This window comes from Chrysemys picta, chromosome 15, assembly GCF_011386835.1.
Source record: "Chrysemys picta bellii isolate R12L10 chromosome 15, ASM1138683v2, whole genome shotgun sequence".
Lineage (NCBI taxonomy): Eukaryota > Metazoa > Chordata > Testudines > Emydidae > Chrysemys > Chrysemys picta.
In genome coordinates this window covers 426578-540011 of record NC_088805.1, presented here as the reverse complement: position 1 = coordinate 540011, position 113434 = coordinate 426578, and the positions used below count along the sequence as shown (strand labels likewise).

The 113434-nt window shown below is 50.9% G+C and overlaps 3 protein-coding genes across 10 annotated transcripts; all 3 read right to left on the bottom strand.

Moving 5' to 3' along the window:
- Nucleotides 1-19772: 19772 nt before the first annotated feature.
- LOC101947420 (zona pellucida sperm-binding protein 3-like) lies at nucleotides 19773-29769 on the bottom strand. Of its 2 annotated transcripts, XM_024109555.3 has the most exons (10): nucleotides 29611-29769; nucleotides 28142-28335; nucleotides 27361-27473; nucleotides 26204-26295; nucleotides 25675-25855; nucleotides 25088-25196; nucleotides 23354-23445; nucleotides 21783-21880; nucleotides 20752-20877; nucleotides 19773-20004 (listed from the first exon to the last, which is right to left on the bottom strand). In XM_024109555.3, the coding sequence occupies exons 1-10, from the start codon at nucleotides 29672-29674 to the stop codon at nucleotides 19799-19801; spliced, it is 1275 nt and encodes a 424-aa protein (XP_023965323.3). In that variant the 5' UTR covers nucleotides 29675-29769; the 3' UTR covers nucleotides 19773-19798. The 2 variants fall into 2 exon arrangements, with proteins under 2 accessions (XP_023965323.3, XP_065424331.1); XM_065568259.1 differs by lacking the exons at nucleotides 20752-20877; nucleotides 21783-21880.
- A 3772-nt stretch (nucleotides 29770-33541) lies between these two features.
- GAL3ST1 (galactose-3-O-sulfotransferase 1) lies at nucleotides 33542-58212 on the bottom strand. 4 transcript variants are annotated; one of them, XM_024109539.3, is made up of 4 exons: nucleotides 57810-58212; nucleotides 44587-44654; nucleotides 41541-41674; nucleotides 33542-38557 (listed from the first exon to the last, which is right to left on the bottom strand). In XM_024109539.3, exons 2-4 carry the CDS (start codon nucleotides 44587-44589, stop codon nucleotides 37408-37410), a joined length of 1287 nt encoding a protein of 428 aa, XP_023965307.1. In that variant the 5' UTR covers nucleotides 44590-44654; nucleotides 57810-58212; the 3' UTR covers nucleotides 33542-37407. The 4 variants fall into 4 exon arrangements, with proteins under 4 accessions (XP_023965307.1, XP_005278851.1, XP_065424470.1 ...); XM_005278794.4 differs by lacking the exon at nucleotides 44587-44654 and having other exon boundaries at nucleotides 57810-58208; XM_065568398.1 differs by lacking the exons at nucleotides 44587-44654; nucleotides 57810-58212 and adding an exon at nucleotides 48110-48197.
- A 21699-nt stretch (nucleotides 58213-79911) lies between these two features.
- On the bottom strand, nucleotides 79912-101307 carry PES1 (pescadillo ribosomal biogenesis factor 1). 4 transcript variants are annotated; one of them, XM_005278791.4, is made up of 15 exons: nucleotides 101152-101307; nucleotides 100318-100397; nucleotides 95178-95331; nucleotides 94230-94339; nucleotides 90596-90767; nucleotides 90063-90152; nucleotides 86716-86832; nucleotides 86361-86438; nucleotides 85785-85874; nucleotides 85470-85600; nucleotides 84831-84956; nucleotides 84305-84489; nucleotides 83920-84059; nucleotides 81891-82058; nucleotides 79912-80811 (listed from the first exon to the last, which is right to left on the bottom strand). In XM_005278791.4, exons 1-15 carry the CDS (start codon nucleotides 101173-101175, stop codon nucleotides 80728-80730), a joined length of 1749 nt encoding a protein of 582 aa, XP_005278848.2. In that variant the 5' UTR covers nucleotides 101176-101307; the 3' UTR covers nucleotides 79912-80727. The 4 variants fall into 4 exon arrangements, with proteins under 4 accessions (XP_005278848.2, XP_005278849.2, XP_065424468.1 ...); XM_005278792.4 differs by having other exon boundaries at nucleotides 83920-84056; XM_065568396.1 differs by having other exon boundaries at nucleotides 100580-101242.
- Between the last annotated feature and the right edge of the window lie 12127 nt (nucleotides 101308-113434).

The window sequence follows — 113434 nt, the reverse complement described above, 5'->3', positions numbered from 1 at the left end:
ATAGCTGGGGGTATGTAGCTAAGAGTCAGTTTTCTGCCTGCAGAAGGTTGTTATGTTGTGCCCAGCCCCGAGGTAACCAAGCACTGCCGAGTTTTTCTCCCTGTCCATGGGAAGCATGCCGCCCACCCCGCCCATCCCCTCCCATCCACAGAGGCCTCCCCATGATTCCTGGGAGGTGCTTCTGTAGCACTGGAGGGAGAGGACCAGGGGGGCATATTCTCAGATGTTAGGGCTGGTCAGAAAATGCTTTTTATTTTCCCACAAAAAATTGTCATTTTGGTAGAAAGTCACCAAACTGAAATATTTGGCTTTGGAAATGCTGCTGCAGCGCTACATGGGAGTTGTAGTTCCGATGCCTCATAGTGCCACTCTCTTGTATATGCCTGGCTCCCTTCTTGGACTACATTTCCCAAGATGCAACATGGTCTCACCTTTTGGTGAGGAGAAGCAGTGCTTTCTAGCAAAAAGAACGAGGAGTACTTGTGGCACCTTAGAGACTAACAAATTTACTTGGGCATAAGCTTTCGTGGGCTGTGTGACAATGCGGTTCTGGCGGAACCCAACTGAGAGTGCCAACTCAGGACAAATTGCTCAAACAGGGCAGTTACAGCCCAAGGCTGGGGTTTTTTCCACCTCTAAGGCAAACCAAACCAGCCAGACTAAGAGGACTTCGGTCTCACCCCACTGGCTAACCGCAAGTCTCACAAGCAATCTCCTTAGACACTCCAGTTTCCTGGTATTATCACCAGTGCCACTCGTTATGGGGACAAATGGTTATGAAAACCAATACCCAAGTAAAAGAAAAAGGTTCTCCTGATCCCAAAGGACCAAGCCCCAGACCCAGGTCAATATACAAATCAGATCTTACCCACAATCACATTGTAGCCAATCCTTTAGAATCTAAAATCCAAAAGTTTATTGATAAAAGGAAAAAGATAGAGATGAGAGTTAGAATTGGTTAAATGGAATCAATTACATACAGTAATGGCAAAGTTCTTGGTTCAGGCTTGCAGCAGCGATGGAATAAACTGCAGGTTCAAATCAAGTCTCTGGAATACATCCCCCGCTGGGATGGGTCCTCAGTCCTTTGTTCAAAGCTTCAGCTTGTAGCAAAGTTCCTCCAGAGGTATGAAGCAGGATTGAAGACAAGATGGAGATGAGGCATCAGCCTTATATAGTCTTTTCCAGGTGTAAGAACACCTCTTTGTCCTTACTGTGGAAAATTACAGCAAAATGGAGTCTGGAGTCACATGGGCCAGTCCCTGCATACTTTGCTGGGTTACAAGGCGTATTTGCCTTCTCTCAATGGGTCCATTGTATAGTGATGGTCCTTAATGGGCCATCAAGCAGGCTAGGCAGAGCTAGCACCAGTTTGTCTGGGATGTCACCCAGCAGCATAGCATAAGTTTGAAATACAGACAGTATAGAGCCAATATTCATAACTTCAACTACAAAATTGATACACACATATAGACAGCATAATCATAACCAGTAAACCATAACCTTGTCTTAGACACTCCATTTGACCCCCTTTATACAAGATCTGGGTGCCACAACAGGACCTTGGTTGCAACAATGATCTATATGATCCCAGATTATATCAATAACGACACACCCCCAACGCAAAATTGATGCAGGAAGGGATGTCACAAACATCACTGACTGCATCCTAAGAGCTCTCCACTCTGGACAATGCATCAGCTATAATATTTTCCTTTCCCCTTATGTGGACTATATCCATTTCATACTCCTGAAGGGTAAACTCCAACGCAGCAACCTGGAGTTGTTGCCCTTGGCCTTGTGCAGCCAGACCAGAGGGGAATGATCACTCAACACATTGAATTTTTTATTGTACAAATAGGGCTTAAGTTGCTTGACAGCCCAGACAATGGCATAACATTCCTTTTCAATGGTAGCGTAATTTTGCTCAGTGGGGGACAATTTCTTACTTAGATATGCCACGGGATGTCTCTTACCTCCTTCCCCCTCTTGCATTAGCACTGCCCCCAGCCCAATATTGGAAGCGTCTGTACATAGTAAAAAAGGCTTTTCAAAATCTGGGCTGGCCAAAACAGGCTCTTTGGCCAAAGCGCTCTTTATGCTTTGAAAACCCTGCTCACAGGCCTCCGTCCACAGCACCCGGTCTGGTTTTTCCTTTTTCGTCAGGTCTGTGATGGGAGCAACAATGTCGCTGAATCCCTGCACAAATCTCCTGTAATAGTTGGCCAGACCAATGAAGGATTGGACCTGCTTTTTAGTTCTAGGGGTTGGCCAGTTTTTAATGGCCTCTACCTTTAAAGGCTCTGGGCGCAGTTGCCCATTGCCCACCCTGTGCCCCAGGTAGGTCACCTCAGCAGCTCCCATTCTGCATTTAGAAACCTTAACCGTTAGATTGGCCTCCCTGAGCCGGTGCAGCACAATCCCTATGTGGTTCAGGTGATCTTGCCACGAACTGCTGAATACGGCCAGGTCGTCTATATAGGCCCTCGCAAAAGATTCTAATCCCCGTAGGACCTCATTTATAAGTCTCATGAACGTAACCCCTGAATTTCGCATCCCAAAGGGCAGCACTTTGAACTCATATAAGCCCGATTCCACTATGAAAGCGGATTTTCCTTGTGCCTCGGCATCTAGGGGTATTTGTCAGTACCCCTTAGTCAGGTCCAGGGTGCTTATAAACCTTGCCCCTCCCAGTGTATCCAATAGATTCTCTATTCTGGGTGTGGGGTCAGGCTGGTGATAGCATTTAGCTTCCTGTAATCCACACAAAACCTCATGGTCTTATCCTTTTTTGGCACCATCACAATGGGAGAGGCCCAGGGGCTCTGGGATCTGGTGATTATTCCCATTGTCAACATGCTTTCCACCTCTTCCTGGATCTGTCTTTGCATCTCTCCCTTGGCCCTGTAAGTTCTGCTAGGAGCTGGGTGGGGACCCACCATCTGAATGGAGTGTGTTATCCTATCTGTGAGCCCTGGCCTATTGGAGAATGTTCGCTTGTGGTGTTTTAACAGCATCAGCAGTTCCTTTCTTTGAGGGGGGGTTAAATCCTCCCCCATCTCAATGCTCTCGAGAGGCGTCTCCTCCTGGCTTTCAGCAACCATGTCAATCAAAGGGACGGACCCTGCCTCTTCCTCAGCATAACAGATCATGTTCACATTTACCTCCCTTTCATGGTAAGCCTTCATTCTGTTCACATGCACTGTTTGCACACTTCCCTGGACCTGGGGCTTCCTCACATCACAGGTAACCTCATTAATCCTTTCCACTACCTCCATGGGACCAGACCAAACATCTTTCATTTTGTTCTTCCGGACAGGATCTAGCACCAACACCATGTCCCCTATTTCAAACGCTCTCTCTTTAGCATCTCTGTCATACCAGGCTTTCTGACTATCCTGGCTCTCTTTCAGATTCTGCTCAACCAACTTCATCATTTCCTGCAAACTCTCCTTGAATTGAGCCACATACTCGGCCACCGGCTGCTCTGCCTCCACATTACCTTCCCACGAGTCACGAACCAAATCTAGGGGCCCCCGGACCTGCCTCCCATAGAGCAGTTCAAAGGGAGCAAACCCTGTAGACTCTTGGGGCACACTCCTGTATGCATATAATAGATACGGCAGCATAACATCCCAGTCATTCTGGCGTCTATCCACATACATTTTCAACATAGATTTCAGGGTTCCATTGAACCTCTCCACTAGACCATTAGTCTGGGGGTGGTAGGGAGCAGCTTTCAGGTGCTTCACCCCACATAACTCCCACAACTGCTTGAAAACCACAGACATAAAGTTAGACCCACGGTCAGACAATATTTCCTTGGGAAAACCCACTCTGCTAAAAATAGAGAACAAGGCTACTGCCACTGTCTCTGCCTCGATATTAGCCAAGGCTATAGCCTCCGGATATCTGGTAGCAAAATCTACCAACACCAGGATGTATTTCTTCCCATTTCTGGAAGGTTTTGGGAGTGGCCCCACAATATCCACAGCTACTCTGGCAAAAGCCTCCCCAATAGTGGGCAGAGGCTGGAGGGGCACCTTGCTAGGCCCCCTTAACCCCTTACGCTTCTGGCACAGCTCACAGCTCCTGCAGTAATCTCTCACTGACCCAAAAAGGTGAGGCCAGTAGAAATTCTGCTCTAGCCTGTCACACGTTTTGCCTATACCCAGATGTCCTGCAAAGGGACTATCATGAGCCAGCTTCAACAAATCATTGTGGTAACTCTCAGGTACCACAAGCTGTTTGCGAGCTGCTGCTTGGGAATTCTTTCTTCCCCTAGGCGGTTCCCTATACAACAGCCCATCCTGCATAAAAAACCTGCCTCTCTCTTCACAGGCTGGGACCTGACTCTGAGCATCATTCCTGGCTCTCTCTAGAGATACATCACTCTGCTGAGCCACAATGAATTTACTCTGGGTTTTGTTTGGATTCAGAATCATCTCTGATATTTCAGACAAACCCTCACCTGATCCATCTTGAGAGGCACTCTCTGTCTGTTTGCTGCCCCCTCACTGCCATCAGTCAGGGTATCTGCCACAGCCCCAAATTCTTTCTGTGACCTGGTCACTACATTCACTTGGCCAGGCACCCCCAATATGTTATTTCCTACCAAAACATCAGCCGGAATCAAATCCCGGACAGCAGCCTTCACATCCCCTTTAAAGCCATCCCACTCCAGGTGGATTCTAGCCATCGGCAGGTTCACCGAATACTCGGATAACGCCACTACCGTCACATACTCCCCCGGCAGCATGTCCTCCGGCTTCACCAGATGTCCCTTGACTATAGTTACATCCGAGCCAGTGTCTCGCCATCCCGTGCATTCAACATCATTGACCTTTGCCTCCATGATAAACCTCTAACTCCCCTGCCATGCCTCAGTCCTGACATAACTGGTGAGCTTATCATCTCCTCCCATGCCACTGGAGACGATGGGGCTACTGCTGTGCTTGCACCTGAACTTAAGGTGGAGCTGTTGTGGCTTGGTTCAGCCTGAGTGCTCAGGGTAATGGAGTTGGCATTTATCGTGGCATTTGGGGTTGTTGGCTTTGGGCTGCCCTTCAGGGTCGGGCAGTCTGGTCTCATGTGGCCCAGCATACCACAGTGATAGCATGTAATCTGTTCCGTCCTGGGATGAGAGTTCCTACCCTCCGGGCCCCCTTGAACTCCTTTAGAAGAGTCAGGGACAGGTTTACTTTTAAATCCTTCCCTCCTCTTGAACTGGGGAGAATGGTGATTAGTTTTCCCCGGGGTTTTACACCCTTCTCGAGCCCTGTTTTGGGTATGGGCATCCGCAATCTCTGCTGCCCGTAGGACTGACTCAGGGTCCCTGTCACACACAGCTGCTCTCACATTGTCAGGCACAATGTCTAAGAACTGTTCCAAAGTTATTAAATCCAGCAGTTTTTCAAAACTCCCATGCGTCTTGGCTCCCACAACCCACTTTTTAACAAAACCCATCAGCTTATGAGCACATTCTACAAAAGTACAATCCTTAGACATTTTAAACTCTCTAAACTTAACTCTGTAAGATTCAGGAGTAACCTTGAACCGCCTTAACACAGAATCCTTAAACCGCTCATAATCTAAGGCTTCTTGTTCCCCCAATTCATTGAATACCTCCCTGGCTTTTCCAGTCAGTCTGGTCAGCAGGACAGGCATTCGCTGACCCTCAGGGATCTGGTACAGATTGCAGAGGCATTCAAAGGTAGACAAAAACTCCTCTATATCCTCAGTATCGTTGTAAATGGGACACATCCTTTCCCAGTTTTTCTCATGGCGGAGGGGGGGGGGGAAGTGGAGTACCAGGTGGGGATGACTTTCTCCGCTCTTCCATTACTTGGAGCTGAAGTCTGGCCGTCTCCTGTTCCATCTTGCGAGTCTCCTGTTCAGCAGTGAGCAGCTCTAGACGCCCCTTACGAGCTCTCTCTTCTAATTCTGCTATTTTTTGCTTCTCCAGCAATCGAAGATCTGCTAGCTTCTGTTCATGCTCAAATTGCAGTTTACTTGTCGCCTTTTGCATCCTAATTTTTTCTGCATCTTCTGTAGCCTCAGGGAAGGGCTGTGCTCTTGTCCCCTGATCACTGGCTATTAACAGATTTCTCAGTTCTTGATTTGTAGCTTTCTTTCTAAAGCTTATCCTCTTTTCTGAACACAAATTTTCCAGGGCTTTTTTGCCAAGTCCCTCATATGCTCTTTGCTCAGCCATTGCAGCAGCTCTTTAACCAACAAAACTCTCAACCCCAAAATTCAAAGTTGGATAGCGTGGGGTTCTGACCCAAAGCTTAATTGACCTGGTTCTGTGGTTCCTAGCACGACTACGCCACTGTGACAATGCGGTTCTGGCGGAACCCAACTGAGAGTGCCAACTCAGGACAAATTGCTCAAACAGGGCAGTTACAGCCCAAGGCTGGGGTTTTTTCCACCTCTAAGGCAAACCAAACCAGCCAGACTAAGAGGACTTCGGTCTCACCCCACTGGCTAACCGCAAGTCTCACAAGCAATCTCCTTAGACACTCCAGTTTCCCAGTATTACCACCAGTGCCCACTCGTTATGGGGACAAATGGTTATGAAAACCAATACCCAAGTAAAAGAAAAAGGTTCTCCTGATCCCAAAGGACCAAGCCCCAGACCTAGGTCAATATACAAATCAGATCTTACCCACAAATCATGCTGTTGCCAATCCTTTAGAATCTAAAATCTAAAGGTTTATTCATAAAAGGAAAAAGATAGAGATGAGAGTTAGAATTGGTTAAATGGAATCAATTACATACAGTAATGGCAAAGTTCTTGGTTCAGGCTTGCAGCAGCGATAGAATAAACTGCAGGTTCAAATCAAGTCTCTGGAATACATCCCCCGCTGGGATGGGTCCTCAGTCCTTTGTTCAAAGCTTCAGCTTGTAGCAAAGTTCCTCCAGAGGTATGAAGCAGGATTGAAGACAAGATGGAGATGAGGCATCAGCCTTATATAGTCTTTTCCAGGTGTAAGAACACCTTTGTTCTTACTGGTTTCAGAGTAGCAGCCGTGTTAGTCTGTATCCGCAAAAAGAAGAACAGGAGTACTTGTGGCACCTTAGAGACTAACAAATTTATTAGAGCATAAGCTTTCGTGGACTACAGCCCACTTCTTCAGATGCATCCACAAGTACTCCTGTTCTTCTTTTTGCGGATACAGACTAACACGGCTGCTACTCTGAAACCTGTCGTTATGCAAGGCACTGCATTTAGCCGTATGGAATGGAAATCCATCAACCTCATTATGCATCCGAAGAAGTGGGCTGTAGTCCACGAAAGCTTATGCTCTAATAAATTTGTTAGTCTCTAAGGTGCCACAAGTACTCCTGTTCTTCTTTTTGTTCTTACTGCGGAAAATTACAGCAAAATGGAGTCTGGAGTCACATGGGCCAGTCCCTGCATACTTTGCTGGGTTACAAGGCGTATTTGCCTTCTCTCAATGGGTCCATTGTATAGTGATGGTCCTTAATGGGCCATCAAGCAGGCTAGGCAGAGCTAGCACCAGTTTGTCTGGGATGTCACCCAGCAGCATAGCATAAGTTTGAAATACAGACAGTATAGAGCCAATATTCACAACTTCAACTACAAAATTGATACACACATATAGACAGCATAATCATAACCAGTAAACCATAACCTTGTCTTAGACACCCCATTTGACCCCCTTTATACAAGATCTGGGTGCCACTACAGGACCTTGGTTGCAACAATGATCTATATGGTCCCAGATTATATCAATAATGTCACAGGCTAAAACCCACTTCATCGGATGCATGCAGTGGAAAATACTGTAGGAAGATATATATACACAGAGAACATGAAAAAATGGGTTTTGACATATCAATTAAGGTGGGCTATTATCAGCAGGAGAAAAAAAACGTTTGTAGTGATAATCAGGATGGCCCATTTCCAACAGTTGACAAGAAGGACCTGATGGGGACCTAGCTTCTTCTGACACCCCAGCCTGTGCATCTACACTGACCAGCACAGAGGAAAGCAAGAAGCTTTACTCTGACCTGAACTCCATCATCAGATCAACCCTGCAAATGACAAGCTCATCCTCCTGGGTGTCTTCCAAAACATCTGTCCATGTCACAAACACACCAGAGCTGTGGTGATCACACAGCAGGTCACAATGCTCACCCAGCTTTGACTGGGCAATATCAACTGTTGCCAGCCCTAGGACCAGTCTGCTCAGCAGATACAGGACTAAGGACCAAAATACAGGCACCGGGGGGTAGTAGAGTGGACAAGCTTCAGGGAACAGGCAAAGGGCACGAAGCAGAGACCAGTACGTAAACAAGCTAAAGGGCAGAAACATGGACTGACAATATCATTAAAGTGAGAGTCAAATCTAGGCATTTTTGAGGAAGGAGGCAGAGATTCAGGTGTTGCGGCTGCTATTTTTTGTGCGTGTACAAGCCCATTTTCTTATCCTTCAGAAGCATTGATCTCCCGTGTCGCTGTGAAGAAGAAGCAAACAAAAGGGGACATGGCTGTTTGGGGCCAGCAATGAAACTGACTCTGCCGAAAGGGCATTTACCTGCACACCATAGAGTACATATTTGTACTAAGTAACAAAGGCTAACCTCTTCCTAATAGAGGCACCTTACCTGCTACTTGGAACACCACCACTAACCATTTCCAGTTTAAATCAGCATCACTTTAAATTTGGTGAACCTGCTGAGAAGTCTAGTAAGCAGTGTGTGCGCATATTAAAATGATAAAAGTGAAAGGGAGTGTGGTCCAGTGCACAGGACAGGGGACTACTCCCATCACAGCAACTGACTTGCCATGTGACTATCTGTTACAGCTGTCCCCCTGCTGGATTCTGAGTGGCCACCCCCCGGCCATGGAACTGACCAAAGTCACAGCCTGGCCCTGCTCATGGAAATGGCTTGTGCAGACTGACTGGAGCCATTGCTCTGCTCAGGGAGGTGGGGGCTTTTTCGCTCCTTTGTCTGGCTTCTGTGTTCGGACCCGGCTCGGTGTAGGGAGCTCTGCCCAGGTATGCCAGACCTAAAGTGGCCACATAGCTGAGCATATGAGTCATACCTGTGACTCAGAACTTGCCCAGACATGTCCTGTGCCTACCTGCAGTTTCCCTGCCTTCTCTCCTCCCCTGGATTCAGGGGAACCAATCAAAGTTACTGGCGGGAAACTGCCTGAGTTTGCCCTTAAAACCAGACCTTTTCTGATCAGACCCCCGGAGAAGGTGCTTGCTTTGCCACCTGGTCTGATCACCTAGGGGTCTTTGGGGGGCCCTCTCCCTGCTCTCGTTTGTTTTTGAGCTTACCCCTGTTGCCGGCACAGGCGCCCGAGGACAGCAACAATGGGGTTCGTTGCCCGGAGTGCTTCACGCCAATAAACATACCGGGATGGAGAAACAATCAAAGTTTATTTGAGATCTCAAAGTGGTGCAAGGAGACAGGCAAGTCTCAAATCGAGCACACCAGCAAAAACAGTTTCTCTCTTCTTTATACATTTTACAACTAAGCCCCCCCTCTCTCCCCCTCTCTACCACCCCTCCTCTACTCCCCCTCCCCTCTCTACCAAAGGCATGTTCATACATTTAAGCAACTAAATCATTCTAGGGCTATAAATCTAGCTTGTTAGTAACTTCTCTCTAAACAGTTATTTGGTCCTGTTTACCCTTAGTTTATTACCCCTTCCCCAGCTAGAAACATGCAAACCTCATCATTATTGTTTGGTACCTGAAATGAGCAAGGTCGTAATTGCTAACTAGCTGTTTACACATTCCAATTCCTGTCCTTGGTTGTTAAGGTCGATCAGAGTTAAACATGGAAGGACAGAGTTTAAACATGGAAGAACTCTGGCTCAGGCAGGGATAGTAACCCCAACAGTTCCCTCCTTTGAGAATACTCAACAAGCTTTTGGCTGAGTTTTCTCATATTCTATAGACAAGATACGATTGAGTGCCATGGAGCTGGGGTTCTCAATGAGAGAGTATGCTGGGATTTCTGGGGAAAGGGGGCACAAACCTTACGGAGGAGCAATTTAAAACAAGCAGTCAGGAGGAGGGTGACCAGGCACAGTACCACACCTGTAAGGAGGAGATGCACAAGGCTATTTCCCAGTCCTCCCAGGTTAGGCAACCAACTCCAAAGGGAATCAAAAACTGTGGGTTCTCTTTCCTGAGCCTTCCACTGCTCAAAAGCCTGTTCGGCTGACAAGACGTGCTTGTTAATGTCCTGTGAGCTTTCTGGGACATAAGTACAACATTCACTCCCAATAAGGACACACACCCCGCCCTGGGAGGCTAAAACATAATCTAAGGCCTGTCTATTTTGCAGGGACAGCAACCGGAGCTGGTAAAGCTCTGAGTTAAGGCTTTTCTCTATGGCCAAGGTCTCATTGGCATACTTGGTGAGAAACACAGAGAGCCTACGATAAAATTGAGCCAGTCGTCCTACCCCATAGGATGGGAGAAAGATCATACCCAATCTGTCTCCTTCTGTAATGGGCTCTGGGGTGGCATACAAAGATCTATGCTGCCTGGCGCGGCCAGGGGGCAGTTTAGGGAGGACACGAAGGGGAGGGGCAAGATATCCTAGATAGCAGCTTCCATACCACTGATGCAGTAGCCACTTATAGGCAGAGGTACCGCAAATATAAAAGGAGTGGCCATTCCCTACCAAGCCATTATAACCGCTACTCCACCTATTTACTTGTCTGTCATTAAACGATCCGAACCGGGCAGTAGAGTCGGATTTGCCGTGAACATAGACAGGGATGGAAGCATCACTGTCAGGGGATAAATAATACTGACAGGTGCTATTCCCAGCAAACCAGGTGTGATTGCTGGACTTAGATAGCACACCTTCCCAGGGGCTACTGGCCGTAACCTAATAGGGGAAGGGATATATGTTGAGTTGGCCTGGGGCTTCCAGGGGTCGTCCCTTAATGCATACTGGGACTCAATGGTACAGTTCTGTGACAAGGGGGTACCTGAGGCATTTTTCCCCCTACTGAACCATCCCCAACAGATATCTGACCAATTCTGGGGAACCACCCTCCAGGGTAACCCTGCAGCATGGTGTGGGATTTGGGAGCATACCCAGCAGTTGGTGAGGTTAAACTCTTGGGCAAAGCAAACCTTCAGGGACTCATATGTGTTTGTCTCTAAGTTAGTAGGGATTCCTTTCCATCCCACATGTGCCTGGGGGGAAACGGGAGTTAACAAGAGGAGTGTCCCTATGGCAAAGAGCACCACTGTGGCAGACCCTGGATCTGAACTCATATTGGGCAGGTGATCCTAGGGCCTAACAATCACAATTCCCCAAATACCCACAAAATAACAATTACCAATAGTAGCAGATTAAAAACAAAAGGGACCAGGCCACCATGTTAGGCCGGTCCTGTGAAAACAAACACAACCAACGCTCAGAGGTCTCGCAGGGAGTGCGCTGTGACTGTCCAAAGAGATCACAGGACATTCCCAGCAGACACTATTGTCGTCTGAATAACAGCTTAAAGTCCCAAATCGTCGCTGGCAGTCTTCTCTGCAGGCTGGACGGTCCACCGTTCAGGAGCAGGCACTGCTTTCAGACGAGAGTGATGAATCCAGTTTTTGTGTCCCTCAACCTTTGCTGCTGTATGGGAGACCAGCAGGATGGTGTAGGGTCCCTTCCACTTCTCTTGGAGAGGCTCGTCCTTCCAGGTCCAGACGAGTACGGAATCGCCTGGCTGCAAGGAGTGGATCGGGGCATCCAGCGGGAGAGGCTGCAAATCTCTGGTATACTAGGGTTACCATATTTTGTGCCTCCAAATGGAGGAAACTCCCTGGGGCCCTGGCCCCGCCCCCAGCCCCGCCCCAACTCCGCCCCCTCCAAAAGTCTCCGCCCCCTCCCCTGCTTCCCGCGAACATTTAATTCGCGGGAAGCCTGAAGCAGGTAAGGGGGGGCGGGGGGGAGGAGGCGCGGCCCAGGCTGGCCCCCCGGCGGCTCCAGCCTGGGCTGGCTCGGGCCCTGGGGTGCCGGCCCCGACCGACCACCCCCCGCGGGCCCGGCGCACCCCCCGGCTCCCAGCCCCGCGGGTCCGGCGCACCCCCCGGCTCCCAGCCCCACGGGCCCAGCTCCCCGACCCCGGCCCGGCTCCCCGACCCCGGCCCGGCTCCCAGCCCCACGGGCCCGGCTCCGCGGGCCCGGCGGACCCCCCGGCTCCCAGTCCCGCGGGCCCGGCTCCCCGCCCCGCGGGCCCGGCCGACCCCGGCCCGGCTCCCGGCCCCGCGGGCCCGGCGCACCGACCCCGGCCCGGCTCCCAGCCCCGCGGGCCCGGCTCCCCGACCCCGGCCCGGCTCCCGGCCCCGCGGGCCCGGCGGACCCCCCGGCTCCCAGCCCCGGCTCCCCGACCCCGGCCCAGCTCCCGGCCCCACGGGCCCGGCGCACCGACCCCGGCCCGGCTCCCGGCCCCGCGGGCCCGGCGCACCGACCCCGGCCCGGCTCCCGGCCCCGCGGGCCCGGCGCACCGACCCCGGCCCGGCTCCCGGCCCCGCGGGCCCGGCGCACCGACCCCGGCCCGGCTCCCGGCCCCGCGGGCCCGGCGCACCGACCCCGGCCCGGCTCCCGGCCCCGCGGGCCGGGCGCACCCCCGGCCCGGCTCCCCGACCCGGCCCCGCGGGCCCGGCCCGGCTCCCCGGCCCGGCTCCCGGCCCCGCGGGCCCGGACCGGCACCGCGCTCCCGGCCCGGACCCCGGCCCCGCGCCCAGCCCGGCCCGGCACCATGCCCCCGACCCCGGACAAAGAGGCCCCAGCCGAGCCTCCCGATTTTCCCGGACATGCCCGGCTTTTGGGGATTTCCCCCCGGACGGGGATTTGAGCCCCCAAAAGCCGGACATGTCCGGGAAAATCCGGACGTATGGTAACCCTATGGTATACCTGTGGAGAGAACAGAGAACAGCAGACAGAGAGCACATGTACTGAGATAAGAAGCCACACCCCATTTCCCACTCCTCTGCCAGAACCGGTGTACCATTCATAGGCCATGCCCTTCCAAACATAATCTCGAAGGGACTGAGCCCTAACCTGCCCTTAGGGAGAGCGCGAATGCGGAGCAGAACAAGGGGCAAAGCATCAGGCCACTTAAGGGAAGCCTCTTGGCAAACCTTTGAGAGGTGCCGCTTAAGTGTCTGATTTGTACGCTCCACTACCCCACTGGCCTGCGGTCGCCATGGCGTGTGAAGCTTCCAGGAGATCTGTAGGGCATCCGATATCTTCTGAACAACTTGGGATGTGAAGTGTGTTCCGTTGTCAGATTCCATCCACTGGGGGAACAATCTGAGCCTTACTCTGTGCTACTCGATATCTTCGGAGTCCAACAAAGTTCAGGAGGCTCACAGTGGCTTTAAGGCAAGAGGTTAGACTCACTGCAGCAATTAACAAGTCATCCACATATTGCAGGAGGAGGACTTTGTCCTCGTTGTCCCACTCCTCCAAGTCTCTAGCCAGGGCCTGGCTGAAAAGGGTGGGGGAATTTTTAAATCCTTGAGCCAGCACTGTCCAGCAAAGCTGCTTCCTAACCCTCCTTCTGTCCTCCCATTCGAAGGAGAAAATCTCCTGAGACTGGGGGTCAACCGGAATCGTGAAGAAAGCATCCTTTAAATCCAGGACTGAAAAATGGGTGTACTGCCCCCCTACAGAGGCCAACAGTGTATACGGATTTGGAACAAGGGGGTGTAGAGTCTTAACCCGCTCATTAACTGCTCTCAGGTCCTGGACCAGCCGGTATGTGCCATTGGGCTTTTGTACAGGCAAGATAGGAGTGTTCCAAGCTGACTGGCATTCTCGAAGTACCCCGCACTTTAGGAACTGGTCTATAGTTTCCTGCAATCCCTCTCTGGCTTCCCTTTTGATCAGATACTGCTTGATTCGCACTGGACCTTCTCCTGGCAAGAGCTGAACAGTAATAGGAGTATGATGGGCTGCCTTTCCTGGGATCCCTGATGCCCATACCAGAGGAAAAACCCGCTTCTCCCAGTGAGTCCACTCTGGGGCTTGCATGGCTGAGGGCTCAATTGCAAGTGTCATTATCCAGGCATTCTCTGGAGGTAAGGTGAGGGTTATTTCATCTTGAGTGAAATGCAGGGTGGCACCTAAGCAACAAAGCAGATCCTGTCCTAATAGTGGCGTTGGACAATCGGGGAGGTAAACCAGTCTGTGAGATAGAGTTTTGTTTCCCAAAGCACACTCCACTGGGGCATATACTGGGCACTTAGTTCCTTTCCCTGTGGCTCCCACCACAGTGAGAGAATCTGCCACAGGCAGCTGAAGGGGTTGGTTTACAGCAGTTCGTGCAGCTCCAGAGTCTATTAAAAAGTCTATGTCTGAATCTCCCACCCGCATTTTTACTCGGGGTTCCGGGGGCAGGATAGTCCGTTTCCCCTGACACTCCTATTCTTGATCCTCCGCTGCCATCATAGGGGTACCTTCCCTTTCAGGGCACTCATTTTTCCAATGTCCCTCCTTTCGGCATATGGCACACTGGTTGCGACCCAGACGCCTTTCCTGTGAGCCAGGGCGCCCACGCCCACGGCCTCTCATTCCCCGGCCCCTTCCACCTTCCTGAAATCTTCCCCTGCCACCAGCCTGTACTGCTGCAACCATCATTTTCACTTGCCTCTTTTCCTTTTCTCCCTCGCTAAGGCTATAAGCCCTGTTTGCAGTTTCCAAAATCTGTGCCATTGTCATGCCCATCAAATCCTCCTTTTTCTGCAGTTTCCTTTTAATATCAGGGGCGGCACGGCTGGTAAAGATACCCTTCATAATTGCCTCAGTAGCCTGATCATCGGGGTTTGCATTAGTAGTTTGCCTGATAGTATCCCGAATACGCTGCAGAAAAGCAACCGGACTCTCTTTTGGCTCCTGTACTAGCTCATACGGCTTAGCCCAATTGTTATGTCGGACAGCTGAGTGTCGGAGACCATGTAATAGGAGCTCCTTGTATACAGTGAGACAGGTGAGATCTGCCGGCATGTTGGGATTCCACCGGGGGTCTGCTGTAGGGACCTGAACTGCAGCAACAGGAACGTTTGCTGCGTTTGCCTCATGTCTAAGCTGTGCCTCCTCTCGTGCCTTAGACACAACCTGATTACGCTCCACCTCAGACAGCAGGGTCCGCATAAGGACATTACAGTCATCCCAGTCAGGCTTATGGCTAGCCAGACACCCTTCAAAGACCGAGATAAACTTGCTTGGATTCGTAGAGAATTCCCCTGCCTGTGCCTTAAAAGCTGCTAGGTCCACTGGGTTAAAAGGCACCTGGGTATAAACCTGCATTGTAGTGGCTGGGCGATTTTCTGTTCCAGTACGGGCTATCTGAGTCTCAGTAATCAATGGATAGAATCCCACCGAGGGGGCAATCTCTGGGACCTCAGGCACCCTATCTTTGGTGGGGGTATTGGAGCCGAAGGGGACACCGACTCTGCCATTACAACCGGGGGAGGGTTCTGAGGACTAACAATAGTTACTACCGAACCTGTCGGAGTCAAATTACACTTTTGCAAAAGATCCGATCTATCTTTTAACATAAACAACTGTACATACATATGTTCATTCCATTTACCCGTACGCTGACAAAACAAAAGCAATTGAAGGATCGTATTATAATTAAGTGATCCCTCCGGTGGCCACCTTTTCTGGTCCTCTAGCTGATATTGAGGCCAGTCTACTGTACAGAATCTTTTAATTTACTTTTAATCAACGGATCCGATCCAAACACTTTCCAGTTCACCAGAATGCATTCTAAGGGCGTACACCTTGCCCTGCCTGCAGTACTCTGTCCCTGCCCCATACTCTAGGGAGACACTGGGCGTCCCCAGGTCAAAACAGGTAAAGTCCCCACTGGACTGTTCCTACCTTATCCAAGGGTCCGGTTCTGCACCGTCGCCCACAGCTGTTTCTCCACTAATCAAGCGCGTTGCACCGTTGTGCCCTCCGGGGTCGACCAAATCACGTCTCCGCCGAGGCCCCCGATGAAGTCACCGGTGAGCTCTGGGCGTCGGTCGTCGTCGTAATCCGTCGGCCGCCAGGAGGGATCCGGGCAAGGCTAAATTTCAGCCTCGAGCCCACCCAGGGACACCAAGACTGTTGCCGGCACAGGGGCCCGAGGACAGCAACAGTGAGGTTCGTTGCCCGGAGTGCTTCACGCCAATAAACATACCGGGATGGAGAAACAATCAAAGTTTATTTGAGATCTCAAAGTGGTGCAAGGAGACAGGCAAGTCTCAAATTGAGCACACCAGCAAAAACAGTTTCTCTCTTCTTTATACATTTTACAACTAAGCCCCCCCTCTCTCCCCCTCTCTACCACCCCTCCTCTACTCCCCCTCCCCTCTCTACCAAAGGCATGTTCATACATTTAAGCAACTAAATCATTCTAGGGCCATAAATCTAGCTTGTTAGTAACTTCTCTCTAAACAGTTATTTGGTCCTGTTTACCCTTAGTTTATTACCCCTTCCCCAGCTAGAAACATGCAAACCTCATCATTATTGTTTGGTACCTGAAATGAGCAAGGTCGTAATTGCTAACTAGCTGTTTACACATTCCAATTCCTGTCCTTGGTTGTTAAGGTCGATCAGAGTTAAACATGGAAGGACTCTGGCTCAGGCAGGGATAGTAACCCCAACACCCCCATTTTTAAACTCCCCTCCCACGAACAACGAATTTGTGCCTGGAGATCTCCTGATTATTGTAAGCGAATCGGGTCCTCTCTGCGTCCTCTGATGCTGAAACTGCTGTTCCTGCTGCTGCTTTGGGGATTGATAAGGAAAAATCTCTTGCACACTCCCCCTTGTTCTAGCTGCTGACTTTCTTTCCCCAGCAGGCAAACCCAAGCTAACCCCTTGAAGCTGTATCCTGGGCACACACCACTCTGCCCTCTGAAACTACCCCTAGTATAAGGTGCACCCATTAGGTTAAATTTAGCCTTTAGTCTAGATAAATTGTAATTTCATTTTGCATAGTTGTGGTTAAGTTAGGTTTAGAAAATTGCTTGCATTGTACTCTGTAAGTTAGGCTTAAAGAATTGTTGCATTGTGTTTTGTTACTTGCTAATTTGTGTAGTCTTGGTTAAGTTAAATCATAGATAAGATTTTGCTGTGTTCTGTATAATTGTCTCTCTGCTGTTTAAACTTGCAGCCTGTCTGCTCTCTGTGTCGTCCTGAGTTTAAATCTCCCTCCACCACGTGCTCCTCTTCCCCATCCCCCAACCTCATTCCTCTACCACTTTCTTCCCCCCCCCTCTCTCTTTTAATCCCTTCCCCCACGTACTCTCCCTACTCCTACTGCTGCCAAACCTCAATTGTATTACTGAAGTCTAGCATAAAACCCCATTGGTTACCCCTTTTCTCTCTAACACCCCTCACATTTTACATTTACACCACTGTGACACATTTTTTACCTAAAGTTGTTGGTTATTTAACACATTTTACCCATAACTGTTAGTTGGTTACATGCTGCTGTGACACACTCTTTACATAAAAATTGTTAGCTACCTGTTACATTTATACTTCAGTGTTAATTGGTTACCAACTGTATTGTACCCCACTGTATTGTACCCCACCATTGAAACCCCCTATCCTATTTACTAAAAGAAACCCCTCCCCAATTGTCTACCTTAACAAACCCCATACCCCTCACTATTAAATTTTCTCTGTTTTTGCATTTTCTTAATAAAGTTTATTTTGCACCCCACCAATGCAGTAGTTGTCCCCCAAGATCCCCTACCTGCTGGCAGGGTCAGTGACATCATGCAAGTCACTTCTCATCCTGTCCCTGATCAGCTTAGACTGTAAACTCTTGAGGGCAAGGCTGGCTGAATGTTTGCCCAGACCCTGGCATGAAGGGGTCACAACTGAGCTCAGGACTCCAAGGTAGTACTGCTATGGAAACAAAATGTCTTGTTGGCGCACAAGTGTCATTTGTAAAGTCATGTATGTACAAACAGACAAAAGGGGCTGAACTTAAAAACTGGATGGTAACAACCTATGAATCCCAGTGATCGAACCTGGTGATAGTCTGAACAAGGAGCTCCATGTGGTTGCTTAGTTTTACACTGATTCAGCCAGTCTAGGTTACAGAATAAAATCCCAGGCAAGTCACTATTGATTAGATGCTCCATCCCTTTATTTAGGGTTACCATATCTAACCAATAAAAAAAGAGGACCTTCCACGGGCCCTGACCCCGGCCATTTCCCCACCCCCACCCCCGCCCCAACTCCGCCCCTTCCCCGCCCTAACTCCGCCCCCTCCTCCCTCCCACTCCCAGCCACGCGGAAAGGGCTGCCCCAGCGCTACCGGCTTCACAGTTTGCCAGGCAGCCCCCAGACTCTGCGCCCCCGGCCGGCGGTTCCCCAGCGCAGCTGGAGCCCGGGAGGGGAAGCGCCCCGCCGGGGGCGCAGGGTCTGGAGGCTGCCCGGCAAACCGTGACGCCGGTAGCGCTTGGGCTTCGGGCAGCCCCCTTGCCTCTGGACCCTGCGCCCCCAGCCGGGCACTTCCCCTCCCGGGCTCCGGCGGCACAAGGTCCGGAGGCATGGGGGCTGCCCGAAGCCGGTAGCGCTCGGGCAGCCCGGCTCTTAAACACAGCCGAAGAGTCAGGGGAGGAGCAGAGCCTCCGGCCGCAGCAGCACAGAACAGTGTTTGAGTCTATGTGGAGCCCACAGCTCTCCCTCTGTCAGGTGAGCTGAGCAGGGCGGGGGGGGGTGTGCAGAGGCTGCAGGGTGAGTGGGGAGCAGGGGGTACAGAGGCTGCAGGGCAAGGAGGAGCAGGGCAGGCAGGGGCATAGAGGCTGCAGGGAAGCACTTAGCAACCCCCAACCAAGATCAGAGCGGGAGGGAGGAGGGGGAATTTGGTGTGCTCAGAGGAGGGGGCAGAGACTTTGGAGAAGGGGCAGGGTTGGGGTGGGGCCAGGGCCAGAACCAGGGCCCCGTGGAGTGTCCTTTTTTTAAAATGTTTGAATATGGTAACCCTAACTTTCCCTAGAGCAGTGAGTAGCCCTACCAATGCTTTTTTCCTTTAAGAAAATAAACCCCCCATTAAGAGATCTTCCTTGATTCTTTTAGACCCTTATGTAGGCTCAGCTCATTTGCTCTATATTAATTCTATTGAGGAGCTAGACTATTCTCATTTGTGCTTTCCAGAAGAATAGGAAAGAGGGTTCAGCAGGACTTCACCTGCACTTGGATGTTTCCACTGCTAAATTGACTTAATTGTTGTTTCATTAAGGTTAGACTTGTCAGACTGAGCCAAGTCCCTGCCCTCCTCAAGTCATTGTTAGGACCCACAGGAATTAGTGGATCTCTAGCTGTAGGAGCAAGCCAGTTCAGCAGTTTGCTCACATTTCAATGTGATTCAGTGAGCTAGAGCATTTAAAGCAGTTATGGGACACCAGGATGTTTTCTTGCTTGACCCCCAGCACATTAGTGTCCAGGGCATGGCCTCCTCAGGAAGGGCACACTCCCAGAGGTTAGTACTGGAACCAAGACACTCCCCATCTACTAAAGGTGATTTAGTTCTACCAGCAGGGTCTAGGATCAAGCCTAAGTGAAGCTCTTCCACAAGAGAGATTCAAGACTTGCCCTGACTCAGGCTAGTGAGGGAATTTTGGTAGAGAAGATGAAGTTTAGCTAAAAAGCAGTATTAGATATTCAAATGTAAATTTTGACCTGCTGATCCCCTTCCACCTCAGAGGAAGAGGAGCTCCCAGCCCAGCTATAAGTGACATGCACACACCATCTGAATTTGTTAAAGTTTTATTTGGATTCATTCCACATCTGCATTAATGCTGGTACACTGCTGTTCTGCAGTAACCAGCCCCTCTGAGCAGGAGTCTGCAGCCCCCCTGGTTCTGGAGCAGAGCCTTTTGTGATGGCCATTGTACAGGCAGAAACCCAGGGACACCACAGCAATCAGAGCAACTTCCAGCAGCAGGGCACCAACAGGAGGTGGCATCACACTTTGTTTCCCTCCTACAAGAGGAAAGAGGCAGCTTATTCCCCAAAGCCATCCATCCAAAAGACACATGGTCCATTGTTGCAGGGGATACCTTCAGGCCAGGGTGGGGGACAGGTGTGATGTTCACGGGAGCTTAGTTATGTTGACAACCCCATCGTAACTGGGGTGGAAGTTGGGCAGTTAGTCCTTTCCAACCTCTCACCATGCTCAGGGAGGGCATCAAGCTAGTTATTTCATCTCCCATTTTTGGCAACTCTACCTCATATGGAATTCTCAGGAGTGGATCAACTGGGCTTCAATCTATGTGCAGCAACAGCTTTTAGCCAAGACTAGCAAGCACCTGCTCTGACTTCCTTGGGGTTCTATGTTCTTTAAAGACAAGAAATGGATGTTGGAGTATACTAGAATTTAGAAGTTGGGATAGAGGAGCTTGGGTGAAGACAGCTTCTCTCCATGACAAGCTAAAACTCCCACAATAGCTCCCTTGGTTAAGGCAAGGCCAGTAGGGGGTGGGAAGTCTGGAGAGGGTATGGCTGTAGCTGCCCACCCCCTCCTCCCCCCACTGCCCAGGTGAGTAGACCCTTCAGGTCTCTTGAGCAAGGCACCAGGCAGTTCGAACTCTGTTCCCCTCCCACTGGTCAGCTGAGCTTTCTGGGGCTGTTGTACCACCTCCATTCCCTGCCTGTCAGGGCTCCTACTGGCTACAGTGGGTTGTCTGGTTGCTATGGAACTCAGCTCCAACCCACATGAGGGGTAGTTACCTGTGACACTCTGGGCTGCAAGGGAGCTGTTTGAATCCCACGCATAGCTTCTAGTCTTTGCAGATGGTTTCTGCACCTTCAAGGGCCCAACAACAACAGCATGGACAAGTCCCTCCTTTGAAGAGCCTGAGGCAAAAGGAGATGGAAGCCTTCAGATTCCAGGGGCAGTAATTTATATGGGCCCATGGTGCCTGTGCTCCAGCAAGTTCAGGGCCTGGGTCTCTCCCCCAGCCCTGGCTGCCACCCCCATGCACCTCCCCCAGAGCATCCCTGGTCCTGCCTGCCACGCCAGGCAACAGGCAGTTGCCCTGCTGCTCTGTGCCTCCTTGCCAGCTGCAAAAGGGAGCAGTGCTGGCAGCAGCAGAAGGAAGAGGTGCACATGTGATGTCAGCTCTTCTCCCCCCACCCACCACAGGGAAGGTGAGGGGGCTTCCTAAACCTGAGAGGGGTCTGGCCCCTAGGAGCACATGCAGAGCCTGTGCCAGGTGGGTATGCTGCTGGTGGGGAGAACAGGACTGTGGAATCCTCCTCTCTGGCCCCAGCCCCAGGGCAGCCTGCCTGCACCCCAGAGCCCTCACCCCAGTGCAATATAGGGAAATTGTTACATTTGTAATGTTTCCAGTACATTTAAAAAAATATTGTCTTACAAGGCAGGTGTGGGGATTGGACCCATTCTGGGCACCACTAAAAATTATACAAACCTGCTGCCCCTGCCCTTCCCTCCCCCCAAAAAAGAATACTGAACAATCCATCTCTTGCTTGGCCAGGAGCTGGTTTACTCAGCTGACTCAGGAGATGCTGAGCTCTTCCCTTCACTTGGGCTAAGAGAAGAGCACTATTACCAGCATCTCAGCTCTAGTGAACTGGAATACTCATGCCATGTGACAGTGAAAACCTCCTGTGGTGTGAAGGCAAAGGGGCACCCCAAACCAAGCCTGCCAGACTTGTTCCGGACAGTGGAGACTTGGCCAATGAGTACACAGAACATCCTACCCCACCCCCACACACTTCCCTCTCAACAGAACTAGTACCTTCCAGGTCTCTCTTGTGGCGAGAGGTTGTGGCTTGGCATAGGGAGTCACAGCAGCTACAGCCAGAGCTCAGAGAGGGACTGTCCAGAAGTTCCCACCTGTTGGAGAGCAGTACACAGGTGACTCACCCCTGGTGATCAACATCTCAAACGTTAAGGAAGTACATGGGATTGAGAGATCCCGATGCTCAGTCCCAGGCAGCTCCTAACTCACCTGGGCACTGAGGCTTTCAGGTGAGCTAGGGCAAGGTTGAGTATCTGCTTGCAACAGGAGCTGGAATGTCAACTGCTCAGGGTCAGACTGGCATGAGGAGTGGCAGTTCTGTCCTATGGGGGTTCCCTCAAGGGGAGTGAGCTGAGCAGAGAAGGCATGGATTGTAGCTGACTGGGAGCATTGTCCCTTGCAGCAAGGAGAAGTTGGGTGTGGTTGTAAGATATGACCATTGGTGGAGCATGGGTGTTCTTAGGCAATATCTACACTGAGCAGGGGTGAGATCCCAGCTATCTACATATACTCACTACCTCTCATAGTTGGAGTGAGTATATAAACTGTGCTACTATCCATGCTACTGCAGCATAGCCAGCCATGCAGAGGACAAACCCACCTGACTCCATGGGTACATACAAGCTGTGCCACCACTGCTACATGACTGGTTCTACTTGCACTAGCTCTATTATGTCTGAATGGACTGGGACTCAACCCCCACAAAAGCGCATGATGTGGCTGTAGCCCTAAAGACCAAGAGTTTGCTTGGTTAGCTGCTGGTTTTGCAACTGAACTTCAACCAATCTTCAGTGTTGAAACAAAATCCATGGACTCTGCAGCACAAGGGCATCATTGGTCCCCCAAGTGAAGAAGTCTAGCACTGCATCCCATGGAGGCTATTGGTCCTGGGCATGCTAGACATCCTGGTAAAGCTCACTACCAATCACAGAGGGAAGCAGGTAGAGATCATGTGAATTGCCTGGTGCCTTGCTCAAGACAGGCCTGGATTCCAAACAGACATGGATTTCCCCCTCTGCACTTTGGGTGTGACAAACCAGGTCAAGCACTATCTCACTACTGCAAGAGCAGCCTGTATTCTGTGTTTATAGGGGCCATGTTCCTTCATGAAGGAACGGGAATCACTAGGGAAGGGCCTGTGTCCTACTTTGAACCAAGTCACTTTGGCACAGCACTTGAAGTGAGGTAGTTTCCCTTGGTAGGTTTGTAAGGGAAACAAACCTTTGCCACCTATCCCAACCAAATGTAATTCACCTGAATGCTTTCAGTGCTGTCCAGCTAGTCCCACTGAGAGTTTGTTGGCTTTGCCTTTAGTTATAGTCCCTCCACCACAGTGAGGTGGGAAGAGGCAAGTGGTATCATGAAGCTAGAGTTGCTTTGGCCACTAGAGCCAAGTTTGTTGCCCACAGAAGAGTCTCCAGAGGACTCTTGTTTACAAGCATCTCTGCAGGTTGGTCCCTCTTGCGTGGCATGTCACTGGGACAGACCCATGTAGAACAGCCAGATTCTGTTCTGGCTGGTTTAATTTTAGAGAATTGCAATTCCTCCTTCTCCCCAGCAGCCCTTACCTGTTGGTGTTCCTGTGAAATGAACAGGCCTTCCTTGTGGGATCCATGAGCACTTTGGGGTCCCAGACCAGCACCTGGCAGTGGAGATAGATCTGGAGGGGGTGGGCATGGAGAGAAGAAAGCAGATGGAGGTCATCCCCACTGCCTAGCAGGAAGAAACATCCTTCACTGGTGGTGTGGGGGAAGCAGGAGAAAGCCCTACTCAGCATAGCTGCTCTGCTTGAGCACAGTCCAGATACCAGGATTCCCATTACAAGTCCCCCACACGCTGCCATTCAGAGATGCTCTGGTTTGGGGATGGGTCTGTCATGATCCCATGCTTGCTATGGAGGAGTCAGTTGGGGCTTCCAGGCAGTTGCCCATTTGCAGCCCCTAAAATGCTGCATTCACAAGGAGTTAGGCACCTAAAGTGACACAACTGCCAAAATCCCAGAAGCAGGTTTTACAGAAGCCCCACTGGGCTTTCCCCCACCTATAGGAGTCTAACCTTGCTCAGGACCTAGATTTCTGGCCTAAGTCCCTTAGGTTTCTATCTCTGGTCATGCACATTGCAGCCCCATGCTGGGCATCCAGCCCCAGAGCAAGTGACCTGGGGACAAGGGTGGAGGACACAGACCTGCTTGTAGAGCCCAGTCTGGTAAGCTTGCTCAGACCCTATCTACTTATTGGGCCCCTAGAGGCAAGCTGCACAAGACAGCTGGGGAAGGAGGTGCTCTCTCCATTTTTAGCCCTGCACTTTGGGATTGGGAAGACTACCCTCAGGTGTGTGTGGGGCAGGGGTGAGGGGATTTGAACAGGGACCACCACCAGGTGAGCACCCTAAGCACTGGTCTGGTCCAAGAATCCCAAGCACAGCTAGGTGATTCCCTGCAGATGGGACTTAGGTGCCTATCGCCCAGTGGCTAATTTCAGCCAGGAGCTGGCTAGGGTGCTGGTTTTTGTGAATGCTATTCTGAGGTCCCCCTCCCTGAGTCCTTGTTGAGAGCCTGGGGGCCACTCAAGCTTTGTGAATGCCACACCTAGAAAGTCCCTGGGAATGCTCAGCATCACCATGCTAGAGCTTTGTGATGCTAGCCTGAGGTGGCCAGAACATCCACCTCTGCACCAACTAGGCCACTTCAGTGTCAGAGTAACAAAGCAGCTTGGTGCATGGAATCTCTTGAAGGCCTGTTTGCTAGGAGCATAGCAAGGCATGTCAGAGGCTAGATGCTGTCTGAAGATGCCTTTCAGTGCTTAAGGCAGTGGTTCTCAACTCATGGCCTGCTAGTGAGGCAGTCACACAGCTGCAGCCAATGTGGCATCCTCAGGGCCATACATATGTGGGCTGCATCTACACAACACAACAGCTGCATGTGCAGCCCACAATGGTAAATAGGTTGAGAACCACTGGCTTAAGGAAAGCATGCTGGTAGGGGAGTTTGAGTCCTCAGACACTGTTTCACAGAAGTATGTGAGAGGTGAACTGCTGTTCACTAGGTTCTTGGATGATAGGTTAAACAGATAACTGCACAGTTCTTAATGCAGTTGTGTCAGTTTCCCCAAGCGAGAGTCTAGCTGAAACTAAAGCTTTGAAGGGTTTATGGTGGAGAGACCTTCACCAACCAGTTGTTAAAAGCCATTCTTCACTTAGTTGTAGCTTGAGCCATCTGCCAGTTGCATTCAGAAGATGCAGGTACTTGGCATTCCAGCCCTAGATGGAAGCTGTACATCTAACTCAGAATCTTAGTTACTTACATCAGAGTCCACACCTGCAAATTCAAAGGCCTGTAGGGAGAGCTGGATAGCTTCAGGGGTTTGTCTGGGCAGGAACTGGGAGTTTGCCACCTTACCATCCACAAGACACCTGGAACAGGAAGACAGTTAAACTCACTGGTCCAGGGACTATTAGAGATAGAAGAACTGTTTGACCCTAGGAGAGACCTACTGCATTATTCTCTCCCCACCTGCAGTCAGTTTTCAATATGGTGGTCATATTGCCAAGTGTTAGAGCAATATGACCACCAAGTTGCCCTAGCAACAGGTAAGGCTTTTGGACATATCAATTATGCCAGCATGTCCAGTTCTTTAAGGGGCCATGTGGTTACCAGAGGCCAAGCCAGACATCTTCATTTGCTACTTTATCCTGGTAGTCTGTGGCTTAGTCAAATCAGCTGGAGTCAAATTTGGAAGAGAGGCTGGTCTCTAGGATTTATGTAGGAGCCTTAAGAACCCAGCATGTTCTATTACAATGGAGTTGGGGCAGTCCCAGGAGCATATTCCACACCTTATGCCACTTCAGACATTCAAGCACCTCAGAGCTGCTGTCTCCTGCAGATAGTTACCCATGGTTTGCAATGATGCTATAGTTCCTGGGAGATTTGCTAAATTCTGGGGTTGGGGTGGCAGTGCACTCATCCACAAAGATCTGCAGAGGCTGGTGGAAGGAACTCTGTACAGAAAACTCTATATGGATCTGAGAGCCTAGGAAGAAGACCTTGGAGTCTGATGGGGCACTGAAGTCCACTGCAAGAAAATGAGAGTTAGTTGTCAAGTGCACTGTACAGAATGGAGTCTCCATCCGAGACCAACAGGCACTGGGAGCCTTCTGCAAGTGCATGCAGGTTTTGGGGAGGTGTGTGTTCCAATGGGTATTCCTGTGGATGCATTACAAGATCATGAGGCACAAGTCTTTGCTTCAGTAGTTTTCTAGAAGCAGAGATGGCCATGGTGTCAAGACACCATCCTAGAGGGGGAAGGGAGTATTGAGGTGGAGGGAACTGGGTTAGGACATTGCCTGAAGCTGCAGGAGGCTCAGTGGGAGATCACAACGAGCTCAGCTGGCACCACCCACCCCTTCTGCAGGGATCTTACCATTCATTAGGGTCACTGTGAACATTAGTACTCCAGAGGCAGACAGGTGGCCAGTTACTGAAGATCCGTATGTAGGAGCCAAGCGCCCTGCCCTAGGAGAGGCAGGAAAGGGTTATCCTGCAGGGATCATATTCTCATTCCCTCCTAGGAAGAGGGAGTTCTCCCTGCTTGTATAAGAGGGTGCTAGGCCAGAGGCTACCTCAGCTGCACTGGAAAGCTCAAGTCACCCCTGCTCCACAGCATACCTAACAGAGGCTGCTCTAGAGCTGGAGCGAAGGCTGACACCTTCCCCCCCCCCCCCCCCTCCATGTCTACAGGGGCTTGCATATCCCAGAGTCACCTGCAGACAGGTTTTTGCAGGGTCAGCTCACACTGGTGACCCCATCATGTGCTGCTGTGAAGACATGGCACAGTCAGCCCCACAAGTGTCACTTGAATGTAGTTTGACTCCCACTGATATCCCCAGGCTTTCCCTTGTCCCCAGGCTGCCCCCTCCCACTGAGTCATATCTCATCCACCTTCACTAGCTCCATCTTCCAGGTGGAGTCTCATTCAGATCCCTGAGCTCTAGACCCCCATTGTATTAGCTCTAGCACTAGAGGTCCCCAACTCCCCAGGTTGGGTCTTGGGTTTTAACCCCTTTCCCCCCAAAATATCATTGGAATGAGTCCTGACAGGAGGGGCAGCATGAGACCCTCCAGCCTGTTTGCAGTTCATAGGAGTGTTTGGGGGCCTCTATCTTGCACCCACAACTAATGCTTTACTAGCACTAGAGCACCACATCCTGTCCTTTCATCTGCAGTACTCAGGGCTGCCTGCTACCCTCCCCAGCCTCAGCCAAGCTGCCTGGCGCCTAGAGGTATTTTAGGTTCTATGTTACTAGGGTTAGGAGCCAGGTTTACTAGCTGGCAATAGCCAGGACAATTCATCCTACATGCGCTTGCTTTGCTCCAGCTCAGTGATCAACCCCCCATTGACAGCTAGGGATGCACGTCTTCCCCCCCCCCCCCCCCAAATCAGCTGATTAGAGCCCTGCCTTGCATCCCTGCTGCTTTTTATGGGGTCCTATTGCCCCTGGGTGAAGCCCATGAGAGTCTGGGAAATTTTAGCATCAGTCCCTTAGGACTCTAGCACAATGGGAAGTGCTGGCAGCATACTCATAGTCCGTGCAGTTGATCCTCTCAGTGAAGGAGGTGGTGTAGCGTCTGCCTGTGCCAGGGGAAGGCCTGTAGACAAGGTCTGTGAAGTATTCAATCATGTTCCCAGATGTCTGGAGATGTGTGTGCATGTGCGGGGAAGAAATCAGAGAGGATGGCAATCAGCACTAGTATCAGTTACAGCTTCCTTCTGTAGCTCTCGGCCTAGCAAAGTGGGAGGGTTGGTTCATTGCTAAGGAAGTGAAACAGTATTTCTGTTCCTTGAGACAAGCCCTTCCCCTAAGCAAGGGAGAGATGCCTCACCACTGTCATTCCTCTTCCCCCTCTCCCCCCCCCCCCCACCCCCACTTCCCTGGCAGGGCACCAGTCTATTACTGGGAGTATTAGATTTGTAATATGGACAGAAGCCCAGCTAAGTAAGGGCCACTTGGGAGGGGCCTTTGTCATTTAGCATTTCTCCCCTCTGCCAGGGGAGCCAACATGCATGCAGCTAGTTGGCCAGGACCCAGCCTCCCCCCCCAGAGCTAGAACAGTCCATAATGGAGCATCAGGATCTGAATCCAAAGTGATATCCCCTTGGGGTATCCGTTCGCACAGCCATCTCATCCCCCTGCCAGTTCAGCACGAGAGGGGCATTCTCTCAGACCCCTCACCCAGCAGGAGGGCAGTTCCTTCTCACCCACACAGCCAAAGCAAGCTAGCTTACAGGCATCTGAGCAGCAGACAGCACCATGCTGAGTGGAACACAAGCCTGGACCCCAGCTAGGGCTCTCTCACTCACCAGCCGAGAGAAGCTGCAGTCCTTCAGGTGGTACTGGAAGTGCAGGAAGCCCTGTAGATCATTGATTGAGTAGAGGCAGCTGCCCAAGTGCACAAGCTGTGGATCCAGCAGGAGTCCATTTCCCAAGGGGTCCATCTTTACAGCCAGGTGGATGCTGGTTTTATTGCACTCATAGAGTACAGAGTTAATGGGTGCTAGAGGAGTGAGCAGACTTGACATAACCTCTGGAAAGGCCCCCCAGACCTACTGTAATCCCACCAGATAGCAGGGCCTCTGTGCAAGGGCATCAGAGGAGTCCTCCGCTCAGCCAGCAAAGCTATCAGCTAGCTAGCCCTTCAGAACCTTTGCAGTTACCAGAAAGGAGCCAGTACCTGGAGGTTTGACTGTCCAGGCCCTTTGACACTCAAGCTAGAGGGTCTGGCTTCAGTGTCACATTGCCTGTTAATTGGGAGGAATTTCCTGCAGTTGGTTCACTGTTGGCCTCACTCCTCTTAAAGGTGGGCGTGCATCACCAGCAGGTTTTCCACAAATGCCATTGTGCTTGTTACTTAAAAAAAAAAAAAAAAAAAACACCTCTTACACCCCCACCCATTACCTGGGGACTTCCAGGGAACTGTTTTAGAGCCCATCCCTGCTTGTCAGGGTCCTTTAAAGAAAGGAAGCCATTTTCAAGCCTTATCTCAAAGCTTTCCATCCTGGGGTGGGCTGAAACATAGGTGCCAACTCCCTTGGTGCACTGGGGCTGGAGAACCCATGGAAAAAATAGTGGGCGCTCAGCAGCCACCAATCAGCTGTTCGGTGGCAGAACAAGGGTGGGGGGGGTGCTCAGAGTCAGGGGAGGAGCAGGAAGAGGCAGAACAAGAGTGGGGCCCTGGGGCACCCACCCAGAAAGTAGTAAATCAGCACCTGCAGCTGTTCAAGATGCTTCTGTAGCTAAACAGAAGACAACCCCAAGTTCTCATTAGCCTTCAAAGCTACACTGCTGTAGCAGCCAGAATTGGCTACAGCTGGTGATGAAGAGCTAGTGTTAGAGCTTATTCCCAGCACAAGCAGGAGCTCACACTCCACAAAAAAAGGGGCTCGCAAGGAGTCTCAGAAATAGCCCGCAAGCAGCTTTCAGGTTGGGTTACTGCATTTACAACCTTAATTGCCAAGGTCAAAGGGGCAGGGTCAAAGCAAAGCTGGTCCTTTGAAGAGCAGTGTGTTGGCAGCTCTAGTGAGTATAGGCCTAGAGTTAGGACATTAGAGGTTTCTTACAGAGCCAGCCCCTGGAGTTATGTTACTGCATGATACTCAGCTTCATTTGAGACTGAAGTGATTTGGTCACTGAGACAAGCTTTGAAACAAGGTTTAAAAGCTAGAGGACAAATAACAAGAACCCCAGTGTGTTTAAAAACAAAACATCCTTGATTTTTGAGTACTGGACCTTAGCTTAGAGCCCACAGGGGGACTTATCACCACACACTTACCTCTCTGAGCAGCAAGAGCTGAGCTCCAGACAAGCACCCCCAGAAACACTTTCCACAGCTCCATGATGTTAGCAACCCACACTCAGGTTAGGAGGAAGGCAACATATCTCTAGCTCCTGGGGAGAAGCTATATATACCCATCTGGTGATAGGCTACTGCTGTGGTCAGAGCCACCTCCTTAACCTCCAGGAGCAGCCCCAGCCAGGAGTTGCAGAATGCTGCATTCAGCACAGGTGCTGGGCATTCCTCATCTGCCTCCCCACAGGAAAGCCAGCCTTAAGCCCCACACAGACAAACCCAACTGTCTCCAAGCAAAAGGCCTACTCAGCTAGTCCTAGAGAGCAGGAAGAGGTGTCACCTACAGACATGGGCAGGCCTCTTGGCTGCTCTCCTAAGCTTTGGTGTGCTTCATCCAAGTCAGTAGTGAGCTGGGCAAGTGTCAAGGTGCACCCTCCAGAACAGGCTGCAGGACTGGGGCTGCATGCTTTAAGTTCTTTGCACCAGGGGCTGCACCTTCAGAAGAGTTTATATAGCACCCAGCACAACAGGGTCTGATTCAGATGAGGGCCTCTGGCAGCAGTGGAGATGGAAGACTCTCACAAGAAAAGAAGAGGTGCTGTAGGAAGTGAGCTGTTTTCTCTCCTCTCCAGTGAGTTAGCACAGAGCCACCACACAAGGCGGCACTGTCTTTTGGGTGACCCATAAAGCTGATGTTCTAACTGCTTGGAGTAATTAAAATCCCAGGGCACTTTTTGCAAAAGGAAGGTGGGCTCCAGCCATGTATCAACCCAGGTACCTGTATTCTGCCTCCCTAAAGTCATCCCTGTGTGATGTTGTTGACATAATCTGGGACCATATAGAACATGGTTGCAACCAAAGTCCTGTAGTGGCACCAAATCTTGTATAAAGGAGGTCAAATGAGGTGTCTAAGACAAGGTTATGGTTTATCGGTTATGATTATGCTGTCTATATGTGTGTATCTATTTTGTAGTTGATGTTATGAATATTGGCTCTATACTATCTGTATTTCAAACTTATGCTATGCTTCTGGGAAACATCCCAGACAAGTTGGTGTTAGCTCTGCCTAGCCTGCTTGATGGCCCATTAAGGACCATCAGCTATACAATTGACCCATTGAGAGAAGGCAGATATGCCTTGCAACTCAGCAAAGTATGCAGGGACTGGCCCATGTGACTCCAGACTCCATTTTGCTGTAATTTTCCACAGTAAGGACAAAGAGATGTTCTTACACTTGGAAAAGACTATAAAAGGCTGATGCCTCATCTCCATCTTGTCTTCAATCCTGCTTCTTACCTCTGGAGGGACTTTGCTACAAACAGAAGCTCTACACAAAGGACTGAGGACCCATCCCAGCTGGGGATGTATTCCAGAGACTTGATTTGAACCTGCAGTTTATTCTATCGCTGCTGCAAGCCTGAATCAAGAACTTTGTCATTACTGTATGTAATTGATTCTATTTTACCAATTCTAGCTCTCATCTACATCTTTTTCCTTTTATGAATAAACCTTTAGATTTTAGATTCTAAAGGATTGGCAACAGCGTGATTTGTGGGTAAGATCTGATTTGTATATTGACCTGGGCCTGGGGCTTGGCCCTTTGGGATTGAGAGAACCTTTTTTTCTTTTACTGGGGTATTGGTTTTCATAACTATTTGTCCCCATAACGAGTGGCACTAGTGGTGATACTGGGAAACTGGAGTGTCTAAGGGAATTGCGTGTGTGACTTGTGGTTAGCCAGTGGGGTGAGACCAAAGTCCTCTTTGGCTGTCTGGTTTGGTTTGCCTTAGAGATGGAAAAACTCCAGCCTTGGGCTGTAACTGCCCTGTTTAAGCAATTTGTCCTGAATTGGCACTCTCAGTTGGGTCCCGCCAGAACCGCATCGTTACACCCTGCTGTGTCACTTAGAGAGGATACTCTCATTCCCTGTCCTAAAACGACCCTGCTGTGAGCTATTAAACAGCTGTCACGTTTCAATCCTGGGTCAGATGAATCCTGCAGCGTCTCCAGAGGGTGTCAGGCTGCAAAGCAATCTAGAAGTGTCAGTTCTCACCAGCTGCTGAGGGATGGAAGGGGGCCTCTGTGGTGGCTGTGCCAGCAGCTGCTCCACTTATACAAATTTGCTACCTGTGGTGCCCTACCTTTGCCAGCATCCCAGTGTGCTGTGCAAAGGCAATGCAGCTGCAAGGAAACCTGGACTCATTGTAGGATCTTGGTGGTTTATTTGCAGCAAGGGACATTTTTAGACCCTGATCCTGCGCTTGCACACATGGTTAAAGGTAAACGTGTGGATGTCTGTAGGATCAAGGCTTTGGCATCTGCACTGCTTCAGTGGCCAGGGTTCTGTTCTGAATATGGGTCTATTCCTGGCTCTGCCACTGCCTTGGTGGGTGAGCTTGCAGCTTGGCAAGTCATAGTGTTAGGCCCAAAAATATGGAGTATAAAACATTGTTTGGCCAGCTTAGCCGAAGTGAGGCTAACAGTAGTTGCTGGGCCATTCCTGCCTCTCTGTGAAACCTGAGGACAAGGTTGCTTGAGCTGCAGAGAACGAGATAAGAGGGGGGGGCTGCATTCTTGTACCAGAAGTGCTAGGAACAGTTTGTTTGGACATATGGAAACTTGCAGTCTCCACTCCCTGTTTCTGTTCTTCATCTGTTCTTAACTCCCTCCTTTCTCCTAGTTTCTGGTGCATGACGACAAAGCTGATAAGTTGCTGAGGCATCACGAATTGTTTGTAATGTCAAAGAAGATAGAAAGCTTCTAATATTCATGCATATCTAACTAATAAAGGGGGGTTGGATTGTTTTAACTATGACGCGACGGAACTGTCTATATAACCCTACTAGTTGTTAAAACCGTGGCTGGTTCTCTTTGGAGACGGGCCGCTCTCTATTGTTGTGTGCACTCTTCAATAAAGAGCTTGTGTTTGGACCTTGCTGGTGTTGCCTGTCTCTCTGCGGTCAGACAATGAACTGTGCCGTCTGGGTTTGAGTCCCCGACAATAGTCTCTCGCTGTGCCTCAGTTTCCCCATCTGTAACATGTGGATGACAATACTGACCTGCCATTGTAATGTTCAGGGTGGAAAATGCACAAGCATAACTGAAAAGTTGATTCTTTCTCTGCACTCTGAGCATCTGTGCAATGACTGGGTTAACTCAGTGCAACCGTGTGTAGACGCTCACTTCTGTTTCAGAGCACCTGACCCGCTGATTTCTTACTGAGTTAACCTACGGCCCTGCAGAGCTCTCTTAACCAGAAACAAGACTGTCCGCACCAGGGCGTTGCATTGATTTACCTGCATCAGTTTCTAACCCGATTTAGTACAATGAGTACCATGTTCCCACACAGGCAAGGCCAGATTAGGACAGTGCCAGATGAGCAGTGGCAGTTGCTGGAGAATCCCAGCAGGCCCTGCCAGTGGAGCATGCTGAAGGAGACTGCCAGTAGGGGAGCTGGGTAGGTTCCCCCGTATAGGCAAGCGGGGGACCCCCAGCAGTGAGTCAGAAAGGCTGCCTGGAAATGGATCCAGGAATCGGGCATCAGCAGGGGGAATTGCTGAGGGGCGGCTATGGCAGGAAGAGTCAGGGAGGGGGAAACCCAGCTGGAAAAGCCCTTTCCAGCAGGAGTAGTCAGTGACAGCTGCTCAGGATCCAGGAATAAGGCTGTGCCCACTTGCTCTCCATCCGCTCTCCTGGGATTTCCTCTTGGGAGGTCAGGCCTGAGCAGAGGAGGTCAGGAGGGGGAAAATGAAATCAATCTGCCCTTTGCGATCAATGGGGACAGACTTGTCCCTTGGGCCAGGTCCCCCCATCCCCTAAGGCTGCTGCCCCCAATGGGTCTCCATATCCATTGCTAATGGGGCCGGGACCCCTCTGCCAGCCCCCAGGGGAGAAGAAAGAGACGACAACGAGAACAGCTGAATGGTTCATATATTAAAAACTGTCAAATATACAGTATAATTGTCATACAAAATGATCATTTTAGTCCCTGTCTTTCCAAGCAGAGCAGAACGTTAGACACCCTCCTGCCAAGGAGTATCGATGGCACCCAATGGCTGTGGCCGGGAGAGGAAGGATGCCGTCTGACAGCAAGGTCCGGGGTTACCTTCCACTTTAAAGCACATGGGCCGTGCACGAGGACCACAGATCCCCGCCTGCATGGCTCCTTCTGCATCTGAGCAACTTTAAAGACGGAACAGGGTGCGCTGGCACTACCGTCCCATAGGCCACCCCGAGGATGAGGCTTTGCACTCTGCTCTGCTGTATGCCAGTTAGGGGTCACCCTCAGGCTCCCGCCACAGCCCTGGAGATGCTGCTGAGAACTGCTGATGGGGCACAGAACCAGCCATTGCCTCCTGAAGTCCACTCACAGGGGAGAGACAGGGACCAGTCTTCCCTGAAGCTGCCTGCTCTCACCCTAACGTGCCCCCCAAGTCCTGTCTGTGAGGGAAGTCTCTCTCCAGCACAGCCCCATGAACCTGGGGCCTATGCTCCAAGCAGTTGTCTTGGGGGGGTGGGGGCATCACCCCGTCCCCCATCTTCCAGACGCCTGCAACCAGCTCCTTTGCCGCTGCCACATGCCACCGCACCCAATCCCCGCCATGCCCCCTCTGGAGCACCCTGGGCTGCAGATTCGGCAGAGGACCCCTTTGCCAGCAGCTGCATATGGGCTGCGGGGGGAGAGGCCTTTAGTGCTTGTCCTGCTCTCACTGGGCCTCTTGTCACTCCATGAACTGCTGCCCTGGGTGTGAACCAAGCGCAGTGCTGGCAGAGCAGCAAAGCAGGTCATGTGGCCACCCCAGCTCCCCTGTGGCCATGGGAGGTTGAGTCCATGGGGTGGGGGCAGAGGGCCCTGGGCTGCAAATGCAGGACAGGTGAGTTCTCCCCTGCTGGAAATTCCTGGTGGTGCTGGGGGGTGGCTGGAATCTTGTCCCCCTCCCCCACCACCACGGAGTCTCCAGCTGCTTCATTCCCAGAGTCCAAGCTTGTAGTGGCAGGTGGGCCGTAAAGCTGGGGGATTCAATGCCAAGCAGGGGCTCCCCCCACCCCTCCCCTCTTCAGACAGTGCTCCCTCAAAGGACTGCCCTCTGTCTGCTCTTGCCACCCTCCCTCCTTGCCTCTGTGCAGCTGGGCTGCTTCCACCCCGTTCCAGGGGGTTACTCCCTGTATAGCCTGACGAGGTGTGCCTCTAGCTGCACTGCCCTGGGGCCCCTCCCTGCTTGCTAGCTCCCTCCTAACACGTCCATGATGGCTGCTGCTCAGCCCAGTCCCTCCCCAGGCTGATCCCCCTGCGTCGCCCTCATACTGCACCCTGGTTGGGTCCCATTGCCCTTCGGCTCTGTCCCATTCTCCTGCAGAGAGGTGCAGTGGCTGCAGGGTTAGCGGCTGGCTCATTGTGAGGGGTCATAAGCATAGAAGCTGCTGAGAGCTTGTCTCCTGCTCCCCCTTCCCCTCTGGACTCCCCACCCCAGCCAAGTGTCAAAGCAAGAAGAGAAAGCAGGTTACATGCTGTCCTGTCCCCTCAGCCTCTCTCCCAAGCCCTCCCTGTACCCCCACCAGTTCTCACCAGATCCCGTGGCTCATGCCCAGCCTCCCCTCTAGGGAGGGGCACCATGGGACCCTCTAACTGGTGGTATGGGGGCAGGAAGAGACCACGCTTTGCTCTGCTGAGGGCCAACCAGCCATGGTCCAACAGGAAGATGGAAAGCTTGGAGCATTGAGTCCACGCTGGCTCAGGGAATGATACACACAGGGCAACTGGAGCTATGGGTTACAGTGGAAACCTACCGTCCAGTGTCCAGCCCTAGGCCTGAGACCCCTGCAGCGAAGGATCTGACAGTGGCCAGGTTCATGCAGTGAAAGCTCCACAGGAAACAGCTGTTGGAGACTGGGATTTTGTTGACAGACACCCTGAAAGGACTTTTATCATTTCTTTTGTTTTGCTTTGAACCTGCTAGGCTGGTTAGAAATTCAAGGACCACAAACCAACCCAGAGAAGGCTTGTGTAGTGGGGTTTTTATACATGCCCGAAACTCAAGTGTTGATGCTGCTTCAATCAATATAGTCATTTTGCTGGCTGCTAGTCAATAATGTGCTATAAGGACCGATGGCCAACTACAGACTGAACGCCATAAAAACACGTACATAGAGGTTGAGCTAGGTGCAGCTTGAGCTGGTAATATATACCACTCGGAGTAGTATGACTCATGCATAGACTGTTCAATATCAGTGCTATGGGAGAATCAGTTTGATTAAATGTGATACATTGACCATCTTAATGCATTTAAGGACTGCTGCCTTGGGGGTTATTTTCCATATATGGACTGGTCTGAGTCAGTGCAGGTAGAAGACTATTGTGGCCAACTAAGCCCTCTGATGCAGATAAAAACCAGCATGTAGACACATATTGACCTTAACACACACACTGTATATGGTCTACATGGAACTGACAGTCTCTAGGCCAGTGTGAATCAGTGCAAAGGGCTGTCTCTAGAATGGACAAAGAGTGCTGTCTGGTGTATCAGCCATAGTGTGACTTGTGCAGCTCTAAACAGATATGCAGGCAAACAGGCTGGTCAACACCCCCTCTCCCCCCCCCCACACACACACCTTCCCCACACACACACTCCCTCTTATATCCCCTACACAAGATCTGGATATTCTCTGTACTGTATTGTACACAGCCACCACATGTCAACCATGCACGGATTCCTGTATGTGCACCCTGCACACACTGAGATTGACATAGTGACACATCTAGAGAGACCAATGTTTGCTGCAGAGTACTGTTCACACAACAAATACACAGTGTAACAGATCAGTCTCTCACACACAGAGAGAATCCTGTAATGTAACAGGCTAAGGCTCCCCGCAAACCACCAGCAAATATACTGGCCATCCCCCCATTAATTCCAGTGTTCACTGTCATGTACTATTTACACACACACAGAGTAATGTATTGTTCACAAGCGCAACACACCCAGAATATACAGTATAACACATCTGACATCCCCCATCCCCCAGAGATTCCTTCACACATTGCAATGCATTGCATACACATTAAAGCATACACCCATCAGTGTGCAGCACAAAAACTCAGCCATCAGTACAAACACACACACACACGCAACCCCTATAGCTTATCTCCTGTTTACGCTGTGACAGATATACTGCTATTAACATGAGTGACTGACCCGGGCTGGGATCCCGCTGTCACAGACGCTGCCCCCAACGCTTTCAAATGGAAGCAAGAAAAAAAAAACATTGTGAAAAGCAACCCCCAAACAATTAGTAAGATACTGTAATCAATTATAGTGTCCCGTGTCCTGGTCTTGCTCCTCAGGGCCTGCCCTCAGCTCATTCAGGGGAGCGGGCTAAGATGGTTAGACTCAGTGTTGCAGCACTGACCTGAGGATGCAGTGGTGGAAGCTGACCCAGGAGAACCTTAGACAGATGGTGTTGAGGAGCTAGGTGGGAGGAGGGGTGGCCAACTGACCCTTTCCTTACTCACACCCCAGTGAATCTCCATCTGCAAGTGTCAGAGGTTCCTCTTCCCTCCTGTGTAACCAGATCTCCAGAATAGGGGGTGGGAGGCATGGTCTCTAACTTACTATTCCCTGTTGGAGCCTCAAGCCAGTTCTGCTCATTGACGATGCATCATGTCCCGTATCCAGCCAACAGACGTACGGAAGAAATGAAAATGAAATCACTTGGTTCTTCTCTTGGGTGGGGATGGGGGCAGCAGAGGGGAGGGAGTTGGGGAGAGCTGCAGTTCACATGTTACCACTTTAAGAACTCCCGCACGTGGCTCCAGAGTTTGGTGATCCAGAGGTTGACGCCCAGATCAGTCAGGTACTGGATCTCGGGCGTCAACATCTTGCGGCACAGCTTCCGGTGCTTCTTGTTGATCTTTTTCTTCAAGTTGTAACCCAGGATGGACTTCTGGCCCAGCGGCTGCCATGGCTGCATGGAGGACTCCTGGATGGCGTTGGCATCCACAGGGTGCCCTCCATCGATGCAGATGCTCTTCATCTTCTCATTCTCCTGGTGCAGCTCGGCCACATCCCTGGCCATTCGCTCCCACCCATAGGCCTCCACCTTGCGCCAGAAGGTGGCATTGAAGTAGCGGTAGAGCTTGGCGTCAATGAGGTTCCAGTAGGTGGCCTTCTCATAGAGCTCACCCGTCATCTTGGAGACAGTGGAGTCCTTGCGGGCGTTGAGCTTGAAGTAGAGGATGTCCTCCAGCTCCCAGCACAGCAGGTCCTTCAGGAGCACTAGGGACTCATCAAAGTACTCCAACAGCATGACCAGATGGAAATGTTGGTCGATCTCCTGGATGTACTGGTCCACCAAGGGGCTGTTGGCATTCATGTTGTTGTCATAGCCCAGGTCAAAGAAGAGCAGGTTCTGGAGGTAGTGAGCATTGAACCCGTTAGGGTCATAGTAGTGCCATGGATCACGGAGGAATTCTGCCAGCTTGTCCTCGCCTTGCAGCTTCCAGGTGAGGGGGATGATGCGTCCAAAGTAGTGGAAGGAGGACTCGAAGAGGTAGGCGGGGTCCCGCAACACTGTCAGAAAGATGGTATCAGCTGGCAGTAGCTTGCGCACCTCCTGGTACTGGAAGCGCATGTGGTTGCAAATGATATTGAAGCACATGCCGGGCTGGTAGTCCTGGACCTGGCTGCGTTCAAAGTAGGAGGGGTAATAGAAGTCATTGCGGCCATTGGGGAAGGCAAACTTGAGGCGGTGCTTCTCGCCGAAGCGGAAGAGGATGTTTAGAATGGTGCTGCTGGCTGTCTTGTGTGTCTTCATGAACATGATGTCCAGCTTGGGAAGACATCCTTGCCCCGGGGGACTGTGGGTGCTGTTTGCTGCACCTGGCACCCTGGCCTGGGCAGGATAGGAGGAGCAGGAGTAAGGGATAGGAATCCTGGAGGAAAGGAAAGAACAGGCACATCCATGAGGGTTGGATCTCTGCGCTGGCCTTGCTCAGTCACCACGATCATAGAATCATAGAATATCAGGGTTGGAAGGGACCTCAGGAGGTCATCTAGTCCAACCCCCCTGCTCAAAGCAGGACCAATTCCCAACTAAATCATCCCAGGCAGGGCTTTGTCAAGCCGGAAGGAGATTCCACCACCTCCCTAGGTAACCCATTCCAGTGCTTCACCACTCTCCTAGTGAAAAAGTTTCTCCTAATATCCAACCTAAAGCTCCCCCACTGCAACTTGAGACCATTACTTCTTGTTCTGTCATCCGCTACCACTGAGAACAGTCTAGATCCATCCTCTTTGGAACTCCCTTTCAGGTAGTTGAAAGCAGCTATCATATCCCCCCTCAGACCAGACCAGACCAGCCACGAGGGCCCTGCAGAAAAGAGCCATTCCTTTCCAAGGGAGTTCAGCTTTGGGGAAAGGTGCTGGCTCAAGGGCTCTGGGCACAAGAGTCCTCTCTTGATCCCCTGAATGGGTACAGCACAGACAGCCACATGGCAGGTTCCCAGGCACACACTGCCCGCACTGAGGGACCAGCTGTGGGGTGGAGAGGAAACCAGGCTCTGTATAGTTGTTTTGACAGGGTCTCTTCCTGAAGTACCTGGGCTGGGTCCATGGCCCATTCAGTGCTCAGCCTCTCTGCTATCATTGCCAGCAAGAGGGCCAATGAGTGCAGGGGTGATGTGCACACCTGCCCAGCAGGAACTAGCCTGACATCACTGTAAGTAACCCTGGCTACTGTACATCCATCAGATGAGAGCTGCTTTAGTCTCTATGGGGGGATGCTGAAAAGGAGTTAGGCTCCTAACTTCCATTCCACCGTGCTGTCCTGGGCTTGACTAGAAACAATGGCTGGGGTGAAAGGCTCCACACTCTATTCCCAACTCCTGAGCCAACCCATCCCCAGGAGCCAACATCCTTCGGTACAAATGTAGTGAACCAAACTCTGCCTTCAATTGCCACCAATCTGAAGTCACAATTTGGCCCCAAGATTTGAAAGCAAGTTTGTCCTTTCAGAGAATCACGGCAGCCTGAGGCCAGCACCTGTCAGGAACAGCAGGGTAAACAGCAAAGTCAGTGAGGATTTCACTGGAGTTACTACAGATTTACACCAGGGTGACACAAACTGGAATCCAGCCCCTTCCCTTCACTCCGCTGCTGAGGTGCTTTTCTGGCTGGATCACTGGACCTTTGACACTTGCAATAACTGAAGCTGTTGGATTTTGTCTCCTCTCCCCTTCACCAGGTTAAATCTGTGTGTGGCAGCAAACACCTGCTCATCAAGTCTGATCTTCCTTATTCTGAATCTATCTATTGTCCGATGTAAAGAGTTTTATCCTGCTGCCCATCACTGTAGTATCCGAGCACTTTCCACATAAAATCACTAGCAATAGCAAAGTCCCTGGTGGACTTATTAGTCTCTGAAACCTCTCCTTGGAGTAGTCGTTTTTTAAAGTGGGCAAGCCCCGCTGATCCCTGCTGCCGGGAGGGGTCAGGAGGGACACATAGGGTCAGACTAAACCTCACCCTATCCCCGTATTGCTTAAGAGGTGGGGACCAGGCTGTCTTTCATTGGAGAGGGAATGTTCCTTAGTCTTCAACGCGGCCCCATATTGGCTCTAATGCTGCAATAGTGCAGCCCTTATTGTTCCATCTTTGTGACAGCCCCCTCCATTTACCCCAAGGAGAAGGAGGAGTTTGTCCCTGTGAATCGGCAGGAGCCTGGAGGTTTTCACCGTTCTGCCATTTCTGCACTGCCAATTGTCCTTTCCCTTCCCATTCGCAATATAGAGCATGTGGCCCAGAGCGCAGAGAGCTGCCCGGGGAACGGCTTCTAGGATGGCGATAGCTCAGGCTCAGTGTGAGTAGCCCAGGGACTGGGGAGGACATTGTGATTGGAGGCTGTAATGGACGGGGCTATCGCTACACTGGTGTGTGTACAATCTGGTGGCTGTTCCCATGTGCAATGAGACTGAGATTGGTGCATCTCAGCCCAATTCTAACACACGCATCTCCATCACAAATGCCTCCACCATGACTGGCACCCACTGGCCTCTTGTCGGCAGCCTCAAGTTAATTTAGTGAGACAGGAGATTGAACTATCCTTTAGAAGGGACCTGGCCAAGGCAGGACTGTCCATCTACCACTGTCCACCATGCTTAGATAATAATTATACATCAATACCAAGCTCTAATGCAGCACTTTACATCTGTAGCTCTCAAAGGTATGGAAGTGAGAAAGCACACAGGTGGGTAATGGCTCACAGATCAGAATGGCCCATCACAGGCAGAGGCAGCTGAGCAAGCCTCTCCAGCCAAGGGGGCTCAACTTTGCCATGGGAGCTCTTCCAGCCATTGGCTCTCTTCTGAGAGCTGGGGTGTTGTTTTGTGACATTTATCCTTGTCCAGTAGAACTGGACTGAGCCCCCCAGTTGACTTCACACAGACGACAACTTTCAGGATGACTACACTACAAACCCCACGAGTGGCAGCGAGTCTCAGAGCCCAGGGCAGCCAACTCAGGCTTGTGAGACAAGGTTAACAATAGCTGTGTAGGTGCCAGGGCTCGGACTGGAGCCCAGGCTCTGAAACCCGGCCAGGAGTGTGTGTCTCAGAGCCCGGGCTCCAGCCCCAGTGGGAACATCTGCACTGCTATTTTTAACCCTGTGGCGTGAGCCTGAGTCAGTGGATGTGAGCTCTGAGACTCACTGCTGGGGGGTTTTCTTTGCAGTGTCGATGTACCATATCACTCCTTGATTGAATCCACCTGGGCTGGAGCTGACCCAATGTGGCTCCGTACCCCACCTGCCAATCCCCTGAGCCAGCCCTTGCCCACCCCTGGAGCCAGCATTTCTGAGCGGCCGGAAAGGAGCTGTTCTAGAGAAAGCCCAGACCCCATGGCAAGGAGGGACTCACTCACTCCATCATGCTGACTTGCAGGGGTGGAATCACGTAGGAGTACAGCAGTAGCATAAAGCTGGTCAGGACAGTTCCCAGAACAAGCCCCTTGCACATGGACCTCCAGTGCTTCTTCTTCTGCAGCATTGTGGTCACCTGCAAATCCCAGAGAGAGGAGCAGTTAGGGAGGCAGACAACCAGAGAGAAGCCTTCAGTAACTCCCTAGAGACAGACAGAGAGAGCGAGAGGATGGCCAAGGTAGAAGGGACAGAAAGGGAGAGGAGATGTGGAGGACACAAACATCCCAGGGAAGAAAAGAATTCTGATTCCTAGATTATTACCCCAGCAGGGGCAACTGTGACCATCTAGTGTGAGCGTCTGCATAACACAGGCCAGAGAACTTCCCTGAATCCATCCTACCTGAACTAGAGCAGAGCTTCTACAAAAACAGCCAATCTTGCTTTAAAAATTGCATGCGATGGAGAATCCACCACAACCCTTGGTGAACTGAGCCAATGGTTAATTACCCTCACTGCCCCTTATTGCTAGTCTGAGCTCTTCTGAAAATCTGGCCCATTGTTGTTAATGTGTGCGTGGTTAGAAGTTGTGGGTTTATGCTAATGTTTTGGTGCAGCAGACGGAGCAGTGGAAAGGAGCAACAAAGAAATGAAACAAAGGCATATGCGAAGAAATGGGTACATTCTCTCTTGCCTATGTTATACTACAGATCAGACCAGATAACCACGGTCCCTGCTAGCCTTAAAAATCTATCACTCCATTTTGGGATGGACTGTCTGTACACAGAGATGTTAATTTACTGATCTATGGCAACTAGGAAACCAACCAGTAGAGTTAGTGCCACTTGACATACCCAGATGATGGGTTCACCAGAAATGCCTAGAGACAGAGAGGATTAGTGTTATTTCCTATGGCAGGGCAGGCCTGAGAAGGAGCCCGAATTTACCAATGTACATTGCCAAAGAGCCACAGGAATACGTTAGCAGCCCCCCCATCAACACCCCCCCTCCACTCCCAGAGCCTCCCGCCCACCAGCAGCCCCACCGATCAGCATCTCCCCCTCCCTCCCGATCAGCTGTTTCATGGTGTGCAGGAGGCTCTGGGGGTAGGGGGAGGAGTGAGGGCATGTCAGGCTCCGGGGAGGGGGGCGGGAAGGAGTGGAGTGGGGGCTGGGCCTGGGGCAGAGCCGGGGTTGAGCAGTGAGCACCCCCCGGCACATTGGAAAGCTGGCGCCTGTAGCTCCAGCCCTGGAGTCAGTGCCTATACAAGAAGCCGCATGTTAACAGCTGAAGAGCCACATGTGGCTCCGGAGCCACAGGTTGGCCACCCCGTCCTATGGTAATAGCTTGTTCCACAGACATGCTACCAGACTCTGCTCCGTGTATACAAATCTGAGGGCTAGTGTGCAGTGGTTCTCAACCAAGGTTACATGTACCCCTAGGGGTACGCAGAGGTCTTCCAGGGGGTACATCAGCTCATCTAGATATTTGCCTAGTTTTACTTAAAAAGCACTAGCGAAGTCAGTACAAACTAAAATTTCATACAGACAATGACTTGTTTATACTGCTCTATGTACTACACTCTGAAATGTAAGTACAATATTTATATTCCCAATTGATTTATTTTATAATTATGTGGTAAAAATAAGAAAGCAAGCAATTTTTCAGTAATAGTGTGCTGTGACACTTTTGTATTTTTAGGTCTGATTTTGTAAGCAAGTAGTTTTTTAAGTGAGGTGAAACTTGGGGGTAGGCAAGACAAATCAGACTTCTGAAAGGGGTACAATAGTCTGGAAGGGTTGAGAGCCACTGAGCTAGTCTACACTACACTTGTACTGATGTAGCGCATTTGGTGAAGATGCACTATGCCGATGGGAGAAGGCTCTCCCGTCAGCATAATTACTCCACCTCAACGAGAGGCAGAAGCTGTGTTGGTGGGAGAGCGTCTACCGCCAACTTAGCACTGGTACGGACAGCGCTTAGATCGATGTAACTTGAGTCATTCAGGGGGGTGGCCTTTTCACACCCTTGAGCTACATAAGTTACTTCGACTTAAGTGGTAGTGTAGACAAGCCCTCAGGGACAAAGGAAGAACATCAAACAGGGATAAAGAACATTCCAACCAAGCTGCCAAATTGAGGATGGCTATTGTCATTTTTAAATAGAGCTGGGAGGGAAAGCGTTTTCCTGTCCTGGGAAAAATGTTGAGATTTCAAAAAAATGTCCTCTCCCAAATCAGGATGAAAAGTTACAATTTCGAAATTTTTTGCAAAACCAACAATCTGAGTCAATCCCAATGTTTTGTTTCAATAATTTCAAAGTGTTTCATTTCAATTTTGACCTTTTTATTTTTATCATTTTTACTCTACTTAGCTGACATTTAGAATCAGAACATTGTTCCAAACCGAAAAAGATGAATTTTTCATTCTGACAATTTCAAAACCATTTTTTCAAAAAAATGTTCAAAATAAGACATTTGTCAGAACTGACCTTTTCCCACAAAGGTTTTCAGGTTTGACGAATCAGCATTTTCTGATGAAAAATGGTTCATCCAAAAATTCTCGACCAGCTCTATTTTTAAATTATTTTTCTAACAAAATTCATAAATTCATAGATTCCAAGGGACATTAACTGATCTAAATATTTACCTAGTTTTACAACAGGCTACAGAAAAAGCACTAGCATACAGACAAAATAAGAAAGCAAGCAATTTTTCAGTAATAGTGTGGCTGTGACCCTTCTGTATTTTTATGTCTGATTTTGTAAGCAAATAGTTTGTAAGTGAGGTGAAACTTGGGGGTACACAAGACAAATCAGACTCCTGAAAGGGGGACAGTAGTCTGGAAAAGTTGAGAACCACTGCTCCAAATCACATACCACCTCCTAGCATTCTGGGCTCAAAGGAGTCCCCTGAAAAACTCAAGAATGGGATGAAGGAGCAAGCAGTTTTTCAAGCACACATTTAAATTCTTTCCTGTGGGAACCCTCACATCTTTGGCCTGTTGCCAAAATGTCCTCTGCTGCGAAGGACACATGGCTAATTGATCTCACCATGTCACCTCTCTCATCAGGTCCTGCTTTCTCCTGGCTGCTTGGATGGTCACATCCTTTCCAACCAGCTGCAAACAAACAACAACAAAACAACTGGCAGGGTGTCAGAAACAGCAGCTGCATGCTTCATAAGTGCACATCTCAGCCGCTAGGGGTGATGGGGCCTGCCCGCACTCCTGCAGCGGACCCTGTTCCTCTCTGCTCTTCCTCAGGCTCCCCTGGACTCCCGCATGGCTTGAGTCTGCTTCAGCGACCCCCTAACCTCTAAGAGGCCTCCTGGGAAGTGAGGCTACAGGCCTTCTGTCCCCAGGCTCACTACTCAGTGTCCCCTGGGAACCTGGTGGAATTAGAGAGCCCTGCATAGACAATGACGGGTTAAAGACCCCCACACTGACTCCTCTCATGGATAAATTCTAAATCACTTTAAAAAAACCTAGAGAAATTTCCAGACAAAACACGGGCGCATTAAGGGTGAGAAATACCAGCAACCTCAACCCCAGAAGACCAGGGTAGCTATTAAAAGTAGCTTAGGCACACAGTGGTGGGATGGTAAAAACAAGCCTGTATGTGCCAAGTGCAGCTGCTTGAGCTACAGAAATGGTGGGACAGTCCTAGATTCCAAGGTCAGAAGGGCCCACCGTGATCATCTGACCTCCTGTCTCACACAGGGCAGAGACCTGCCCCATAAGAGTTTCTAGGGCAGAGCTTTTAGAAAAACATCCAATCCTGATTTAAAAATTGCCAGGGATGGAGAATCACCACACCCCTGGGTAAATTGTTCCCATGGTTAATTACTCTCACTGTTAAATCTTTACACCTTATTTTCAGTCAGAATGTGTCTAGCTTCAACTTCTAGCCGTTGGATCATGTTAGACCTTTGTGTGCTAGACTGAAGAGCCCATTGTTAAATATTTGTTCCCCATGTAGCTACTTATAGGCTGTGATCAAGGCACTGCTGAAGCTTCTCTCTCTGTTAAGCGAAGTAGATTGATCTCTAATGAAATAGCTGGAGAAAGACGATTGAGTGAGCAGCTTCCAGCCCAGCTGTCGGTCAGAGCACAGCCTTCTGTACATTAACCATGGTGGTCTGTCAGGAACAAATTCACACCAGGGGTTCCCAGGGGGGTGGATTAGGGCATGATCTAGGGATCCAGTCCTTGGGTGGGAGGGAAGCTCATGGATCCACAAAGTCTGGCTTCCAGGCTCCGTGGGATAAGGGCCAACGGCCAGAGAGTTCTGGGTGTGCCCTAGTGAGTCAGGAGTAGGATGTAGCCTGGCAGGGAGGCTGGAGTGGCAAGAGCACTAGTTTGTTGTGGGGGGGCTGTTGGCTGGACTGGAACCAGACCCCTTTTGTCTCAATTTACATACTGGGTGTTGAACAGATCTTCAGACAGTGACCGTGAGCCAAGGCCCAGCTGAGTGTTTGGGTGAGTATGGATTCCAGGTGAAAGGTGACACCATGCGTCTGACGAAGTGGGTATTCACCCACGAAAGCTTATGCTCCAATATGTCTGTAAGGTGCCATAGGACTCTTTGTCGCTTTTTACAGATCCAGACTAACACGGTTACCCCTCTGATACTTGACACCATGCAGGTGAAAGGTGGCTGTGTTTGTTAGACCTTGGGTCTGGTTTAGACTATAGGTGGAAAGTAGACAATAATTAAGACCTGGATTGCTCCCTCAGCCACAGCAAAGGTCAGTTCCCCTGTGTGAGATGGCAGGCCCACCAGCTTCAAAGGACAGCACTGTGGGCCAGCAGGTGGGATCTAGACGCAGTCATGTTTTCTTCTGGCTGGGGTACAGAACATTAAGCCGTCATCTTTATATTAACCAGTGGTTTTCCCTCTGGGGCACTTGGCCGCCTGCTCTACTCCTGCTTTCCTCTCACAGAAGCTGTTATTTCACCACTATGGCTCGTTATCCCTAGGAGTCCCTGCAGAGCGTTTAAAGGCTGTTCACAGCCTGCAAAGACGGACTGCCCCTTGGATGGGGGAGCAGCTCAAGCTGGGGGAAGCCAAGGACTGGAAGGGCCACCAAGTGCTGCTGATACTCACAGGGGCCAAGCTCTCTCCTGGGGGCAGCAGTAGAAACTGACTCGCCACCAGGTGGCACTGGGCTGTTTCTTATGCCCGCAACAGTAGCAGCCCCGTGGGTGGTGGAAACAAAGGCTGAGCATCCCATGACATTCCCACAAGGGCTGGACAAAAGCAGCTTAGGTCATAGGCTTCACGTCTCACTGCACAGCACAGCTCCAGGTGGAGCACCTCCTCCTAGTTCGCCACCAGCTTCACTTCCAGCCACACACTGGACACGCTGCATGGGGCCTCCTGCCCAAGCACTGCTTAGCTTAGGGCATCAGCCGAGGGGCAACAGGGACGGCAAAGGCAGCAACTTGAGGTCAAAAAGCAAAAGTAATCTGCACCCAGCTCCAGTGACTCTAGACAAGAGCATGGGCACTGCTAGCTAAAGAAGCCCATGCTGTGCCCGTTGAGTCCAGAGAAGCTGCTGTAACCATTTGACCTTCTGTGTCTCCAGACAGCCCCCTCCTCACCCTACACTCACACCAATCAGCTCAGTGTACGTGGCAGACAGCAGCAGCCAATCTGAGCCCAGAGGGACCAGCATTGCCACACAGATGGCAAGTGTGTAACGGGATGTGCGTCACTGGGTCACGCGGGTCCCAGGCCTTCTGACTTTACCCTCCTGTCCAGCTCCCTCTCTCTTTAGACTGTAAGCTCGTCAGGGCAGGGACCGTGGCTTTCTTTAGGTGTGTGCAGACCTAGCGTGCTTGGGGACCTGCATCCATCATTCAGACTAATTTCCAGGGCCTGGAGCCACTTGTGTGCACACAGACACACACACGAAAGCCAAACCATCCAAGCAGGGGCACAGGTGCCCAGAAATACACATAACCTAGTCTCAGGGCTTGTCTACGCTTACATTTTATAGCGCTCTAACTTGCTGGCTCAGGGGGGTGAAAAATCACGCAGCAAGTTTGAGCACTTTAAAGCACTAGTGTGGACAGGCGCCGAGCGCTTGGAGCTATTCCCCTCATGGAGGTGGATGACCACACTGCCACCGGAGCACTTTGAAGTTTCTAGTGTAGACGTAGCCTAAGTCTACACACCTGGTAGCAGAAGGACACACACGGCAGATTCACTCCCACAGGTGGCAGCAGTGCACAGACATGCACCTGCCAGGACAGCCTTATAGATATTCATGAGGCAGTGAACTTTTCACCTGCTCTCCAAGGAAAGGGCTCTCCCCTTCTTGAGCCCTGCAGCCCAGCCTCCCCAGGGACAGTCTCCTGCTGCTCTCTAGTTCCATAGTTCATAGGCACACAGGATGCACCTGATCCTGGATCCAGAGGAAAACCACTCATTCTTACCACCCCACCCTATGCACAGGGTGCACACAACCTTTCCTGGGAAGCACAGCCCCTCCTGCCTGACCCCCTCAGCTTGTCTAGGAAGCCCCAAGCCAGCCAGCAGGGACCAGAGGGAAGTTAAAAGGGTACAGCACCTGCAAACCGTCAGCCGTAACCTGCAAGAGATGAGTTCTCTGGAAGTCCCAAGGAGCAGAGGAGACGGGCAGGTTCAAGGTCTGACACTGACTGAGGCTGGAGCTGCCTGGTAGCGTGTGAGTGACTGCATTGCAGCAATGCTGTCCTCTGTATCAGGACAAGGAGACATGCTACCTGGGGACGGGACAGCTGCTTGCAGCAATGCTGGGCTCCAGGCAAGGCCCACAAAGGTTTTGGGCGGCCCAAGGCAAAAATCTGAAACGGAGGCCCCTTCGTACTTCCAAAAACATTATCATGTGTAGACCAAAGGGGAGGAGAGAGCCCAAGCCTGTTGTAGTAGTAGGATTTTATGTTTGTATTTTGTATAATTCTATAGCTGAGCTGATTTCACGGCAGTAACAGACTTTTATGGGTCACCACTTTGTTGTAGGCTTAGCATTTTAAAATAAGTAAAAGAAGGCCATGATTGGTTTTCTTCTGCATTGCAATTTGATGTTCCTGTTCAAAATGTTCTGTGTACATTAATTCTGTTTTGTGTGTGAATGAGGAATGGGTGTTAAGAGATAAGTATGAAGGCCATCACTAAACCAGATGTTCTAGGGAGGAACCGGAGACAGACGCAAGGGTGCCAGGAGGCTGCAACACACCCCTATTGACATGTCAGAGGAGGGCAGATTGATGACTCTAAAGATGAGACAGGCACCTATCAATGGGGACAAGATAGCTGTGATCAAAACCAGCATGATCAAAACCAGCACTCCCCGAAAGACTTAATGAAAGAACAAGATAAAGGATGAGAAAAACAATTTAAGAAAACAAGCACTCATCAAACAACAATTGATTACAGCATGATGGTGCAAGACTCATTGGTCCCAATGAAGGAAAATCACTGTGTAAACAGGGTGCCTTGCCATGAAACTTTGGGTTCATCCTGCCAAGACTTCCCTGGAGCATTGTGTTGCGACCGACAGAACCCGGTTCCTATCTACCCGTGATCCTGGCCACTAGATTGATCCAGACTCTGGACTGGTAACTATAACATTGACTGGCAGGACTGTCTGTGTGTGTGTGTGTGTATGTTATTGAATGAATATGCTAATTGTTATATCTTCAATAAATGTGGCGTATTGCCTTTTTCCCTGGAAAAGATCTTGTGTGCTTCTTATAAGCATAACACTGTGGGGTCTCTGCCCTCCCTGTCACTCTGTCACCTTGAAAAGTATTAGACAGGAGAGGTGTACATTCTTAACAGTGAGAACAATTTACCCAGAGTCCTATCTATCCAGGGCCGGTGCAAGGAAGTTTCACGCCGTAGGCGAAACTTCCACCTTGCGACCCCCCGAGCCCTGCGGCAGCTCCCCGCCCCCACTCCGCCCTGAGGCGCCCCCTGCGCGGCAGCTCCCCCCCGCCCTGAGGTGCCCCCCCCCACGACAGCTCCCCCCCTGGGGAGCCGTGCAGCAGCTCCCCACCCCAGCTCACCTCTGCTCCGCCTCCTCCCCGAGCATGCTGCCCCTGCTCTAATTCTCCTCCCCTCCCAGGCTTGTGGCGCCAGACAGCTGATTGGCGCCGCAAGCCTGGGAGGTGGGAGAAGTGGAGCAGTGACGGCGTGCTCGGGGAGGGGGCGTAGCAGAGGTGAGCGGGGTGGGGAGCCCTGCGGCAGCTCCCCTCCCCGCCCTGAGGCACCCCCACGGCAGCACCCCACCCCCTCGGCCCAGAGAGCCGTGTGGCACCTTCCCACCCCAGCTCACCTCTGCTCCGCCTCCTCCCCGAGCACGCCGTTCCTGCTCTAATTCTCCTCCCAGGCTTGCGGCGCCAAACAGCTGATTGGCGCTGCAAGCCTGGGAGGTGGGATAAGTGGAGCAGCGACCGCGCGCTCGGGGAGGAATGCTGTAAAAAAAAATTGGGGGCACTGCTTTTTGGTGCCCCCAAATCTTAGCACCCTAGGCAACTGCCTAGTTCGCCTTAATGGTAGCACTGGTCCTGTATCTATCTATCTCATAGAACTGGAAGGGACCCTGAAAGGTCATCAAGTCCAGCCCCCTGCCTTCACTAGCAGGACCAAGTACTGATTTTTGCCCCAGATCCTACATGGCCCCCTCAAGGATTGAACTCACAACCCTGGGTTTAGCAGGCCAATGCTCAAACCACTGAGCTATCCCTCCCCCCATGCTAGAGTCTCCATCACTCCCCATTTTTAAATCAGGATTGGAAGTTTTTTCAAACGCTCTGCTCTAGGAATTATTTGGGGGTTGGTCTCTGGCCTGTACGATACAGGAGGTCAGACTAGATGATCACAGTGGTCCCTTCTGGCCTTGGAATCTGTAATTTCCTCCATCTGTGTGAACTTCCCCCCAACAGTGCCCTCTCTGTATCAGTGGGGATTCCTCCCTTGTCCGTTCTCTCTCTTGAGGAAGGGGAGTGGGCTAAGCGCTCAGTGCTGACTGGTTGCCTCTGAGATTCCCATCTCACTGAATAATGAATAGAACCTGTAAATGGATCCCAAGGTTGAGGGCAGCAGCCGGTAACAGGATTCCCTTATCCCTGACACCTAACACTGCAGCCTAGTGTCTCGGGCAGAGCTAGCTGCTTCCCTTCCACTAAGACTGGCCCACAGGAAGAGTTCTGGATCTGAAGCTGCGTGGGGGCAGGAGGGTGCCAGCCTTTTGGCCATTGGCATCGTCTAGTGATAGGCAGACCTCCCGGGGGCAGTGGGGGGATGCTCTCACAAACTGCCTCTCTGCTGCTGTCCTTTCTACCCTTCACCGGTGTATCCCTGGCAGCCTTCATACCTGAGCACAAGGATCAGAAAGCTGATCCCCTTCCCACCAGCCTGGCAGCAGCAGCTATCGTCTTTCTAATGCCTCACTTCCTCCGAGTCATTCAAGAGGGACGTGGCACCTCAGCTCCCAGCACAACTTCTCTTCCTCTGGCCCAGTGGCCATGACCCCAGGCCTAACGCAGGAAAGATAGTCTCCTCCTGGGCTTATGACAAAGAGCCACCCCATCCGCAACCAGAGGCATCATCATCAAACACCAGTCTTTGTTTCCAACCCTGACACCTCCAGGTTAGGAGGGGATCTATCTAGGCACTGACTGAAACGGCTGATACCACTGGGATGGCAGAACCAGGAATACCCGGGAGGTTTAAGTTGGACAATAGGAAAAATTTCCTGTCAAGGTGATTAAGCACTGGAATAAATTGCCCAGGGAGGTTGTGGAATCTCCACCATTGGAGGTTTTTAAGAGCAGGCCCCACCTCTGCCCCACCTCTTCCCACCTCCCACTGACTCCATCCCCCCTTCCTCCATCGTTTGCTCTCCCCCAGCAATCACTTTCACCAGGCTGGGGCAGGGGGTTGGCGTGCAGGGTGTGTGTGGGATGCAGGCTCTGGGAGGGAGTTTGGGTGCAGGAGGGGGTTCGAGGTGTGGACTCTGGGAGGGAGTTTGGGTGCAGGGTGTGGGCTCTGGACTGGGGCAGGGAGTTGGGGTGCGGGAGGAGGTGCAGGTTCCGTCCAGGCGGCGCTTACTTCGGGTGGCTCCTGAAAGCGACTGGCACACCTTTCTGGTAGCGGCTCCTAGGTGGTGTAGTAAGTGAAGGCAACATAGTAAAGGCCTAATGAAGGCCCAGTATGAGGCCTGAACCAAACTAAAGTAATGGTCAAGGCTTTGCTAGCATAGAAAGCAAAGTTAAGCTATGAGCAAAAGGCAGGCCCTGCTCACAGAAGTTGGCAAGGAAAGGGCTGATGTTGCAGAAATATATATTCATTTAGCATAGTTATAGTATAAACATGGTACCAAGACATACCATACCGGAACATTCGACAGATAACAGGGAACAGACCGACCCATCCCAATGACAGGGGCAAAAGGGTAAAATGATGGATAGAGTTGTTTTGATCGAACCAACAGGTACAAGGTGCGAGGCGGCACCTTACTGCATAGAGGGGTTGTACCTTGCTACGTAGAGGGGTTGCACCTCAATACGTCAGGAGTGATGTGTAACTTGTTTGTACCCGTGTATAAGAATGTGTCCCTGGGGTGGTGTCTTTGTCCGGCCACGGGGGCAGTGGAAAGTCCCTCCACTGAGCCGGGTCCTTGCCAAGAGGCATCTATTAGTAGTATGCCCGGTAGACTAAGTAATCTACGGGGAACTGCAATTGTGTCCGAGATCGCAATAAACCTGGCCGAGGTGCCTTTGTATCTTAGTAGACTCTGTGGTTATTGGGGATTCTCGTCGGGTCTGCTGTGTCAGCTATCTGCGCAGAGCTGGGGCAGCACACAGAGGGAACACACGCACGCAGCCGAGTGATATCAACAGGAGAAAGCAGAAGCGCCACACTGGTAGCCTCTCACAACAGGTGGGAGGTTCAGGGGGTCTCCGTGTGCTGCCCCTGCCCACAGGCACCGCCCCTGCAGCTCCCACTGGCCGCAGTTCCCAGCCAATGGGAGCTACAGAGTTGGCACTCGGGGCGGGGACACCACATGGGGACCCCCTGGTGGCCTTGAAACATGCAGATGCAACATCACATTGCTGCATAAATGTAACAGGGTCAGGCTATCGTTTGTCCCATTACGCAAGCAGCCCCCTAAGCCCCACTGAAATGCATCTAATGTCTCTTGACTCCAACCTCTATAGTCCCCCAAGGTGATTTTATCAAATGGCCAGCAGACACATCTGTCAGAGAAGAGACTGGGGTTTAATAGGTTCTCTTTGGGGGACAGTTTTGTAGCTATTCTCAAGAGTGGCAGTAATAGTAAGATAATGGCCAATGGTCTCATAGCAGCTTCTAGCCCAAAGGAGACCAAAAAAGGAATCACTTCACCCCGCACTGCCAGGCAGCCATCTCTGGGGTGGAACATGGCAGCTCTTTAACAGAATCCTAAAACGTTAAACAACAATTTAGGATATTAAGTCCTGCATCCAACTGAAAATGCACGGGGAAATGTGAAGAACAGGAGATTATCAATGACACCATAACCAGAAATGGGCCAGCACCAGAGCTACTACCCTGATACGTGTGAAAAGTGAGTTGGAATCTTTCACACCCACTAATAGTCAAGACTTTGGTTTTACAGCTCATCCCAAAGACAGCAGCCCCTCCAGCAGCACACTCACACCTAGCGCCATCCAGTGGTGAGTGCAGGAATTCCTTATACACTCTAGTTTGCAAAGGGCTTTGGTATGAAAGTGCCGTAGAAATGCAAGGCATTATTATTCCCGTCTAATCTGGAAACAGAGAGATTTTCTCTGACAAAACCAGCTGGCTCAAGCATCTGTTCTACCCCACAAAGTGCCCAGCATGTAAAAATGAGCCGCATAGTGGGAGCGTTTGTAAACGTGTCTCCCTTGCCATGCAGAAGCTGATGAGGTGGGGAGAAGGGCCCATATTCTCCAATGTGCCTAGTTCCCATTGAAATGCACCTAAATCCCTTTGAGCATATGGGCGAAGGTACTTCACACAGGCAACCAGGGTTCTCTGGCTGCTGAAGTAGGAATCAGATTAGCAGCCGTGTTAGTCTGTATCAGCAAAAAGAACAGGAGTACTTGTGGCACCTTAGAGACTAAAACATTTATTTGAGCATAAGCTTTCCTGTTCTTTTTGAAGTAGGAATAAATCTCTTTTTACACAATAGAAACAAAATACCGTTACTAGCAGTAAAAGGCTGCCCTATGTGTAGGGCCCTACAAATTCACAGCTGTGAAAAATGCATCACAGACCATGAAAATCTGGTCTCTGCCATGAAATCTGGTCTTTTGTTTACTTTCACCCTATATTATACAGATTTCATGGGGGAGACCAGTGTTTCTCAAACTGGGGGTCCTGACCCAAAAAGAGGTTGGGGGGGTCACAAGGTTATTGTAGGGTGATTGTGGGATTGCCATCCTTACTTCTGTGCTGCCTTCAGAGCTGGGCAGTCGGAGAGTGGCGGCTGCTGTCCGGGCGCCTGGCTCTGAAGGCAGTGCCACTGCCAAAGTAAGTGTGGCAATGCCATACTATGCCACCCTTACTTCTGCCCTGCTGCCTTCAAAGCTGAGTGGCTGGAGAATGGCAGCTGTTGACTGAGGGCCCAGCTCTGAAGGCAGCAGGGCAGAAGTAAGGGTGACAATACCACACCATGCCATCCTTACTTCTACAAAGCTGCTGGTAGTAGTGCTGCCTTAAGAGCTGGGCTCCTGGACAGCAGCCGCCGCTCTCCAGCCGCCTAGCTCTGAAGGCAGCGGAGAAGTAAGGGTGGCAATACCGCGAACCCCCTACAATAACTTTGCACTCCCTTCCCACAACCCTCTTTTGGGTCAGGACCCCCAGTTACAATACTGTGAAATCTCAGATTTAAATATCTGAAATCATGAAATTTATGATTTTTAAAAATCTGGGACCATGAAATTGACCAAAATGGACCATGAATTTGGTAGGGCCCTACCTATGTGTAGGGAACCTGCTGTGCAAAGGTCCTGAGCCATTCTCACTGTGGCCTTGTCTACACACAAAGTTGTACTGGTTTAACTGAATTGCTTTTAAATCAACTTAAGTTAGTGTAGTGCAAAGACCCACGTGCACTCTTGAATTGGTTTAAAAGTGTTTTTTGTCAATTCAATTTAAACCAGTTAGAAGCCAAATTAAACTAAATTTATGTAAGCCACATTTAAATCAATTTAGGTGCGTCCACACAGGGTTTTTCACTGAATTAACTAAACTGATTTAAAAGCACATTATAGTGAAATTGGCACAAGTCTGTGTGCAGACCGGGCATAGACCATTGTCACTCCTGGTCAATAGCTTTCAGATGAGTTCATAAAGGGGTTGTGACATCAGCAAACTGGCTTCATTGAAAACTCACTCCTTCCCACTTTCTTTACCAAGGGTACAGCAAAGCCATGACTTCAAGCATAGCACTAGAGGTGCACGTATCTGGGCCAAGCTCCTTCCCTCTGCAATTAATTACACCTGTGATTATTGACAGGGAAACAATTATAAGGAGCATCTCTTCCCTGAGGAGGGACTACAAAAATGGTACAATGGATTTCATGTTTCTTGTGCCTCCAGAACAAATGTGCTCAGTTTTTGACAGCTAGCCCTGGGATCAGAGAGCAAAGCTGGGCTTGTTCCTTCCCATGCATCATCGCTGGTCATTAAAATTCTGCAGACCACATTACAGCTTCAGTGACACTATTGTGTTCTGGGATCAGATAACTGGCCTTGTCATTGAAACTCAGTTGAGAGTTCTGTTGATGACAAATGCTACATGAGAGGTAGATATTTATGATTAATATTTTATTAATCATCATTATTATTATTGATGATAATTATGCACAAGCCAGAATACAATGATGATTTATGATCTGGAGGATTTATGATCTGGAGGATGGTGTATGATCTGGAGGATGGTGTGGACTGCACTCTTAGCAAGTTTGCAGATGACACTAAACTAGGAGGCGTGGTAGATACACTAGAGGGTAGGGATCGGATACAGAGGGACCTAGACAAATTAGAGGATTGGGCAGAAAAAAACCTGATGAGGTTCAACAAGGACAAGTGCAGAGTCCTGCACTTAGGACGGAAGAATCCCATGCACTGCTACAGACTAGGGACCGAATGGCTAGGTAGCAGTTCTGCTGAAAAGGACCTAGGGGTCACAGTGGACGAGAAGCTGGATATGAGTCAACAGTGTGCTCTTGTTGCCAAGAAGGCTAACGGCATTTTGGGCTGTATAAGTAGGGGCATTGCCAGCAGATCGAGGAACGTGATCGTTCCCCTTTATTCGACATTGGTGAGGCCTCATCTGGAATACTGTGTCCAGTTTTGGGCCCCACACTACAAGAAGGATGTGGAAAAATTGGAAAGAGTCCAGCGGAGGGCAACAAAAATGATTAGGGGTCTGGAGCATATGACTTATGAGGAGAGGCTGAGAGAACTGGGATTGTTTAGTCTCCAGAAGAGAAGAATGAGGGGGGATTTGATAGCAACCTTCAACTACCTGAAGGGGGGTTCCAAAGAGGATGGAGCTCGGCTGTTCTCAGTGGTGGCAGATGACAGAACAAGGAGCAATGGTCTCAAGTTGCGGTGGGGGAAGTCCAGGTTGGATATCAGGAAAAACTATTTCACTAGGAGGGTGGTGAAACACTGGAATGCGTTACCTAGGGAGGTGGTGGAGTCTCCCTCCTTGGAGGTTTTTAAGGCCCGGCTTGACAAAGCCCTGGCTGGGATGATTTAGCTGGGAATTGGTCCTGCTTTGAGCAGGGGGTTGGACTAGATGACCTCTTGAGGTCCCTTCCAACTCTGATATTCTATGATTCTATGAATCTGGCTCACTCTCCCAGAGCTGTGTGACTTTCCAGGAGTTAAGAGCATCAAACGTTATTGGGGTTTTTGTTTGGTCACTAAGGTCAGGAAAAGTGAGTCGGACACAAACAGGTAGCAGGTCTGCTGAGCATGGAGAGGGTCATTGCTGCAGACACATTCAAAGCAGGATCTCACTTTAAGCATCTAACTCACTTTTCCTTGCCCATTCGGTTTGTTTACTTTTTGCCTTTTACTCAGCAGGGCTAGTGAAACAGGCTGGTCTGTTTCCTGTTCTGTTTCTTGTCAATTTCACTTCCTGGTTCCCATGCACTGGCCCAAGGCTGGGCTGAGGACACTGCAGGATGTTGGCTAAACCCAAGCTAGAGAGATATCAATGAAATGTGAAAAGAAACACACGAAAGCCTATTAGCTGGAGTCCAGCTCTGTAAATCCTGAGACACGGGCAGTGAACCAAGTAACTGCCTCCTCCAGCCAGTGACTGGCTCTGCAGGAAAAGTCTCTAATCCCCAATCCATTGTCATTGGAGTGGAGGGGGCATTTCCCCCTCTCCCAGGGATGCTAGAGAGGACTTTCTCCTCCACCCAGGCCTGGCCTCTGCTGGGATGTTTATAAGCAAATATGCCTGGGATCGCTTTCTTAGCCCAGCCTCAGTATTGACTTTGCCTTAGGTTAGTGGATTAATAATTAATGCACCCTGCATGCAGGCTGCAAGGAACAGCTCCTGTTAGTTGTGGCTCCCCATTAGCAGGGGGAGCAGGGGGCATGGTCATTGCCAGGCTTTCCACGTGTATGCCACCTTCCTAACGAGAGTAACACAGCTGTGCCCCCGCAGAGAACATGGCCCCAACTGCCCCTCCCAGACAGCATGTCCCCCGCAGCTATCCCCACTTTCCTGTAAACAGCAGGTTTCCCACAATTACCCCACCCCTGCAGCCCTCCCTGCCCCGAAAGCCTGCCCCCAATGGCACTCCTCCTGCAGAGCAGGCATCCCAGAGGAAAAGGAGGGCTCTTACTCTTCCCCATACATCTCCCTCTCCCAAGCCCATGCTCCCTGCTGCACCCGCAAACACTCTCAGTGACAGCCAGACTCTTTACAAACACACTGTCCTGGCACACACAGACTCTGCTACCCCACTGCACACAACAACCCAGCACTCTAACTGTACACTCTCTCTTCCCCACTACAGACAAACACTATCACCCCCTCACCCCCTTCCATTCTTCCACCACACACAATCCCCTATGCACAGCCTCTCTCTCTCACACACACCCAACACACAACCCCCCACATGCTCTCTCACACACACTCTCCCCCTGCATGCTCTCTTTCTCTCTCTCACACACACACTCCCCATTGCAGTAGATACATGGTAAAAAAAAAAACCTGTGAACCTCACCTTTGCCTTGGCTTAAGCGCCTCTCTGCAAACTTCCCTTTTCTTCCAGGGCTCAGTGGGACCAGACTGCATGCAAAGGGCGCTGGGATGTTGCTTCGACATGGAATCTCCTGGGCAGCTATCACAGTGCCAGCTCTTACAAGACAGCTCGCCCCTCCCTAGAAGTTGTGGCCACCTTCCCTATGCCATCTCCATGGTGCCAGGGCCATGCCATCAGCTTGGAACTCTGGAGCCTCAGGGCAAACAGTTTCTTCCCAGTGGTGCCTACTATCTCCAGGATCTCAGTCTCTCCTCCCAGGAGTGGAGCTGGGGCTGGACCCTCCCACCATCTCCTGGAGGGAGAATGTCCGGAGAGTGAGCTCTCACCACCACCCTAGCTGGCTCCCTGGCTCGTCTCTCCTCCCACTTCAAGCAGCACAGAGAGCTCATTCACAACCCTCCCTTCCAGGGCTGAGAACAACAGAACCGTTTGTATCCATCTGCAGCATTGACATCAACAAAGACATTGTCACTGGAGACCATGCACTCCTTCCCCATTTCTCCTGCTAGGCACAGCAAAATCCAGCCCTACCAACCATGGCAGGAGCCCAGGGCCCGGAGCATGCATATAAAACAGCCAGGACTGGGAGTTTGTGGCAGGCACTGGTGTTCACTTGTGGAGCCACTGGCTTTTGGGCCAGGTGCCACTTGACCACAGGACAGGTTTCCATTGGTGGCTAGTGGAGAGGGCCCTACCCATAACCCAGCTCCAGGCAGGCAGGTTTGACAGGCTAGGAAGCTGACGGGTTCTTGGCTCACCTGGCAGCTGCCAGCAGGGGTGGGGTTTCAAGATTGGCTGAGATTTCTCAGTAAACACAGGGAGAGGTTCAATACAGCAGGGCCAGTTCCTCCCCCCAAGGCTGTGGGAGAGGCAGACAGCAAGCCCCACTCTGGCTGCTTGTTGGCCAGGAATGGTCTCCCATGTGCTGGGGCTGGGAAATGGCTTCATACCACTCAGGAGGTTGCTCACAGTGGGCCTGGTTGGAAGCCAATTGAAAGGTTTTTAAGGTCAGGCTTGACGAAGCCCTGGCTGGGATGATTTAGTTGGTGTTGGTCCTGCTTTGAGCAGAGGGTTGGACTAGATACCTCCTGAGGTCCCTTCCAACCCTGATATTCTATGATTCTATGAAATCTGTGGGAATCTTTCCATAGACTACAGTGGCCTTTGGAACTGGCTCAGCATGCGAGCTGGAAACCCCTGTTGGCTGGCACTGCTCCAAGCACCTCCTCCAGAACACTGCTTTGCAGACTGGGAGGGACCAGCCTTTCCCCAGAGGCTTAGCTCCACTCCACGGGGGCTCTGAAAAAGGGCAGGGGGCAACCTTGCTGCTTTGACCTTTGGGGGAGCTGAGATCTGGATCTGAACTCTGTGGCTGAGGCTTGTCTCAGAGAGTCAGTCTGTGCTCAGCTCTACCCTGATTGCAAGCCAGAAACTGACATCTACAGCCCACGCCTGGCCTGCTTAGTCACATCTGACTGATTCCCCAGCCAACCTTTCTCTCCCTCTCATCATCAGGGAGTAGCTGCGTCCTTGCCAAATTGTTAAAGTCCAATTACAATCATACAAACTCTCTTGCCCTCTCTTCATTGAAAGGCCATGGCATTTTTTCTGGTGTGTTTAAGTGGGTGAGGTTGGCTATGGCTTATCTTGCCTGTGGCTATTGTCTTCTCTGCAAAACAGATGGATTTTTTTTAGAGGGGGATCATGACTGCACGTTAGCCAGCCCACTGTCAAGTCCTAGTGGAGTTCTACCACGGGTCAACAATATTCCCCTGCCCATGGTTGACCTCACCTATCCTCCTGTGTCCATTATCAGTGTAAAAACACACATTCTTTGGCAGTGAAGACAAAGCCTGCATGTGGAGAGCTCTTGAGGGGAAGCTAAGCTGAAGAGATGAGTTTTGCATTGAGTTCTGATCCCTCTGAGGCCCATGGTCTCGTCTCTCATGTGGCAGGGAGTTCCACAGTCTAAGCCCTGCTCCCATGAGAGTTCTGACTCCTGCACTCACGAACCTCCCCCCGTTGGAGACAGTGTCAGGGGCCCGGAGGAACATAGTTGTCATGGGACATTGTGCTCACGGAGGGAGAGGCATCTCTCAGGCAGCAGGGCCTGTTCCTTGGAGGTCTGGGACAGCAGGATCTTGTGCTGGACTCTATTCAATGGGGTGCAGCACTGGGGTGATGTGCTCAGGGCACAGGCATGCTGCTAAGCAGACAGGCTGCTGTGCATGGCACCAGTTGGTGTATTCCCAGGGCGTGCACCTCCATCCTGGCAGCTGAGCCGCACTAATGGAGCTGGGAGGTCCCAAATGTCCTCACCGTGGCCAGATCTGTGTCAGACAGGACAGGGTACGATCGTCTAGCTAGCCACAGTCGGAGGGGGGCAGTTTGTGCTGCCTGGGCTATTTGGGCAGCCAGTATCCCCGAGGGGCAGGTGCCCTCGATCATGGGGGAAGTTATGGAAGAGGAGAGATATTCATGGCGCTTCCCTCTTCATAGCAGCATCGCCTCTGTCTCACCTGGGTGCGGCATTCACCAGCTGCTCTTTGTTCAGGGGCTGGTCCCAGCCAGGCACCAGGACAGCAGGGAGAGGGAGCTGGTCACATCTGCCAGAGGGGACACATAGAGCTGGGTGCCACCTGTGTATGGCTGGCATTTCAGCCCCTAGTGTTTAATCAGTTCCTCTGGTGGCTTCATATAGCTGCTGAACCTCCATCGCTGATCATCTCATATCACCCCTTATTTCCACTATCAGCAGTCCCTTCCACGACCACTGCGGCCAGGCTAGGATGTAGGAAGACCCTGTGTGGTGAAACTATGCGGCTCAGGATGGCAGATACACAGCCAAAGGGGACCACAGGGTCTGTCTGTGTCTAGCAGCCTCAGTACAGAATCCCCTTTTAGTCACTACAATCAAGGCCTGTCTCTTTTGTATGGTGAGGGATGCTGCATCCACCACCCACCCACTCACAGACTGGCACTGTTAGCCTGGGGAGGGGAGTTCTGGCCCAGCCGCTAGAGATTCCCCACCTGAGGCCCAGTCGCTGCTCTGAAAGATGCCTCTGCCAGGCCTGTCTCTGATTCCTATGGCACCTATTCATGCCTGGATCCAGCCCATACCTGCAGACTTGTGTGGGGAGGAGGGGTAAGGCCTGGCCTGGGTAATGAAGCAGTGTTTTGTTCGGAGGAAACAAACCGGCCCTTTGCTGGCAGCTCCTGATGGGGAGCTGGGGACCGAGGTGGCCTGCAGGCTTCTTTGTCCCCAGCAGGCAGCATTAGCGGAGCTGAAGTGCTCTTTCGACTCGTGGCAGCAACGGAACCCTGCTCCCATCTGCCAGGACCGCCTAACACATCACCCCAGGCACAGAATAGGGGCCATTGTTCAGCCAGCCCCAACCCTGGCTCCCTCCCATCTGCCTGCAAATCAGACTGCTGCTTTTAAAGGGGATGATACAGCAGCGCTTTGCTCCCCAGGGCTTGTTGTGCCCTGCCCGAGGCAGCTCTTGAGGTCCCGCTCAGGCGAAGCCAGCATTTGCTTGCTGGGCAATGAGCCCTGTGCCTTCATATGTCTTTCTCATCCCCTCTCACTGCACCTTACCCTCCATATTGCACCTCTTACTTGCCATCTTGCATGGCTGGTGCAGCCCCATGCATGCCTGACACCTCACACTGCACCTCCTGGTCCTTGCTCACCCCTCGCCCTGTGCTGTGCACTGCTGACCGTGGCCTTTGTACTCCTTCCACACCTCGAGCTGCATGAGTCACAAGGCATATTCCATGCCTTGTGTCACACCTTGGCCTAGTCTACACTGGCAAAAAGGGACCTGTAATTTTCCATCAGTACAGCAATGATAGAAGCTGTAGTGTCCAGAGACTGCACATACATTACAGCAGACACTGCCTGAAATATTTCAGAGTAGCAGCCGTGTTAGTTTGTATCCGCAAAAAGAACAGGAGTACTTGTGGCACCTTAGAGACTAACAAATTTATTAGAGCATAAGCTTTCGTGGACTACAGCCCACTTCTTCGGATGCATCCGAAGAAGTGGGCTGTAGTCCACGAAAGCTTATGCTCTAATAAATTTGTTAGTCTCTAAGGTGCCACAAGTACTCCTGTTCTTTTTGCCTGAAATATGGTTCTCATTTTTGCAAGTGTGAACCCAGCCCTTGTGTCTGGAAGAACTCCCCTGTGTTGGGGTGTCCCACTTAACAGGGTGAGCCCCCAAAGGTTGCCCCAGGTTAGATCAGAACAGAATCAATCAGCAGCATGTACCTGGCGCTTGAACTCAAATGGCTCGTGAGCCCCAGACAGCTGAATGCATCAGGACAATCTGTTGGTAAATTCCTGAATAGGCCATGAAGCAGATCTGAATTCTGCAGCTCAGGCCAATTGCACAGTGTCATTCATACTGGGTTTGAATCTGGATCTAGGCTTCCCCAGTGTTTGGCTCCAGGGTATGGATTTGCCCCATCACTAGTAGCACTGTCTTCTCCATAGACTACCAGAATCCTGGGGCATAGCAAGGCTCTCTCTCTCTGCACCCTGAGGGACCATGCTTCCTTACTTTATACTCAAAGCATAGCTAGGATTACCATAATCCAGCAAGCAAAAAAGAGGACGGGAGGAGCCCCCCCCGTCCTGCCCTAGCCCCGCCCCATCCTGTCCTAGCCCCGCCCCTGCCCCTCCCACTTCCCCCCCTCAGAACCCCCAACCCTCCCCCTGCTCCTTGTCCCCTGACTGCCCCCTCCTGGGACCCCTGCCCCTAACTGCCCCCCAGGACTCCACCCCCTACCTAAGCCTCCCTGCCTCTTGTCCCCTGACTGCCCCCTCCTGAGACCCTCCCCCCATCCTAACTGGCCCCTAGGACTCTACCCCCTACCTGTACCCTGACTGCCCCAACCCTTATCCACACCCCCACCCCCAGACAGACCCCTGGGACTCCCACGCCCCATCCAACCACTCCCCACCCCCTGACAGCCCCCCCCCAGAACTCCCGACCCATCTAAACCCCTCTGCTCCCTATCCCCTGACTGCTCCGATCCCTCTCCCCACTCCTGCCCCCTGACAGCCCACCCCCAGAACTCCCAACCCCCCCTTGTCCCCTGACTGCCCCCTCCTGGGACCCCTGCTCCTAACTGCCCTCCAGAACCCCACCCCCTACCTAAGCCTCCCTGTTCCTTGTCCCCTAACTGCCCCCTCCTAAGACCCCCCCCAAATGTCCCCCAGGACCCTACCCCCTACCTGTACCCTGACTGCCCAAAACCTTATCCACACCCCCAGAAAGCCCCCCCCCGAACTCCCGACCCCCCACCCCGTCTCTTGACTGCCCCCTCCAAAACCTCCCTGCCCCTTCTCCGACCCCCTGGCCCCCTTGTTGTTGGCCTTTCTTCACCTAATGTCTGGTGAACTTGCTCAGGAACTGCCTGAGCCGCTGGGCAGCAGCAGGGGAGGAGCTCCAGACTGCCGGAGCCGATCTGCAATGCAGGGAGGGAGGGAGTGATTTCTGCTGCGGGGGGGAGGAGGAGGAGCCCTCTCTGGCTGAGTGTCGGAGCCCCATGTAAGTGGCACCGTCCGGCCGGCAGCACTGTTAGCCGCGCGTGCTCTGCATGAGGGGGAAGTCCGGACATTTACAAATTCCCCCCGGACGCTATTTTTAGCTTAAAAAGCCGGACATGTCCGGGGGAATCCGGACGAATGGTAACCCTAAGCATAGCTAACCAGAGGACCTCCCAGCCACAGGATATCATGAAGGTCATGAGCTTAGCAGGGTTCCAAAGAGAATGAGAGACTGATAAGAATCAGAAAATCCACAGCTATTTTAGCTAGGATAAAAATGTGGAAGAGAAATCAACTCTCATGCTTCAGGGCATGAGCAAACCACTACCTTCTGGGGTCAGGAACAAACATCTCCCATGGGCAGGATAGACTATAACTGTCCAGTGTGGAGGATTTACACCTTCTTCTGAAGGACCTTACATGGGCCCTTGTCAGAGACTTGAGCTGAAAGATGCCTCTGCCAGTCTAGGGTCCTACATTAGGCCAGGTCCTACATCTGTCTAGCTCCCAGCCACTGCCTCAGTTCATCAGACTCCCAGCTGCTGGCTTAGTGCCTCCTTGTTTGGGGACTGTGATACAGGCCCCTGACAAGCTCTGGCCTTCAGCAAAGCAGGTCTGAGAGAGCCACGAGCTCCTCCCACCACATTAAGGGTCCAAGTCTCCATGGCAATGAGCAGCCCGCCCACCAGCCCCTTGACCAGCTCTGGAATGGGGAGAATTCCAGACGCATGCCAGTGGTTCAGCTCTGCCCTCAGGGCCTCTATTCATCGGGAGGACAGGGAAGGGGCACAGCGAGTGTGTGTGCCTTGCCTTTGTATTTCTGATCAGATTGGCCCGCCCCACCCCCTTCACCCCATCCCATTCCAGGGTCTGGAGAGGAAGCAGCCCCCTGAAAGCTGTAGCTCTGACAGGTCAGCTGTAGCCAGGACAGGGACTTTGAAAGTGCCCATGCTGTGGCAGGGGATCTTTGTACTGATCCATGCTGGCCGGTGTAGCAGCAGTGCTGCTGCTGTGCGCTCAGTCTAACAAAGGCAGCCAGGGCAGGGCCAGAAAGAACTAGGTGCTTGAGAGCCCTAGGTTCTGGACATTGCGTCACCAGCCAGTACAGCCCCACTCTGGGGGAGCTGCGGGGAGGGGCTGGCAGCACTGCACAGGAGACTGGGTAACAGGGAAAAGTCACATTTCATTGCTCAGTGCCCCAGGGAGAGCGCCCTGGTTGTGCTGCACAGATACAGCCCAGGTCGAGTGGCCAGGTCTTTCTATTCTCCTGGCACTGCAGAGCAGCAGGCATTAAAGCTTTCCGTGGGGGGAGGTCAATTCACCAAGGCATCAATTTCTCTGTTCCTGGGAAGAGCCTTGACCTCTCTGCTGAGACTGCTGGCAAAGGGTCCGAAGCGTGCCAAGGAGCCTGTTGATACTTGTCTTTGACCTTGTTTACACTGAAAGATTTTGCTGCTCTGTCAGCATAGTTACAGATGAACTGCCTACCCCCAGTGTGGACACAGATATGCCAGTATAACAGCACTAAGGCTAGAGAGTTTCATCTGGTTCAGGGTGACAAACTAAGCCTAATAGGTATAAGCCATTTTATATGAGTATAACAGCTACTCCAGAGCTTTTCCCGAGGTCGCTATATAAGCTCAGACTCACCCCTTGGACTGCCCCAGCTATGCCAGCCACATTTCTAAGAGTAGATCTGGCCTTACTAGGATCTGGTGAGTGGTGAGACCCATAAAATGCACTTCACACAGGCCACTAAGGAGCCATCAGACAATGACATATTGTAATCAGTACCAACCTGGGCTAGATTTTAGTGATTTATTGTCAATCTCATTGCCAGTCCCTGAGGCAAACTGATAGAAACAAATAGTCAGGATACAAGAACCTGTTGACTCATCTGTAGGGCCCTACCGAATTTGTGGTCCATTTTGGTCAAATTTCATGGTCAAGGATTTGAAACATCATAAATTTCATGATTTCAGCTATTTAAATCTGAAATTTCACAGTGTTGTAATTGTAAGGGTCCTGACACAAAAAGGAGTTGAGGGGAGGGTCGCAAGGTTATTGGGGGGGCGGGGGGTTGTGGTACTGCTAAGCTTCCTGCTGCAGGCGGCAGTTCTGCCTTCAGAACTGGGCAGCTGGAGAGGGGCAGCTGCTGGCCGGGAGCCCAGCTTTGAAGGCAGAGCCACCGCCAGCAGCAGCGCAGAAGTAAGAATGGCATGGTATGGTATTGCCACCCTTACTTCTGCGCTGCTGCCTGCAGAGCTGGGCCCTCAGTCAGGAGCCAACGCTCTTGGGCTGCCCAGCCCTGAAGGCAGTGTAGAAATAACCTTGCAACCCCCCTGCAACTCCCTTTTGGGTCAAGATCCCCAATTTGAGAAATGCTGGTCTTCCTCGTGAAATCTGCACAGTGTAGAGCAAAAGCACACAAAAGACCTGATTTCACGGGGGGAGACCAGATTTCACAGTCTGTGATGCATTTTTCATGGCTGTAAATTTGGTAGGGCCCTACTCATCTGGTATATAGCACAACTCTCCCACCCCATATACTCTGATATCTGTTATCAAAGGGATTCTAACCTATTAGATAGGTAGTTACCTTTCTAACTAATTTAACTAGGGCTGTATGCACCTGTATTGGAACCTCATCCTTCAATTACAAAAGAAAGTAAGTTTCTGGCTATTACGGTCACTATGAAAACCTCACAAATCTGAATTGGTCCTAAGAAGTCTACTTGAGTATGCAGAGAGCCTGGGACAATAGCTCTGAGAGATGTGAACCACCCCATTCATCCCATTGAGGGGTTGATTCACATGCCCAGTGATGATATTTCATTGCTCAAGTGAGGAAGGAGAGGGAGCGTCATGGAGCTGCACAAGTTATTGTGAGTGATGTCTCATTTTGGTGCCACAAGTGGGTGGGAGATACCACTACTTATTTTTTTTGCCCCCAATCAAGAAGGAGACAAGCCCAAGGCATATCCAGTTCCCAGGGATGGGGAACTAAGTTCCAGGAGGCCAGTTGACCCTAGAGACTAGGCACATTCATGTTCTGAACATCTGCACAATCTGCTGTGAGCAGAGTCTCATTGCGGTGACTCACATAAGGCAGAACTTATTTTGTGGGTGGAGCTTAGGAAAGTACCACCATTTTCCCCCCCCCCCCCAGTCTGAGCCCTGATTTACACCTTGGTACATCCAAGACAGAGGCATGACTGGGTGCTGTTGGGCATCACCTGATTCCAGCGTGAGCCTCTTTGTAATGGGATTGTCCTGGTGTAGCACCATGTGGATTTGCCACTGTGTCATGCCCCACACCCACCCTTGCGCGAGGGGAGAAGAAACACTGCCATCAGTTTAACCTGGGGAGGAAGGTCTTACCCTGACACCTGGCATTGATCCGTCTGCACAACCACACCTGGCCCTGCCCGGGAAACTCTCCCAAGAGCTGGAAAGTAAGAATGGGGCTTTAACATTAAATACAAACAAAGGGATTGGCTTATCCCTTCAAACCAGAGTAAAAGGACAGTCCCACCCTCCAGTAAACCAATGTCCCACAATAAGGGAATAATAGACAGAGATAGGAATAAGAACAGCCACAGATATTTTAGCTAGGATAAAAATGCAAAATAGAAATCAACTCTCATGCTTCAGAGCATGAGCCGACCACTAGCTACTGGGGTCAGGAACCAACAACTCCCATGGGCAAGATAGACTATAACTGTCCAGTGTGGAGGATTTACACCTTCTGAAGTATCTCACATGGACCTTTGTCAACTTGAGCTGAAAGACACCTCTGCCAGTCTAGGGTTCTAAACATAGAATTATAGACAAGTAGGGCTGAAAGGACCTCAAGAGGTCAGCTAATCCAGTCCCCTGCGCTGAGGCAGGACTATGTATTATCTAGACCAGGGCGTCTCACCCTGTGGGTCGCTAGAATATGACAAAGGGTCTCATGGAGGCCTGTGGGAAGAGGGTATGTTGCAAAGACAGCCACACTCATCGTACAGCGGTGACTCTTGGGACTTCAGTCCTATGGAGCTAGCTGGGTTTGGCTTCCTGCTCTGGATGTTGCAACCTGGTACATGGGGTCGCAGCACTGCTCAGCTTTGGCCCACCAGCCGCTCGGTCTTGACAATATGGGGGTGCTGGCTGGACCAAATCTGACTGAATGGTGCTGTGACTCTATGTCTCAAGTTGCAATGCCACTCACACAACTTTGGCCCAGTCAAGGCAAACCTGAGAAGTGCTGCAGTCTCAGAGCCCAGTCCGTTTTGGGGGGACAAGAGCTGCTGCTGTGGTACCGTGTACTTAGTACTTATTGCGTTCATGTGTAATCAGTAAGACAGATATTAATTTGTACTAAACCAATTTACTGGGTCTTGACAGGACACTGAAATTTACAAATGGGTCCTGAACAGAAAAAGTTTGAGAACCACTGATCTAGACCATCCCTGACAGATGTTTTTCTAACCTCATCTTAAAAACCTCCAATGACGGAGACCCACAACCTTCCTAGGCAGTTTGTTCCAGTGCTTAACTACCCTGACTGTTAGGAAGCTTTTCAATGTTGAACCTAAACCGTCCAGGCTGCAATTTAAGCCCGTTGCTTCTTGTCCAATCCTCAGAGGTTAAGGAGAACAATTTATCACCCTCCTCTTTATAATATTTGTATATACATATTTGAAGACTGTTATCATGTCCGCCCTCAGTCTTCTCTTCTCCAGACTAAACAAGCCCAATTTTTTCAATCTTTTCTTGTAGGTCCTGTTCTCTAGACCCTTTTTGTTGCTCTCCTCTGAATTTTCTCTAATTTGTCCACATCTTTCTCAAAGCGTGGTGCCCAGAACTGGACACAGCACTCCAGCTGAGGACTTCTCAATGCTGAGTAGAGTGGAAGAATAATTTCTTAAGTCTTGCTTATAACATTCCTGATAATATATTCCAGGATGATGATTGCTTTTTTTGCAATAGCATTACATTGACGACTCATGTTTAGTTTATGATCCGCTATAACCCCCTAGATCTTTTTCTGCAGTACTCTTTAGAATCAGAATCATAGAATATTAGGGTTGGAAAGGACCTCAGGAAGTTATCTAGTCCAACCCCCTGCTCAAAGCAGGACCAATCCCCAACTAAATCATCCCAGCCAGGGCTTTGTCAAGCCTGACCTTAAAAACCTAAAAGGAAGGAGATTCCACCACCTCCCTAGGTAACCCATTCCAGTGCTTCACCACCCTCCTAGTGAAAAACTTTTTCCTAATATCCAATCTGAACCTCCCATACTGCAACTTGAGACCATTACTCCTTGTTTTGTCATCTGCTACCACTGAAAACAGTCTAGATCTATCCTCTTTGGAACCCCTCTTCAGGTAGTTGAAAGTAGCTATCAAATCCCCCCTCATTCTTCTCTTCTGCAGACTAAATAATCCCAGTTCCCTCAGCCTCGCCTCATCATGTGCCCCAGCCCCCTAATAATTTTTGTTGCCCTCTGCTGGACTCTCTCCAATTTGTCCACATCCCTTCTGTAGTGGGGGGCCCAAAACTGGATGCAATACTTCAGGTGTGGCCTCACCAGAGCCGAATAGAGGGGAATAATCACTTCCCTTGATCTGCTGGCAATGCTCCTACTAATGCAGCTCAATATGCAGTTAGCCTGCTTGACAACAAGGGCATGCTGCTGACTCATATCCAGCTTCTCGTCCACTGTAATCCCCAGGTCCTTTTCTGCAGAACTGCCGCTTAGCCAGTTGTTCCACAGCCTGTAGCAGTGCATGGGATTCTTCCATCCTAAGTGCAGGACTCTGCACTTGTCCTTGTTGAACCTCATCAGATCTCTTTTGGCCCAATCCTCCAATTTGTCTAGGTCACTCCCTACCCTCCAGTGTATCTACCTGTCCCCACAGCTTAGTGTCATCCACGAACTTGCTGAAGGTGCAATTCATCCCATCATCCAGATCATTAATGAAGATGTTGAACAAAACCGGTCCCAGGATCGACCCCTTGATCATCGAGCCATTGATCACTACCCATTGAGCCCGACAATCTAGCCAGCTTTCTATGCATCTTATAGTCCATTCATCTAATCCATACTTTTTTTAACTTGCTGGCAAGAATACTGTGGGAGATTATATCAAAAGCTTTGCTAAAGTCAAGATATATCATGTCCACCGCTTTCCCCATGTCCACAGAGCCAGTTACCTCATCATAGAAGGCAATCAGGTTGATCAGGCATGACTTGCCCTTGGTGAATCCATGTTGATTGTTCCTGATCATCTTCCTCTCCTCCAAGTGCTTCAAAATGGATTCCTTGAGGACCTGCTCCATGATTTTTCCAGGGACTGCGGTGAGGTTGTAGTTCCCCAGGTTCTCCTTCTTCCCTTTTTTAACATGGCCACTATATTTGCCTTTTTCCAATCGTCCAGGACCTCCCCCAATCGCCACGAGTTTTCAAAGATAATGGCCAATGGCTCTGCAATCACATCAGCCAACTCCCTCAGCACCCTCGGATGCATTGCATCTGACCCTATGGACTTGTGCATGTCCAGCTTTTCTAAATAGTCCTTATCCTGTTCTTTCACCACTGAGGGCTGCTCACCTCCTCCCCATACTGTGCTGCCCAGTGCAGCAGTCTGGGAGTTGACTTTGTCTGTGAAGACAGTGGCAAAAAAAAGCATTGAGTACTTCAGCTTTTTCCACATCATCTGTCACTAGGTTGCCTCCTGCATTCAGTAAGGATCCCATACTTTCCCTGACCACCTTCTTGTTGCTAACACACCTGTAGAAACCCTTCTTGTTACCCTTCACATCCCTTGCTAGCTGCAACTCCAATTTTGCTTTGGCCTTCCCGATACACCTCTGCATGCTCAAGCAATATTTTTATACTCCTCCCTAGTCATTTGTCCAAGTTTCCATTTCTTGTAAGCTTGCTTTTTGTGTTTAAGCTCATCGAAGATTTCGCTGTTAAGCCAAGCTGGTTGCCTGCCATATTTGTTATTCTTTCTGCACATTGAGATGGTTTGTTCCTGTGCCCTCAATAAGGCTTCTTTAAAATACAGCCAGCTCTCATGGACTCCTTTCCCCCTCATATTAGCCTCCCAGGGGATCCTGCCCATCAGTTCCCTGAGGGAGTCCAAGTCTGCTTTTCTGAAGTTCAGGGTCCGTATTCTGCTGCTCTCCTTTCTTCCTTTTGTCAGGATCCTGAACTTGACCATCTCATAGTCACTGCTGCCCAGGTTGTCACCCAATTCTAGTTGGTTCCTCCAGCCCCTAGTTGGTTCCTCCAGCACTTGCACCAGAAAGTTGTCCCCATCACTCTCCAACAACTTCCTGGATTATCTGTGCACTGCTGTATTGTTCTCCCAGCAGATGTCATGGTGATTGAAGTCCTCCATGAGAACCAGGGCCTATGATCTGGAAACTTCTGTTAGGTGTCCGAAGAAAGCCTTGTCTACCTCATCCTCCTGGCCTGGTGGTCTATAGCAGAGGCCCACCATGACATCACCCTTGTTGCTCTCGCGTCTAAACTTAACCCAAAGATTTTCAACAGGCTTTTCGCCAGGTTCATACTGGAGCTCTGAGCAATGATACTGCTCTCTTACATACAGTGCAACTCCTCCACCTTTTCTCCCCTGCCTGTCCTTCCTGAACAGTTTATACCCATCCATGACAGTGCTGCAGTCATGTGAGTTACCCCACTGAGTCTGTTATTCCAATCACATCATAGTTCCTTGACTTCCAATTCTTCCCTTTTGTTTCCCAGGCTTCTTGCATTCGTGTACAGGCACCTGAGATATCTAGCCAATTGCCCAACTTTCTCTGTATGAATCAGGAGGCCTTCCCAGTTGCACCCTTCTCCTTGTGTTTTCTCCTAGTATCCCACTTCCCCACTTACCTCGAGGCTTAGGTCGCCATCCCACGGTGAACCTAGTTTAAAGCCCTCCTCACTAGGTTAGCCAGCCTGCCTGTGAAGATGCTCTTCATTAGGTGGATCCCATCTCTTCCCAGCAATCCTTCTTCCTGGAACAACGTCCCATGGTCAAAGAATCCAAAATCCTCACAACCATGCATTTACCGTCACAATTCGATGGTCCCTACCTGGGCCTCTTCCTTCAACAGAGAGTATGGACAAGAATACGACTTGTGCCTCAAATTCCTTTATCCTTCTTCACAGAGCCATGTAGTCTGCAGTGACCTGCTCAAGGTCATTCTTGGCAGTATCATTGGTGCCCAATGGAGAAGTAGGAAGGGGTAGGGGTCCGAGGGCTTGATCAGTCTCGGCAGACACTCCATCACATCCTGAATTCTAGCTCCAGGTAAGCAGCACACTGCTCAAGTTTCCCGGTCTGGACGACAAATGGAGGACTCTGTCCCCCTTAGGAGGGAGTCCCCGATCACCACGATCCGTCTCCTCCTCTTGGGAGTGGTGGTTGTGGAACCCCCATCTCTAGGACAATGCATCCCATGCCAATGGGGTCTCCTTCTGATCCCTTCCCTCAGATGACTCTTCCAAACCATTCTCCACCGTAGTACCTGTGCAGAGAGAGCCTGAAAATGGTTTCTTACCGCTATCTGCATTGGGGGTACACGGGTTCTCCCCTTTCTTTTTCTGGAGGTCACATGCTGCCAGTTTTCTTCCCCGTTCTGCACTGCCCTCTCTGATTCTTCAACATGCTGTGCCTGCAGTACCAAATGCTGACTTCTATCCAGAAACTCTTCATTTTCTCTGATGCAGCACAGGTTTGATACTTGGGTCTCTAATCCTTTAACCTTCTCTTCCAATACAGAGACCTGCACTTTGTACAGATGAAGTCACTTCTATCCTCCGGGAGAAAGACAAACATGGCACATCCTGTGCAGGTTGCAACAGCTGATCGCTCACTATCCATATTGTCTTCCTTCTAAGAGCCTCTTTAGATGTATTTACTGCTTACAGAAGCCTGAAACCCTGGACTTCAGAAAAGCAGACTTTGACTCCCTCAGGGAACAGATGGGCAGGATCCCCTGGGAGAATAACATGAAGGGCAAAGGGGTCCAGGAGAGCTGGCTGTATTTTAAAGAATCCTTATTGAGGTTGCAGGAACAAACCATCCCGATGTGTAGAAAGAATAGTAAATATGGCAGGCAACCAGCTTGGCTAAACAGTGAAATCCTTGCTGATCTTAAACGCAAAAAAGAAGCTTACAAGAAGTGGAAGATTGGACAAATGACCAGGGAGGAGTATAAAAATATTGCTCAGGCATGCAGGAGTGAAATCAGGAAGGCCAAATCACACTGGAGTTGCAGTTAGCAAGAGATGTTAAGAGTAACAAGAAGGGTTTCTTCAGGTATGTTAGCAAGAAGAAGAAAATCAAGGAAAGTGTGGGCCCCTTACTGAATAAGGGAGGCAACCTAGTGACCGAAGATGTGGAAAAAGCTAATGTACTCAATGATTTTTTTGCCTCTGTCTTCACGCACAAGGTCAGCTCCCAGATTGCTGCACTGGGCAGTACAGCATGGGGAGAAGGTGACCAACCCTCTGTGGAGAAAGAAGTGGTTCGGGACTATTTAGAAAAACTGGACGTGCACAAGTCCATGGCTGCATCCGAGGGTGCTAAAGGAGTTGGCGGGTGAGATTGCAGAGCCATTAGCCATTATTTTTGAAAACTCATGGCGATCGGGGGAGGTCCCAGATGACTGGAAAAAGGCTAATGTAGTGCCCATCTTTAAAAAAGGGAAGAAGGAGGATCCGTGGAACTACAGGCCAGTCAGCCTCACCTCAGTCCCTGGAAAAATCATGGAGCAGGTCCTCAAGGAATCAATTATGAAACATTTAGAGGAGAGGAAAGTGATCAGGAACAGTCAGCATGGATTCACGAAGGGGAAGTCGTGCCTGACTAACCTAATTGCCTTCTATGATGAGATAACTGGCTCTGTGGATGAGGGGAAAGCAGTGGATGTGTTATTCCTTGACTTTAGCAAAGCTTTTGATACGGTCTCCCACAGTATTCTTGCCGCCAAGTTAAAGAAGTATGGGCTGGATGAATGGACTGTAAGGTGGATAGAAAGCTGGCTAGATCGTCGGGCTCAACGGGTAGTGATCAATGGCTCCATGTCTAGTTGGCAGCCGGTTTCAAGTGGAGTGCCCCAAGGGTCGGTCCTGGGGCCGGTTTTGTTTAATATCTTTATTAATGATCTGGAGGATGGTGTGGACTGCACTCTCAGCAAGTTTGCAGATGACACTAAACTAGGAGGCGTGGTAGATACACTAGAGGGTAGGGATCGGATACAGAGGGACCTAGACAAATTAGAGGATTGGGCAGAAAAAAACCTGATGAGGTTCAACAAGGACAAGTGCAGAGTCCTGCACTTAGGAAGGAAGAATCCCATGCACTGCTACAGACTAGGGACCGAATGGCTAAGTAGCAGTTCTGCAGAAAAGGACCTAGGGGTCACAGTGGACGAGAAGCTGGATATGAGTCAACAGTGTGCTCTTGTTGCCAAGAAGGCTAACGGCATTTTGGGCTGTATAAGTAGGGGCATTGCCAGCAGATTGAGGAACGTGATCATTCCCCTTTATTCGACATTGGTGAGGCCTCATCTGGAATACTGTGTCCAGTTTTGGGCCCCACACTACAAGAAGGATGTGGAAAAATTGGAAAGAGTCCAGCGGAGGGCAACAAAAATGATTAGGGATCTGGAGCACATGACTTATGAGGAGAGGCTGAGGGAACTGGGATTGTTTAGTCTCCAGAAGAGAAGAATGAGGGGGGATTTGATAGCAGCCTTCAACTACCTGAAGGGGGGTTCCAAAGAGGATGGAGCTCGGCTGTTCTCAGTGGTGGCAGATGACAGAACAAGGAGTAATGGTCTCAAGTTGTAGTGCGGGAGGTCCAGGTTGGATATCAGGAAAAACTATTTCACTAGGAGGGTGGTGAAGCACTGGAATGCATTACCTAGGGAGGTGGTGGAGTCTCCTTCCTTGGAGGTTTTTAAGGCCCGGCTTGACAAAGCCCTGGCTGGGATGATTTAGCTGGGAATTGGTCCTGCTTTGAGCAGGGGGTTGGACTAGATGACCTCTTGAGGTCCCTTCCAACTCTAATATTCTATGATTCTATGAAAGGCAGCGAAAAGGAATTGCAGTACTAAGCCTGGGATATGGACAGGAAATGGAGCCGAGCCGTGACCGATTCAAACAGTTCTGGATTCAGCCCTGGGAGTTTCCATGTGGTTGTGCAGTTTAATCTGAATTGAAAGCGAATCAGCCCTGCTCGATGGAGGAGGTTCCCCACCCCCAGTGCAAATAACAGCCAGACAACGGGCATGCTCTGAAGTGTCCCTTACTGACAGGCTCCCCTCTAGAGTGCTGTGCCCACGGTACAAATCATCAGATCCCTTAGTCTGTAGGAAGAAATGGGGTCAGATCCCCTGAGAGTACATTCAGATATACTTAGCAAGGGGGCTCTTTGGGGAGGAGGGCGGGGCTGGCTGGCCAGGCTCAGGGGCCATCTGAGCTTCCATCACACCTTGCCCCTGGAGCATGAGGAATATTTAAGTGTGGATGCAGAGTCTGATATTTCTGGAATTTACATGCTGAATGGACAGAACAAAAGGGGGGAGGGATAGCTCAGTGGTTTGAGCAGTGGCCTGCTAAACCCAGAGTTGTGAGTTCAATCCTTGAGGGGGCCACTTAGGGATCTGGGGCAAAATCAGTGTTTAGTCCTGCTAGTGAAGGCAGGGGCCTGGACTTGAGGACTTTTCAACATCCCTTCCAGTTCTAGGAGATAGGATATCTCCAAAAAAAATGATCCAGTGACAAACTGCCCAGGCTGCCTCAGGGGATAGGTCTGCATGCAATGCTCTGGCACCTGTTATTTATTACGCACTTGTTTCCCAGCCTATACTGGGTGCATCTTGTCTATTTAGATTATACGCTTTCCAGGCCATAGGCCTTTGTAGATTATCTAGCAAAGCAAGGCTCTGATCTACACTAAGGTGCTTTAATACACAAACAATAAATAATCATTGAGGGCCCAGCTCAGGATAATGCTGCTTGGTGTTTTAAACAAGAAGCTGTTTCTGGGTTACACAAGCTCAGCAAAGTGTCTGACAAAGCCAGTGCACATTCAAGGGACAGCCATTCCCTGTGCCCTTCAACACACAAAAACTAGGCCTGGACTAAGGCTATTGGATTTTTCTGGTTTGATCAGGTGTGACACACACAGAGTAACAGCCGTTCAGTCCGCCCCCCTCCTGGCTAGGCTGTGGAGGGGGAACAACTCTGGCAAAGGGAGTGACGCATTTCAGTTACCCTGGGATGCAGCAGTGTCACCTTTAACTGAGCTAGCTCCATCCCTGCACACACATCCTGCCTAGAGCTGCCAGTTCAATCCTGGAGGGCTGGCAACCCTGTGACACTGCTTAGTGATGTGTGCAAACCTGCAGCAGCCCAAATCCGCCTCCAAGCCAGCAATGCTGGGGGCGGGGCCTGCAGGCTTCTCAGAGGTACTTCTCATTTTAAGTCACCCGAGCACTCCCTTTGTATTTACTGCTAACCTCAGTAGACGCTTGACCCAGAAACCCATTTCATTACTGAATGCCCCCCCACCCTCCGGTTTTGTTATTGTAGGGTTGTTCGTGAGGGCTGGGCTAGACACAGTGGCTTGCTATTGGAGGCCTACTTGTGACCCCTAGCTTTAGGGCACTTGTTTGGGTTTCATAGGGCAGCCCACCAGCCACAGGATACCCCTACTCTGGCTTGTTATTGTGGGGTGACTTGCGAGTGCTGAGCTGGAAACATGGGTTTGTTATTGTAGGGTTGCTTGGGGCAGCTGCTCTACAATTGAAATAATCATTGGAAAACAAAGGCCTGTAGGGAAAGTTACTGCTTCTCCTTAGCCTACTGGCAAGGATCCCCACAGGATGGGGTGGGGCCTGCTTTCAGGGGGCTGGCCCTACATGAGGTTACATCGGGCCTGAGGTACAATTACACCCCCAGAGCGCTGCCAGCCCTTCTGCTCCAAACCCCAGGGGAGCTGCTCCCTCCCTCAGCCAGAGCACCCAGCCTGCCCCGTGGCCCCAGCACTGTAACCCTCTTCCCCTCACCCCTGCCTGGGGGCACGGAGAGGAGACCGGTGTCACCCCCTCCCAGCCAGGCCTCGCGCCTGAACCAAGCCTGGAGACCTCACCCGCAGGAGCCGTGCTGAGGAGACAGTCCTGCTGCGTGGCTGGGGTCACCACTAGGGGACTCTCCACCCAGGCCCGGCCCTGCCCTGAGTGCTTCCTGTCAACCCGGTACCAGGGCCCAGACCAGGCCCCTCCACCCGACAGCATCAATCCAGGCAGAGCCTCTCCAGAACGGGCTTCCCAGAGCTCAGCACCTGCAGCGTCGCTGCCACCCTCACAGAGAACAGCGAGCACCCCATGCCTGATGCCTGTCCTCCAGCTCAAAATGGTCCTCCATGCTTTCCAAACAGTCCCCTGACTTTCCTCCCGCTGCTCCTCCCTGATGCCCTCAGCTCTCTAACCCCCGGCCTCCTCCTCTATGTCCCTTCATGCAGAATAAGCCACGCAGTGCGAGAGCCTTTGCCACCACCATTCCTGCCATCTACAGCAGCCTCCCTCTATCTCTCTGCATCATCTTCTCCCACATCTCATCAGTCACATCCACTAGAGCTAGTCAGAAAAGGGAGGAACACACATTTTTAAGAAATGTACAAATTAATTCACCTATTTTTCTTCAGCAGGGTTCAAAATGGGTCAATTTTTAAAAAGTGTTTTGCTAATTTTTTAGTTTGGGGAAAAATTATATTAAAAAAATTAACAAAAAATAGGGAAAAGGGGGGAGGGAGAAAAGAAGGAAAACCAAGAAATAAAAAACTCAACCACCAACAAATTTAGATAAAGTAAAAAACAGACAATTTTCTGAAGAAGAAAAAAAAGGTTTATTTAAAAAACAAGGCTGTTTTTCTATGAAAAAAATCACTTCATTCAAAAAATTTCCTTTAGTTGTAGACAGTATCAACCAGTCATTGCCTTCTTACATCGCTCATTGTGTTACACTGCTGCAGTTTAATGATGGAAGGTTTTGGGGGACATGGTTTGTATGACAGACATTGCTCAGAATACAATGGTGGTGGTTTGAGCAGACTGGTGTGAGGATACTGAGATGTGCTGAAGCAGGCTGGGGCATGGGTCTTTTCAATTGAAACTACAATCCCAATTACAGGAGTTTGGTGGCTCTGCGTAGCTTGTACAAAATACACTCAAGTTGGTGTGGTCTGCTCAAGCCAGGCCCCAGGCTGGCACAACAAGGCGGCTACCAAGCAGCAGAGAGTGGTCTGGAAAGCATTACTATCTCTCTGTTGATATACTGCCCTTACTTTAAGCAGACAGAAGAAAAAACTAGGAGCCTGCCTTCACCCATATTGCTGTCCAGGCTGTTTGGATCCCGGCTTTTGGTTCAACACTTTATAAAAACAGGGGCCATCTGCAAAATATAGTTTTAACACCCCCACCCCCACAACTGCCACGTGACAGGCACTAAAGTTTATGAGCAGGACCTAGCTCAGGTTGGAAGTAGAGTCCAATCTTGCATGCTCCAGCTAGCCACACCCTTATCATTCCCTTATCATATACAAGTTTAAATTTAGAGGGCTGGGCCCTTGCCTGGAGGTTGAAACTAATCAATATTCTTAACTGTGCAAAATAATTTCCAATAGTGGGAAGTTCACAGTTCAGAGGGTGGAGTACAGCGATGCAGAGCTTTTTACCCACTCAGACCCTGTGCAGGCTGGTGCACATCAGACATCATCCATTGCCGCCTGGCAGGCATTTGGTTGGGTTGCCTGCCTCTCACTGCATGGTGCCACATGACAAAGAAAAGGGGCTCAGACCAGCAGCTGCCTTGTATACCAGGCCCCTATTGATCTCAATGGCAATTACTCAGAGCAGGAGCAGGGCTAGATCCAAAGCTAGTAGATCAGGACTCTGTAGCCTGTATCCAAAGTGGTACAAGTATTGGGATGAAGTCTCCACAGCAGCCCTCTCTTGGTTCTGGGTCAATCCGCCACTGTGTCCACAGGACTCTCTCCAACTCCCATATTTATAACCTTTTCCCTTGGCTCATCTCTCAGAGCGTGAACATGTGGAACCTGCAAGACTGCCTACACTTAACGGAAAGAGCATGTCCAGTAACTCCAACACCCCTTGGTCAGATCTCTCTGGCTCCTTTTAGCTAAGCTGCCCCACTCTCCGGCAGGCTGCAGCTAGAGAGGCAGTGTAGCCCAGTAGATTGAACACTGGAATAAGACTCAGGAAACCTGGGTTCTATGCCCAACACTACCCCTGGCAAGCTGACCTCGCCTCCCTGTGCCTCAGCTTCTCCAGCTGTAAAAAGGGGATGCTAGAGACCTCTTTGAAAGTGATGGAGAGCTGATAAGAGCTAGGGATTATAAAACCAGTGACTCCTCACCACTGCTTCTCTCCCTTTCTTCGCACCTAAAAGCTCAAATACTGCACTATAAACATGTGGATCACCTCCCCTCCCAAATAAAAACCCTGCAAAAGGCATGTTACGATTAACTTAGTTATCTCAGTTCCATTTGCCACGTCAATGAGCCGTCGGTGTTGCAACTAACGGGCAGAAGTATAGCAAAAGAGCAGGGTGGGGCCCTGAGAGTGGACTAACACACCTGGACTATGGAGAAGGATGGCCCACTGCAGGTCTAGGACTGAAACCCTGAATCAAGGCCCTGCTTTGGTAGGCTGCCTGTGGGATCTTGGGCTAGTCATTTGGTATCTCTGGGCTAGAGCCACACAGGAACCTAGGCCATGGGCCAGCTCTGACTTTTTTGCCACCCCAAGCAAAAATAAATAAATAAACAAACCTCAGGGTGCAGGGTGGCTGGACCCGGAGGCAAAGCAAAAAACAAAAACAAAAACCCTGGGTGCAGAGCAGCTGGACCCGGAGGCAAAGCAAAAAACAAAAAAACAAACAAACAAACAAACAAAAAAATAGGGTAGCCGTGCCACCCTAGGATTGGACAGAATGCCGCCCCTTAGAATCTGCCGCCCCAAGCATGAGCTTGCTTGGCTGGTGCCTGGAGCTGGCCCTGCCTAGGCCTGGCCAACCCTTAAAACTTATGGACCCAGCTACGTTGCCCAGGGCTGCGAAACACCCAGCGCAGACACAGCTAGGGTGATGGAAGAATTCTTCCACCAACCTCGATACAGCCTCTCAGAGAGATGGAATAAGTACAGCCACACACTGCCCCCTGGCCTCGATGTCGGAAGCGTCTATGCTAGAGGGCTACAGCTGCAGTGCCGCGGCCACTGTCACATAGACAAGACCTAATGATTGCTTTAGGTGCCTCAGGCCAACATTTAGGTACCTCTGAGATCCCCAACCCTGCTGCTCAGATGCCATCTAATCCTGTTGGCACCGCAGTGTCTGAAAACAGGCACCTGAAACACTGCTCCAGCCCTGCCAGCACCAAGCAGGAGGGGACAGACCATGCAGGAGGCCAGCTGTGAAAGTTGACTTTACTAAAATACAGTAAAAATCACAGTCATTTACAGGCCCCAGCCCCTGTGCGGAGGGGAGCTCAGGGGGAGGGGGAAGGGCCAGCTTTTCCCAGGAGACCCCACAACCTGCCTGCACTGGCTGCAAGGGACAGTGCGGATCCCCAGCCTGCAAAGCAAGCAGCAAAGGGACCCTCCCTCTCAGAGCAGCACCTGCCGCAAGCTCCAAGGTGCCCAGCCTGCTGGAGGAGCCCCAGCTCAGGGCCTGGGCCAGCTCACCCTGGGTCCCGTTTTTACCTGTACCCAGAGCCCCAAGATGTTCGCCTGCACCAGGCACAGTCTCCCCTCCCCTGACCTAGGGAGAGCTGCTGACACTTAACAGGCCATTCGGCTTCTCTGGGGACCTTTGGCTGCATCCATGATCTGCTGCAGCCACGAGGATTCTTCCCTTTCCTCATCTGCCTACCCGGAGGCTCTGCCAGGAGAGACCAGGTGGGGGATATCCACTGCCCCCTCCCACCCATGACCTGTTGGCATTGGAGCGGGTGAAGCAGACAAAGAACGATCCCGCAGCCTCGCCTTGGATGGGGTCCTGGAGGATGGGGGAAGAGGCTGGTTTTGTTTTTAAAATAGAGGGAATAAGTGGTAAGGGGGGTGTCCCCAGAGCATTGACAGAGCTGAAGGTCACAGCCGGCCAGATGATGGTGGCTTCTGTTCAGTTTGACCTGTCCTGGAGAAGGCCTGAGGTACAGCCTAGAAAGCAGGTCTCCTGGGCCAAGGGGCAGCTCCAGTCCTGGAGGGAGGGCAGAGCCCGACAGCCCCGTCACTCCCGTCGCACCTTCTTGGTTTTCTTCTCGGATTTTGTGGCAGCATCATGAGCTTTCCTCTTCTCGGCGAGTCTGGTCGCCTGCGGAGGGAGAAGCCGCCCAGATTAACCCCTGTACACGGTTGACAGTTCTTCCCCCTGCCTGTTACAGTCATGCTAGAGCCAGACTCTAACCCCCTCCAACACTGGTGGTGATCATACCCCGATCTCAGCCTCCGGGCCAGACCCACCCACCCCTAGCTCTGGGCCTGCTGCTGGATCAGGCCAGTTAGTTAAGTCACTCACTAGCGCTAGCTTTTTTTTTTTTTTTTTTCCCCCCCCGGGGGTGGTGGTGGTGGTGGTGGTGGTGGTGGGGAGATGCTGACTCATGGTATACATCACTGCTATGGACACAGGCCGCCTGGGACACCCCAGGACCACGTCAGGGACCTAACCTCGCTGACTCCCAGGCCAGAGCTCTGCACCAGGCTTAGACTTCCACCCACCCCGGCAGGCAGCGAAAACTGTGGGGTGTTGGAGGGAGGAGGAGGGACTCAGATGCTCTGGGGGGTGGAGAGGGCAGAAGTGCCTCCAGTAGCAAAAGGCTCAGTCTTGCTCCCATTTATTCAATGTCAGCAAGCCCCAGGTGAAAGCCCCAAGGGCCAAGAGGCGAGGTACGGGGTGGGTGTACATTACAGACCAAGTGGGCCAGGGGAGGTGTTGTAGAAAAAGCCCCCCTCCCCAAGACGTTTACACCACATTTTCATCACTGCTGAACCCAGGCCCAAGTCTCTGAATGCACAATCCTCCCTCAGTTGGCTTCTCCTGTTCTGTATACACCATAGAGAGGCAGCATTGCCTATTAGACTGAGCATAGGGCTGGAAGTCAGCAACGCTGTTCAAATCACCGTGGAGGCGCAACCCTCCCTGGGACACTGAGCAAGTCACTGGCTCTGTGCCTCAGTTTTCCCATTTGTTAAGCAGCACTCCCCACTCCCCCAGTGCTGTGTCATCTCCATCCAGTTAGAACTCGCTGCAGCCTGGCTCGGTTAGGGTAACCCACCTCTCTTCACCAGTGTGCACTTTGTGGTGGGAGCAGGCTGAGTGTTAAGGCCTATAGTCCTGCTCTAGTGACCGGGGGGTTCATCCCCACGCTGGGGAGGGAGTTCCGGCCACAATACCTCTCGGACTTTGCGCTTCTTCCCAAACATGATTTTCTGGTAGAGGTACTTCTCCCTCTTCTTCATCATCATGATGGCGAGACGCTTCTCCTCGCTCTGCTCCTCCTGGGCTGCTCGCTGCTTGTCCTCCAGCCGCACCGTGCCCACCGACACCTTCGCTGGCAGTTTCTGGGGAGGGCACAAGAGAGCCAGTTACCTCAGAAGCCCCTGCTGCACCCACTGCAAGGGACTCCACCCCCAGCCCTGCAGACAGCGCTGCCCATTCCCCAGCAGGGTGGCCCTATCCTGAGGGGACCCCACTGCTGAGCCTGGAGCAGCTGGGGTAGCGTGAGCTAGAACTGCATGCAGGTAAGGCGGAGTGCTGAGCTAGCACCCCACTAACGAGGTGCCATTAACGTAATGTGCTGTTACAGACTAGGGACCGAATGGCTAGGTAGCAGTTCTGCAGAAAAGGACCTAGGGGTCACAGTGGACGAGAAGCTGGATATGAGTCAACAGTGTGCTCTTGTTACCAAGAAGGCTAACGGCATTTTGGGCTGTATACGTAGGGGCACTGCCAGCAGATCGAGGGACGTGATCATTCCCCTCTATTTGACATTGGTGAGGCCTCATCTGGAGTACTGTGTCCAGTTTTGGGCCCCACACTACAAGAAGGATGTGGAAAAATTGAAAAGAGTCCAGTGGAGGGCAACAAAAATGATTAGGGGGCTGCAGTACATGACTTATGAGGAGAGGCTGAGGGAACTGGCATTGTTTAGTCTGCAAAAGAGAAGAATGAGGGGGGATTTGATAGCTGCTTTCAACTACCTGAAAGGGGATTCCAAAGAGGATGGATCTAGACTATTCTCAGTGGTACCAGATGACAGAACAAGGAGCAATGGTCTCAAGTTGCAGTTGGGGAGGTTTAGGTTGGATATTAGGAAAAACTTTTTCACTAGGAGGGTGGAGAAGCACTGGAATGGGTTACCTAGGGAGGTGGTGGAATCTCCATCCTTAGAGGTTTTTAAGGCCCGGCTTGATAAAGCCCTGGCTGGGATGATTTAGCTGGGAATTGGTCCTGCTTTGAGCAGGGGGTTGGACTAGATGACCTCCTGAGGTCCCTTCCAACCCTGATATTCTATGATTCTATGAATGGCAGAGAATGCACCAAGGTCCCTCCTGGATGTGCTCAGAGCTACCCCCCACAGGAATTAAGGCAAAGACCATCATGGGAAAGAGGGCATGTGCCCAGCACCACCAGCAGCAGGAACTTTAGCTGTGCTCCCTCAGCACTGCACTAACAGGTTTTTGCAATTCGTTTACTTTTTTTAGAAAAAGTAGAGAAGAAAGCACGGCACTGTCTGGCTTGGGGGAACTTTCAAGGTTCCTCAGACAATGTACACACGTCCCTAGAACACATTTGTCCAACACACGAGGGATTGAACCAGGGACCTCCAGAGTCAAAAGCATGAGCAGCTACTGCTTGAGCCAATGTTCCCTAGCTGGGGCTGTGCAGACTCCTGTCCTCTGTGGACTGGCACAGAGGGGGACCTGTCCCCTCCAACCTCCCATGAGTACACACAGCGTCTTGACTACGCACTTGCGCGTGTAGCAATGGTTTTTGCTGTGCATAATCACTATGCAGATTTCAGTGGGGCTGGAGAAGAGTGGTCTGGATTTAAGGACAGGTGCTAGCCCTGGATAAAGACTGGCCAGACCAGGCCCAGACCCCAGCCCGTTCTGCAGGAGCCCCATCAAAGATTAAGGAGTGAATTTATTTAAAAAAACAAAAAAAATCAACCTCAAGCTCCAAGTCCTTTGCCCAGCCCCTGCTCTCTCAGAAAGGGACATCACCTGCAGAGACTGAGTCAAAGGGGAGTGTTCTGCACAGCTGAGCAGGGGGCTCAGAACGGAAACCATATGGCAACCTGCCTCCAGCAGGTGCTACCCAGTGGAGGGCTGAGACGGGAGGCATGGAGTGTGACCAGAGCTGCACCACAATGGGGATGTCCCCTTCAGGGCACGCTGGCTCCATAGCTATGCACGGTACCTTTCCCTGGGATCGCTGCTCTTCCAGCTTCTTCAGTTTCCCTTCATCTTCCTTTTCAGAGTGCTCTTCTCCTTCCGAGCCTTCATCATCATCATCATCATCATCTTCATCACTGTCATCCTCCTCTCCACTCTCTTCTGCTAGAGAAGGCAAGAGAGCAGAGTTACCATTCAGGATTCTGACCCTAAACAGAGCAGGAAAAACCAGCCTGGATGGGCTGGCAGACAGCCCGGGTGCATGTTTCCCAGGTCTGTGCTCCTAAAGGACCAGTTGGTAAACTGGGACGGGGAGGCAAAAGGAGGGAGGGACCGACACCCGGGGGGAGGTGAAAGATGCCCAAGGTGGGAAAGCTGGCCGGATCCTAGGGACTTGGCCTCCCCATTACCTGGGTTCTCGCCCCTCTGCAGGGCCAGCAGCTTCAGCTTCTCAGGCGGGATGTAGTCCCCATCCTTCTCCGAAACGAAGGGCGAGAGGTGCGGGGGCAGCAGCACACCAGGGAAATAATCAGCCACCGGGAGGCACATCTTGGCATTGACTGAGTCGAACACCCACTGCGGCTGGAGGTAATACCTAGGAGGGTGGGGAGAGGGCTGGAGTCAGCGAGAGGAGTGGAGGAGAGGGAAGAGCCAAGAGGAGGTGGATGTGAGTGGGTGACACGCCCCCTAGCAGGGTCCCTAGAACATGGAGCAAGCCACTTGCACACCAGAAGGGGACTGGGGCAGACACCTCACAGGGGCCTGGTTCAAAGTGCACTGAAGTCAGCAGATAGACGCCCAGGGGCGGCAGGACAGAAACACTGAGGATGGATGGATGAGGTGGGCTGGATGGCTCCAGAGCAGGACAGTCAGTTGGTCTCTCCTGCCACTTGTGCAGAGGATCAGATCTCACCCAGGCAAAGGCACAGAGCTCACCTGCCTATCACCTGTTTCTCCAGGCTGGACCGGTCGACAATCTGGTGGGTGATGGTTGGGTCCCTCACATCGTAGGTGGCACCGATGCACACGGACTTATCCCAAGAGACACTGCCTCCAAAACACCTGCCCAATGAGAAACACCCGTGAATCAGGCTGGGCAGGGAAGGCCCAGCATGAGCTGAGGAGCAGGGAACAGCGTCCCATGTGGGACACAGAGGGGCCTCACCGTTTGCAGTGGAAACTTGCAGGGACACGGTGAGGCTAAGACTGGATAAGCCTGGATTGCCAAGAGGAGCAGAAATGCAGATCCCCTCCCTCAGCCTTGTCAAGGGGCCCACAGCACCTTCTCACAGCCACAGCCGGGCTTCAAGGCTGCTCCGGGGACCCCGTTCACCCCAGCCTCGCTGGGTAGCTTTCACGGGCAGGGTTCCCTGGAGCAACACACCTGGGTTAATCCTACTCTCATGGCTAGAGGGTCTCCAGATGGCTCACAGGCTTCCTCCATCACTAATATTGCCCTTGCTCCCCACTTACTCCTGGACTTGGCACCCACCCAGTTCAGTCCCCTGGGGAGTCTGGTCTGCATCCTCCTGCCCCGGCTCGCCCTGAGGGAGGAAGAGTGCGATCGGCACGTACCGGATGATGAAGGCTATGGGCTCCCGAGGCACCTCTCTGTTCAGGAAGAACCGCAGCCCCTCAAACAGCTTCTTCTGCTTCTCTACTGCCTCCTGCTCCTTCTTCCTCGCCTCCTCCTGCTCCGCACTCTCCTGGCCAGAGCAAGGTGCTGTGAGAAGCTCCTCTGCCATGCCCTCCCTTCCCCACATGCCAACCCTAGACAAGGAAAGGGACAGCCGGGAGCCCCCTCCCTCGTGGCTGTCCCTGCCCTGCCAGCCTCCTTCGAGGTGTGGGGGGACTTGGAGCAGTGATAAATTCAACCTGCTGAGCTCTTACCCCGTCCACAGGGAACTCATCCACCTGCACTTCGTCCTCTGGGTTCGGCGCTACCACTCGGGCTAGGCTGGCACTCAGAGCCGACAGCTTCTGCAGTGGGAAAGACCAGCAACGCGTCTCACACAGCTCCTCGTATGGGGGAGGCTGCTCGGAAAGGTAGTTAAGATCTCAGGGCAGGACCCAGGCTGTAGGTCCTATGGGGGTCCTCTTTCTTATCCCACCTCCAGCTGCAGCCAATACCCAAGGGCTCAAAGGAAGCCCCATAATACACCTGGTCCATTGCATGGCACCAGGGAATGGCTCCCCTCTAGCCCTTGCGTCAGAGATCAAGGTCCCTTTTACTTGCATGGCTACAAACAATACCGAGTGCATCAGGGAGAGGGGCCCAGCTCCCCTGCCAGGGCAGCCAAGAATGGCAGGGTCTGTGCCCCACCCCCAGGCCAGCTGGGGAGTGTCCAGCTATGCAGGAGCCCCCAGGGAGAGGCAGGGTCCATGATTGGGTGATATGTGGCTCAGGGCCCATTAAACAGCTCCAGGGTGTCATATAGGGTCCACATGCCAGGCAGGGCCTCTCACCTCCATGTAGCTCTCAGAGTCCATGGCATACGCCTGCCCCTCCTCCGGCTTCCGCTCTGCCTCAGCCTGGCCTTCAATCTACAGAGGGGAGAAGGCATGGCCAGAGTCTGGCATGATCCTGCTGCTCCCTTCCCCAGCCCCACAGGCAGTCACCACCCTTCCAGCAGGATCCGACCCTGCTGTGCTCGCCCACAGCACTCCCGCCCCACCAGTAGCATCACCCAACATTAAGCACCCGGGCAAGGGAAGAGCCTGAATCACACTGCGGTCCCCCAGCCCTGAAGCAACAGTCACCTCTCCCCTTGGTACCAGGGGCCTGGGCTCGTAAGCCCTGGCGGTGCCCCCTGTCCCTCACCTTGGGGGGGTAGTGCAGGTTGAGGGACTGGTAGAGGCGGAAGTTCACAAAGCCCAGCAGTGTGGTGTAGAACTCCGTGAAAGTTGCCATGACCCTGTAGTCCACGTCCGTCGGGTGCTGGAAGAGACAGTGGGAGGTCAACCAGGGGCATCAACAGAGCTTGGGGGGGGGGGGGGGGAAGGAGGAGGAGCAGTGATAACCAGCACCTCCCCCTCCCCACACACAGGAGTCCAGGCATGGTCCATTCTTGCCCAACCAGCTTGGGGTGGGGGAAGGAGAGTTAAGCTCTCTAAAGGGGAGGCCGCAGGACACCTGGGTTCTCTTTGCAGGTCTGCCATTGACTCACTGCACGATCTTGGGCTGGGAAAGTCTCTGCCTTTCTGTGTCCCTCAGCAGTGGCACTGGAACACTTTTTACAGTAGGGGTGCTGAAAGCTAGTGGTCCCCAATTACCTTGCTCCCCCCCCTTATCCCTGTCTGCACCCCCCAGAGCTGGGGCTAAGAGTGGCTCTGGGAAAGGAGGATGTAGACAGGGGTAAGGGGGGCCTGGCTAGGACCATACCTGGGGGCGGGAGCAGAGCCCCAGGCACGGGTCCTGCAGCCGGGATCAGGCTCATAGCCAGGTGCGGAGCCGATGGCAGATGGGACCCCGCACGCAGGGCTGGGAGCAGAGCCAATACTCAGCACCGGGGCCAGGAGCAGAGCCCTTGGACTGGCAACCAGGGCCAGCAGCCAGGCTGGGGCCAGGAGTGGAGCTGGGTGGCGCTCCCTCCCCACCCCTCTGGGGGCTGACCCAGGCCTAACCTACACACCCCCAAAATGTTCCTCAGCACCCCCTAGGGAGGCACGCAGCACAGATTGGGAGACCTCTGTTGTAAAGCAACTTCTCACAGTGAAACCTGGGGGTGCTGCAGCACCCCTGCAACCCTAGTTCCCATGCCTAGGTCTCTCCGATTAATACCACTGTACCCACCCCGCCCCACACACACAAGCCTTAGAGCGGTCTGCCTGGCAAGTGCTCAGCCCCAAGAGCCGGAGCACAGAGTTGAACTGGGCTGTCTCCCCCACCACCCCTCCGCCTGGGGCTGCTCCCGCTGCAGTGAGCCAGGGAGAGCTCAATCTCCAGGCAACGGCAGGAAGAAACTCACTGACTCTGCATTAGAGACTCATCCCCCCTCACCCAGCGTTCACAGGAGCTGCCTCCATGCCCCAGGCCAGCCATTTCCAGGCTGCTCATTAAGCGCTCTCAGGAGGCACTGCAGGGAGGTAACAACCTTGGGAAAAGGTCCTTGAAGGCTGATGGGAGGGAGCCTGCAGAGTACCCCTCCACCCAGTCCCCTAGCAGGGCAGGGTGTGATGCGTTAGCATCAGAGTAGGGCCCTACATGGCACTGCCTGCATGTCACCCACACGCTGCCCTGGGAACCCCAGGGCAGCCAAAGAACAAGGGAACCCACACAAGAGAGACCTGCAACTACAGCCACAAGAGGACGAGAGGTTGGTCTTAAAACACACGACTAACAGGTAGGACTCCAATTCAATGACCTGTGGAGACCCTCCAGGGGATCACCAAGAGAAAGTGAAAGGCACAGGAGGAGTGCCTGTGGCCAAAGCCCTGGATTGGGCAGGTTCAGCTGGAGATGGCTGTACAGCATCTCCAGGACTGTCTGCTGCTCAGACTGGAGGGGTCTGGCAGATCTCAGGAGGCCCCAGAGGGACTTAAAGATCAGCAAAGGCCATTGATTTCCAGTCAACTGGAGGAGTACAATACAGATCCCCAGCCAGTAAATGAATAACCCAGCAGAGACATAGCTGGAGGGGGGAAAAGAGAGACACCTTCCTGGGGCAGTGGGAACTAGAAATTGAGGTTGATCGGACATGTCAGAAGGGGAAAGAGAGCAGGATCTTCAAAGAGATACTCTAGCTCAGGAAGAAGTTCTGAGCCTGATGCAGGAATCGTGGCGTGAAGTTCTCCGGCCTGTGTCATACAGCAGGTCAGACTACATGATCATAGTGATCCTTTTTGACTTTCACTCTATGAATCTATAACTAGAGCAAAACCAGAGGGATGACCTAGGGGCCAGCGTTCTACCTTGGTCTTGGGAAGACCCAAGTTCGATTCCTGCTCTGCAACAAACATCCTGTGACTTAAGGCAAGTCACTTAGTCTCTGTGCCTCCACTGCCCACCTGTACAATGGGGATGAGAGCCCTCTCGGCAGCGCTGTGGGACTCAGATGCCATGGTAACAGGGGGCCAGATAAGTATGGAGAGAGAGAGCCAGTGGCAAAGTGAAATGCTGACGAGCAGGGGACAGCAGGGGCCATTCAGCCTTAACTCTGCCCCCTCGTGCACGTGCATCAAAAGTCCGTGACAACATGATCACCCCGTTGTCACTGCAGGATCCTGCTCTGTTCGCTGCCCATTGAACCCTCATATCACATCTACCCTGCGCAGCAAAGGACAGTTCTGTTCGTAGCATGTCATAGCCTTCATATAAAGGAGATTTTCCAGAAGATGACATTTGCAGTCTAACAGCCTGGCTCCCATCCTGAAGCCCAGACACTAGCATCCCCATCCCCAGCTGCTCTCCAAGTCCCAGCTCCAACACGACTGAACTGGAAACAAATCCCAGCTTGTGCGTCAAGATGATCACAACAGACTCCCCCCGCCTTCACTGGCAGGGGGCACTCAGAGAGCAGCAAAGGATCCCCCACACTGCCCTGAGACAGCTCTGACCTCTAGAGAGCAGTGCAGTCTGCCTGGCCTGTGTGGATACAATTAGCAGCTAATGAGGGACCCTGACCCCAGGACAAGGGCTGACACCCCACCCCCGCTTCCCAATGCTCTGATGGGACCAGCTGTGAGTCTCCACCAACCAGAGCTGTCTGGGAGCTGGTGAGCTCGCTAGGGAAGGCTCCGTTCCTCCTTCCATCCCACTCACCACCCAGCCCCAGTTAATCTTTAATTACTTCGCTGAACTTTAATAAAGTTAATTATTTTCAGCCCAAGAGGAGAACAATGAACCAGCACCAGGGCTGCTGACTAGCGCATGCAAGGTGGTGACTCTGACCCAGAGGCAGGGGTGCCCCAGAGGGGCAGGGGAGAGGCTGTTTCAGACGGTTCCCTGGGCATCAGGCCCCAGGATATCCTGGCCTCCGTGCGCCATGCTGCAATGCAGGCCCTGGGGGGCAGCTCAACTACAGCAGCTTCAAGGAGCCATCCTGCCCACTCCTGGGACACCCCCCTATACTGATGGAGGGATACTAGAGCCCCCCCCCATCTCATTCACGGGCCTTAGGGAGGTTGGGAGATGGACAGAGACACAGGAGCAGAGCGGACGGTACTCACATCGTGGGCAAAGGCATATGGAGCAATCCAGGTGATGGGCTGCCCCAGCACCTCAGCCTGGTAATAGATCCCTTTGATGGACAGGAACACCTGGCGGGAGAGCAAAGGGAGAGGAGCTAGAGAAGGGGCGGGGGGAAGAGGGGGCATGGCCACTGGCAGGAAAGGAGACAGCCTAGCTAGCACACTGTGAATCCCACACGCATTCAGGCCCACACCACCCTCCAGCAGCGTAAGCAAGGCTCTCAGATCTGTACTAGGCAGGAGACTGACATCAGTTAACCCCTCGCTATCCAGGGAGTGAATTTTTCCAGAGCACAAGCTGACAACAGCATAGTGTTGCCCTGCTGCAGAAGGCCTCTCGTCCACTTCTCCAAGGGAACTCTCAGGGCAAGCATTAGTTGGCGACTAGATGCTCTGGAACCAAAGACATCTTAGCCCAACTGCCCAGCCAGCCACAAAAGGGCGCCTCTTGCTGATGTCTTCACCGTGCTACCCAGGTGGGCGAAGGGCCTGTGCTAGCAGGGTACTCTCACCTTGCGCAGGGAGCGGGAGGCGATGACATAGTTGAGGAACTCCACAGTGAGCCGGCGGCACAACTGGATGGTCTGCACATGGCACTTGCCAGTGCGCGGGAAGGTGGCAAAGAGGAAGCACATGGACAGCGCGTCGTCCAGGTCCCGCAGGGCATCGATGAAGGTCGGGTACCTGCAGCCGCCACAGGAGAGAATCCCGGTGAGAATAGGAGGGGGCTCCGAATAGCATCCTCCTCCCACACAGCTAACAAGACGGCACTCGCACCCAGCCCAGGAGTGGCCAAAAACTGGGGCCTTCCAACAGTTGCTGGGTGGCCCCTGTGAGCCAAGTTTGGGGCCATCTCAGACCAGTTCTAGAGAGCAGGCTTCTTCATCCCTGAGCGCCTTACTACCACAGCTGGCACCAGATGCCAACAAAGCCATGTGATCTGCAGAGACATTGCACCCCCTAGTGGGGGGGGGGGGGGTCAGAGTCCAGACCCACTCTGGTGCCGTTCAGGCAGTAGTGAACAACAAGCCCCCCCCCCCCCAGGCACACCTACACTTGTGGCAAAGAGGAAACACACAGTAGGGAGAAATGAGATGGAGACAGCCTGGGAAGCTCACTAGTGCAACAACAAATCATGTTCCCTCTGCCTGACTTGTACAAATACTTGTGGCTCCCTGGCTCGTATGCTGTGTGTGTTTGCATTGTGTACAATGGACGTTTCACCAACCCATGCCACAGGCATTAGCTTGTGAACACTCACTCGGGTCTGTTTATGGTACCACCACATCTACTATGGACTCCAGTGCCCAGCTGGTCTGCACTGCTACCAGTGTTACTGTGACTGTCCATACCCTGATATCTTTACAATCAACAGCAGGAGAGAGAGAGTCTCAAAGGTATTTAGGCACCTAGGGCAGTTTTCAAAAGTAGGCACCTTGGTGCATCGTTTGGTGCCAATGACCTTTGAAAATCTGCCCCGTAGCGCTATCAGACAACATGGTGCTTTACACACACAGAACAAGCCCTGCAACAAAGCTCTTACCAAGAGAGATGGGAGGCCGCATGGGCTTGGACTAGGCCACTGATCTGGGAGTCATGAGACCTAAGTTCTACTCCTGGCTCTGCCGTGCATCTTCCATTCTCTGGCTATTTCCCCTCCCAGCCACTGTCTTGTCTATGTAGACGGTCAGCTCTCCATCTCTTACTAGGTGTTTGTACAGCACCTAGCACAATGGGGTCCTGACCTCAGCTGAGGCCTCCAAGCACCACCAGAACACAGATCAGCTCTGCTGATAACGGCAGGTTGGTGGGTGCGTCCTTCATGTTTCACTGCAGTCACTATGTGACTGGGCAGATCATCTGCATGGTTCACACTCCTCTAGGAGTGGCTCTGAGCATCATCTTTGAAATCACCACTCAGGGAGAGAAGGGGAGCCCATGACATCCTGCTAGGTATCACACAGCCCCCTGGGCCCTGGAACTTGTACTAAGGCTGCACAGGCTCAACCCTGCTTTGCCCCATTGTCTCTTCAACTCATAAGCAACAGTTTATGAACGTTTTAAAGGCAACGATGCAACTCACAGGAACAGCAAACTACCCCACTGTGTAGGAAAGATAGGAAGTATGGCAAGAGACCACCTTGGCTTAACCAGGAGATCTTCAATGATCTAAAACTCAAAAAAAGAGTCCTACAAAAAGTGGAAACTCAGTCAAATTACAAAGGATGAATATAAACAAATAATACAAGTATGTAGGGACAAAATTAGAAAAGCCAAGCCACAAAATGAGATCAAACTAGCTAGGGACATAAAAGGAAACAAGAAAACATTCTACAAATAAATTAGAAGCAAGAGGAAGACCAAGGACAGAGTAGGCCCATTACTCAATGAGGGGGGAAAACAATAACAGAAAATGTGGAAATGGCAGAGGTGCTTAATGACTTCTTTGTTTCGGTTTTCACCAAGAAGGTTGGTGGTGATTGGACGTCTAACATAGTGAATGCCAGTGAAAATGAGGTAGGATCAGAGTCTAAAATAGGGAAAGAACAAGTCAAAAATTACTTAGACAAGTTACATGTCTTCAAATCACCAGGGCCTGATGAAATGCATCCTAGAATATTCAAGGAGCTAACTGAGAATATATCTGAGTCATTAGCAATTATCTTTGAAGTCATGGAAGACGGGAAACATTTCAGAAGACTGGAAAAGGGCAAATATAGTGCCCACCTATAAAAAGGGAAATAAGGACAACCCGGTGGAATTACAAACCAGCCAGCTTAACTTCTGTACCCAGAAAGATAATGGAGCAAATAATTAAGCAATCAATTTGCAAACACCTAGAAGATAATAAGGTGGCAATTAATAGTCAACATGGATTTGTCAAGAACAAATCGTGTCAAACCAACCTGACAGCTTTCTTTGACAGGGTAACAAGCCTTGTGGATGGGGGGGGGGAAGCGGTAGATGTGGTATATCTTGACTTTAGTAAGACTTTTGATACTGTCTCGCATCATGTTCTCATAAACAAACTAGGGAAATACAACCTAGATGGAGCTACTACAAGGTGGGTGCATAACTGGTTGGAAAATCATTCCCAGAGAGTAGTTATCAGTGGTTCACAATCATGCTGGAAGGGCATAATGAGTGGGGTCCTGCAGGAATCAGTTTTGGGTCCGGTTCTGATCAATATCTTCATCAATGATTTAGATAATGGCATAGAGAGTACACTGATAAAGTTTGCGGACGATACCAAGCTGCAAGTGCTTTGGAGGATAGGATTAAAATTCAAAATGATCTGGACAAACTGGAGAAATGGTCTGAAGTAAATAGGATGAAATTCAATAAGGACAAATGCAAAGTACTCCACTTAGGAAGGAACAATCAGTTGCACACATACAAAATGGGAAATGACTGCCTAGGAAGGAGTACTGCGGAAAAGGATCTGCAGGTCATAGTGGATCACAAATACGAGTCAACAGTGTAATGCTGTTGCAAAAAAGAGTGAAAAAACTGGGTTTGTTTAGTCTGGAGAAGAGAAGACAGAGGGGACATGATAACAGTTTTCAAGTACATAAAAGTTGTTACAAGGAGGAGAGAAAAATTGTTCTTTTAACCTCTGCAGCTAGGACAAGAAGCAATTGGCCTAAATTGCAGGAAGGGAGATTTAGGTTGGACATTAGGAAAAACTTCTTAACTGTCAGGATGGTTAAGCACTGGAATAAATTGCCTAGGGAGGTTATGGAATCTCCATCATTGGGGGTTGGACAAACACCTATCAGGGATAGTCTAGATAATACTTAGTCCTGCCTTGAGTGCAGGGGACTGGACTAGATGACCTCTCAAGGTCCCTTCCAGTTCTATGATTCTATCTTGGAACAAGTCAGTTACATGAGCTGCAGTCTTGGGATTGGATGCTTGAAAGAGGCTGCCTGAGGTCAAGTCCAAGCAGTGTCCCAGGTACAAGCCCTACTGCTGGGTGGGGGGTGACAGTCCCTGGTCCAGCTGCTTGCTTAGATGGATTCTCACTAATCAGAATAAGCCTTCTGAGTTCCAGACAGCCTACATGGTTACCTTATCTGCTATACAGCAACAGGGCTGCTTCACACCGTGCTATCGGTGTCCCAGCCCTGGCAGCCTCCACCTCACCTCTCCTTGAGGATGTGGTCAAGCTTGTAGCTGGGCTTGTTATCTTTCAGCCGCTCCACGGTATTCCACTCGCTTTTCCCGTACGCTTTCCGGAGTTTTCGGACAAATACCTGCAGCAGAGACAGAGAGGCTAGAGGGTTGATACAAGAGAATGTGATCATGTGACCACTTCCTGCACCTACCACACTTCAGGTCAAGGCATGCAGCACATTCCCATCACTGCCAAAGGCTCCCTTACAGCACAGTGTACGCAGATTAACAGACCCAACAGGAAACAGGCCTCAAAACCTGCCTTCTCACAGCACACCACCGCGTCACACAGTGGCAGAGAGGACTAAGGGGACTTGTCTAAGGTCACCCAGAAAGTCAGGAGCAGAGCAGGGGAAAAGAACCCAGGAGTCCTGGCTCCCAGTCCACTACTCTCTTCACTGGATCATGCTGCTCTGCCCTTCAGCTCGTAGTCACAAACCAGGCACCTCCACCCACTCAGAGTCAAAGCCCATTAGTGCTCTCTAGTGTTGATTTAAGTGCCCCACCGCTAGGGCTGCATCTCTTCACGCGGACCTAAAATCCTAAGCAAAGGTCCTGTGGCATGTTAACAAGCACAGCTGGATCTACAGCAACAGACCATCTGCACCGGCAATGACTATTCCCAGATCAGCAGCTTCCCACTCTACCAGGCCACCAGCCGAAGAAGTCACACACAGCAGCTGATGCCTGCCTCCTTTGGTTTCCAAAGCGCAGACCGCCCATGACAAGAGCAGCCCCAAGAGCCATGGCATGTTAGGAACATGCACCACCGAATGGGAGGTGGACAGCAGCCCATGCAAGGGAAGTCAGGAGCTCCAGAGCCTGTATGTAGAGTGGTGGTAGAGGAATGTCTCTTTCAAATGGAACAGAGCTAATATAGCTTGCAGGGCTCAGCTGGCCCTGGGCCTCCCAGCCTACCTTATACTCCCTGAACTTGTTGACGATGGGCTCATGAAGGAGGAACTTGATGTCTTTGAGGAGGTAAAAGGTCCGGGCAGCAGTGGACCCTTTGTTCACCTTTTTCTTGTGTTTGGGCTCATGGGGGTAGATCCCCTTCAGGATACACAGACGCCTATAATACAGATACAGAGGAGATCAGAAACCATATAAAGACACTGGGTGGCTCAAGGCATTGGTAACGGGATGCAGAGCCTTTCACCTCTAAGCCGCTGCAGAAGTTTATCAGGTGAAAGCTGTTTGGAGGGCTTTGTTAATTGAATGCCACCAAACTTTATTAATAGAGAGTTAAGGTGGCCTAGTGAGGCCTCGTGCCCTTCCACAAGGTGGACAGTGGGCGGTAAAGAAACCTCTGAAAACCAGGAAATACTCAAGCCCACCCCCTGCATGGGTCTAATGTTTGATTTGGAAAGTGGTTTGGGACATTCCCTGCAACAGACTTTGCAGGATCTGTGCTAAGTCGCCATACACAGCATTGCAGCATACAGAGCAGTAGTACAGTTTGGAACATGCTACTCAAGGCTACACTCCAAACAGTGTAAAGCAGCACTGGGCCCAGCAGTCATTCTCTCATAACTGTTTATAGCAGGATCTGTAAAGTACTGCCTAAGTCATCGTGTGCAGTCTTTCAGAATAAAGATTCAAGCCCCTTCTAAGACAGCTGTGCTACTCAAGGCACTTTCCCAAGAATATAACACACCTGTGTCACAGGCTGAAGCTATGTCTACACTAGAGATCTTACAGTGGCACAGCCACAGACATGGACCAGCCATAGAAATGTAAACATCTATGAGCAGATTGCATGGGAGATGCAGGAGAAAGGGTACAACAGGGACCAGCAGCAGTGCCAAGTGAAAGCAAAGGAACTGTGTCAGGCATACCAGAAGGCCAAAAAGGCCAACAATCAATCTGATGCCAAACCGCAGACCTGAAGAGCTTCATTCTATACTTGACAGAGATACCAACACCCCACAAACCACAGTGGATAACTCCATGGCGCCCGAGTCACAGGACCTTGGCATGAGCAGCCAAGACGAAGAGGAGGTGAAAGAGGACGAGACATGTGGCTGGGGAAGAGAGAGGGTCCAACTATGCCACAAGCCAGGACCTGTTTGAGACTCCACCGCAGTCCAGTCAGTCGAGCTTAATGCAAGGGAAGGATCCTCAGGTAGCTGTGTAAATATATTTCCCATTACAGAGATGGCGCCCTCACAGCGGATATAGCTACCGACTTTTTGTTAAATTACTCGTACTAGGAAGGTAGCAGTACAATGAAGAGAGGTAGTGTCATCTGCTTTTCATTTCCCTATAGCAGGTGTTCTCAGACTTCATTGCACCACAACCCTCTTCTGACAACAAAAATTACTGCATGACCCAAGGAGGGGGAACCGAAGCCCAAGCTCCGCCGCCCCAGTTTGAGAACTGCTGCCCTGTAGCATTAGGAAAGGGGGAGGAGAGGCATGTGGAGCTGTTTATTGATGTCCCTTTAATCCTCCTGAGAGATCTCAATAAAACTTTCATGGAGAGACACTGCAATTCTCTTCCAATGGTTTTTTGAATCTTTCTTTCGCTTTCTGCTGGGACTATACTGACAATGGCACGTCTGTGTGCTGTATCTGTAGCTGCTGCCATTGCAGCCTTGAGGGATTTACCCTCCACACGCGGGTGGAGCACCTGAACCAGAGGAGAAAGATGACAACTCAGGATGACATGTTCAGCGAGATCCTACAAGCCAGTGCAGCTATCAGACTGTGAGCACAGGGCCTGGAGGGTGAATATTGCAGACCGCCTGGAGAAGGAAAAAGCAGAGAGGAGAAAGGCCCGGGAGGCCCAGCAGGAAAAGGAGAGAGAGATTCACCAGGACATAATGGGGCTTCTGCAGCAGCAAACACAAATGCTGCAGATTCTGTGGTTCAACTACCACAGGCTCGCCTCCCTTTGCAGTCCATGGAGAATTCCATTACAAAACCTCCTATAGCCCCACCCCCTCATCATTGCAGGTAGCATCAGGGGCCGCATCCCCATCCCTGCTACTCCACATTAAGGACAACGACAGCTTCACATATACAGCAGCCGCGGTTCTCACACATCAGTGTGTGCAACTAAAATGTCCTTTCCTCTTATTACGTTCTGTTCCTTTAATATAATAAGTTTTTATTGTATTTGCTTTTAAATCACACAGACTTTTTTTGCACTGATATTGTTACTGAATAAAGTTATATTATTTGGAAAACTAATTCATCTTTATTCGTTCACAGCATATGCTGCAGAATGCCTAGCAGTTCTGAAAGCACCCACTTGTTACTGTACACAGTGGGACACAACCCATAAGATCAGTGACACACAAATGTACACCATGCACCGCCAAATTAATAGGTGCATTGCCAATGTTATATTCATTGATGTACATCAAGCACCACACAGTTCCTAACAGGCCCCAAAATAGCAGGGCCAGGGAGAGCACAGTACACCACAACACATTACTGTGGCTCACTGTTAAAGTGCTACTCCTGGGGGAATTTGGCACCAAAAAATTGAAAAGCTGCAAATTTTATTTGTCAAAATAACACAAGATAATCACATCAGTTTCAATTATTTTGGTAAGTATGTACGTAACAATACAGACAACAAAAAGATTCAGGAACTGTTTTTTGACAAATAGATTTCTTACTAGACAGATTAATAGAGAACTTGGAGTAATAATTCCTTTAAACTACAATACAGAACCATATTTCCCGCACCCCTCTGAAGCAGTGCAAAGGCTTGAGGGAGTCAGGGGTAACGGAGAAGCTAAGGGAGAGGGAAGTAATTGCTGGGAAGGGACCTGGGTGTGAATGTGGAGGGTTGTTGGGTTTGGGTGGGAGCTCTCTGTCCTGGCGTCACAGCAGCCCCTGGTGGGCAAAAAGTGTAACTGCAGCACATCTCCATCAGAATGTATTTTCTGCAGAGGAAAAAAAAAATTCTGCACGGCCCATAAATTCTGCACATGCACAATAGTGCAGAATTCCCCCAGGAGTAAAGTGCACTTTCAAATTCTCCGAGCCATATAGCTCCCTGTTGAGCTCTTCTAATAGCCCTTGTTCAAACTCAGCCAACAGAAGTCCACCTCTGCCCTCCATCCCAGCAGCAATTTTCACCCCCTTTACTTCACAGATATCATGCAGGACATGGCAGGCAGCTACCACCATTGGGAATTCTCCCCCCCCCACCACCACCCCACACACACAGATCTAATCTTGTGAGTAAACACCACCAATGTCCCTTCAATCAATCAAAAAGCACATTCAACTGTCATTCTGCACCTGCTGAGCCAGTAGTTGAATCTCCCCTTGATGCTGTTGAGGTGGCCAGTGGCCACTTCATAAGCCAGGGAAGTAAAGGGTAGGCTGGGTCACCTAGGATCACTATTGGCATTTTAACATCACCAATTGCAATCCACCAGTCAGGAAAGAAAGTCCCTGCTTGTGACTTTATGAACAGTCCTGTGTTCTTAAACCTGTAAGCGTCATGCCCCTTCCGTGAACCAGCCTACACTGATGTCAGTGAAGTGTCCCCAGTGATCCACAGTGCTTGCACAACCATAGAAAAGTAGTCCTTTCTGTTAATGTACTCTGTGGCAAGGTGGTCTAATGCCAAAACAGATGGCATGCATATATCCCTATGGCTCCACCACAGGTCAGGAACTCCATTGCTGCAAAGCCATCCACTATGTCCTGCACATTGCCGAGAGTCACAGTGCTAAGTAGTAGGGGCCCTGCACACTTGCATGACAATAGCCCCACAGTGGATTTTCCAACCGCAAAATAATTAAAACTGGTACAAAAAGCACCTGGCACAAAGGGCCCTAAACAACACCACCCCCCAAAAAAACCCCAAATTTAAAAACCTTCCCAAAAGCTAAAGCAATTCAAAAATTACAGCAAATGCCCCAAACAACCTGGGCCCAGGGCAAAAACTCCTGTCCATCCCTCCCCCTCCTCTTCTTACGTGACACCCAGGCCTAGCCAGTTTTAGGTAATGCGTATGTAAGTATAAAAGTGGGTTAGGGCTTGGGGCTCTAATGCTTTCTTTCTTCCCCTAAATAACATAAAAGCGTTCCCAGCACTCTGCTGTATTTTATTATTTTATTAGTAAAGCTTTAAAACTTAAACCCTTGGTGTGCTTCGTCATCTCCTCTCTAAAAAAAAATTCCTATGGCCCAGCCTAATCAACCGTAGCCCAAGCAAATTCATAACAAAAATCTGTCAAACTGACACAAGGAGATAAGTATACAACTGAAGTGTCTTTATGCCAACATAACTTGCATTGACCAAAGCTTGTAGTATAGACATGGCCTTATGTACACTTCTACATGCTTCCCAATGCAACACATGGGGATTTGAATCTCTTTGATGCATCACTTGGGCTTGGCCACCTGAAGTTACAAGTTTTACCATTAATAACTTTCCAATATTGCTTCCCCCGCAGAGAATGGGTACCATGTACTAGCTGAGATAAGATTCTGAGCAGCTGAGTTCAATTTCAGGAGGATCTAAAGTTTGAGCCCCAGGTATGTGCAAAAAAGAGTAGAAGAACAGTGATTTTGTAAACAGTTCACTAAGGGCTTGTCTACGCTGGCAACATTAAAGCGCTGCCATGGCTTGTGTAGTTGCGGCAACCACCTCCACGAGGGGCATAGCTCCCAGTGCTGGTGCGCTGTCTATACTAGCACGTAACAGCACTGAAATTTGCAGCGCTCAGGGGTGTGTTTTTTCACACCGCTGAGCGAGAAAGTTACAGCACTGTAAAGTGCCAGTGTGGACAAGCCCTAAGAACAGACACTCACATCTCTTTATATGCTTACTAGCAACCTTAACACAGGCAAAAGACTGAATTGGCTGAGAGGAGCAACCTATATATACATAAGCAAATAGAACCCCCTCTCGCCTCTAGAAGAGAAACCCTGCAGGGCAGGACTATCCCAGATTGGCAAAGGAGGCTGGACAGCTCTTGCACTGTATGTCACGTTACACGTGAACAGAACAAGTCAATATCCAAGGCTGACAATTCAGCATCTTTCAGCATCACTAACCTCACTCGGAAACACTAAGCCATTCCTTACCTGAAGTCTGCAAGGCTCAGCTGTAGTTTCTTCCGGGCCTTGTTTCTAGTGATGTAGTTTGTGGCGGATCCCCTCTCGTACTTTGTAAAAAACAAGGACAAAGATTCATTAGCAGCACACGGGACAGAAGTGTCCTTGAATTGGGATCACTGAGCACAAGGAAAACTAATGACTGATTCAGGTACCATGAGCTGAGTAACTCAGCATAGGTATTAAGCAGTCTAATCCACACAGGATCGGAGATACAGAAAAAGATGCTCACCTCCGAATTGGAGATTCTTTAGAGAACAGGTCTCTAGGATCTCAGGAATCTATTGATGGCAATAATATTCTATGGATTATTCCTGTGTGCGGGACATGCAGGAGGAACCCACAGCAGCTGAGACAAGAGAGGGATTTACACGACGTGCCCTGACACCCAGCTGAGAGCGATCTGTGGGCACCTTAAGAATTGGCAAGCAGATGCCACGAAAAGCACTAATGCAATGGGGGGTGGAGGAGTGACACTTCCGATGGCTACCGGGTGCCAGCACGTGCCCTGCGCTTCGCTCCTGCCTGCACAGAAAGGGGCGCACCAGGGGCAGCAGGGCAGGCCCGCCCGGAGACCGGGGCCGAGGCGCTGCTGGCACGTTCGGGAGACGACCGAGTCCAGCCCAGGGCCCCCGCGGGGACACCACGCTCCGCTCGTTCCCTGCGCAGCAGCTTTCTAAGGTAGCACCGGAGAGAAGCGAGCTTGGGAGCCACTTTCCAGCGCCGGGAACGAGCCCGCGACGCGCCCCAGGCAGCGGGGAGGGGCGAGTCTGAGCAGCAGCCCCGCGTGGCCCGCGCCGGTACCTTCTTCTTCTCCAGGCCGCCCATTGCTCCGGCTCAGCAGCGGCCGCGCTCCCGCCCGCCGGCTCTTCTGGGTCTGGAGGCGGCTGCTCCCAGCTTCCCCACGTGGAGCGCAACGCACGGCTCGCCGCGCCCCGCCGAGGACCCCACGGCCGGGGCTGCCCGATCGCTGCCTGCGCGGACGGCACCATCCGAGCGGCACTGAGCCAGGCCTCCCGCCTCTCTCCGGGGGGAACCTGCAGCGCTGCCGGCCCGGGGTGGGGGGAGCCTCAGGAAGGCAGAGAGGGGCGCCACGCGGCCCCTCAGGCATGACTCGGCCAGACCCTGGGATCGCAGGGCATGCTGGGATAGGGTCCCAGAGATTGCGCAGAACATGCTGGGACGGGGCCAGGGTTTGCGCGGGGCATGCTGGGAATGGGAAGGGACTGGGATGGGACTTTGAAATGAGTTGATGCGGTGCGGTGGGCAGATGCCTTTAGTGGGTCTGTTCAGCTCCTTTGCCACCCAGCACAATGACCTGCGATGTTTCGCACAATGGATGGGGAGCTCAGCTGGGCATCTCAGGAAAGGAATTTGCTTGTAAACATTTTAGAAGTAAGGGCCATTTGCATGGCTCGTAGACCTTTTCTTCCTCATGTAAAGGAGAAAGTTGTTCAGGTAGCACAGTGATCTATATTTTACTTCTCTATTGTTGCTGTAACAGCAGCCAGAAGGATCAGAGAATTGCATGCTTTAATGGCAGACCTGCCACTTACTATTTTTCATAAAGACCAGGTATAAGAAACACCTTATCCCAGGTTTTTACCAAAAATAGTTTCCAAGATTCTTGTCAATCAGACAGTTAATTTACAAGTGTTTTTTTTTCCAAAGCTGCATGCTAATAAAGGGCCATCTGAGTTGCATACTTTAGATGCTAGAAGGGTATTAACATATTATTTAAATAGACCTAAAGGTTTTAGGAACTCTTCTCTATTATTTTTTCCTATTCTAAGAATCATATGAGTCATGATCATAGACCTCAGGAGGTCATCTAGTCCAATCCCCTGCTCAAAGCAGGACCAACATCAGCTAAATCATCCCAGCCAGGGCTTTGTCAAGCTGGGCTTTAAAAACCTCTAAGGATGGAAATTCCACCATCTCCCTACGTAACCCATTCCAGTGCTTCACAACCCTCCTAGTGAAATAGTGTTTCCTAATATCCAACCTAGACCTCCCCCACCGCAACTTGAGACCATGGCTTCTTGTTCTGTCATCTGCCACCACTGAGAACAGCTGAGCTCCATCCTCTTTGGAACCCTCCTTCAGGTAGTTGAAGGCTGCTATCAAATCCCCCCCTCACTCTTCTCTTCTGCAGACTAAATAACCCCAGTTCCCTCAGCCTCTCCTCGTAAGTCATGTGCCCCAGCCCCCTAATAATTTTTGTTGCCCTCCACTGGACTCTCTCCTTCTGAAGTGGGGGGACCAAAACTGGATGCAATACTCCAGGCGTGGTCTCACCAGGGCCAAATAGTGGGGAATAATCACTTCTCTTGATCTGCTGGCAATGCTCCTACTAATACAGTCCAATATGCTGTTGGCCTTCTTGGCAACAAGGGCACACTGCTGACTCATATCCAGCTTCTCATCCACTGTAATCCCCCGATCCTTTTCTGCAGAACTGCCGCTTAGCCAGTCATTCTGCAGCCTGTAGCAGTGCATGGGATTCTTCCTTCCTAAGTGCAGGACTCAGCACTTGTCCTTGTTGAACCTCATCAGATTTCTTTTGGCCCAATCCTCCAATTTGTCTAGGTCACTCTGGACCCTAACCCTACTCTCCAGTGTATCTACCTCTCCCTCCAGCTTAGTGGCATCTGCGAACTTGCTGAGGGTGCAATTCATCCCATCATCCAGATTATAAATAAAGATGTTGAACAAAACCATCCCCAGGACCGACCCCTGGGGCACTCTGCTTGATACCGGCTGCCAACTAGACATCGAGCTGTTGATCACTACCCATTGAGCCTGACGATCTACCCAGCTGTAACGATGCTGGTTCTGGTGGGACCCAACTGAGAGTGCCAATTCAGGACAAATTGCTAAAACAGGGCAGTAACAGCCCAAGGCTGGAGTTTTTCCATCTCTAAGGCAAACCAAACCAGCCAGACAGTGAAGACTTTGGTCTCACCCTACTGGCTAACCGCAAGTCACACAAGCAATTCCCTTAGACACTCCAGTTTCCCAGTATCACCACCAGTGCCACTCATTATGGGGACAAATGGTTATGAAAACCAATACCTCAATAAAAGAAAAAAGGTCCTCTCGATTCCAAAGGACCAAGCCCCAGACCCAGGTCAATATACAAATCAGATCTTACCCCCAAATCACGCTGTTGCCAATCCTTTAGAATCTAAAATCTAAAGGTTTATTCATAAAAGGAAAAAGATATGGATGAGAGCTAGAATTGGTTAAATGGAATCAATTACATACAGTAATGGCAAAGTTCTTGGTTCAGGCTTGCAGCAGTGATAGAATAAACTGCAGGTTCAAATCCAGTCTCTGGAATACATCCCCCGCTGGGATGGGTCCTCAGTCCTTTGTTCAAAGCTTCAGCTTGTAGCAAAGTTCCTCCAGAGGTATGAAGCAGGATTGAAGACAAGATGGAGATGAGGCATCAGCCTTATATAGTCTTTTCCAGGTGTACAAACACCTCTTTGTTCTTACTGTGGAAAAATCACAGCAAAATGGAGTCTGGAGTCACATGGGCAAGTTTCTGCATACTTTGCTGAGTCTGAAGGCATATTTTCCTTCGCTCAGTGGGTCCATTGTATAGCTGATGGTCCTTAATGGGCCATCAAGCAGGCTAGGCAGAGCTAGCACCAGCTTGTCTGGGATGTTTCCCAGAAGCATAGCATAAGTTTGAAATACAGACAGTATAAAGCCAATATTCATAACTTCAACTACAAAATTGATACACACATATAGACAGCGTAATCATAACCAGCAAACCATAACCTTGTCTTAGGCACTTCATTTGACCCCCTTTATACAAGATTTGGGGGCACTACAGGACTTTGGTTGCAACCATGTTAGAGCTGTTGATCACTACCCATTGAGCCTGACAATCTACCCAGCTTTCTATCCACTTTATAGTCCATTCATCCAATCCATACTTCTTTAACTTGCTGGCAAGAATACTGTGGGAGACCGTAACAGAAGTTTTGCTAAAGTCAAGATATATCACAACCACCGCTTTCCCCATATCCACAGAGACAGTTATCATAGAAGGCACAGGTTGGTCAGGCATTACTTGCCCTTGATGAATCCTTGTTGACTGTTCCTGATCAACTTCCTCTCCTCCAAGTGCTTCAAAATGGATTCCTTGCTAGGGACTGAAGTGAGGCTGACCGGTCTGTAGTTCCTGGGGTTCTCTTTCTTCCCTTTTTAAAATATGGGCACTATATTTGCCTTTTTCCAATTGTCCGGGACCTCCGCCAATTGCCACGAGTCTTCAAAGATAATGGCCAATGGCTCTGGAATCACATCAGCCAACTCCCTCAGCACCCTTGGATGCATTAGATCTGGACCCATGGACTTGTCTAAATAGTCCTTAACCTGTTCTTTCACCACTGAGGGCTGCTCACCTCCTCCCCATACTGTATTGGCCAGTGCAGCAGTCTGGGAACTGACCTTGTCTGTGAAGATCGAGGCCAAAAAAAGCATTGAGTACTTCAGCTTTTTCCACATAGTCTGTCACTATGTTGCCTCCCCCATTCAGTAAGTCAGGGAAAGTGTGGGACCCTATCTTCTTGTTGCTAACATACCTGTAGAAACCCTTCTTGTTACCCTTCACATCCTTTGCTAGCTGTAACTCCAATTGTGCCTTGGCCTTCCTGATTACACCTCTGCATGCTCAAGCAATATTTTTATACTCCTCCCTAGTCATCTGTCCAAATTTCCACTTCTCGTAAGCTTCCTTTTTGAGTTTAGCTCACTGAAATTTCACTGTTTAGCAAATATGGCAGGCAACCAGCTTGGCTTTTCTTCCTGCACATCAGAATGGTTTGTTCCTGTGCCCTCAATAAGGCTTCTTTAAAATACAGCCAGCTCTCCTGGACTCCTTTCCCCCTCATATTAGCCTCCCAGGGGATCCTGCCCATCAGTTCCCTGAGGGAGTCAAAGTCTGCTTTTCTGAAGTCCAGGGTCTGTATTTTGCTACTCTCCTTCCTTCCGTCAGGATCCTGAACTAAATCATTTCATGGTCACTGCTACCTAGGTTGCCACCCACTTCTACTTCCCCTACCAAATCTTCCCTGATGTATCTGCTCAGACCATTTTCAGATGGGTTAAACAATGTGTCCCTGAATGTTACAGGTTAGTAGCAGTCTGGTGCCTCATGCTGTGAGATCTGAGTCCACTTCGGCAGTGGCAGCATCATTTGCTTGTCTTAAACGTGTTCCTATTGGGGAAATCTGACAATTTATAATGAAAGCAAAAGAAGTATATTAACAAAAAATCATGGATAAAGTGATACCAAGTGTTAGGTAAAAAAGCAAGTCCTCACTCACCTCTCCAGCACCCGAGTTCGTGCGGAGTTGGTATGGGCTCACAATCTGTCAGAGACCAGACACCAATTCGTTGATCAACGGGCTCACACTATCCTTAGCTTGAAAGGCTTCAGAGTAAGTGTGGCAAGTTTATTAGGGGTGAGCATCAATATTTATACACAGAAGTAAACAAAGTGATTAACAGATCATAATGGTCATGCATAATCAAACAAGATTTTACAGGATAAAACAGGTTAAAATGTACATTCAGAAAGAGATAAGGGGAGATGGCTACTTAAGGGGAGGGGGGGTGTCATGAGTAGTTCGCAGGTCAGAGCTTTGATTAAAAGTTCAGACAGAGACATCAAGTCTGGGTTAAGTTTAAGATCATCAAAAGTTCAGACTCAACATTCCTCCATTTGTAGCTTTGGGATAACTATTTACCAAAAGCGACACCCCATTTAAAGGAGCCAAGGGCCGCTTGGCAATTTCAGCCTGGGCCAACTCGAAGAGAGTAAGGCCCTTGGCTGAAGTAGGAAAAGAATAAACTGACCCACATGAGTCTATGAGGGAGGGGACACACTGAATACAGCAACACAGTATTATAAGGATTACTATGGCCCCAACAATACCCACCAAGAGTTTTTTAACCCACCCAAATCCAGGCAGCCAATTCCATAAGGCTCCCCACCAATCATAAGGTGGCTGGCCAGAGGAGTAGTTCTTAGCTATTTCCCTTAGATGTTTGGTACGTTGAAAAGTGTCAGAGTAGGTGTCATTTACATAAACACAGCATTCTTCATTTATGAGGGCACAAGTTCCTCCCTGGGCTGCTAACATTATGTCTAAAGCCATTCGGTTTTGCAAAGCTAACTGGCGCAGCTGGGACATTTCCCCGGCCTGATTCTCAAATAGGGTCGCAGTTTCATTGGTTAAAGATTCTAGTAGTCCCTGTAGACGGATGACACCACCCCTCAAGCTAATGAGACCAGCCCACCGCTGCCACGACAAACCATCACGGATATTAATATCTCTGAAGGTTTCACGGATGTTACGAACGTGGGGAAAATGAGGGGGAGTGAGGGAGATGCGAGAAGGCGGTGTTAGCCATGCCAAATAACATGACCCTGCCCAATCAGGGGAGAGAAAGTAATAAGCTTTGGGCCCGCACACCCAGTATGTTCCATACAAAGCGTTTCGGGTATTCCATTTCTCAAAGTAGGAGGTAACCCACCACCCGTTGGACCACTGTTCCCCTGGTAATGCAGAGGGGTCATTGTGCGAACTGCAGAGGCACAATTTGGTAGTGGTGTTTTCAAAGGGCAGGGTAGTACTGCTTGAGCAGTTGTAGAAGGCAATCGTACGTCCCTTAGCAATTAGTTGGACACCCTTGTGATCTGAGCAGGGCTTCTTAAAAGCTGACTCTGAAGGTCTGCCCACCCATGAAAAAGTTGGATTGGGGTGAGGGATCCACATGTGGGATAAGTGGGATGCGCAAGGCTTGAAGCCAAGATTTTTACTAAAAGCGGTGCCATTAAAATACATGTTGCATTTACTTGTTCCCACAAAAGTTGACCCCCTTTCTTTAACAAAACACAGTGATCCTGTCTGATTGGTTACCCTGAGGTATCTGTTAATTGGCACTCCTGTTTTGTCCCATGTAAGATTGTGTTGGACTGGATCTTTTACTTTAGCCGGTGGCATCCAAGTCATATTAGCAGTGGTCAGGGGAATGGGTGTGAAGGGGAGTCCCTGTTCTACATTTACTGGAAATTGAGTACATACCCAGCAATTACTTCTATTTCCTAAAATACGAGTTTTAACCTCGTGGGAATATCTAATAAAAGCATTATCTTCATAAGCAGAAAATAAACGAAAAAGGCACAATAAAAAACATACAGTTGTCAGAATAAAAGGTCCTCTCATTTTTTCCGAGTCAATTTAAGTCTGATGTCTGAAAGAGGTAAGCTGGTCCACTGGTCGGAGGCAGTGTCCTCAGTGGTGGCAAGAGCTGCTGGTCTGTCACTGTGGTCCACTACGGCTGGCTTGACGTGGGAGTGGTGGATCCAGGATTTGCGTCCTTCCAGGAACACTGCAGTCTGGGTTGTTAAAAGAACCTGGTGGGGTCCAGTAAACCTCGGCTGGAGGGTGTCGCCACGAATGAACTTTTTGGCCCAGACGAAGTCCCCTGGTTGGAACGGGTGGATCTGTTCTTCCAGCGGCACGGTCTGGGAAAACTGCGAGGTTTTCCAAAGGGTACGGAGGCGAGCCTGTAGGGAGAGAAACTGGCACGCGGTCATATGATCCCCTCCCAATAGTGAAACATCAGCACGTGGTAGCGCCTCACCTTTGAAAGGGGGGTGTCCATAGAGTAGTTCAAAGGGGGATAATCCCAATACACGGGTTGGGCGAGTACGAAGATGAAACAGGACCAAGGGAAGTACCTGAGGCCACTTTAATCCTGTTTCCTGACAGTATTTAGCCAATGTAAACTTAAGCTCCCTATTCATACGCTCAACTTTCCCGCTAGACTGAGGGTGGTAGGGTGTATGAAAGGAGTGTGAAATGCCCAGTCCTTGTTCTAAACGGCCAAGGACATGACCAGTAAAGTGAGGTCCGCGGTCTGAGTCGAGCATGAGAGGGATGCCAAAACGGGGTACAATGTCTCTAAGGAGAATCTTCGCCACTGTGGCAGCAGTACAATTAGCAGTAGGAAAAGCTTCGACCCAGGAAGTCAGAGGGCAAACCAAAACAAGGAGGTGCTTTTTCCCAAAAGCCTTTGGCATATCTGCAAAGTCAATTTGAAGATGTTGAAATGGAGCAGCAGGCGGAGGTCTTCCACCCTTAATTTTTTTAAGAGGCGGAGCAGGTCCATTACGCTGACATGTGCTGCATGCTTTCACTATTGACAGGCAGTAGGGTTGAATGCCTGGAGCATACCAAAAGCGAGCGATGGTGTCCACAAGGGCGTGCGTGCCGTAGTGACCCCCCTTATCATGGTGCCAGCGAACTGCCACGGGGTATGTGGAGCGAGGGAGGCAGGCTCGGCCATCCGGCATAAGCCAGGTCCCTTTGACCAGAGTGGCTCCGAGGCTCTCCCACGACTGTAGTTCAGCAGCGGGTACTGGTACGGGGTACGGTGGAGTAAAGGAGGAGGCTGCAATAGCCAACATGGGCATGGCTAAGGGTAAGACGGCAGCCGTCTTGGCGGAGGCGTCAGCCAGGGCATTCCCACGGGTGACGGGGCTATCATCTTTAGTATGGGCCCGGCAGTGAACTACAGCCAGGACCGAGGGTTCTTGGAGGGCGTCCAAAAGCTTGTGGATGAGGGGGAGGTGCTGAATGGGTTTACCGGCAGCTGTCTGGAAACCTCGAAACTTCCAGAGGTGGATGTGACAATGCACAACTCCAAAAGCATACTTGCTATCAGTAAAAATGGTAACGGTCTTACCAGCGGCCAACTGGCAAGCTCGGGCCAGGGCATAGAGTTCGGCGGCTTGGGCTCCCCAGTTGCCTGGCAGTGAGGCGGCCTCTTGAATGTCCCATTCAGAGGTGACTGCATAACCGGTGAAACGCTTGCCATCAACATAGAAGGAGCTTCCGTCCGAGAAGAGGATGCAATCAGGGTTGTCCAGTGGCACGTCAAACAGGTTGTCCCTTATCTGTAAGATGCTATAAACTACTTCCACACAGTCGTGCTGATCCTGGAGGACTGGCAGGTCAGGAAGCAAGGTAGCTGGATTAAGGGGCCCACACCTTTCAAAAATTAGGTTAGTGTCTTCCAAGAGTTCGGCCTCTAGCTGTTGCTGGCGATGGGCCGAAAAGACTTGGGTTGTGCCCCTACGCAGAAGGGCTGACAAGGCATGAGAGGTCCAAACCGTGGTAAAATGACCCAGGGTCAGGCTCTTTGCCTTTGTGATCAGCAGGGCGGCTGCTGCCAGAGTCCGGGTGCAGGATGGGGTTCCCTGAGCGACAGGGTCGATCTGCTGAGAGTAAAAAGCAAGCGGGAAATGGTGGGGCCCGCTCAGCTGGGTAAGGACGCCACTAGCAATTCCGCCCCTCTCGTGGACAAAAAGGTGAAAGGGTTTGCTGTAATTGGGGGGGCGGAGAGACATGGAGGAGGCCACACTGTCCTTGAGTAACTGAAAGGCTTGGATTGTGTCCGGGGACCACTGCAAAGGGTCAGGAGCAAGGTTAGCAGTGAGTCGGTGGAGCGGCTTGCTTAACTCCCCGCAGGACGGTAACCAGGGGCGACAGAAGCCAATTAATCCTAAGAAACCTCGAAGTTGTTTCTTGGTGTTTGGCAGAGGGCAGTTTTGGATAGTCTTTATGCGGACTGGGTCCATTTGTCTTCCCTCTGGGGTTAATAGGAAGCCCAGATATCGGACCTTCTGTGAGACCCACTGAATCTTGTTAGGGTCTACCTTGTGGCCTCTGGTGTGTAGGTATAATAAAAGTGCCTTACCATCGATGCGGAGGGCAGCTTCTTCGCGATTACCTAATAGGATGTCATCTACGTATAGTACTAACGTGGATCCCTGCGGACTGGTGAAGCCTTCCAAGTCGTGGCGGAGGCATTGGCTGAAAATCGTGGGGCTGTCTCTGTAGCCTTGAGGAAGTCGTTGCCAGACATAACTTTGTCCCTCCCAGGTGAAACCAAAGAGATACTGAGAGTCTGGGTGCACAGGAATGCTGAAAAAAGCTGATTTTAAATCAATAACAGTGAACCACTTAGCATCCCAGGGGATTTGACTGATGATAGTAGCTGGATCAGGAACTACTGCATGAAGAGGGACCACATACTGATTAACAACCCGTAGATCCTGTACAAAGCGCCAACGAATAGGGTCTCCGTCCTTTTTAGGAGGCTTTTTGACAGGCAGTATAGGGGTGTTACAGGGGGTGCGCTGAGGGCGGACTAGCTTTTGTGCAATGAATCCCTCGATAATGGGGCGGATGCCCTCCCGGGCTTCCAACGACAGGGGGTATTGAGGGACTGACGGGGGGGTTAAGGAGGGCTTCACTTGAATCCTTACTGGCTCTGCTGAAAGGAGCAGGCCAACATCAGTGTCAGAAATTCCCCAGAGGGTTAAAGGCAAGTCAGTGAGGTCAGGGGAGAGAGAGGGGGGGGTTTCCCAATTACCCTGAGTTGGGGCCGAATCTCCTAACACTGTCATCAATAATCCTACCCCTTCAGGAGTGCAGGTTAAAGTAGCCTCAAGCTTACAGAGTAAATCCCGGCCCATCAAAGGGATCGGACAAGCTGGGGAAAAAAGAAAACGGTGAGAAAAACATTTATCAGCATAAATAACATTTAGAGGCAAAGTGAGTCCCAGAGACTGTGGGTTGCCCTCCACCCCAGTTGCAGTTTTAACCTCAGAGGATAGCCAGGGAGAGGGGGCATGATTTAAAAGAGAGAAAGTAGCTCCAGTATCAATGAGGAAGGAGACAGGCAGTCCCTGGACTGAAAGGGTTAGACGAGGCTCTTTGCTGGGAGGGGAGAAAGTGAGGAAGGAGCCGGCTAAAGACATTAAGGAAATAAGACCATCACATTGTTTGCCTTCGCCCCCGGGGTACCGTCATTGAGGAGGCTGAGTTTGCTGCAGCTGCTGCTGTTGCCCGTAGTTGATCCAGGCCTGGGGAACGGGCTGAGCTGGTGGTGCAGGGGTGTATTCGTCCCTGGTATAAGTATCTGCGGATGCAACCAGACCCTCTGGGCGTCCCCAGGGGCATTCACGTTTAAAGTGACCGGGCTGTCCGCACTGAAAACAATTTCCTGGTGGCTGGGGTTGCCAGGACCCTCTTCCCCGAGCACCCTGAAATCCCCTGCCACGGCCACGGCCTCTGCCTCGAACACTGCCGTGAAAAGCTAAAGCCATCAACTTATAGTCTTCCTTTTTCTCTTTCTTTTTACTACTTTCCCTTTCTTTCTCCCATGCAAAATCAGCTACGTCCAACACTGAAGTGACTGACTCACCTCCCCAACCAGGGCGAAACTTTAAGAAATAATCCCTTACAGGGGGCACTGACTGATTCACAAAAAACGAAATAAGAGTAGGGTGGTCTGCTTCTCTCTCAGGATCCATCTGAGTGAACATTCGGGCCCCCTCCAATAGCCTCGACCAGAACTTTCTGGGTGGCTCATCAGATTCCTGCCGAATCTGCATGAACTTAGCCTGATTAGGCGAGCGGCGAGCCATTTCTTTGAGTCTCTCTAACAATCGCTCTCGATCTATTCGCAGCTGAGTCAGCCTTGGCTGACTCCAGTCTAGGGGATTCCAGCCAGCAGCTTGATCCCGCCTATCCATCCAAGTAATATTAACCACATCGTTATCCCCCCATGTCCTTTCTGCCATCCACAATCTACTACGTTCCTCTCCGGTCAAAACTCTACTTAACAACTGATCTACATCCATATAAGTAGGATTATGACTTGAAAACAATCTTTCTAAAAGTTCTGTGATCTTTCGGGGATTTTCCCCAAAGGACCCTGACAACCGTCCCCACTCTTTCAAGTCCCATTCTAGCCATCCTTTATATTCCACAATATTAGTATGTTGTAACTGGCCATCATTGCCCACAAAAGGTTGGTCGTGCACCTGTAAAGGCATTACTCTACTTTCACCTTTATCACTCACAAAAGGTTTGGCAGAGGCAGCCTCTGGGCTATTCTCAGGGGAGGGGTATGCAACCTGCTGCATCTGCTTGATCATTTGCCTAGTAATTATTCCTCCCGAGGTGTGCCCTTCCATTTCCCCCTTATCCCTCTGCAGAGATTCCGACCTGGAGTCCTGCAGATTCCCCTCTGCGCCCTGGAGAGAGTCCCCCTGCGGAGGAATAGGGGCAGGGGCAGTGGGGACCAACTGACGAGTCAAAACACGCCGTGGTTTACACCCTTCATCGAAATAACATGGAGGGGGTTCACTCTCGGGAGAATACCTGACTGCCATAATTTTTAAAGATTTCCACAGCTCTGCTGCTGTGTCCCAACAAAACCAGTAACATAACTGTCCCGGATGGTCTTTTTCGATCTGGCTCCTTACTCCTCTTAAGGCAGCCTGTTCGAAAGAGCCATACGAAGGCCACCTCATCTCCGGGTCGGCCAATACCGCGGTATACCCAGTCCAATTCCTTACACACAGTGTGTACAACTTTCTCCTAGACATTCCTGTCTGTACTGGGAGTTTCCCTTCGTTCCATAACTTATTTACAATCCCCAACGGACTCTCAAGAGGCACACTAGTCCCTTGACCCATGGTGTCTGACAGGAGCCCTCCAACTGGCGTTTACCCTGCTGTCCAGTACACGACCCCTCAATATTGAATTGGCTGGGAGAAATCTCCCGTGGCGCCTGCCAATTCGTATATGAGTGGTCTGACCACTGGACAGAGGCACCGCACCAGAAGGATATCCCGGACGAGCCCCCAAATTGTTAGGTAAAAAAGCAAGTCCTCACTCACCTCTCCAGCACCCGAGTTCGTGCGGAGTTGGTATGGGCTCACAATCTGTCAGAGACCAGACACCAATTCGTTGATCAACGGGCTCACACTATCCTTAGCTTGAAAGGCTTCAGAGTAAGTGTGGCAAGTTTATTAGGGGTGAGCATCAATATTTATACACAGAAGTAAACAAAGTGATTAACAGATCATAATGGTCATGCATAATCAAACAAGATTTTACAGGATAAAACAGGTTAAAATGTACATTCAGAAAGAGATAAGGGGAGATGGCTACTTAAGGGGAGGGGGGGTGTCATGAGTAGT

Coding starts and splice junctions, on each gene's coding strand:
- LOC101947420 (XM_024109555.3), bottom strand. CDS start 29,674: ATGGAGCTGTGGAAAGTGTTTCTGGGGGTGCTTGTCTGGAGCTCAGCT. Junction 25,197..25,674: donor AGCATCATTGCAAACCATGG/GTAACTATCTGC, acceptor TTCCTGTTCCAG/GTGTCTTGTGGATGGTAAGG. Junction 20,005..20,751: donor TGCAGCCCAGAGTGTCACAG/GTAACTACCCCT, acceptor TTCCTCTTGTAG/GAGGGAAACAAAGTGTGATG.
- GAL3ST1 (XM_024109539.3), bottom strand. Junction 38,558..41,540: donor CTGCAAGTCAGCATGATGGA/GTGAGTGAGTCC, acceptor CCTTTCCTCCAG/GATTCCTATCCCTTACTCCT.
- PES1 (XM_005278791.4), bottom strand. CDS start 101,175: ATGGGCGGCCTGGAGAAGAAGAAG. Junction 100,398..101,151: donor GCGGCCTGGAGAAGAAGAAG/GTACCGGCGCGG, acceptor TTTTTTACAAAG/TACGAGAGGGGATCCGCCAC. Junction 84,490..84,830: donor GAGAAACAGGTGATAGGCAG/GTGAGCTCTGTG, acceptor CCACCCTCCTAG/GTATTACCTCCAGCCGCAGT.